This window comes from Stigmatopora nigra, unplaced genomic scaffold (assembly GCF_051989575.1).
Source record: "Stigmatopora nigra isolate UIUO_SnigA unplaced genomic scaffold, RoL_Snig_1.1 HiC_scaffold_25, whole genome shotgun sequence".
NCBI lineage: Eukaryota > Metazoa > Chordata > Actinopteri > Syngnathiformes > Syngnathidae > Stigmatopora > Stigmatopora nigra.
In genome coordinates, this window is record NW_027551604.1 from 2,445,482 (window position 1) to 2,589,660 (window position 144,179).

Sequence of the window (144,179 nt, forward strand, 5' to 3'; positions counted from 1 at the left end):
GTCAATAGCAATTACCGTATTTTCACCACTATAAGGCGCACTTAAAAGTCTTAAATTTCCTCCAAAATAGACAGTGCGCCTTATAATACAGTGCGCCTTATACATGAAAAAATGTCATTCATTGAGGGTGCGCCTTATAATGTGGTGCACCTTATTGTCGTGAAAATACGGTAGTTTGATAATGCAAATTGGTAGAGAAATATTTTCTCCCAAATGATAAAAATGAAAGTCTGAAGCACCTGTATATTTCCTTTTGAAGATCAGTGTTCCTCTCCATCTCTTGTTCCAGACGAGAATCAACAACCTTCTTCTGCTCCGTTACTTTCTTAGCTTTCTTCTTCTCCACCTCCACCTGCAAAAATCAAGAGTGTCAGACTCGGGTTGGTTGGCGGGCTGCTTTAACGTCAACTTGATTTCAAGTGAGCCGGACCATTTTAGATATAGTGTTTAGATATATTTTTTTAAAAATGCATTAAAAGAACTGGACTAAAATCCCTGAATATTAATTTTTTTTATAGATCTAAAACAATGTTTATTTTAGCTTTTTTTTTAAATATATTTTTTTATTTTACAAAATTATTTCATGAGATAAAAACACAGAAAAAAATGATTAAAAAATTACAATTATTGATTTAAAAAGGGGGAAAATCAGGAAATGTAATATAAATCTATACTCTTTATTATAATTTGATCCTAAAACAGAAAGTCAGCACTCATGATTGACTTTCCCGGGCCACAAAATGATTTTTGAACTAAAAACACAGAAAAAAATGATTAAAAAATGACAATTATTGATTTAAAAAGGGGGAAAATCAGAAAATGCAATATACATCTATACTCTCCATTTTAATTTGATCCTAAAACAGAAAGTCAGCACTCATCATTAACTTTCCCGGGCCACACAAAATGATCTGGCGGACCATATTTGGCCCCCGGGCCGCCACTTTGACACATGTGGATTAAATGATACACTCACTTGGTTGTCAAGTTCCCCTTTTTCCTTTTCCAGCTGGGCAAGACGGAGTCCTAGCTTGGAACGGCTTTTTAATTCTTCCTCCCACAAGGCTTGAGAGTCATGGGCAGTGTTAGACAACATGCTCTGCTTTTGTACCTGAAAATAAAGCAATCAATATTCATAATCAAATCTATTTTTCCATTGAAATAAAAACACGGTTCTTTCCCTGGTCATAAGATTTTTTTTTAAATTTTTTTTAATGCAAAGTAGAAATAGTGTTTGCATTTCTAAACTGGATAACAACAATGTAATAGCGTTTTTTACAAGATGATTAAATTTCAGTTAAGTACAAAATACTTACCTCTTTACCAAGTTGCTCTTCTAATGTCATCTTACTACTTTGTAGGTTGGTCACCAAATCTTCCAAATGAGCTCTGACCTAGCCATAAAAAAAATAAGTAAAACCTATAAAAACCCTCATATCAGATAGTCGATTTATTAAATTTTGAGTTCTCTGAATAAATTCTAACATGCACCATGCATCTAAAAATAAGACAAATACTCTTTGTCTGCTATTGAAAACTCCCACTACCGTATTTTGCTCGTTAAATATAAAATACTAATACATTAACCTCAGAGAAAAAAAAAAACTATTGTTTATTCATGTTGGGAGTGAATGGAGTTGTCAGAAAGCTGATTTTTTATTTATTAATAAAGTTTGGCTGAACTATCTGACCGTTTGTGTGTGTCAAATACAGAAATAGCACTCACACTGCGCCTTTAAATGCAATGCGTCTTGTGTGTCAAATACAGAAATAGCAAAGACACTGCGCCTTTAAATGCAATGCGTCTTATGTGTGTGTAAAATACAGAAATAGCACTCATTACTGACACTGCGCCTTTAAATGTGATGCGCTATTTAGTCGTGAAAATACAGTCAAAAACGGCAGGGATATATTAAATGGCGCAAAAACGGGTGGCTCAAAAAAAGCAAAAATCCTTTAATATACGCCGGTATATTAAACGGCAAAATACGGTATATTGAAACTGGGAGGGGCCAATAAATGAATTGTCAATTGCCCCTCCCACTCCCAAAATAGATAGGACGTCTAGTCTAGGTTAAGAAAATCATGAAAAACAAACTAGCCCAAGTTTGAAAGAATTGTTGACCTGATTTGAGTCAATTCATTCAAAAAGACTGAATTGACATTTAAATGTCTAAACCTCAATCACACACCAAACAAATCCAAATTCATGACACCAACCATTCCTTCATTTGCAATGTCAGACGGCTGAGAAAAAGTACATTTGAGTGTATTTACGTCATTCGTATTAAAAAAAAACTTGTCAAAGCAAATAAATTGAACTCACCCTTGCTTCTTCCTGAGTACCCTTCTGAAAGACTTCCAGTTTGTTAGCTTGCTGCTTCGCGGCAGCTTCTAACTTGACATTTTCAATCTCCAACCTCATTAAAAAAAAAACAGATAGTCAGAATTCATATCATAAATGTCTAATCATACCAGCAGTTTACCTTTGTATGGTCTCCTCTAATTGTTTAACGACGGTGTCGGAGGCAGCCGCGGCAGACAGCGCCTCCTGCTGTTTCCGAGCGGCGACGCCCAGTTCTTTCTCCTTCTCGTCAAGATAACATCTAAATTTATTGACGTGTTTCTCCAATTCGAGGCATTGAGATTCTCTTTCCTCCAACTGTATGAAGCAAGAAAAGATGGCTTAATTTCGATTTAATATGCGTTAAATGATGATAAGTACCGTATTTTCTCTCGTATTAGCCGTACCCTTAAAATTGCCTTAAAATCATTTAATTTTCCAATTTCTCTCGTATAAGCCGCCTCATGATTCACAATTTTCACTTCCATGTTCCTGGTTTTAATAGGGAGTACAATTGTATGACTTTGAAGGGAAAATCTTAAGAAAAAACTGTATACCGTATTTTCACGACTATAAGGTGGACTTAAAAGTCTTAAATTTTCTCAAAAATAGACAGTGTGCCTTATAATCCAGCGCGCCTTATATATGGGAAAAAACAGAAAACCAAAAACGAAAAACCACCACTGTCGGGTAGTAAAAAACACACAAATGCCTGAACTGAAACAATACTGTTAAATATGCAGATGCCATCTTAGTTTATAACATCTTCCATCATATAGCTCCTCCCCCACTGCAAGATTTTATACAAAACATCAACAATGGCTGGCTCTAGAGGTGACTGTGGTGTAGTGAGTGCTTCATACCTGGAAGTCAATAGCAATTACCATATTTTCACAACTATAAGGCGCACTTAAGTCTTAAATTTTCTCCAAAATAGAAAGTGCGCCTTATAATACAGTGCGCCTTATATATGGAAAAAGCCGTACTCTGGATGATGTTTTTTGCAACAAATATGAAGTATACAGTACTTTTGACTTCAGGCCGTCCATGTCTTTGTGTAGCCGAGTTTTCTCTTCCTCCAAATCATTCCGATAGCGGGTGTTGACCTCCAAAGACGCTTCGCACATTGACAGCTTCTTTAATGAGTCTGCCAGTTCCTGCTGGAGCTGCCAATGACTTGCCTTAATAAGATAAAAAGAATTAATTACACCAAGATGTCAAAGTGGCGGCCCGGGGGCTAAATCTCGCCCACCATATCATTTTGTGTGCCCCGAGAAAGTAAATGATGAGTGCCAACTTTCTCTTTTAGGATCAAATTAAAATGAAGAGTATAGATGTATATTAAATTTCATGATTTTACCTCTTTTAAATCAATTATTGTATTTTTAACCTTTTTGTAAAATTTAAAAATATATATATAAAAAAAAGGTAAAATAAACATTGTTTTAGATCTATAAAAAAATGAATATTCAGGGCTTTTAATCCAGGTCTTTTAATCCATTTATAAAAATAAAAAAAATCTAAATATTATATCTAAAATGGTCCGGCCCACATAAAACCGAGTTGACGTCAATACTGTACTTAGATATTAAACAGTACTTTGATATTAAACCGTACTTGGATATTAAACAGTACTTTGATATTAAACAGTACTTTGATATTAAACAGTACTTAGATATTAAACAGTACTTGGATATTAAACAGTACTTGGATATTAAACAGTACTTGGATATTAAACAGTACTTGGATATTCAACAGTACTTAGATATTAAACTGTACTTGAATATTAAACAGTACTTAGATTTTAAACAGTACTTAGATATTAAACTCTCTCTCGTAGATATTAAACTCTCATAAATATTAAACTCTCTTGGATATTAAACTCTCTCTCATAAATATTAAACTCTCTCTTAGATATTAAACTCTCTCTCATAGATATTAAACTCTCTCTCATAGATATTAAACTCTCTCTCATTGATATTAAACTCTCTCTCATAGGTATTAAACTCTCTCATAGTTATCAAACTCTCTCATAGATATTAAACTCTCTCATAGATATTAAACTCTCTCATAGATATTAAACTCTCTCTCATAGGTATTAAACTCTCTCATAGATATTAAACTCTCTCTTAGATATTAAACTCTCTCTCATCAATATAATTTTGAGAGCTGGTTTCAACAATAAACACTCTGTCACCATTTGACCGGCGACCAAACGTCTGGTCACAGTTTAAAGCATTTTTTTTCAGATGCAATATCAATTTACCATATCATATAAACGATATAAATATGCCACAACTTGTAAGCAAACAAATCTATATCATACCTCTCTTTCATTTCTCTCTTCTTGTAATTGCTGAATATTTTCTCGAAGTTCCGCCGTAGTCGCCGCCAGATCCTGATATCGTTCCACCGCCAACTGCAACCTGTTCTCGCAATCTTTCCGAATTTCAGCCAAATTACTATCGAAAGACTTTTGTGCGTCGGTCACGGCGTTCTCTTTTGCGGCGACTTTGTTTTGGGCTTCTTCCAGCTGTTGCCGTAGCAACACGCTTTCACTCTGCATTTGGGTTAAGCGTTCCTTGGTGGCTTCTTGGCGTGCCGCCGCCCGACTTACTTGTTCCTTTTCGGCCGATAGGGCGGCTTCTAACTCTTTGGTGCGTCCGTTTAGTTGCTCGTTTTCGCGCTGGAAAGTATTTAGTAGGAGGTTCTTCTCAGTTAGTTGTAGTTTGACTCGATGGGCGTCGTTTTCGATGCCGTTTGCGTGGGCTTCGGCTTTGGATAGTTTTTGGGAGAGGCTACTGACGGCTTCATGTTGACTGGAAGCATCATCTGTATGGAAAAATAAGAGTTAGGTCTTTACAATTTTATTTTGCGTCCTAGTGAACTGAATTTTGTCTATTAGGGAAAGAAAACTAATTCCAAAAGGAAGTCAAGTGAGCAGTACAACCAGGAAGTGTGTCCGTAGCGGTCTAGTTTGTCATCCTGTAGTAAGATGGTGGCTTTTGAGCGACCAATGGCATAAGTAAGTGTTTTTTTCAGGTTTTTGTGTGGGATCCGGCTTATTTTTTTTCTTGAATTTCATCCATAGACATGAAAATTAATTTTGTTAAGCATTTTATTTGTTTACCTTTTCTTTATTTTGAAATAAATGACTGGATTGTCTTACGTTATGGTGTTTCGTCTTTGTCACCTTGCAGTTTTGTGCTTTTCAAGTCTAATTTATGCGCATATAAGCCGTACCCTTGATTCAGACATACATTTTTTTATCGACAAATACGGCTTACATGCGAGAAAATACGGTAAATGAATTGATTATTGGTTATTGAAAGGGTTAAGGCAACCATCTATCACATGAAGGTCATTTAAATTACCGTATTTTCACGACTATAAGGCTCACCCTCAATGAATGACATTTTTCCATATATAAGGCGCACGTATTATAAGGCGTACTGTATTATAAGGCGCACTGTATTATAAGGCGCACTGTATTATAAGGCGCACTGTCTATTTTGGAGAAAATTTTAGACTTAAGTGCGCCCTATAGTGGTGAAAATACGGTAATTGCTATTGACTTCCAGGTATGAAGCACTCACTCACTACTTTACAGTCACCTCTAGAGCCAGCCATTGTTGATGTTTTGGATTTTTTTGTATAAAATCTTGCAGTGGGGGAGGAGCTATATGATGGAAGATGTTGTAAACTAAGATGGCATCTGCATATTTAACAGAATTGTTTCAGTTCAGGCGTTTGTGTTTTTTCATATCCGACAGTGGTGGTTTTTCGTTTTTCGTTTTCTGTTTTTCCATATATAAGGCACACTGGATTATAAGGCGCACTATTTTGGAGAAAATTTAAGACTTTTAAGTGCGCCTTGTAGTCGTGAAAACACGGTACTTTAAGAAGTTCGTACTCACTGGACAGTCTATCTTGAAGCCGACGGTGCTCCTCTTTCTCCTGCAGCAAACTTTTCTCGGCATCCGAACAGGCCGCCATGGAGCGTTGGGCCTCCTCGAGAGCCGCCGCCAGACGAGCTCGAAGCGACTCCAGCTCTGCCGCCATGTTCTGGCGAGCCCCGCGCTCATCCTCCAGGCGAGTGTCGGCGAGGGCCAACTCCGACTTGATGGCAGCCGTCTGGTGGTTGAAGTCCGAGAGAGATTGGTTTAAGACGTCGCTGTTGTCTTTGAGAGCTCTTCGGGCTTCTTCCAGTTGTTCTTTGAGGGTCTTATTCTCCTCTTGGAGGTCTCTCTGCTTAATGCTGCTGTTGGCTTGGGAACTTTCCAGGTCCGTCCGGAGGGTGCTGAGCTGCTCGTGAAATATGGAAATTTGCTGGAGCAGCTCGCGCTCCCTGTCGCCGGCTTCCGTTAGTTGAGACAAGGCCTGTCAATGTTTAAATGCATTCATTAGGTAAAGGGTTAAAAAAAATGATACATAATTGTGCTTTCCAGCAATTAAGTCTGGCAAAAATAATATTAAAGAATTGCTGACAGACTGAATTGACAACACTGCCATCAAAATCCTGTTTTTGTTTTAGTTTCTATACCAAATACTTTGTTTTGAGTTAGCAGAAGATACTTTTTTAGTTAGCAGAAGATAATTTTGAGTTAGCAGAACATAATTTTGAGTTAGCAGAAGATAATTTTGAGTTAGCAGAACATAATTTTGAGTGAGCAGGACATAATTTTGAGCTAGCAGGACATATCTTTGGAGCTAGCAGAACATAACTTTGAGTTAGCATACCATAATTTTGAGTTATCAGAACATAATTTTGAGTCAGCAGAACTTAATTTTGAGTCAGCAGAATATCATTTTGAGTTAGCAGAACATATTTGAATCAGCAGAACATAATTTTGAGTCAGCAGAACTTAATTTTGAGTTAGCAGAAAATGTTTGAGTTATCAGAACCTTATTTTGAGTTAGCAGAACATAACTTTGAGTTAACAGAGCATCATTGAGTTAGCAGAACATCATTTGGAGTTAACAGAACATAACTTTGAGTTATTAGAAGATAATTGAGTTAGCAGAACATAATTTTGAGTAAGCTGAACTTAATTTTGAGTTAGCAGAACTTAATTTTGAGTTAGCAGAACATCATTTTGAGTGAACAGAACAATTTTTTGAGTGAACAGAACAATTTTTTGAGTAAGCAGAACATAATTTTGAGTTAGCAGAACATCATTTTGAGTTAGCAGAACATATTGTTTCCAACATTAACTTCACAGAATGAGTTTCCGAGCACTCAAAATAAAAATAAAACGTAACATCTAGTGCTAGCTACCTATTACGTTAGCACAACATTTTTTGGGTGAAATTTTGCCAACAAACTTACCTCGTTACTTTTGCCGATGTTTCTTTTATTCTCCTCTTCGATGTCTTGCTGCTTACGTACATGATTGTTGAGCAGATTTTCCAACACTGTGCGAGCGCTGCGTTCCTGAGCCAACAGCGTTTGAGTCTGACTGTTGTCCTCCTCAAGCTGAAAAAAAAAACAAAAATACCAGCCCAAATATCATCGAGATAATCACCCAAACAGTTGGAATTTTCCACTAATTGGCGTCGTTTTATCTAGAAAAAAAATCGAGTTTACCTGCTTTTTTTGGCTGACTAATATTCGCATCTCCAGGTTCAAGTTTCGAAGTGCGAGCTCCCCTTTCTGTTTTTCTTGAACTTCAAGCAACCTCTGTTCTTCTGTCCTCTTAAGCTTATCCCCGGTGGTGTTATACATCATAGTAGCACTGCGGCCATTTTCTTGCTCCTGTTTTAACTGAAATCTGAAGCAAGCAAAGCCAAAATGCCATAAAAACAAGCCGTTTTGTGAAAAAAACGTACAGAAAATAAAACAAAAAATAATTTCTCACTTGAGATTGGTCACTTCTGTTTGCAAGTCCAACTGGTTGCGCTCCAAGCCAGATTTAATATCTTTTACTTCATCCAACGAGCACTTGAGCTGCACTTTTTCTGCTTCCAGGATGCTCACCTTGTCCGCAAAATAGCGGTGACGGTTTTTGGCTTTCTGGATGGAGCGTTCGTACTTGTGGAAAATGTTTTGGAGCTCAACCATGCTTCTGGAGTCTGTAGAAAGACGGGCATTGCCTGTACAAATAAACATTATACTTTAAAGTATAATGGTAAAATAGGGAAAACTGCACAAAATAACGATTTGTAACTGCCCATATTAATAGTTATTAGGATAAATATAGCCTAAAAATACAATTAAACAAGATTTGCAGTCCCTGAAATGATGTTTATTGCCGCTTTTGAGTAAAAATATGTTCAGTAATACCTTGACATACAAGTGTCATTGCCTGCATAAACAAACATTATACTTTATAGTATAATGGTAAAATAGGGAAAACTGCGACTTGTAATCGTCCCATATTAATAGTTTTTAGGATAAATATAGCCTAAAAACACAAACATGATTTGCAGTCCCTAAAATTATGTTTATTGCAGCTTTTAAGTAAAAAATGTGTTCAGTAATACCTTGACATACGAGTGTCATTACCTGTATAAACAAAAATTATACTTTAAAGTATAATGGTAAAATAGGGAAAACTGCGACTTGTAATCGTCCCATATAAATAGTTTTTAGGATAAATATAGCCTAAAAACACAATTAAACAAGATTTGCAGTCCCTGAAATTATGTTTTTTGCTCCTTTATTGCAGCTTTTAAGTAAAAAATGTGTACAGTAATAAATACATTGACATACGAGTGTCATTGCCTGCACAAACAAACATTATACATTAAAGTATAAATGGTAAAATAGGGAAAACCACACAAAACTAAGTTTTTAGGATAAATATAGCCTAAAAACACAATTAGACAAGATTTGCAGTCCCTAAAATTATGTTTTTTGCAGCTTTTAAGTAAAAAATGTGTAAAGTAATACCTTGACATATGAGTGTCATTGCCTGCATGAACAAACGTTATACATTAAAGTATCATGGTAAAATAGGGAAAACTGCACAAAATTGCGACTAGTAATTGTCCCATATTGCAAGAGCTGTACTGAGTTTTCAAACCAAATAGTACCTGTGGTGAGTGAATCCAAGTTCTGAATGAAGAGTGAACTACAACGATGACCTGAACCTTGAAAGTCGGAGTCGTCTGTCGTCCCGTCGGATGACGAATTGAGCTCGCCCAGATCTTCGCAAAACTCCATTTGCCTCAGTTGCTGAAAAGAACAAAATATGATGTTAAACTAGAGTACCGTATTTTCACGACTATAAGGCGCACTTAAGTCTTAATTTTTCTCCAAAATAGACAGTGCGCCTTATAATCCAGTGCGCCTTATATATGAAAAAAAAAACTGAAAACCGAAAACGAAAAACCACCACTGTCGGATCTTAAAAAAACACAATGGCCTGAACTGAAACAATACTGTTAAACATGCAGATGCCATCTTAGTTTACAAATCTTCCATCATATAGCTCCTCCCCCACTGCAAGATTTTATACAAAAAAATCCAAAACATCAACAATGGCTGGCTCTAGAGGTGACTGTAAAATAGTGAGTGAGTGCTTCATACCTGGAAGTCAATAGCAATTACCCTATTTTCACCACTATAAGGCGCACTTAAAAGTCTTACATTTTCTTCAAAATAGACAGTGCGCCTTATAATACAGTGCACCTTATAATACAGTGCGCCTTATATATGGAAAAAATGTAATTCATCGAGGGTACGCCTTATAATGCGGTGCGCCTTATAGTCGTGAAAATACGGTAAACTGAACAAAAAAGGCAAAAATATATAGAAAAATATCTATACCTGATTCTTCCTTGGTTCTCCTGTTCCACACCTAAAAATGAGAGACAGTTACAAAGCAGAATATTTCAAATATCAAGTGTAACAGTAGAGATTTACCTTTCCTCATCATCTGAAACATCGCTCAATGTGCTGTCGTCAAACAAGGAGAGTTCCTTGTTGTCAACATGAAGGTTTTTACTACTTCCTCCCAGCTGTGGCTCCTCCTCTTCTGCCTTTTCTCGAAGTTTACCAACACTGAAGAAGCAGTAAAAGTAAAAAACAGTTCCAATACAGTTGATATTAAATGGGTTAAAGCTCAAAACCTGTTAGATGTTGGCGTTTTCTCTTCTTGTTGGAAAACTTGGGCTTGATTGGATGTTTCTTCATGTCTCGCTGAGTCCAATTTCTCTTCTTGAAGTTTGTCTACAGCGCTAAGCTTGTTAGCTTCGGCTTCATCTTCATCACTTGACCATTCTCCATCAGAAGAAGAGTCGATTAGCTTTCCGGTATTGGCAACTTGTGATAGGATTTTGTCTTGATTTCGCTCCATTTTTTCACAGAGCTTCTCTGATTGGACGTCATCGTGGAGCCTTTCTTCCGGATTTGGTTGATTTCTAATTGGGTTTCCATGTATGGACGTGGGTGGGTGATTTAAATTAAAGTCACCTGAGCCTAAAGTCTCATTTTTCTCCTTGGATGGCAGTAGGCGAGGAATAAAAAAAAAAAACAAGCACAAAAACTCAAAACAAGTCACACCAAATAACAAGGAAATTCACAATTATCATTCAAAACTATCTTTCAGATTTTTCATAGTGTGAATACAGTGTTCCCTCGCTTATCACGGTTAATGGGGACCTGGACCCCCCGCAATAAGTGCATTTCCGCGAAGTAATGATTCCCCTTCAAAAATGCATAATTTGAATTTAATTCAATTTTTTTATTTTTTATTTATTTCTATTTTTTATTTATTTTAATTTTTTTACCCCCTGTATACAGTACACCATATAGAATATAGGTAGAGTGAAATTCATGTTATAACAAAAAACTGTGAAATATGTTGTTTCAATGTAATTATTATTATTATATTATTATTATTATTATTATTATTATTATTATTATTATTATTATTATTATTATTATTATTATTATTATTATTATTATTATTATTATTATTATTATTATTATTATTATTATTATTATTATTATTATTATTATTATTATTATTATTATTATTATTATTATTATTATCATCATTATTATTATCATTATTATCATTATTATTATCATTATCATTATTATTATCATTATCATTATTATTATTATCATCATCATCATCATTATTATCATTATTATTATTATTATTATTATTATCATCATTATTTTTTCCCAAAAAAATCTGCGAAGCTCTGAGTCCGCGTTGGCTGAACCGCGAAGTAGCGAGGGAACACCTGGTGTCCAATTACAGCTACTACACCCAATCATATGATTTGAAGCAGACATCCAAGGTAGACTATTTTACATCTTAAAATGGTCATTAGCTCGATATTTCTCACCTTATCAGCTTGTAAATGACTTTCTAAGTCCTTCGCCATTAGTGAGACTTCAGGGGTGCCTAAGAGGACACAAAAACTTTTTGAGAATATGCAACATCAACCAGATTAATTATTCATGAAATAACAATACACCAATAACTATCAATGTAAAGCTATAGTGTTAACAAATGTAATTTAGTGATATTTTTAACCTTCTTCAACTTCTTCCGGAAGCTGCTGTTCTTCGCTTTTGGCTCCACTACAAGCTGAAGTGTCCCAATCAGACTCTAAAAACAACAACAAAAACCCTAAAGAAAGAGAATGACACCCATTTTTTTTCATAACGGCGAATAGAAACAAGTTCTTACTATCACTTTCTTGAGGCAAAGTCTTCTTAGAACGAGGCTGAGGATGAGGAGGCTTTTTGTCATCCCCGCCAAGTTTCCTGGGAGGAGCCACGGGTGCTTTAATGGGCGTGTCGACATCTTTCTCTGAACTGGAAGATTGTGGCGAATCCGCGGGTGCTGCAGGAGTCGTCGTGGTGCCTTCAGGGAGGCTTTTATGACTACTATTGCTCGATGTATCCCAGTCAGAACCACCTGTAAAAAAGGTAAACAAAAGCATTGCTAATGTGGAACCAATGTTCCCTCAAATTTTTCGTTGATCTGGGCCAGGGGTGTCAAACATACGGCCCGCGGGCCGGATCCGGCCCGTCTGGTGGTTTGGTACGGCCCGGGGAAGAAAGCTGCATTGTATAAAAAAAAATAGGATTTTTCTTTAAAATTTGTAGTTCTTGTATTATCCGCTAGGGGCGCAGTGTTTTGGTACGTGCAGACAACATGAATTGACATTTATTTATGTTCTTATGTTATTCTCTTGTTCATAATATATTGTTTATAATGTAAAAGGAAAATTCTTTTAATAAACATTTTGATAATTTACTCATTCTTTGCACTAATTATTAGTATTAGTGACTAATACAAAGGAAAAAAAGTGGGCTTATTGTTAGTTCTATGTCATTTTGCAATTAGTTTACTGGTCTGGTGGCCTGCTTGATCTCAAATTAAGCTGTATTCGGCCCGCAGGCCGGAGTTTGACACCCCTGCTGTAAAAAATGAAAAACATAAGAGTGGACAGAGCTACTGCCACTGGCTGCCGAGTAAATGGCGCCATCATGGGGAAAGGGGTAAAAAATAATAATAATAAATAAAAAAAAGTTTGGATTTAATTCGACCGGAGGTTGTTGCTAGGCAGGATTCTGTAAGTGTCTGCGCCCCGTCTGCGTCGTAAAACTCATGAATGGTTCTTTCAATTGGTTTATTTTTAGTGTTTTTTGTTGTTGTTTTTTTTTAGGAATTTGGTATCTTACTCAATCACGGGAGTAGAAAAATATATGTTTAGTATTGCAGATTTACAAAAAAAATAGTTAGAAAAATATTTGTCTATGTAATTCTACGCCATTTTCCCACAAAAAAAGGATACAATGAAAACAGTCATTGCGAGGGAATCTGACCTTCGGCATAGTCAAAATCTCCCAAGCCGAGTTCTTCCATCAGGTCTGTGAAATAGACAAAGATAGGTTTGTGTTATTTTTAAAAAAATAATTTCATGGCTTTTATTTTGTGAACAAACTCACCAGTTTTTTCCTTGCTTTTTCCTCCACATTCGCTTAAAAGCAGTCCCCATTTGGCACTCTCGTTCTAGCATTGTAGAAGAAATGGAAAATACAAAAGTTATATAAGCTGTACATAGAAAATACTGTATTTTCCGCACTATAAGGCGCAAAGAAAATATTTCAATTTTCTCAAAAAAGCCCATATCTATGAATCCATATTGATTAGGCATAGTATTAAATTCCCTTTAGTCCAGCTTCATTTTGCTGACATATAACAACTCACAATCACTACTACTACAGCGCCATCTAGTGCAAGGAGGTTAAACTCTTGGTTATTAACATCAACTCGATTTCATGGGGGTCCGAACTTTTTAGATATATTTAGATGAAGATATATAAATATATATACAAATTCATTTTTATAGATCTAAAACAATGTTTATTTGAGCTTTTTTCTTCACATACTTTAATAATTTGTTTTTCATTTCAAAAGGAAACAAATAATTTTTTATTATGTTCAATATTAAACTAAAAATATTCTTATATATTTATTTTTATATTTTACAAAATGCTTTTTGAACTAAAAGCCCCCAAAAAATGATTTAAAAAATGACAATTATTAATTTAAAAAGGGAAACAAAATCAGGAAATATAATATACATCTATAATCATTTGAATTTGATCCTAAAAAACAGAAAGTCAGCATTCATGATTTGCTTTCTCGGGCTACACAAAATGATGTGGCGGACCAAATTTGGCCCCCGGCCTCCATTTTCACACCCTTGATCTAGTGGCTGTATAACAGAACCTCCTACTACTACTACTACAGCGTTTTATAACCCGGTGTACCCTTATATATATGTGTATGAAACAAATTTTAAGATAAACCATTCTTAGAGGTGCGCATTATGATGCGGAAAATACAGTAGTCATTCTAGTCTATAAATTACCTCCTTTTGTGTAGTATCCGAATTCTGTAGACTGCCTATAGTTTCACCAAGCCCTAAAAATCAAGAAAAAAATATTTTTTTAGCCAAAAAAAGTAAATAAAACGATGTTGTTGGATGAGTGAACAAAGCTAATGTTAAAAAAAATTAAAAATAAAAACATTCCCATGCAAAAACATGTTCATAAATGAGCCATATTAACTGTTAAATGAAATCTAAACATTTCAGACCTATAATCAACTTTGTGCTTTGTCCCCACCGTAATTAAAAGTTTTATAAAAAATATAAAGTCAGGTTTTTAAACATATGCCACATGCTGTAAGTGAAAATGGACATGGTCAGGAATCGTGCATAGATAACATGCATAATAAGAAGCCAAGTGACCCCTTGACCTTTCCTAGCCACTCCCACGCCGCCTGTAAACCCGTCTTTACTCCACCAAGGTTTGGGCTTCCACCCACTTCCTGCCCCTCTTAAAAATGAGGGACTAGATAAAAAGTCTACAAAAAATAAATCAAAATGTTTGGAAATTGATTTTATAAAAAAAAAAATATATATATATATATAGATATATATATAAAAAAGTGGGTTTTACCTTCTTTAATCCTTTCTATCTTTTCTCCTTCCTCTTTTTTCTCCTCATTTTCATGTGGTAAACTGTGATCTTCATGCTATGGATGAACACATTAAAAAAGTTCATAAAACATTGATATTCTTTTGTGTAAAAGAATGTGTCCACTAAAAGAAATGTCGTGCCTCTGAGTAAAAAAAACAAAAACAAACCTCAGAATCATCTGAAGAATTTGTCCACTAAAAGAAATGTCGTGCCATGAGTAAAAAAAACAAAAACAAACCTCAGAATCATCTGATTCTTCGTCTTCTTCTTCCTTCTTTGGACTCAAACCCGAATTACCAACTGCAATTTCCAGTAAAAACATATCAATACATCTCCAAAACATCACAATATGAGCAAATTGAGGGAAAATAGGCTCATTCCTAGACTGAAATTGTCCCTAAATTAGCTTAAAATCCAAACATTTCCTGATCTCCCTTCTCAGAATGCATATGCCTCCATTTTTATTAATTTTTTTCAATTTTTTTCCCATTTTTTTCTGCTCACTTCCCTTCCTACCTGTCTTCACTTCTGCTGAAATCTCCAGTGTCCCTCCTCAACAAATCATTTCAACCTGTCTTCACTATCTTTGTCTCCAAACTGTGTGCTGTCTCTCTGCTGATTTTGTTCTTGATCCTCTCCAAAGAAAAATGTGGTTTTTTTTCAAGGAAATACTGGCACTCACTCACAGTAAAATACTAAACAACTAAAATGTACTTACCAATTCTAGAATCTTTAAAATCCTCTATTTTTACAGGAAAATGGTTTCTGGCATCATGGCGGCTTCCACTTCCTTCAAGTTGGTCATCTGACATTTCCTCATCTTCCTCCTCTTCATCTTCCTCCTCATAATCTTCATCCTCACCATCATCATCCGAGCTGTCGTCATCATCAGTCTGCATAAAAGGAGTAGCCAATAAAACGTAGTAAATACCTTGAGATACGAGTGTCTGAACATACAAGATTTGAGATAAGAGGAAAATTCCGGGCAAACATTTGCCTTGAGATACGAGGAAAATTAAAAACATTTGCCTTGAGATACGAGGAAAAATTCCAAACAAACATTTGCCTTGAGATAGAGGAACAATACGAGGAAACATTTGGCTTGAGATACGAGGATAATTCCGAAGAAACATTTGCCTTGAGATACGAGGATAATTCCGAAGAAACATTTGCCTTGAGATACGAGAAGAATTACGAAGAAACATTTGTCTTGAGATATGAGAAAAATTACGGGGAAACATTTGCCTTGAGATGCGAGGAAAATTACGACCAAACATTTTCCTTGAGATACGAGGAAAATTCCAAGCAAAACATTTGCCTTGAGATACATGGAAAAACTACGAAATAGCTATTTGTTACTTTGTAAGTAGGTAGTGAATTACAACCAATAAAACTATATTTTTTGGGGCGTTTTTTTCAGATATTGGGAACAAATTTATTCATATTTAGTTCATTTCTATGGAAAACGTTCTTTTGAAATAGGAGTAAATTGACATACGAGCTCGGTATTGGAACGCATTAAGCTCGTATCTCAAGGTTTTACTGTATAGCAACGTGCTAACATAAAAAATAAACAAAAAAAATCACAGTAAGCTTTTAGAAAGACAAACAAAAAGAATGTAAAAGTTCTTCTGTTCCTTTTCTAAATACATCTACGCTACTACTATGTACTACGCTTGTTGTACCTCATCGTCCGAGTCTAAATCGACGGTGTCAATATCTGTGTGAGGTAACGGTTCAGAAAACACGTTCCCGTCGATTTCACCGGACGGCTCCTTGTCTTCGTCGTCTTTAATCGCTTGAAGATTGGCGGCTTGGTTGAGTTGAGCTGGACGGGGGCCATGTTTGATGAATTTCATGCACGCTTTGGCCAATTTGGAGCAATTTTCTTCCACACGTTTTATAGACGGAGTTTGAATTTTGGAACGGAGAAAACTACTTGGATTGGGAGGAGTCATCTGGAGATCCAGAGAATTCTTCTTTTCAGAGGACTGGGATTCGTCTTCTTCAGTAGATTGACTTTTAAAGGTTTTGGAAGGTTGGGTTTGTTTTCTGGAAGTGTTTTTGGTTGGAGTTACAGGGCTGTTGTTAAAAATGGAAGCTAAAGAGCCTTTAAATGACTGTTTACGGTTGAGTTTGGTAGTTTTTTCAGATGGAGAATCCCAGTCAGAGTGTGTTTGGGGGTTTTCTTTGGTTTGTCTTGGTGGGGAAATCTTGGGTTCTTGTGATTTAGCTCTAGGACTTTTTGGATTCAGAGTTTTGGTGGCGATTTTACGTTCTGCTGAGTCTTCATCTTCTGGTTTTTCATTTTCAGATCCATTGTCTTCAGAATTGGTTTCAGGGTCGCTATGTTTTGCTTCTGCTTCCACATTGGTTTGATTTACTTGGGAATCAACCAAAACCGGGTTTGTCTTCTGTCCTAAATCATCATCCTCATCGGAATATTTGGTTTCCACTCTGACAGCAGACACCACCAAATCTTGACCCACATCCAAAGACCGCAACATCTGGGAATGAGTTTTTCCAGACTCTTGTTTTTTCTTCTGATCGTCGAAATCGACTTCCATCGACTTTTTTGCGTCTTCCGAAGAGGAATTATCTGACGAATCGGACTCCAGATGAGATTCATTTTCACTTTCGTCCTCTATCTCTCTACTTCCATCATCATCCTCCTCTTCCTCTTCATCATCTTCCTCCTCCGATCCCTCACCTTCCGAGCTGACCGGTCGCGATTCCGAACTTGACCGACCTCCCGATATCCGTTCGACCGTTTCGGATTGACGTTCGACTTGTTTTTTTTTGCCGTTTTAAGAGAAGAAAAGAAAAAGAAGAGGAATGGCATCATAGGAAAGTCAAAGGAGTAAAAACAAAAGACAAATAAATTACCTTTAAGGAGACTGGGAAGGGGGTGGAGGTCATCTGGGGGTCTTTGGGAAGGATACGAACAGGTGAGGAGGGGTCTACTTGGGGATTTGGGGGTTTACCGGATGAAACTCTTGGGGCGCTATTGTCACTCTCAGATTCTGAAGCACTCATGGATTTGTCAAGCACTGCAAAAGCTACAAGTGTTTTATGAACAATTACCACCCACACAAAAGCTATCAAAGGAAAGGGGAGGAAGTTAAATAAAGGTGAATACCTTTTCCTCTTTTAGATTCAAGCATTTTTTTAAGGTTCATTTTTGGCGGGGTCTGAAAGAAAGAGAACAAAAAACACTTGGATTTTTTGGGGTTTTTTTTTGTTTAAATGTTAAGTTTATGTGGACGGACTGACCTTTTCAATTTCAAGTGATGCACAGTCATCCTCAGATGAACCCCATTCATCCGTGCCACCATTTTTGGAAATCCTAAATTATGTATTTATATATTTTTAAATGGCAGTGATTGACATATATTTTATTAATTATATAAAAAAAGATAACTTACCGGCTTAATGATTCAGCTTGAGAATTATCCTCAAAAACTGAAACGATAAAAAGGAACCTTGTTAGACGTTAGTTTGTTTTTTAGGAAAAAGAAACAAACACATAAAACTCATTCATAATAATTGAGGGCAATTTACTTATTCACCGACATTGTTTTCATGCTTGATATTCATTTAATTACATTAATAAATAATGTTCTTATAATTTTACATTTTTTGTCTGTTTCTTGCATCTTTCATACAAAATTTGGACGTTGGAATTTTCATATAAAGTACTGCCCTACTTACGAAATATTCAAGTTACAAAAAAGTTCTGGAACCAATTCATTTCGTAAGTAGAGGTACGATTGTATTGTTTTTTTTTTGTTTTTTTTACAGAATATACATGTAAAGTACTGCTCTACTTATGAAATATATTCAAGTTACGAAAAAAAGCCCTGGAACCAATTCATTTCGTAAGTAGAGGTACATCTGTATTGTATTTTTTTTTACAGAATTTACATATGAAGTATCGTTCTACTTACGAAATATTCAGGTTACGAAAAAAGTTCTGGAACCAATTCATTTCATAAGTAGAGGTAAGACTATATTGTATTATTTTACGGAATTTACATATAAAGTACTGCTCTACTTAGGAAATATATTCAAGTTACGAAAAAATATCTGGAACCAATTCATGTCATAAGTAGAGGTAAGACTGTATTATATTATTTTACGGCATTTACATATAAAGTCCTGCTCTACTTACGAAATATTCAAGTTACGAAAAATATTCAAGTTACGAAAAAATCTCTGATTTCAATTAATTTCATAAGTAGAGGTACGATTGTATTGTACTATGTATAAACAACAATAAAGGCATTCAATTCAATAACCTACTCACCCTCTTTGTCGGTAGCTGGTCCTCCCACAGAAAAGCCGGATAAAGACCCTCGGGATGCGTTTCCGGACTCACGTTTGGATTTAATCTTACTCGGACCTTGGTGGGATGGCGACGATGTTCCTTGTCGTGTTTGGGTGCCGTGCTCAGTAATGAGAAGGGCGCAGCTGCAAGACCAGAAAAATGAAACGATTACCATGTTTTTGGAGTCAGTCAACTGCAATTCTCACAGCAAAAACTGCAAAAACTTACGGATGGTGGCCTTCTATCACCGCGTAGTCCTCAGCTGATTGTCCTTTATTATCTTTAAGCGAAGGATCAGCATGAAATTGCAGTAGAATTCGTACAATGCTGATTTGTCCACTGCAAGCGGCGACCATTAATGGTGACCTGTAGGGTGAATTAGAAACTAGATGTTAAAAATATTTAAATACAAAATAACATTGATTTATGATTTGGCACGAACCTTTGATCTCGGTCTAAAATATTGACATCTGCACCTTTTTTCAAAAGGTATTCTACTATTTCTATGTGGCCTTCTTGGACTGCCACAGCCAGGGGTGAAACACCTTCCTAAAAAATGAGATCCAGCCGTAAAATATCACATGTAATTTTTTGTTTTTGTTGTTGGTTTTGCTATTTGCTGTACAGGGCAGAAATACTGTAATGGGAGCATTATTTGATGATGAAAACAACCTTATTCTGAGCGTTAATGTCTGCGTCGTGTTCCAGAAGCGTTTCAACGGTTGAAATTGACGGGATGCTCGATGCCAAGTGTAAAGCCGTGTTGCCCTCAGTTTCGACCAAGTTCGGATCAGCGTGGTGTTCCAAAAGAATGCTAGCACAGAGATCATGCTGACCTTGCACTGCCTGAACCAATGACAGAGAATCAAAACACATATACACGTAAATATATAGATATACACATACATATAAACACACACACACACACACACACACACACATACATATAAACAAACACACGTAAATACACATACATATACATACACATACATATACACACACACGCATACATACACATACATATACACACACACGCATACATACACATACATACACACATTATACACACATTTATACACACATTGCACACACATATATACACACATTACACAACATACATATACATACACACATCACACAAACATATTCATCCACACACACACATGTATACACACAAATACATATACATACACACACACACACATCATATAAACATACATACAAACATACATACACAAACTATACAAACATATACATACACACACATACACACATCATATAAACATATACATACACACACATACACACATTATACAAACATACATACAAACATTACACACACGCATACACAAAAATACATATACACACGCATACGCACAAATACATATACATACACACATTACACAAAAACAAGCATGCATACAAACACATTCACATTAGACACAAATACATAAACAAATCCACACACACAAATACACACTTTACACACACACAAATACACACTTTACACACACACACAAATACCCACTTTACACACACACAAATACACTTTACACACACACAAATACACACTTTACACACGCACACAAATACACACTTTACACACACACACAAATACACACTTTACACACACACAAATACACACTTTACACACACACACACACACACTTTACACACACACACAAATACACACTTAACACACACACAAATACACACTTCACACACACACAAATACACACATTACACACACACAAATACACACATTACACACACATACGTATATAAAAAAGCCTATTGCTGCAACCATATTCGGTCTTACCTTTATTAAAGCCGACCTATTTTGATTGTCCCTTATATTCAGTTTAACGTTTTGGTCCATGAGAAATCTCACCACCTCGACATTTCCACAAGCACAGGCAAGATGAAGAGCAGTTCTGAAACAATAATTTAAAAAAAAGAATGCTGATAAATATGACTTTTTCCCCTAACAAAAGCGTGTTTGAACAATTAGCGACGGTAAAATGACACCTGTTCTGCTTGTCGACTTGATTGACGTCATTACTTTTGGCGAGATGCTCCAGTTTGGCCACATCTCCACGCCAAGCAGCCTTGTGAAACTTGCCCAGGTCCTTTTCCTTCACCTCATAACCGACATTGGACGCATTCCCTCGGTCGGGCGTCCGCGACGGCGACTGTTTCTTTTTGGAAAAGCTGAACAATTTCTTCATGTTGCAGCTTTGGGCTACTTAAATTGGCTGCAGACGGTCATCCCTAATAAATAAGACGTCCAAAGCGGATTAAACTCGAAATATGTCGCCGGGGTAATGCATGATAGGAACGTGACTATCCAAAAACGGCCACGTCAACACTTTTCCGGCAATATTTGCAATTATAAAGCATAATAATTGTTTATATTTGGTTAGAGAATGTTTGAGGCAAGGAAACCGCCGCTATGCGCGCACAAGTAATAGAAGACAATTTGCGCATGCGCAAACATTCAATTCTTCTTCGGTTTGTTTACTGACTGCTGTTATACAACTTTTTGGTGCAACAGCGCCACCCTACATTTTAGAAATTTGTTTTAAAACCTTCGCCCCAGTATTTAATATAAATAATAAAACTAATAATTGGGAATATAAAAATATACTTATCTGTAAATGTATATACTCATTCTTTTTTTATAGAAAATAAAAAAATAAACACTTTAAATGGCCACAAGCTATGAATGGTTGTCCTTTGTCTCCCTATGCCCTGTGATTGGCTGACCACTAATTTGTCCCATGCCTTGTAGCAGTAGTAGTTTGTTGGGAAAGGCTCTAGCACCCCCCACCACTGATATTTTCCACTTCATTTTCCATTCTAAAGACTCTTGAAATGTTGGCCCTTGGGCAATACTTTAAAGTGACATGCTCAATTTAAGGCTCATAAATGTTGTAAGACTGTAATTTAAAACCTTAATGAATACAATGAGTATACAAAATGGTTTTAGGACCAGGATGGATTTGTTTGGGAAGTGTCTGATTGGTCACGTTTCACAACATGGAATATAAAACACTTAGAACAAAGTCAACAAAATTAGAGGAAAGGCAACACATTTGAAACTCATTGTCTCTAAACAATGAACCTTTGATTCATTGTTAGCCCGTTTTGTCACTAAGATAGAACTCAAATCCTGTTATAAAGCAGCAAAATAGTTAGGGATTCAATTAAATAACCAACATATTGTCATTTGGCGAACAAGTTAAAGCCAAAATTTTAAACTGTCAGATTTGCCAAATAGTTTTTTTCAATGTATTTTTATTATCTGATGAATTTGAGTGTTTTAAGAAAGAATAAAAACAAGAGAAACATGAACTGAGGCAATTAGGGCAAGCAAATATTAATTTAGGGTGGGAGCCGGATGCGGCTCGAGAGCCACATATTCACCACCCATAGTGTATACCAGGGGTGTCAGACTCGGGTTGGTTCAAGGGCCGCGTTAACATCAATTTGATTTCGTGTGACCATTTTAGATATAATATTTAGATTTTTTTTAATAAATTGATTAAAAAAACTGGATTAAAAGCCCTAAATATTCAGTTTTTTATAGATCTAAAACAATGTTTATTTTAACTTTTTTTTTAAATATATTTTTAGATTTTACAAAATTATTTTTGAATTAAAAACATGGATAAAAACACTGAAAAAATGATTAAAAATTACAATTATTGATTTAAAAGGAGGAAAATCAGGAAATGTAATATACATATATACTCTTCATTTGAATTTAATCCTAAAACAGAAAGTCGGCACTCATAAATTTACTTTCCCGGGCCACACAAAATGATGTGGCGGGCCAGATTTGGCCCCCGGGCCACCACTTTGACACATGTGGTGTACTATACTTAAAAAATGGGATTTTCTTGTATTCCTCCCTGCAATAGATCCAGAACTCATTGTTCACACAAAGATATACACTTACAGACCCAGTGATATATAATTTAGCAGAGTCTGTGATTACCTGGAGTACGCTAACCCATGGAGGAAAGCGCTTTTAACGGGGTGTGTCCAAGCGGGGTGTCCCCCTGCAGTTTTACGGGGATCAAATCACCATCCGCCCCGCTGCCAAAAGGCCTGGCGGTGTTGCCTCCAGCCCTCCTAGATCAAAAGACACAGTTGGTTGGGGTCAAAGGTCAACGTGTGCGTATTCATCCAGAAAAAGCACACACACACACACACACACACTAATACACACTAAAGCTGTAAGCAAAACAAAAGTGCAAACAAAAGAAGGCAGGTGCAAGAAAATAATGCAACAAAAATGACTATTATTAGCAATTTGACCTTTACCGTATCGCTTTGAGTGGAGAGCGCAGGTGTGTCAGATTGGTGGGGGTGCCGTAGCGAAGTTTTAACATGAAATAAAGGTTGCGTTGGATAGTTTTTAATGATTTTTTTTTTAAATTCTACTTACAAAATTGTAAAGAAAGTTTCTTTTTTTTAATAGCTATTTTTCTATTTATTAGTTTGACTTGGCAGCTGTGCTACATTGAAATTTTGTTTTAAAAATCCATTAATAACACGAAACTGAGCTGATTTTTTTGTCTTAGCAACTATGCTACATTGAAATTTAGTCAAAAAATGTCTATTAGTAGTTGTAAGAATATTAAACTGAGCAGAATTTTGTCTTAGCAGCTGTGCTGCATAAAAATGTGGTCAAAAATATGTTATTAATTGTAAAAATACTAAACTGAGCAGAATTTATTGAATTTTTTCTGTTCATTTGCAGCGTATTTGAAATTTAACTTGTATGGAATGTCTCCGTTAATAATTAGTTTCCAAGTTCTACCGCCAGACGTCGCTGTTGATCCAAACATAGAGCTGCTGTTACGTCACGTCTTCTGGGCAATAGGGCGTGGCAACCAATCACTGGCTTGATCAGATTTTAAATTTACTTTGATTAAATCTGGTTATAATATGACCGAGAATAAGATAATCGTTGGTTTAAACAACAATTTAGATATAATCATTTTGGAGTGTTTTTAATGTGATTTGATAAAATCTATTCACCATGAAATAATAGATATAATTTGAATATAGTTTATAGTTTGTATAGATCATTCTAAATTTGTAAAATAACACAATTAGATATACATAAGTGTCAATATGTGATATTAAACTATTTCCTCACAAATGTAAGACTATAAAATGTCCAAATATTTATTAATAATGCATATTAATATTACTTAATTAAACATTATCATGTAAAAAATCACCACAAAATAGGTACAGATAATAGAATACTAAAATTCAAATTTTACCACCTATAGATTCAATTCTTAATTTTAAATATTTGATACGGTTTTGCTGAAATTGCTTATATTCTTACCTACCTCTAGGCGTCGCTGTGTGTCCACCAGCCAATCGGAAGGCGTTGGCCGTGACTTTTTCTTTCTTTTCACAAAATCACCTGAAATCAACACAATAGATCATATACACATAAAAAAACTGATAAAACACGTTTAAAAATACAATTTGTACGCTTTTATCCTTCTTTTAAAGCATTTGTAATGTCATCAAAAACAAAAGCACGTCTTTATGAGACTCGTTTCTTCACTAAAATTTGGATTACGAGTTTTTTTCGATGAGTCTTCAATAGTCGTTTTGCTTTCTGAGATTTTTTTTGTTCAATTGCTGTAATAAATCACTTCAAAGCAGGTTAAAGGTGTGACAAGGAGATTCAGTAAAAACATAGTGCAGTACTACAGGGCTATTGTGTAACGTGATCCTCTTGTTTACGTTCAGCGTGTGCGTAAAAAGAAAAAAAATGGCTTGTTTTTTTTTTGTTTTACTGGGACAGACTATCAACCATTATTTGGTGGCCAGGAGTTAAGTAGGTTTTTCAAGTATTTGTAGATTACTTGAGTATTTATATTAGAAAAAAACTTTTACTTTAACTGGATACATTTGGTAAACAAATAACAGTACGTTTTCATAGTACAATAGTGAACTGAGAAAGTACTATGCTAATCTGCCTTTTTGGATGATTAATGATATATTTTAATTAGTACTTGGTTCAGATTATGCTAGAAAAAAACTTTAATCTCATTAGTTATTGATGTATTGGAGTTGCTAAATGAAAAAAATGTACAAATATATTATTGTTTATCTATGACAACCACAACAATTGATCTTTAGACTCGTAAGGGAACATTATATGTTCACTTTTGATGACTTTTCTGATTATCTGCTGATGTGCAGTGATTTTTTTCCCTTTTTAGGGTAAAATGTGTCTTTAGGCTCCATAAAGATTGGGAAACATCACGTAAAAAGACGTAGTAGAGAGCTTCGTTTGGTGTGGGGGTAGAATTTAGAAGAGGGCGTGGCTTAAACTCACATCAGCCAATCAGGACGTCGCCAGAGGTGTCTGTTCTGGCTGACTGCTTGACTGGAGGTTATATACTCTGACTTTTACTAGCACGGTACATTTAAACGCGAGTAGGAGGAAGTGGAGGACACCCGTGAGGAAAGCGAAACAGAGAACCAGTGAACGTTCATCTTTTGTTATTATTTTTTGAACTTCGACGTGTGTGTGGTTTTTCTTTGGGGTTCTTATGGGGGAAATGTCTCACGCCCAGTTATCGAGCATCGCTATGGAACGGCTAGTAGCCCGGAGGACCTTCCCTCTTCATAAGCGAACCGGCGTCTGTCGAAACCTGTTTGGACCGGTGGACCATGAAGAGCTAAGCCGGGAAATGAGCACTAAACTGCGGGAGATTTCTGAACGCGACCGGCAACAGTGGAACTTTAATTTCGACGACAACACCCCGCTGGACGGAGACTACGAATGGGTGGAAGTGTCTTCGGATAACAGCCCGGCGTTCTACCGGGGCTCGACGCAACTTAGCGTCCCCGCGACGGCCGGAAAACAACAACCGGACCCGCTGGAGCGTCTAGCGGCGTCCGGGGAGAGTAACGTCCCGCCGGCGGAGCTCAACCAGGAGAACCGTGCGGATAAACTCAACGCCGGGAGGCTCGCCCGGAGGATGGCTTCGTTCGGGGGGCGTAAGAGGCCGGCAGCCCCGGAGGAGAATAATACGCATATTACAGGTAGGTTCAGCGGAGTAGGAGGAGGAAAGACATTTTGGGGTGATTTAATTGGCTGTGATTAATCGTTTCTTTCCCTTTTTTGTGCTGGTTTTAGTAGATTTTTTCGCTAAAAGGAAGAAGGCCAATGAGAGAAAGTGTGTGGAGAAGTCACCCGTTCCTAAGGAGCAAACCCCCAGGAAGAGAATCCGTTGAAGAAGGTAAGATTATTAATTGTTTTAATTGATATTCTTTCATTATATGATAGTGGAAGAGGATTTTATATCATTGGAATTGATGGTTTATTACTAATGGGGGGTACTAAAGTGTTTTTGATCGATTTGCTGGTCTGATTGATTTTTTTGGGATATTAAATTGAGACTGAAAATGAGCAGTATTTGATTTTTTTATTAAATCGCTATTATTAAGTTGTAATTAATATTCCTGTAGGTATTTACTTTGTTTTTACTGCTTATAGTATTATAGTCGTCGATTTCAGGTTGATTATATTACATATTGTCTCCATAAAATGACAATTTAAGCCAATATGAGATGAGAATGTTTTTTTAATGAATGATTGTTGTTATTATGAGTCGTTTGATTTTGATTAAAAAAAATATCGTTAGATAATCTGTTGTGTTGGGGGGCGTTATTCAGAGGCTTTTGTTTCCAAACTTGTTATTTTTAACTATTATAAACTATTGTTACAACTATTTGTAAAAGCTTTAATTTAATACATTATTTTCCTTTGAATTTTTTCTATTTATTGTTTGGGTCGCTTCTTTTTGTTTTCCTCGCCTTATTTTGAAAAGATTTAACGCAGAGAAGAAAAAAAAGCGAAGTGGGTGGGGGAAGGGTGAACGTGAAAAAGGAGGGGAGGGATAGTAAAGCGGGGTGGGGTGGGGGAGGATGTTGACGTCACTCGTCGTGGCGGGAAAAAAGGGTAACGCCCCTTGCTGACTTTGCATCCTTCGGGGAAGACGTCTGTCGCTCGTCTTTTTCATTTTTCTCCATGTTTGTTCGGGGAAAATTCAATATTTCTTCTTTTTTTCTCATCTCCAGATGGATTTTTGCACTACTACTATTACTTGCGTGGGCATGTTTGAGGAACACTCAGAGGAAAGAAAGAAATTGTGGGTGAACAACAGCCGGTTGCCCACCTCCCAACCAACCCCCGGTCTGGTGGAGGAGCGCTGGCCGGACACAGGACCTCCACCGCCGGCTTCTCAGGACTGAACCGGTCGGTCTCTCTGGGTGTGGGGAAGGTGGGGTATATATATCTATTTGTTTTGTTTTCTATCCAGTAAAAATGTAGCATTCATTGTTGCTGCCACTTGACAGTGTTAACAGTGTTTTAACATCTGTGCAATCCTTAAAAAAAAAGACTTTAAATTGTCTACACTGGCCAAAAGTGTACAGCTTTATAGAGACATCAGCCTATAAATGTATTTGTCGGGTTTTTATTTCCTCCTGTTTAAAAAAAAAGGTCTATTTTTAAAACTATTAACTTATAATTTATTTATGTTTGTTTTTTTGTACGTGCTAAAGTGACATTTTTTTGATTTATTCTTATTTCCTATGATTATTTTATTTACTTTTTTATCGGTGGTGTATTTGCAATCACGTAGCTTGTAGCTTACACTATAGTCTTTGTGTCTGAGCCATTTTTTTTTTAAATAAATACTTGTTTTTTATGCAAGTGCCCTCAAGCAAAAAAAAATGAATAAAAATGTTTTGTCCAAGTTAAAAAAATTGTCTTAGTTATTTTATCTTAAAGGCTCAGGTGCAGCTTTTATATACCTTGAGTATGTGGGGGGGTGTATTATTATTTTTTTGTTTTTGTGGGGGTTGTATTGAGACTTGAGCAGCATGGCAGCTGCGGGATATAGGCTGGGATTTAAAGGCCCTTTGGCCCTCTATAGAAGCAGCAGCTGCCTTTGGATCCCCGCATTGTCTGCAAACGAGACACCCCCAAAATGCAGCCACACTCAACGAGACCCCCCAAAAAAAAGACCCACTCAAACACTTACGCATGCTGTTTACTTCTCTGTGGATACACCGGGCGGGCGGGCGTGGAGGCCACCTGCCAGAGTTGGAAAGACGTATAAAAAACCCTTAAGTCTTTGTCGTTGGGCTCTTTGGCATTCAACAGGGGTCATACTTGTAAGTTTTGGCTGAAAAGAAAGAAGATAAATGGACAATTAAGAATTGATAGGTTATCTAGTGCTGTGTTTTCAATTTAGAAATAAAAAATGCACTAGGACAAAATGTTGCAGGTTTTTGACAATATCTTGAAAAAAGCTTATGAGAAAATTGTCAAAAAAATGCCTGGCAACAGCAAGATTTTTGGCTAAAAAAGAATACAAAATTCTTGTGTTGCTATTCATTCTTTAACTATTTAAAAATTTGACAGATTATCAAGTGAGGCAATTTTCAATTTACAAATACATTAAAAAAACAATGTGCATCTCATTAATAAAGCTGTTATTTAGACAACTGGAAAGAAGGAAATTAGAGATGTTTTGTTGTTTACAAAATGTTGCAGGTTTTTGATAATATCTTGAAAATAGACTATTAAAAATTGTCAAAAAGTGCCTGGCAACAGCAAGAATTTGGCTCAAAAAGAATACAAAATTCTTGTGTTGCTTTAACTCTAATTTTTGGTAATTGAAAAAAAAAATGGCGTCCACATCCTTACATTGAGGCTGTAGGCCTCAATATTTACATTTGTGGCCTACATCAACCCCCAAAAATTGATGCCTACATATGTAAAAGGAACATCTCAATTATAAATATACTATAAACTAAAATCATCATTATTATTATGCCCACTTTTAACATTTTTTTAAAATGAAAAAGTCCAAAAATGAATAAAATAAAAATCAATTGACATTGATTGTGGTTGTCGACAACTCTAAATTGATCTTTTTTTTAAATTCCATAGTATTTACCTTATTACCATTTAAATTATCTTCTGATTTTTGTAACGTTTATGATCCAAAAAGGTGCTGAAGCTTATCCCAACCCATTATAGGCCGCATATTCTAATTAGCCAATAGCTAGCTTAATGTTAGCATATGGAATACAAAAAAGTATCACATTTTTAATTCAATATACATTTTTTTACTTTGGTTGTTAGATACTATATAAACTTCAACATTTTACTAAACAATAAAATGTAAACTAAAATATTGAAAAACTAACCATAACGTTTAGTCAAACTCAAGCATGCTAGCTTAATGCTAACATATGTAAGACATTTTCACAATTTCCTGATTTTCCCCCTTTTACATCAATAATTATCACATTTTAATCCATTTTTTTCCTGTGTTTTTAGTTCAAAAATCATTTGGTAAAATCAAAAAATATATTTAAAAAATCTAAAATAAACATTGTTTTAAATCTATAAAAAACGGAATATTCAGGGCTTTTAATCCAGTTCTTTTAATCCATTCATAAAAAAAAAAATCTAAATATTATATCTAAAATAGTCCGGCCCACATAAAATCAGATTGACGTTAACGCAGCCTGCGAACCAATCCGAGAGTCTGCCACCCTTGGTATAGATGTATATTAAATTTCCTGATTTCCCCCCTTCTAAATAAATAATTATCATATTTCAATCCATTTTTTCTGTGTTTTTAGTTCAAAAATCATTGTCTAAAATCCAAAAAAATATCTAAAAAAAACCCTAAAATAAAATTGTTTTAAATCTATAAAAAACTGAATATTCAAGACTTTTAATCCAGTTCTTTTAATCCATTCATAGAAAAAAAAATCTAAATATTATATCAAAAATAGTCCGGCCCACATAAAACCAAATTGACATTAACACGTCCTGCGAACCAACCAGAGAGTCTTCCACCCAAACGTCAAATACCCATCGCCTTGTGCGATTGGTCGAATGTATTTAACTGCGCGACATGCTAAAAAAAAAGTAGACTTTTGATGGCAAGAGTGACTTTTGTGGGCTGTGTGCCGACATAAGCCGGCGGGTCTTGTTCTGATTTCCAACACAAAGCTCTCTCGGGCTCCTTTCTTTGCTTTTTTTGTTGCCATATGGCAAATCCATGTAGACATAGCCAAGACCCATTCACTCAGCCACAGAATGTCCCGCATCAGAGGACAAAAGACACTTTGTTTGGCTTCTCTATTGATAGCAATGAAGGAAAAAAATATTATAATTAATCTATGGCTATATCCAGCTAATTAACGCCCATATGCCCCGCGGGGAGCCACGAGGGTCATTGCGCCGACTTTGCAAAAAAATCTCAATAGTTTACATGTTAAAGACAACAGATGTTCATGTGTTACTTTAATGAAGTCTCAGCTAGGACCGTTTGGGGGGGGTTTAGGTGCCCCCCGCACCCCCTGGTTGGAGTTAAAGGGGGTCATCTTGCAGTTTTTTGCTCTATTGGGCAATTAAAGGCTATTAAAAATATAACAAATACATCAAGGTTTAATCCTTTTACTTTGTGTTGGGGAACTTTTGAACTGGGGTTACTGGTAAAGTTATTGGTGAGTTCATTTTATGAATTGCTAAAAAGATGGACAGGCATTTATGCTAGTAGCTAGCGCTATATTAGAGTGAGTAAGCAGTTAGCTAGCTAGCCTAGCATGAATGTTTTTGGGATGTGGGAGGAAACCCAGAAGTAATACTCAGAAAAAACATGAAAACTAAGGGAGAATATGCAATGTCCACATAGTGAGGACCAACCTGGGTTCGAATCCACGACCTTAAAGCTGTGAAGCCAAAATGCTAACCACTTATGCACCATATTATTAGAATTGTATTTTTTTTTCATTTGAACATGGCTTACTTTTAAAATTATTCCTAATTTTCAAGATTTTTATGAATTTACTTTGGCTAGGAGCGACCAGGGCTCAAACTCACGACCCCAAAACTGACAAGCCGACATGCTAACCACTTAACCACCCTATTATTATAATTGTATTCATTTTTTTTAATATGAACATAGCTTACTTTTAAAAAGTTTTCCTAATTTTCAAGCTTTTTATGAATTTAGTTTGGCTAAGAGCGACCTGGGGCTCAAACCCACAACCCCAAAACTGTGAAGCCGACATGCCAACCACTTATGCACCCTTTTATTAGAATTATATAAATTTTTCTTTTATATGAACATGGCTTACCTTTAAAAACTTTTTCCAAATTTTCCAACTTTTTATAAACTTACTTTAGCCCGAACAGTGTCAATCTTGATCCCTGAAGCCAAACTAGCTTAGCAATAAAATAGTAAATAGTTTCATTTAACGCTCAATCCCATTTATTATCATTTTCAAACACAAGCGACCACAAAAAACCCTTAAAAAACCCTAAAAACCTACAATACACACTTATTTTCAAAACAAACTTGCTAACAAAGCTAACTCCAAGTATACACAAACATTCAAAATACTTTCCTTTAAACTAAAACCCTATTTTAGCTCAAATATTCTCCCCAACAGCATTTCAGGCAACATGTACCCACCCCCACTTTAAATTTCATGCTAATTCAACTCTTAATTTTCAATTGTATTCTCCGCCGACTCACGCATGCCTAAACAAGCACTCCATTACAATCCCTCAAACTTTCCATCCATATTAATATGTCTGTACAGGAAATGGCTGCAATGACTCAATTTGGGCTACTTTGATGACCACAAAGGGAAGACATGACAGTTAATGTGTGGGCCTCCCTAACAAGCCTTCAATAGAATATAATGACACAAACAGCTGCTGATGTAAAGTGGGGGTGCAAAACCGGGGGGGGGGATCACTCTCGTGGGGACCCCGTCACGTCTCGTATGACCTTTGACTGTCACGCCGACATGTCGAGTTAGCGTCCATTTTTTTTATTCATTTATTAAAATAAATTTCCTTCTTATGATAGTTTTACAATAGCATCGTTTATTAAACCAAAAACTAAACCAGAAAAACACATTTGGACCCAATCATTATTTTTGTAGTGTTTGTTTACATTATGGTTTTTCTGAGGCAAAGGAATTGGTCGTCGAAAATGACCATCAATGGTCAAATCTACCCGACGACAGTAATTATTTGTGTTAAATATGTTTTTAATGTGTGGCTTATTGAGATATTTATCCATTCATTCATTTTGTGAATTGTGTATTATCCTCATAAGGTTGGAGGGGGTGCTGGAGCTAATCCTAGGTAATTATGGGCACCAAGCGGGTGGACAGCCAATCGTAGGGCATGAGGCGACAAAGGATAACCAATCATAGCTAGGGTTACGCAATCTAGAGTGTTTAACCAGCTAGCCTAGCATGCATCTTTTGCAATGTAGGAGGAAATAAGAGTACCCAGAGAAAACCCACATAACATGCAAACTGCGAACCCACCTGGGATCGAACCCGCGACCCAAGAACTGTGAGACCAAAACTCTAACCACTAGGAGAAGGACAACCAATCACAGCTAGGTTTACGGAATCTAGAATGTTCAACCAGAGTACCCGGAGAAAACCCACACAATATGCAACATCCACACAGTGAAAACCCACCTGGGATCGAACCTGTGACCCAAGAACTGTGAGACCAAAACTCTAGCCACAAAGATATTGACAACCAATCACAGCTCGGGTATACAATTAGCATACAATTAGCCTAGCATGCATGTTTTTGAGATGCAGGATGACACCAAAGTAACCAAAGAAAACCCACACAAGCAAACATGCAAACTCCCACCTGGAATCGAACCCATGACCCCAGAACTGTGATGCCAAAACTCTAACCACAAAGCAGCTTGACAACCAATCACAGCTTGGGCATACAATTAGCATACAATTAGCCTAGCATGGATGTTTTTGAGATGCAGCATTACACCAGAGTACCCAAATAAAACCCACACAACTGAACATGCAAACTCCACACCTGGAATCAAACCCACAACCTCAAAACGCCGAGACCCCTCAAACTAACCACTCATCCACCAGACCACCACATTTAAGCTAATTTATACACATTATTATTAGCACGTGAAACATAATTTCAGACACATGCCTCAAAAACACATGACATTAACCGTCCAATCAAAAGCCAGCATTCAAATACATAGGACAGCTTTTTCTCTATCAAATGTAGCTAATAATCCAATATCTAATAACTCACTAATCTTCTCAAATTACATATTTGGTAGCCATTTAGCATTCAATCAAGACTCTGAGTCACAACTAGAGAGTCATACCTAGCGAATCATTGCATCATACCAACCAATTTAATCCAATTTATGCTCTAAAACAAGCAAAACTGTCATTTTTTAGCTAAAAACTAATGAAATCACATCCTCCTACTCTTCCTCCTCCTCTTCCTCCTCTCAGCGGCACACAATTAGCAAGGCAGCGTGCAATTAAATGCAGAATGGAGGCAAATCAAGCCCGGGGAATTAGCATTTTCCACCACCATCTGGCAAGGACGCCGGCGTGCGCTAACAAAAGGCGAACTGCGCCCAGAAGAGAGGCGAGTGTGCCATCGTATTGACCTGCAAATGAGGCTTTGTCACAGAGTTAAAGCTCCCTGACCCCCCCTTTTTACACCCATAACTTCTTCTTCTTCTTTTTTTTAAAACCGCGTGATGAATGGGATGCTAAATTTAGCCTGGTGTTTGTTTTGAATGTGCAGACCAGACACTATTGGACAATTTCAATAGATTTTAACATTTATTTGCATATGTGGTCAATTTATAAGGTTTTTGGTTTGTTTTATGTATTTTTTGGGTCATTTTAAATGGTGTACGCTGTATGATAACAAAAATGTTTTTAAAAAGTATGTTTTTTTTTAGGAAAAAGAGAGCTCGTTTCAGCCATTTTGGCTCAATTCCGGATTGTAGCAGACCAAAATGTCATGTTTTTTTTATCATTTCAAATTGTGTATGCCATATAAAAACTTTTGTATTTTTGGATCATTTCAAATGGTGTATGGTGTATGATAACAAAAATGTTTTTTAAAAGTATGTTTTTTAGGAAAAAGGCAGGTTGTTTCAGCCATTTTGGCTCTAATTCGGATCGTCTTGGTTGTTGCTAGCAGACGAAAATGTCATTCATATACATTTTTTGATCATTTTCAAATTGTATGGGATTTTTTTATACCTTTTTCCCCTTATTGTATATATTTTTTGGATCATTTCAAATGGTGTACGCTGTATGAAAACAAAAATGTTTTAAAAAGTATGTTTTTTAGGAAAAAGACAGGTTGTTTCAGCCATTTTGGCTTTAATTCGGATTATCTTGGTCGCCAGTAGCAGACCAAAATGTCATGTATATTTTTTTATCATTTCGAATTGTGTACGGCATATAAAAACTTTTTTATGTGATTTTTTTTATACCTTTTTCCACTTATTTTATATATTTTTGGAGCATTTCAAATGGTGTACGCTGTATTATAACAAAAATGTTTTTAAAGTGTATGTTTTTTCGTAAAAGAGAGCTCGTTTCAGCCATTTTGGCTCTAATTCGGATCGTTTCGGTCGCCGGTAGCACAACAAAATGTCATATATATATTTTGATTTCAAAGTGTTTCTGTTTTAGGATCAAATTAAAATGAAGAGTATAGATGTATATTAATTCCAGATTTTCCCCCTTTTAAATCAATAATTGTCATTTTTTAATAATTTTTTTCTGTTTTTAGTTCAAAAATAATTTTGTAAAATCTGAAACATGAAAAAAAAGCTAAAATAAACATTGTTTTACATCTATAAAAACGGAATATTCAGGGCTTTTAATCCAGTTCTTTTAATCCATTCATAAAAAACAATCTAAATATTATATCTAATAAAATCAAGTCTTTTACTGCAATGTCAAATGGAAAAAATGATAGTCAAGTTGGACACCAATGCAAACGTAATCCTCAAACTGTGTCAAATGAATATGATATTATGGCTCTTGTATATTGTATTGTGGCCCATAAGTGTGTTTTAGTGGATTAGGGGCCCCAAACACACACACACACACACACACACAAAACACACACACACACACACACACACACACACACACTCTGACGGCACCACGTGATTGGTCGCTGGAACAAAGAAGAGAAGTGTGTCCAGTCTAACTAAATAAACTCCCTTTTTTAAAGAAAAATCTTTGATAAAACTTGTTGTTTTGTTATTATTTTTTTAAAAAGTGTTTTCTTGTAAAACATTTAAAATTAACAGTTAAAACAAACCACCAAAAATGTTTCAAAATGTTTCTTTTTACTGCACTAAATTTAAATTTTATATGACCAAATATTCAAAATTGATACTTTTTGAATGAGAAGGACTTTTTGTATCAAATCAAGTCACCACTCTGTATTTTTTCGCCTTATTTTAAGAGTTTAAAATTGACCAAGAATTGAATGATTAACTAAAAGACGCCGACGCAGACACAATAGAAAGTTTCTCCATTTTGAGACTGGCCAGTCACGACAATGCAGTTTTTTTTCTTCTCACTTACATCCACTTTGTATTCATTCCTGCACGGGACAAAAGGGGTCTGCTGCGTGAGGGGGTCTCGCTCCAGCCGGGAGGCGGCATGACAAAATAACTTTTTTATGTTTATGCGTTTCCTCATTAAGGAAAATAACATTTATCAGGTATGATTATCATGTATACATATATGTATATTTATAAATGTGTGTGTATATATATATATATATATGTGTATATACAAATGTGTATATATATGTGTGTATATACAAATGTGTATATATATGTGTGTATATACAAATGTGTATATATATGTGTGTATATACAAATGTGTATATATATGTGTGTATATACAAATGTGTATATATATATGTGTGTATATACAAATGTGTATATATGTGTGTATTAAGTCGACTATACTTATTAAGACGAGTATACATATACATGTCTATACATGACTATATACATGTTGACTACTACTTGTTTGGACTACTACTTTTCTGGACTACTACTTTTCTGGACTACTGCTTGTTTGGACTACTGCTTGTTTGGACTACTACTTGTTTGGACTACTACTTGTTTGGACTTCTACTTGTTTGGACTACTACTTGTTTGGACTACTACTTGTTTGGACTACTACTTGTCTGGACTTCTACTTGTTTGGACTACTACTTGTTTGGACTACTACTTGTTTGGACTACTACCTGTTTGTACTACTACCTGTTTGTACTACTACCTGTTTGGACTACTACTTATTTGGACTACTACTTATTTGGACTACTACTTACTATTTCGACTACTTACTATTTCGACTACTTACTATTTCGACTACTTACTATTTCGACTACTACTTATTTCGACTACTTACTATTTCGACTACTTACTATTTCGACTACTACTTACTATTTCGACTACTTACTATTTCGACTACTTACTATTTGGACTACTTACTATTTGGACTACTTACTATTTGGACTACTTACTATTTGGACTACTTACTATTTGGACTACTTACTATTTCGACTACTTACTATTTCGACTACTTACTATTTCGACTACTTACTATTTCGACTACTTACTATTTCGACTACTACTTACTATTTCGACTACTTACTATTTCGACTACTTACTATTTCGACTCCTTACTATTTCAACTACTTACCATTTCGACTCCTTACCATTTCGACTCCTTACCATTTCGACTACTTACTATTTCGACTACTTACCATTTCGACTACTTACTATTTCGACTCCTTACTATTTTGACTACTTATTATTTCGACTACTTTATTAATTGGTGTACTTTATGATGCCACTCTAAATCTCATTTGACAATAAAACCATTCATTTCAATGGATATGAATTGATGCCCCACCCCTAAAAACATCCCACCACATGAACTAAAAAAATGTATCAAAACACCCTCAAAGATAACATCAATGACTCCATTAGCCTCCCAACACAAGACTTGTTTTGCTTCCTAAAATTCAGTCAAAAAGGCCGCTTTACGTATTCCATCAACATGTATTGTGACTCAAGTCAGCTGCCACTTAAACAACATCCAACATGCCAGCTGTCTCGGATTCGTCTTTGTTTTGCAGTGCAGCTGAAACCCACCACACCCCCCTCAAGCCCCCCACCCAAAAAACTACTTCCAATACACCAGCATCAACATATGGCGTGATGGAGACACAATGCGGGTGTTGCATTCCCACAGAGGCGCAAAGTGCCCAGTGATGGTGAAACACCGACACAGAAATTCACCCAAAAAATCAATATATGGATCAATAGAAGGCGGGGTTTGTTGGATTTGTAGTCCTGATTGAAGAATTCTCCATTCATAGGCTTTCATTCAAAGTTTATAGTAGCTCATATATATATATACATTTCTTTTTAGACTTCCCTACTTATTTATGTCGTGATTACATATGATGTTGACTACTTAGGTATTTATTGTTTTACTTATTTATTGTTGTTATTGGTGCAGCTTTAAATCTCATTATACCTGTATATTGACAATAAAAGCATTCAATTCACTACTTATATTGACTACCGTATTTTCACGACTAAAAGGCGCACCGCATTATAAGGCGCACCCTCAATGAATGACATTTTTTCCCATATATAAGGCGCACTGTATTATAAGGTGCACTGTCTATTTTGGAGAAAATTTAAGACTTTTAAGTGCGCCTTATAGTGGTGAAAATACGGTAATTGCTATTGACTTCCAGGTATGAAGCACTCACTCACTACACAGTCACCTCTAGAGCCAGCCATTGTTGATGTTTTGGATTTTTTTGTATCAAATTTTGCAGTGGGGGAGGAGCTATATGATGGTAGATGTTGTAAACCAAGATGGCTTCTGCATATTTAACAGTATTGTTTCACTTCAGGCGTTTGTGTTTTTTTTAATATCCGACAGTGGTGGTTTTTCGTTTTTGGTTTTCTGTTTTTTCCATATATAAGGCGCACGGCAACAATGGCTGGCTCTAGAGGTGAATGTGTAGTGAGTGAGTGCTTCATACCTGAAAGTCAATAGCAATTACCGTATTTTCACCACTATAAGACGCACATAAAAGTCTGAAATTTTCTCCAAAATAGACAGTGCGCCTTATAATACAGTGCGCCTTATATATGGAAAAAATGTCATTCATTGAGGGTGCGCCTTATAATGCGGTGCACCTTATAGTCATGAAAATACGGTACTGTAACCCCCCCCCCCCCCCCCCCCGAACTGAAATTAGCGCTTTGCCGGCGTGCTAGCATACGCGACTCCGCGGAAAAGCTTGGTCTTCGCGCATTGTGGCGATAATTAGGGCGAGAGATAACGCCATGACACTTGAGAAATGAGACCTAACTCAAGGCCCGGTGCCTGTCCCGACCCTTGGTTGTCCCCCCACACCCTCCCTGGCGTCTTTTGTCCCAAATCCTTTCAATCCCTTTGGAGGCGAACCTGTTCCCCTTCACTTGCCGCTGTTTGGCGTCTGCTACCCGTGTTTTGGTCCTGATTTGGATTTCTTCTTCGTCTTCTTCTTCTACCCTCAATCATCTGGTCTCATAAAAGTGAGGGCGGTGGAGTTTTCAGGCCTGGTCACACCGCTATGGGTGCATTGACTCGCGCTAATGCTATTCACAAATGACTTTTCGGGGCTACGTCTGGTGAAAAGAAGCGGCATGGCGGCTTTTGGGGAGATAAGCGACAAAAGGGTCATCATTCATCGGATAGTACAGAAGTGAAGGATGGGATTCGGCTGATGGGTGAGGAAGGGGGTGGAGTTTTGTTGGCGTATCGCGAGATGCTAAATCGGGTTTTTATGGGAGGAAGAAAAATCCATCCATATCCAGCAAAGTTTTGCATTAAAATGAGGGTTGGCTATTATTAACACACATGGTACATACATATGGTGTTGCTAAGCTAATACTTAAGACAACACAAGGGGATTTTTTTTACGCTATCATTTTCTGAACCGCATCCAAAGGACAACCAATCATAGCTAGATTAAGGCAATTTAGAGTGTTCAATGAGCTAGCCTAGCATGACTTTTTTCTTGGCATGTGGGAGGAAATCGGAGAACCCGGAGAAAACCCACGCAAGCTAGGGTGAACATGCAAACGCCACACAGCGAGAACACTGCGGCATCGAACCTGCGACATCAAAAAGAAAACCCACATAAGGCCAGGGAAAACATGCAATCTGGGATCAAACCCTCGACAACCAGACTCTGAGGCCAAAGCGCTAATCACAAAGAAGGAAAAGGACAACTAGCTATTGCTAGCTAGCATTAGGCAATTTAGAGTGTGCAACCAGCTAGCTTAGCATTAATGTTTTTGGAATGTGGGAAGAAAGCGGACCACCTGGGGAAAACCCATGCAAGCCTGGGAGAACGGGCAAATTCTACACAATTAGGCCGACCTGGAATCGAACCCAGGACCTTAAAACTGCGAGACGGACATGTTAACCACTTTTCCACTGCGTCATTTGTTTGTGTTAGCGAAAATAATAAACAGTGATAAGAACTAATATCAAAATATGACTTGATAACTTCCAATGAATCACCGCCAACCTTCCCAGTTTAAAAGAATCAGACATCTATCGCCGTCAATACCATTTGCATCCACTAGGAGACCGATACTAACTTTTGTGTGGGTTTTTTGTTGTCTTTTTTTGTCTTGGCCCATTGTGACCAAATTTGGAAGCATTCTCGCGCAGCTGACAGCATTTTAATGGAACATGGCATCTGTTGCGGAACAACAGAAAAGGCAGAAAAGAAAGATGGCAGGAAAGAGACCCTGTTAGCTTTGCCAATTTGCCCTTTTCCCATCGCCGGGGGGCTTTGTGCGCCCCTCCATTGACGTTGCCAATTCCGATCCGCGCTTGACTTGCCGCGTATCGCCCTCTTGTTGCCCAGGTTTACGCGCCGCCTTTCAGCTATTGTTCCCACGTGCGTGTACAGTTTTGGGGAGGCCGCCATCCCATTCACCAAAGGAGCAGACGTACATCTGTCTTTCAATGGCTGGAATTGTTGTTGCGGTGGTGCCTGGCAGCTTCCTCAAACTCAATGGTTCACTTTTTGTTGGCGTATTGCTGGATTTTCAAATGTAATTTTTGGACTATAATACGCTAAATATGCTAAATATGCTAAATAGGGTAAATACGGTAAATATGTTAAATACGCTAAATACGCTAAATATGCTAAATATGCTAAATATGCTAAATAATAATAAATATGCGAAATACGCCAGATACGCCAGGTACGCTAGATACGCTAAATATGCTAAATACGCTAAATACGCTAAATACGCTAAATACGCTAAATACGCTAATAATACTAAATATGCCAAATACGCTAGATATGCTAGATACGCTAAATACGCTAAATAATACTAATTACGCCAGATACGCTAGATACGCTAAATAAGCAAAATACGCTAAATACGCTAAATAAGATAAATACACAAATATATATATATATCGTAGTCGTGTGGTTAGCATGTTGGCCTCAGTTTTGGGGTCGTGGGTTCGATGCCTGTTGGGTCCTTGCTGTGTCCTTTGGCTCACATGGGTTTTCTCCGGGTACTCCGGTTTCGTCAGTTTTTAAAAATGGATTAAGAGAACTGGATTAAAATCCCTGAGTATTCATTTTTTTATAGATCTAAACTAATATTTATTTTAGCTTTTTTAAAAATATATTTTTCGATTTTACAAAATGATTTTTAAACTAAAACCACATACAAAAAATGGATTAAAAATGACAATTATTGATTTAAAATTGGGAAAATCAGGAAATGTAATATACATCTATACTCTTCATTTTCATTTAATCCAAAAACATAAATTCAGGACTCATCATTTACTTATCCGGGCCACACAAAATGATACAACGGGCCAGATTTGGCCCCCGAGCCGCCACTTTGACACCTGTGCATTATCTTATAAACAAAATGAAACAACCTATACACCACGATTGTAAAAGTCCACAATAGAAAAATAAAATAGCAAGACTCTAGTATAGAAAGAGCCCGAAACTTGCCAGCTGCAGCCCAAGCAGGCGTGCAAAGCAAGTGGGCAGGTCGGCAGGTGCTCTCCAAGCCCAGATGGTGGGCAACTGCATAAGTCATTTATCTACAGGAATGTTTTGAAGGCATCTCTAATTCCCAATGGACGCCACCAAAAAAAGAGGAGAGGGAAAAGCATGCCATCTGCTCCCCAACAGCCTTGGCTTCACAGTCAGGGTCCCCAAATATTTTGGGACCCCCTGGGGAGTGTGGCAGCGAGGGTCACCGAGGTGAGGCCTTAGAACAAGTAGATGAACCTTTGGGTCATGAATGGAAATGACGAGGCTGGTGTTAGAACAACTAAAAAAAAGTGGTGTACTGTCACTTTAAGTGATTTGGTGGGAAGGAGGGAGGGAGGGGGAGGAGTTAGGGGGTGTGTGTTCGGGGATGTTTACATTTTTGTTGTTGTTGCCGTTTTTGAATGACAACAAAGAGAAAAATGTTAGTGTTTTGATTATTTTGGCTCTTAAATACAATTTATTTTTTACAAAAATAAAAACAATATTAAAAGGAGGATTAGAATAATGTTTATTTATTGGGATTTTTTGTATTTTTGGGGGGAAATGTTTTTTTGAAATGTAAGTTTTCGACACAGATCGACAATGTTATATTAAAAACTACTATTATATTATATTAACTATTATTATATTATATGAACTATTATTATATTATATTAACTCGTATTGTATTATATTAACTAGTATTATATTATATTAACTACTATTATATTATATTAACTATTATAATATTATATTTACTACTATTATATTATATTAACTACTATTATATTATATTAATTATTATTATTATTATTATATTAAAAACTATATTTTTCAAAACCTTCTTTAAATGTAAGTTTTCATATAATAACTATTTCTTATTTTTGGAAACTTTTTTCTCAAAAATAAGTTTTTTATGCAGATGAATTATATTAATATTCCATATTAAAAACAAATTTTTATTGTTTGATTTTTTGAAGCTTTTTCCTCAAAACAAGTTTTTTACACAGATCAACAATCCCATATTAAAAAACTAAGCTATTTTTCAAAGTATTTTGGTTTTTTTGTGGCCTTCTCGTCACCATTAAAACTAAAAAAAAAATTACATCCACTAATCAAACCATTCCTATCTTAGCCCCGCCCCTTCCAAACACCTGAAGCCCCTCCCTCCCAATCCATGACATTTCTCACTCCAAAACCAGCAAAAAAACAAATAAAAGACCGAAGAATCATCCCACACATCAATGTCAATTTACCACACTGACAGGTCAAAGGTCACACGGCAATGTCAAAGATTTGCTAAAAATCTCCCAAATACTCAATTTTGATTGGCCAAACGATGCGGAAACAGTATTGGAGTTTTCTCTGACCATCTGTCAATCAAATCTACCAATTTAAGTACCAGCACAAGAGTGTGTATGTGTGTTATGGAGAGTGAAAGGCAATTGTGGTTTTTCAAAAAAGGAGGGCCGACCTGAGGACCTTGACGAGTCAGGGTAAGTGTGTGCACATGGGTGTGTTCATATCTGGGTGAGAAAGGGTCTCACAACCGGTTCAAGGATGCCCCCATGTGACCGCCCAGTGAACCAGTAGCCCGAGGACGACATATTTGTTTTTAAAAAAACGGTCTTGGAATGAAATTCAGACTGATTCCTTCATTTTCTGAACCGCTTATCCTCACAAGGGGTCGCAGGGGGTGCTGGAGCCTATCCCAGCTGATTTGAGATACCCTGATTGAGTAGTCAGCCAAGGAGAAAACAACCTTACTCGTAGCTAAAGGGATTTTAGAGTATACAATTAGCCTAGCATGTTTTGGGGATGTGGGAGGAAAGTGGAGTACCCGGAGAAAACCCACAGTGAGGACTCACCTGGGATTGAAACATGGCCGCAGAACTGTGAGGGCGATGCGCTAACCACTTGTCCACCATGCCACCTGCAGGTAGAAACAGAGGGACAAAAATGAGTAAATGGCTTGAGGTAAGAAAATAGTATTCTTTGCAATACAGTAATCCCTCGAATATTGCGGTTAATGAAGACTAGACATGTCCGCGATAATTGAAATAGAGTCACCCCTATTATAAATTTTAGTGCTGAGTCGTAGTAGCAAGATTGGCTTCCGCTTACAAGTTTTAGTGTGGATTTTCATATTTTTATGAACTTTAAAAGTATAGATAGATTTTTTTAAATAATAGTAGAAAAAATGATTTTACAAAAGCATTTTTGAACTAAAAACTGAAAATTTAGATTTTTTTTAATAAATGGATTAAAAGAACTGGATTAAATCCCTGAATATTCAGTTTTTTATAGATTTAAAACAATGTCTATTTTAGCTTTTTTTAAAATATATTTTTAGATTTTACAAAATGATTTTTGAGCTAAAAACTAAGTTTAGATTTTTTTGATTAAATGGATTAAAAGAACTGGATTAAAATCCCTGAATATTCAGTTTTTTATAGATTTAAAACAATGTTTATATTAGCTTTTTTTAAATATATTTTCAGATTTTACAAAATGATTTTTGAACTAAAAACACAAAAAAATAGAATACAAAATGACAATTATTGATTTAAAAGGGGGCAAAATCCGGAAATGTAATATACATCTATACTCTTCATTTGAATTTGATCCTAAAACAGAAAATCGGCACTTTCTCGGGCCGCACAAAATGATGCAGCGGGCCACATTTAGCCCGCGGGCCGCCACTTGGACACACCTCCACTAACAAAACAAATCCCCTTCTTTATTTAGCATCCCAAAGCGTTAAGATTTGAATACAGCATCTTCCCAAAGAGACACTTATGACAAATCCGGGGAAGGGGGCGGAGCCTTGAGCAAAGTAAGCAAATAAAAACCCTTTGGGACGAAGATGTGTGTATTTTTTCATTGTAAAGACATACAAATTGCGCGGCTTTGTTTTGCTCTTTTTGTCAGATCTACGTAATGAGCGGTCCCCCCCGACGATTTACGCCGCTGGCCGTAACGAGTTCGTCCTTATCGTCAAAGACGAGAGTTCAAAACTAACCGCAAATGTTTAAAAACGTAGCCCCGGAAGTGCATCCTTTATCTGTTTCCTTCCTGTCTCATTAATCCGCCAATTTGTCTTCCTGTTGCCCAATTTGCATCATAAGACAGTTTTAGACTTTAAAAAGGAGTTTGGGGAAGAGAATTGGAAATTAAATAGAAATGTTAAAGGTATAGTGTTGGTGAAATGAATGGTTTTGGAGGATTATGGTGTTTTGAATGATGTGAATTGTTTCATTGAAAGGTTCTATGTGCTTGATTTTGGAAGATCTCGGAGTGGGTGGTTAATTTGGGTTAAAAAAAAAAAAAAGTGTGTCAAAGTGGCGGCCCGCGGGCCAAATCCGGCCCGTCGGATCATTTTGTGTGGCCCGGGAAAGTAAATAGTGAGTGCCGACTTTCTGTTTTAGGATTAAATTAAAATGAAGAGTATTGATGTATATTAAATTTCATGATTTCCCCTTTTAAATCAATAATTATCATTTTTTATATCAATTTGTATGTGTTTTTAGGTTAAAAATCCTTTTGTAATATCGAAAAATATATTTAAAAAAAGCTAAAATAAACATTGTTTTAGAGTTATAAAAAAATGTATATTCAGAAATTTTCTGTGTTTTTATTTTAAAAATCATCATTGTTTTAGATCTATAAAAAAATTTAATATTCAGGAATTTTTAATCCAGTTTATTTAATCCATTTATTTTTTTAAAAATCAAAATTTTCAGTTTTTTAGTTCAAAAATCTGTTTTAGATCAATAAAAAAATTGAATATTCAGTGCTTTTAATCCAGTTAATTTAATCCATTTATAAAAAAATATATCTAAATATTACACCCAAAACGCGAACCCTACACTCTTAAAAAAAACTGTGATTTATAATCCCGAAAAAAAAACGGTACGTAAAAAAAAGTTGTTATATGGCTTACACAAAATGAAAAAAATATATACAATACAGGAAAAAGTTGCCAGGTATCCACATTATTAGCGACCTAGTCGTTCTAAAAGTCCATATCTGCACAAAAGCCAAGTTTTGGTTTATCAAACCAGTCCCCACCTCCAAAAATTGGAAGCTCCGCCCATCCTTTGTTTAAAAACCTGTCGAAATGCCTTCACAAAAATTTAAAGGCACCTTTATCAAAGCCAATATACCTAAAAACATGCTAGGCTAGCTCGTGGCTCACTTGAAATTACCTAACCTGAGCTACCATTGGTTATCCTTTGTCTCCTGCCCTGTGATTGGCCGCCCACAGACTCTCGATATACCCCGCTTGGTGCCTTGTAGTCAGCTGGGGTAGTCTCCAGCACCCCCTGCGACCCTATTTAAGAAAACGAATGAGCTATTCAACTTGTTAGACGAGAAACGATTCCATAGAATGTTGACTTGGGTCTGCTTTCAATATATTTTGGCAACCACAAGGAGATTCTTTCCCACATGTGTTGGTTTTCCAGGCCGTGAAACTTTATTATCGTAAATCAGAACCCTTCCAACGTTGTCGTGTAAAACTCAATCACATTATCAAAGCGGCTTTGATCCCATTTCTTGGCGTGGCATCTGGCCTTGATGTCATGTGGTTGACCGCCAAAAGCGCTAAAAAAAAAATGGAAAGCGCCATCTGGTGGAATCGCTAACATGGACAATGACAAACGTTGTTCTGTTATTTACTATTCGAAGTTGTCTATGGGAAAACAGCATGGTGGACTGTACTAATTGTCTATTGTGTAACTGTGTGGCATTCAAGGTTGTCTGGAAATCTGAACATTACGTTTTTAAAAAGGATTGACTTGAAAATGGGATAAAAACGAAAGGATTTGAATTTAAATTTGATTCGTGTCAATTGACTTAGTGATTTCATGTGGGATGGAACATTTTAGATATAATAATTAGATTTGTTTTTAATAAATGGATTAAAATAACTGGATTAAAAGCCCTGAATATTCAGTTTTTATAGATGTAAAACAATGTTTATTTGAGGTTTTTTTAAAATATAATTTTAGATTTTACTAAATGATTTTTGAACTAAAAACACAGAAAATTTAGATTTTTTAAAATAAATGGATTAAAAGAACTATTAAAAGCCCTGAATATTCATTTTTTATAGATCAAAAACAATGTTTATTTTAGCTTTTTTTAAATATATTTTTAGATTCTATTAAATGATTTTTGAACTAAAAACACAGAAAATTGAGATTTTTTTTTAAAAATAAATGGATTAAATGAACTGGATTAAAATTCCTGAATATTCAGTGTTTTATATATATCAGAACAATGTTTATTTGAGCTTTTTTTAAAATATATTTTACAAAATAATTTTTGAACTAAAAACTGAAAAAAATGGATTTTAAAAAATGACGATTATTGATTTAAAAGGGGCAAAATCAGGAAATTTAATATACATCTATACTCTCCATATTAATTTGATCCTAAAAAACAAAGTCGTCATTCATAATTTATTTCCCCGGGCCACACAAAATGATCCGGCGGCCCAAATTTGGCCCGCAGACCGCCACTTTGACACCAGTCCTCTCCATCAATAAACTTACAGTATAAAGTCTAACCTCTACTTACGAAAATGTGCGATTACAAAAGCATTTGACATGCAAATACAAAACCAAGATCCCCCAAAATGTCAATACGACCAACACACATTCCCAAGTTCCCGTTTCTTATACTATTGTTCCCATTTATGATTTGTTACTCCCCACTATTTAGCCCTCCCCCTTCTCATATTACTCCCTACCTTGTAATAATGACCATGTCAAGGACGGTCAAGCTATTATTTCAGCTCTCCAACGTCTTTGGCTAGCTAAACCTTCCCCTTTAGCGACATCCTCCCCTTTGCTTTACCAATTCTTTTGGGTCACTTTCACCCTTTGGTTCCTCTCTGTTTCTTATTATAGCCAGCTGAGTCAAGCGGAGGGGTCCTTGGAAACGAGCCAGAGCAAACACTGATATCCAAAATCCTCCCCCCTCCCCCCAAAAAAGAAAAAACTTTAACCTACTACCCCTCTACTCCTTACTTTGCACCTCCCTCCATTGGCACTTGTCCATATTAAAATACACAAACACACACATTTCCCTTGTTAAGCTATTAAAAAAGTACAAATGCAATAAAAGGCATATATTTACTCACATATGGCGCACTTAAAAGTCAAAAAGTATTGAGTAATTGATATGAAATAGTGCTTTCTAAGTCTGAATATTTCTAAACGACAGGTTAAAACGCGCTTGAGTACCGTATTTTCACAACTATAAGGCGCACTGCATTATAAGGCGCACCGTCAATGAATGACATTTTTCCCATATATAAGGCGCACTGGATTATAAGGCGCACCCTCAATGAAGGACATTTTTCCCATATATAAGGCGCATTGGATTATAAGGTGCACCCTCAATGAATGACATTTTCCCCATATATAAGGCGCACTGGATTATAAGGCGCACCCTCAATGAATGGCACGTTATATATTTCTTTCCATATATAAGGCGCACTGGATTATAAGACGCCCTGTCTATTTTGGAGAAAAATCTAAGGCTTAAGTGCGCCTTATAGTCGTGAAAATACAGTAAGATTTTTTTTTTTTTTAGGATTTTTTGTTTTTATTCTGCGTGGAGGCCACTATTGGTTGAAGTACTATTGTTTATTCAATATATTTTTTGCATTTATCAGTGTCAGTACAGATTTTGTTGTTTTTCAGCCTTATTCTATTTCAAACTTGACTGTAGAAGCTAAATACCGTATTTTCCATATATAAGGCGCACCACATTATAAGGCGCTTCGCATTATAAGGCGCACCCTCAATGAATGGCACATTTTATTTTTTCCATATATAAGGCGCACTGGATTATAAGGCGCACTGTCTATTTTGGAGAAAATGTAAGACTTTTAAGTGCGCCTTATATTCGTGAAAATACGGTAATTTATACACACATCCAATCTCGTCACTTTTCTAACCCGAGGGTTCACACATATTTTCAGTCTATATTAAGACCATCTTCATTTTCTGCCAAAAAAAAAACCAACAACTTTGTATTCAGCTAATATTTATGTGAGGACTTTCATGTACCAGTTGTACCGATCCCATTTTACGACCAATCCTTTTCTTGTGGCCGACTTTGTATTGACATAAAACGACTTTGCTTCCTCCTTTTGGAGACATTTTGAAGTTTGAATAGTGTTTAAACAAAAACAAAAAGCAGACGCTAAGCCACAAGACGAGTCTGGACTTGTTCTCTATTGGGCTTCCGCGAAGTGCTCGTGTTAAATGGGCACACCGTAGGCTAGCGCTAGATGAAGTGTGAGTGTTTTTTTTTTTTTAACCACAACGCACGCCTGTTTGGCAACACACGCCATAGTTTACTCTAAAACGATTGACCTTACATTCCCCCCAAATCGTGAAAGCGTACAGCGAATGGTTGAGAAAAAAAATGCTTTGGTTATTTCCAGTTTTGCGCTGATTGGAGATTAACAATATTTTGGTTTGGAGTGGTCAATTTTGGCTTAAAATTGTCCATTTTGGCTTGAAATGGTCCATATTGGCTTAAAACGGTCCATTTTTGGTTAAAAGGGTCCATTTTGGGTTAAAAGTGTCCATTTTGGCTTAGAATTGTCCATTTTGGCTTAGAATTGTCCATTTTGGACTTAAAAATTGTCCATTTTGGCTGAACATGGTCAATTTTGGCTGAAAATGGTCCCTTTAGGCTTTAAATGGTCCATCTTACCTTAGAATTGTCAATTTTGCCTTAAAATTGTCCATTTTGGCTTAAAATGGTTCATCTTGGCTTGAAATTGACCGTTTTGGGCTTAAAATTGTCCATTTTGGCTTAAAATGGTGAATTTTTGTGTTCAAATTGTCCATTTTGGCGTCATAATGCTTTTAAAAAGCGGAACAGGAATCCTCTACCGTAATGTGGAGGGACATATCTGTTTTTTAGGGTTTGTTTTTGAATGAAAAGTGTCTGACGTTTCAAATATTTTTGTAGCATTTTTTTAGAAGGCATTTTTGTTCCTTGAAGAGTTTTTTTTTTCTCGCTAGAATAGTGTCTTCCTTGAAAATCTTGATTCTCAAGATCGTACTTGTCTTTCTTGGAAAGTCCCCAAAACAGGTTGGAGTCTTGGATGTTGATTTTTTTTTTTTTTTTTTTTTAAAGAATTTTAGATTAGTGAAGGGTACCATTGATGATGATTGACATCCAATCTATTTTAACTGGGAGATGCTAGGGACTAAAAATAGAAACTAGCCTATAATCTTACATGTTTATTTTATTATTATTCATTTTTTTAGTTCAAAAATCTTTTTGTAAAATCTAAAAATATATTTTAAAAAAGCTCAAATAAACATTGTTTTAGATCTATAAAAAACGGGATATTCGGGGCATTTGATCCAGTTCTTTTAATCCATGTATTTAAAAAAATCTAAAATTTCTGTGTTTTTAGTTCAAAAATCATCTTGTAAAATCAAAAAAATATATTAAAAAAGCTAAAATAAATATTGTTTTAGATCTATTAAAAAACTAAAATATTCAGGGATTTTAATCCAGTTCTTTTATTCCATTTATTTAAAAAAAATCGAAATTTTCTACGTTTTTAGTTCAAAAATCATTTTGTAAAATAAAAAAAATATATATTAAGAAAGCGAAAATAAACATTGTTTCTGATCTATAAAAAAACGGAATATTCAGTGCTTTTAATCCAGTTCTTTTAATCTATTTATTTTTTAAAAAATGTACATTTTCTGGACGATTTATACAACCAAAAAAGTTTTGAATTCCATCTATTTATTTAATCTATTCATTATTTTTTTACACAGTCCTACAACTCTAATCCAGCATTTATAATATAGACGCCAAAGGTGAAATAGTATTCATAAACTGTCTTAAAAAATGACAAATACGAAGAAAAACAACCCAAAATGGCTACAAAATAACCAAGACTTGTTAACACCCATGAATTAATGTTACATAGGTGGGACATTATTCCCCCCTAATATTAGACCACAGCTGCAGTGAGTTATGTCCTAACTACTGGTTGCCCCGTTTTGGATTATCGCCCTCTTAAACAGCTGCAAAGGCTAATTAGCCGGGCAAAAGGCAGCACACTTTTAAAGCCACGTGGACGGAATAAATCCAAGGCCCTAATACATGCATACGTCCATCCAAAAGTGCACAAGGGGGGGCCGGGCCGGCGGCCTGGAGTCGGCACATGACGCCACGCGGACCACCCAAGAAGGGCTGACTGGCTTTGAAAATAATGAAAATTCCTCCCGTGGCTGGTTTTTAGCGCAGCGGGTCAAACGGGTTGCCAGGTTTGCTGACTGCAGAAGCGCAGCAGCTATCATGATAAATTGGTTATTTTTTATTTTTTAAATCTATATATACATAAGGAATAATATGTGAACTTGATGAATGGGATTTTTTTCCCATTTAAAGAGCTTTTATTCATAAATTTTGATCTATTTAATGGCCCTATTGTTGTTAATTTGAGCCTAACTTGGATAAAAAAAACTTTTTTATTGCTTGATTTATTAACACTAACAATAATTCCCTATTTTTTTTAAAAAAATAGGGAAAATAAATCAAATCCTAATAGCTTAAGTTGATAAAACTATTTTATTTATTTTTTGGGGGACAGTTTTTATTTTATTTTTTTATTTTATTTTTTCAAATTGTACTTCCTACCATATTTCCAAATACATAAGAGTCAAATTACAGTGCTATTGTTACCTATGACCATCTTGGTCATTTAAAAAAAACCCACTAAAATTCTACACAGTGATCGAACCCTCGACCCCAGAACTGCTAAGCCGACAGCAAACCACTTGTCCACCGACTCACATTATTTTCACTATTAAATATCTAAAAAAAAAAAAGCGATTTTCTCCATTTTTTTTCTCGACTAATAACAGTGTTGACTTTCCGTTTGGAGCTGAATTTCCAACTGCAATACTCCGAACAACCACACGGGCCTAAACGCAGACTACCCTCCGAGTCACATTATTTTCACTATTAAATATCGCAAAAAAAAATGATTTTCTCCATTTTTTCAACAATAAAGGTCTAAAAAAACATAAAAACTCTACACAGTGATCGAACCCTCGACCACAGAACTGCTAAGCCGACAGCAAACCACTTGTCCACCGAGTCACATTATTTACACTATTAAATATCTAAAAAAAAGCGATTTTCTACATTTTTTTTCGACTAATAACAGTGTTGACTTTTCATTTGGAGCTGAATTTCTAACCGCAATACACTGAACAACCACACGGGCCAAAATGCAGACTGTCCACCGAGTCACATTACTATTAAATATCTAAAAAAAAAAAAGATTTTCTCAATTTTTTTTTACTATTAACGGTCTTGACTTTCCGTTTGGAGCTGAATTTCCAACCGCAATACCCTGAACAACCACACGGTCCCAAATTTAGACTGTCCACCGAGTAACATTACTATTAAATATCTAAAAAAAAACGATTTTCTGCATTTTTATTCAACTAATAACGGTCTTGACTTTCCGTTTGGAGCTGAATTTCCAACCGCAATACCCTGAACAACCACACGGCCGAAAACGCAGCCCAAACCCTTCAAACAAGGCAACATTGAGAGCCCCCCACCGCTCCGACATCCAATCAGAACGTCATAAAATGATCACCTCCAGTTTAGAAATAAGTCATTATCAGCATTGGAGGGTGCCGTAACAAGGCCTCCGCTGTTCCCGATCTTTGACAGTCGCTCATTGTAACGGCGCTGCGGGGTCTTAAGTCTCCCCGAGGTGCTGAAACCAAAGCATCAATTCAGGTTTTGTTCCAAACACCAGTTTCAGATGTCAACGTTGAGTCATTTGAGCTTGTAAACCAGTCAGAATATTGAAATTTGCTCGTAAAAATGATTTGTAACATATTCTTATGGTCATGACCTTCAACCGTTGGTTTGTGGTTACGTTTTTTTCTTCCAAAAAACAGGAAAATCGAACTCCTAGACTTGGGGGAAATATACTTTAAAGATACTATAAGAAAATAACTAAACCTGACAAAGTAAATAAAGCAGTTCCTGTTGTAGTACTTTAACAGAGAATATATGGTGGTGTCATTAATTAGGGTTAAAGATTGTGGGTTTTTTTTGGGGGGGGGGTTCGGGTTCAGGTTAAGTAAGCATATAGCTGGGGTCACCAAACTTTTTGGGAGAAAGAAAATATACCTGTCAACTTTGGCCAATTGCTCCCCTTATTAATGATTGCAATTCCTCTTATTAATACAAATGCTATGTGGTATATATTAACTCAAATAGGGCGCACTTAAGGGTCTATAATAAGGGTGTCAGACTCAGGTTGGTTCGCGGGCTGGTTTAAAGTCAACTTGATTTCAAGTGGGCCGGATTATTTTAGGCAGAATATTTAGATTTTTTAAATAAATGGATTAAAAGAACTGGATTAAAAGCCCTGAATATTCAGGTTTTTGGTAGATCTGAAACAATGTTTGTTTTAGATTTTTTTATATATATATTTTTAGATTTTACCAAATGATTTTTGAACTAAAAACAGAACATTTTGATTTTTTTAATAAATGGATTAAAAGCCTTGAATATTCAGTTTTTTTTATAGATCTAGAAGAATGTTTATTTGAGCTTTTTTAATATATTTTTAGATTTTACTAAATGATTTTTGAACTAAAAACACAGAAAATTTAGATTATTTTTTTATAAATGGAATAAAAGAACTGGATTAAAATCCCTGAATATTCATTTTTTTATAGATCTTAAACAATGTTTATTTTAGATTTTACCACATGATTTTTGAACTAAAACCAGAAAATTTAGATTTGTTTTTTTTATAAATGGATTAAAAGAACTGGATTAAAATCCCTGAATATTCATTTTTTTATAGATCTTAAACAATGTTTATTTTAGATTTTACAACATGATATTTGAACTAAAAACAGAAAATTTAGAATAGTTTTTTTATGGAATAAAATAACTGGATTAAAATCCCTGAACATTCAGTTTTTTATAGATCGAAAGCAATGTTTATTTTTACCTTGTTTTGTATTTATTTTTAGTTTTTACAAAATGATTTTTGAACTAAAAACACAAAAAAATGATTAAAAAAATGACAATTATTGATTTAAAATGGGGAAAATCAGGAAATGTAACATACATCTATACTCTTCATTTGAATTTGATCCTAAAACATCCTACATTTTATAATTTATTTTTTAAAATTAATTATTACTTGTTAACCAGCAGTGTACCATTGCCCCCATTAAAAACCCACACTGCCATTCAAAATAAACATGCATTTATATCATGCCTAAAAAAAACGATTTCTATCTCATTTATGAACCCAACTTTTGTCACCACCGCCGTCCTTCCCAGTCCAACCAGCCTTCTCCAAATAGCTTTTTGGCCTCTGCCTGGCAGTGTTTATACGTGACGGCCGCATCTAAAAGCGGAGGGTGGGCTGCCTCGCAGTCAAATCACGAGCTCGACGTGTGGTTAGGCTATTCTTAGTACTATAACGTCGCCCTGTGTGGAACTCTGACATTTTGTCCTAATGTGAGTATGTTTGTGTGTTGAAGTCTACCAGACAGAGACAAGGAGATGCTTGTGTCCGGCACCCCCCACCCCCTCCACTACCTATTCATTCTCTTGGGTGGTGGGGGGCCCTTTGGGCTAGCCAAAGTTAAATTGAGCTGTTTGTATATCCAGATTCAGTGTAGACTCGTGTCAGATACGTGTTGGTTGTGTGCGAGGATTTGAAAGATGGCCGCGGGGGTGAAAGAACCGAGTTTAAGGCGGGAGGGAGTCAAGTAGGATGTGTTTAGGGATCCGGGAAATCGGTATAAGTGATGATAATGGCCTTTTTGGCTGGAAGAAGGTACCGTATTTTCACGACTATAAGGTGCAACGCATTATAAGGCGCACCCTCAATGAATGACAGTATTTCCATATATAAGGCGCACTGTATTATAAGGCGCACTGTATTATAAGGCGCACTGTATTATAAGGCGCACTGTCTATTTTGGAGAAAATTTAAGAGTTAAGTGCGCCTTATAGTGGTGAAAATACGGTAGTTGCTATTGACTTCCAGGTATGAAGCACTCACTACTTTACAGTCACCTCTAGAGCCAGCCATTGTTGATCTTTTGGATTTTTTTGGATAAAATCTTGCAGTGGGGGAGGAGCTATATGATGGAAGATGTTATAAACTAAGATGGCATCTGCATATTTAACAGTATTGTTTCAGTTCAGGTGTTTTTGTGTTTTTTTAATATCCGACAGTGGTGCTTTTTCGTTTTTGGTTTTCTGTTTTTTCCATATATAACTATAAACACTGGATTATAAGGCGCACTGTCTATTTTGGAGGAAATTTAAGACTTTTGAGTGCGCCTTATAGTCGTGAAAATACGGTAACTGTAGTTATTGTGCTTGTGGCTCGGTTTTTACTTCAAATGTGTTAAAGTGTATATGTTTATTTTGAATGGCTGTGTGATTTTTTGTGGGCGATGATGCGCAAGACTTCTGGCCAATGGGTGGCGGGTTATTTAAAAAAAAAAAGGCAATTTTTTAAGTTTTGGTAAATTAAATATGAATATTAATTTATCATATTAATTTTAAAGATATAGATGGATTTTTTTGGCTGTAAATTTAAGCTCATTTTTTTATTTAGACTTGATAGTATATATAAAAATATTTTAAGTTTTGGTATATTAAATATAAATATTAATATATCATATTAAATGAAATATAAATATTAACAAATCATACTAAATTAAATATAAATATTAACAAATCATATTAAATTAAATAAAAATATTAACATATACTAAATTAAATAATAATATTAATATATCACAATAAATTAAATATGAATATTACTATCATATAAAATAAAATATTAATATATCATGTTAACTAATTACATATTCATGTATTTTTCAGTTTTTTTTAAATTAAAAAACAAACTTCTCACAATATATTTCAACACATTTCTTTCCACCTGCTAATTCACAAAGCGCGACACTGTGGATAAGTGGTTTGCACTTTTGCCTTGCAGTTCTAGTATCGAGGGTTCAATTCTTGTTTCTTTAAAATGAAAAAGAAAAACAACTTGTCCCAATACATTTCAACACATTACTTTCCACCTGCCAATTAACAAAGCGCGACACTGTGGATAAGTGGTTTGCACTTTTGCCTTGCAGTTCTAGTATCGAGGGTTCAATTCTAGTTTCTTTAAAATAAAAAAAACAACTTGTCCCTATACATTTCAACACATTTCTTTCAACCTGCCAATTAACAAAGCGCGACACTGTGGATAAGTGGTTTGCACTTTTGCCTTGCAGTTCTAATATCGAGGGTTCAATTCTTGTTTCTTTAAAATTAAAAAAAAACAACTTGTCCCAATACATTTGAACAAATTTCTTTCCACCTGCCAATTAACAAAGCACGACACTGTGGATAAGTGGTTTGCACTTTTGCCTTGCAGTTCTAGTATCGAGGGTTCAATTCTAGTTTCTTTAAAATAAAAAAAAACAACTTGTCCCAATACATTTCAACACATTTCTTTCAACCTGCCAATTAACAAAGCGCGACACTGTGGTTAAGTGGTTTGCACTTTTGCCTTGCAGTTCTAGTATCAAGGGTTCAAATCCCGTTTTTGTTATTTTCATCAAAAACAACTTTTTCAACACATTTCTTTCAAACAACTGCGTCACCAAACAAGTGACTAACCCCCCCCTAAACAAAAATGTCCTCAGGATTAAACAGTAACTAGCACCCCCTCCCCAGCTTACGCGGACCTTTTTACTTTTTTAACACAAGTCTGAGTCACTTAAGAGTTTTCAAGCATCGTTAACAATGTCACGACCTCAGACGACAATGAGAACAAGTGACGCAGTGTGTCGTAGGACCGCCATACGTCACCCCCCCCCCCCCCCCCCCCCCAAAAAAAAAAACGTCTCCGTTGATTCACGGAACTCCGGATAGCAAACAAACACCCAAAATTCCCGCCCCTATTTGAACACTGGTACTGCAAAAAATTTGGTGAGAACTTTGACTCCATCTTTAGCTTTGGTCAGAGCGTTGTATATTTCCACAGTGACTGTAATAACCCCCTTAAATTAAATAGCTCCATTTTGACAGCCGCGGGTGGGCCGCTGACGACGCCCACGAGTCTGCAGATTCTACAACCCGCATGGAACCCCCTACTCCCAGAGTAGGGGGAGGGGGGATTCAATTAAGTCCTGTGGTTAGCATTCAATTAAGCAATGTCTTCTGAAAATATTTTAAGATATATAAGTTCATATCTGTCAATTTATAGGTTTTACCTGTATTGTATAAGTTTTGAAAGGGAATTTTCTTAAGGAGTATGTTTTTGTAATTTTTTTGTATGTTTTTTGTATGTTTTTTATATGTTGAATGTATGTTTTTTGTATGTTTTTTGTATGTTTTTGTATGTTTTTGTATGTTTTTGTATGTTTTTGTATGTTTTTGTGTTTTTGTATGTTTTTGTATTTTTTTGTATGTTTTTTGTATGTTTTTTGTATGTTTTTTGTATGTTTTTTGTATGTTTTTGTATGTTTTGTATGATTCGGTATGTTTTTTTTGGTATGTTTCTGTATGTTTCTGAATGTTTTTGTATGTTTTTGTATGTTTTTTTGTATGTTTTTGTATATTTTTGTATGTTTTTGTATTTTTTTGTATGTTGTTGTATGTTTTTGTATGTTTTTGTATGTTGTTGAATGTTTTTGTATGTTTTTTGTCTGTTTTTGTATGTTTTTGTATGTTTTTATATGTTTTTGTATGTTTTTGTATGTTTTTGTATGTTTTTGTATGTTTTTGTATGTTTTTGTATGTTTTTGTATGTTTTTGTATATTTTTGTATGTTGCTGTATGTTGCTGTATGTTTCTGTATGTTTTTGTATGTTTTTTATATGGTTTTGTATGTAGTTAAAAAAAAATCTCATTTTACCCATTTTGGCTGTAATCCGGATGCTAAAATGACATTTTAATAACAGCTTCCATTAAATCTTCATGTTTTGAGAGCCACGGGAAGAAAAATCCATTTATTTTGTGCATTTTGAAATCTGTGAATTTAATTCTCATCCTAAAAAAAAATGTGTACGTATTACTTTGTTTAAAAATACGTTCTCTGCTCAATACGTTCCGATTAAACAAATATTTCATCGGACTTTATTTTCATCTCTTTGGTTTCAACTCTGTTACCGCAGAAAGCCAAAAAAAAAAGGTTGCCAGATCCATTTCATCCCCCTCGTCAACATCAGCGCTGTTTACACAGGAAATAAAAAAAGACGGAAACATTCTTTTCTCCGTCACTTTTAATCCGCCCCAAGGAATGCGCCTTGGTTCGCTTTTATTATCTTGACCCGCCACTATTATTGCATGGCCTTAAAGTAGGGCAACATTGTCCGGTACTCGGACTTTTGGTCGTCGGATGTTGATTCATGAGAGAGAGAGAGTTTAATATCTAAATATCTACTGTTATATTATACTACTATAATATTTTACTGCTTCAATAAAAACACCATCTGTAAATGTGCTTTGTCTTCTTTGACAACAGTAGATATTTAGATATTAAACTCTTGTGAATATAATTTTGAGAGCTGGTTACAACAGTACTTAGATATTAAACAGTACTTAGATATTAAACAGTACTTAGATATCAAACAGTACTTGGATATTAAACAGTACTTGGATATTAAACAGTACGTGGATATTAAACAGTACTTGGATATTAAACAGTACTTGGATATTAAACAGTACTTATATATTAAACAGTACATAGATATTAAACAGTACTTAGATATTAAACAATACTTAGATATTAAACAGTATTTAGATGTTAAAAAGTATTTAGATATTAAAAAGTACTTGAATCTTAAACAGTACTTGGATATTAAACAGTTCTTAGATATTAAACAGTACTTAGATATTTAACCGTACTTAGATATTTAACAGTACTTAGACATTTAACAGTACTTAGATATTTAACAGTACATAGATATTAAACAGTACTTAGATATTAAACAATACTTAGATATTTAACAGCACTTAGATATTATACTGTACTTAGATATTATACTGTACTTAGATATTAAACAGTACTTAGATATAAACAGTACTTAGATATAAACAGTACTTAGATATTAAACCATATTTAGATATTAAACTGTACTTAGATATTAAAAAGTACTTAGATATTAAAAAGTACTTAGATATTAAAAAGTACTTAGATATTAAAAAGTACTTAGATATTAAACAGTACTTAGATAAGTTAAGTCAAATTGAAAGTTCCTGCTATGTTACGAGCGCGTTTCTCTCCCTGCCGTTAGCCGCTACCATCTTATCTCAAAGCTAAGGCCTCCATTCAACACTGTACGCCATAATGTCACATTTTCAGCTCATATTTCAAGGTCTTACTGTAACGTACTTGATGGCATAGATTCCTCACCAAAGCCAAAACAACCTCAAAGAAACCAAATTGCTGTTTTGGGGGGGGGGGGGGGGGGGGGAGGGAGGGGGCGTGGGGAGGGTCTGGAAAGGAACATGAAGGGCGCATTTTAGCCTCTGGGCAAATCAGTCTGGGGGGGTGGGGAGGGTTCAACTCCAGCTCCAGCGGTCTAAACGGCTCGTCTGCAGACATGTGTGGCGATCTGCATGCCATTAGTGCCACTATAATTTTGGTTAGTCGTCAATTTTGGTGGGCCGGATTGCCACTCGATGGCACAGTGGGGCTTGAAAAGGCTCGACGGTGTCCCCGCCTGGGTCTGGTTCCCTCCCCCTCTGTCTTCTTCTTCTTCTTGGGTCGATTTCTGATGCCAGTAAACTTGAAAGTGGATCAAAAACTGGAAGTAACCACACAAAAGCGCACTTAAAAGTTGGAAAGTCTCTTCTAGAATGATGGATTTTCCCTCAGTAGACTTTGAAGGCATCACACCAAAGGGTAGCTTCTTCTTTTTTTGTGTTTTTTCTTTGATTGGGCGGATTTTAGGGGAGTTTTTGAGGACCCCCTTCTTCCGAGAGAGACCCCCTGTCTTCCGATGAGTGTCGGAAGTGTGGGTGCCATTTAGTGCTCATTAGTTATGTAATGACAAGGCGCTCTGGACAGTTACCCTGACCCTGAAACAGGACTCTTAAAGGGAACACCAGCTTTTAATTAGCAAGCTAAGCCAATGTAATAAATCAGGGTTTTGGCCAAGGAGATGAAGATCCGACAATTTTGCTGCTTTTAACTTTGTAAGAAAAGTTTGGCCTAAGCCAGACATGGGCAGTCTACTATTTCACTACCGTATTTTCACGACTATAAGGCGCACTTAAAAGTTTTAAATTTTCTCCAAAATAGACAGTGCGCCTTATAATTCAGTGCGCCTTATATATGGGAAAAAAACAGAAAACCAAAAAGGAAAAACCACCACTGTCGGATATTAAAAAAAACACAAATGCCTGAACTGAAACAATACTGTTAAATATGCAGAAGCCATCTTAGTTTACAGCATCTTCCATCATATAGCTCCTCCCCCACTGCAAGATTTTATACAAAAAAATCCAAAACATCAACAATGGCTGGCTCTAGAGGTGACTGTAAAGTAGTGAGTGCTTCATACCTGGAAGTCAATAGCAATTACCGTATTTTCACCACTATAAGGCGCACTTAAGTCTTAAATTTTCTCCAAAATAGACGGTGCGCCTTATATATGAAAAAAATGTCATTCATTCAGGGTGCGCCTTTTAATGCGGTGTGCCTTATAGTCGTGAAAATACGGTATATATATATATAGACCAGACATGGGCAAACTACGGCCCGCGGGCCACATCCAGCCTGTGAGGATTTTTAATCCGGCCTGCCGACGTTGTTCAAAGGTTTTTTCTTTCCCCAAGATGGCGCCATGACAAGGAAGTTAGTGGTAGTAGCTCTGTCCACTCTTATTTGTTTTTGGAGTTTTACAGCCATTCTATATATTTTTTTAATTATACATTTTAATATTTCTTAATACATTCCTTTTGACTTGACTGTACTTTATACTTTTGACTTTAATGAGTGCTGAGTATGTTAATACTTTAGTCCTTTTTCTCTTTATGTTTCATATGTACTGTTAACAGATGCACTTTTTTATTTGTATCCTATCTTGTGCTGACCCCGCCCATCTGTCAAATTTTTAAAGTCAATGTGACCCCCCGGGCCCAAAAGTTTGCCCACCCCTGGTATATATTTATTTATTTTTTTAAATTGCTCTACTTTCTGACCTCATCCTTTGCCCCACGGCACAAAAACTCACCCATGCACACATATACTCCGCAAAGTATAAGAACACCCTGTAGTAAAACAAAGTATCACTGCAATAAAACACAGACCAGACAACCCAATGACTTTTCGCCCCAAAATCTGTATCCTACATTGGCAAACATACATAAAATGCATTTTATAGTCACGACCTTTTATTCCTGAAGTGAACTTGTTTGCAAAGAAAACAGGCGGTAAGAGTACTAGAGTGTAATCGCCCTCTTTTTTGGAAGGTTTAGGACACAAAGTAAACATTCGCATCAGTCTTGGCTGTCACTACCGCACCACTTTGGCTACAAACGTAGAGATAACATCTCGGTGTGTGTGTATGTTTGCGTATAAGTGTGTGTAAGTGTGTGTGTGAAGGGGAGGGAAGGGAAACGAGATGAGTAGACTGTACGGGGGAGTTATCTCAAGTACTGAAAAAAAGCCAAGGACAGATATGTGATGTGTGTGCGCAAGGGGGAGGAAAGAATTTTGATTTTTGCCAAGTAATGGCGCCTAAAAGACCCCACGTCCAAAAAAAAAAAGTGAAATAAAAGCACACTTCTTTAAAGGAGGAAGTCACGAGTCTTAACTTAGCAGATTTTGGCAAGTTACAGCACGAGTATCTTCCGAAGAGAAGTTATATTTTTTTTGGTTTTTTTGGCGGGTTAGATAAAAGTTGGTAATAGGGTGAGGGAATTGAATATGTTGGAAAATGCCCGTTTGGTCGAACGGACGTTTGGTCGAACGGACGTTTGGTTGTCGGGAGTTTGGGAGCCTGGACGTTTGGTAGCCCGGACTTTTGGGAGCCCGGACTTTTGGGAGCCCGGACGTTTGGTCGCCCGGACATTTGGTCGACCAGACGTTTTGCCGCCACGACGTTTGGTCGCCAGGACGTTTGGTCGCCCGGACGTTTGGTCCCCGGTCTAATCTCTTAATATCTAAGTACCGTTTAATATCCAAGTACTGTTTAATATCTAAGTACTGTTCAATATCTAAGTACTGTTCAATATCTAAGTACTGTTCAATATCTAAGTACCGTTTAATATCTAAGTACCGTTTAATATCTAAGTACTGTTTAATATCTAAGTACTGTTTAATATCTAAGTACTGTTTAATATCTAAGTACTGTTTAATATCCAAGTGCTGTTTAATATCTAAGTACTGTTTAATATCTAAGTACTGTTGGAACCAGCTCTCAAATTTATATTCATGATAGAAAGTTTAATATCTAAGTACTGTTTTCAACAGTACTTAGATATTAAACAGTACATAGATATTAAACTCTCTCTCTCAAGAATCAACAGTAGATATTTAGATATTAAACTATCTATAATGAATCTAAATTTGAGAGCTGGTATCAACAGTAAACTCTGTCACCATTTTACGTCGGGACACTCATATCTCAAGGTAGTACAGTCCTGCAGAACAACACCCGCCCCGAATTTTTTTTCCTTCACATGACGGCAAAAATAAGAGCTCAGTATTGTTAGCGAGTAGCCGAGTCAAAGTATAAAAAAGGTCTTTGTTTTATGGTACGTGCAGCCGGAGGCGTGGAGAATAGGAGTAACTAACATGGTAATAGATATGACAACACAACAGGGGCGCTTGACTGGAGTCATATGAAGCATGTGTTGATAACGAGGTCGTGATAACGCATGACTTTTCGGGTTGGGAGATAAATAACTGGGCTTCATTTCACAATGAGAATACAATGGTGCCATCAGAAGAAGAGTGGCCCAATTTTTTGATTTTCAGGGTTGTTACAGATGAGAGAAAGTCTGCCCTCAAGTCTAGAAAAAAGGGATGGTGTCTAAGTGGTTTGTTTATGAGGAATATCATGTCAATTTGTTTTTCATAGGCCTAATTCAAGGGTGTCAGCAATGGTTGGTTCGCGGGATGCTTTAACGTCAACTTGATTTCATGTGGGCCGGACCATTTTAGATAGAATGTTCAGATTTTTTTTTTTAAATAAATGGATTAAAAGAACTGGATTAAAAGCCCTGAATATTCAGTTTTTTATTGATGTAAAACAATGTTTATTTTAGCTTTTTTTGTAATATATTTTTAGATTTGACAAAATGATTTTTGAACTAAAAACAGAAAATATAGATATTTTTTTAAATAAATGGGTTAAAAGAAGTGGATTAAAAGCCCTGAATATTCCGTTTTTAATATATCTGAAACATTGTTTATTTTAGCTTTTTTATGTATATTTTTAGATTTTACAAAATGATTTTTGAACTAAAAACAGAAAAAAATGATTTTTTAAAATAAATGGATTAAAAGAACTGGATTAAAAGGTCTGAATATTCAGTTTTTTTATAGATCGAGAACAATGTTTATTTTAGCTTTTTTTAAACATATTTTTAGATTTTACAAAATGATTTTTGAACTAAAAACACAGAAAATTTAGTTTTTTTTTTATAATAAATGGATTAAAAGAACTGGATTAAAAATCCCTGAATATTCATTTTTTATAGATCTACCACAAAGTTTACTTTAACTTTTTAAAAATATATTTTTAGATTTTACAAAATGATTTTTGAACTAAAAACACAGAAAAAAATCGATTAAAAATGACAATTATTGATTAAAAAAGGTAAAAATCAGGAATTTTAATATACATCTAAACTCTTCGTTTTATTTTCATCCAAAAACAGAAAGTCACCACTCATAATTTACTACCCCGGACCGCACAAAATGATGCGCCGGCCCAAATTTAGCCCGCGGGCCGCCACTTTCCCATCCGTAGCATACCCAATTTCACTGATCAAAAAAAACATCTAAGTTAACAGCTATACTTTACAACCAGCCTTCATTTGACTCCTCATTTTTCTCTTACAAAACATCACTGACTTCCCCTTTAAAAAAAAATCCAAACAAACATTTTACAGCACAATTTTTTTAGCGACTTAACTCACAATCCGATAAAGGGAAGCCCAAACAGATCGGGGCGAACTTCCCTGTCGAAAGAAGCATTTTAAATAGCCGTTGAGTACGTCCAAACATTTGTTTTGCATTAAGTGGCCAATAAAACAGTAGCTGGAAAAGTGCTGTTGCAAGTGAGGCCTCTTGTGCCCCCCCCCCCCTCATTAAAATAATTTGCTGAATTTGGGGTATAAAAACAAATGCAGCAATTGCTGACATGAGGATTCAATTAGAGGAGGCCAAGCCAGGCATATCAGCTTTTTTCCATTGAGCGTGCCAGCCATTACAATTGCTTTGATAGATAACCGTCCAAGTCTACGTACTGTAAGATTGTGTCAATTGATTACAAGCACGCCGTTTTCAATTTTTCAGGCCTGGAATAGTCACTATGCGTACTTATGATGAATTATTTGGCGTAATTCGAGAAGAGAGAAGAGCCAGGGAATGTCTGTTTGATTGGCTTGGACTTGCTTAGGTTTGTATTTTGGTATAAAATGGCGGGATTTGATCATGAAAAAAAACATGGTACATACATTGAATATATCCGTCAAAATCAGAATGGAACAGGACTTGTGCGTCACTTATTATTTTCATACTTTGGGGAAGAGAACATAATGTTTACAAATGTAATGTTTTGCTGTTCGTCACTATGCTAATTTGTTAAAATGTTAAAACTAACCATATTTACATCTATGTGTATGTATGTAGTGTATATATATATATATATATATATATATATATATATATATATATATATATATATATATATATATATATATATATATATATATATATATATATATATATATATATATATATATATATATATATATATATATATATATATATATATATATATATATATATATATATATATATATATATATATATATATATATATATATATATATATATATATATATATATATATATATATATATATATATATATATATATACATATGTATATTTTAGCCACATGCTTATATATTTAATCAATAATATATTTATTATTTTTTATACATATATTATTTTTATATATATTTTATATATTTATTAAATTGTTTTTAAATATGTTTTATCTATTTATGATTTTGTTTACTATATTTTTTATATATTTATTATTTCTTTAATATATTTTTTATCTATTTATTGATATTTATATGCATTTTTATATACTTATTTTTTTTAGATATTTCTATTTTTATTTATTTCTATATTAATTTATTCATGTATTTATTAACTTATTTACTACCTATTCATTTATTTCTATATTTATTTATTTAGTACCTATTTATTTATTTCTATGTTTATTTATTTATTACCTACTTATTTATTTATTTATATATTCATTTATTTATTTATTTATTTATCAACTTATTTATAACCCATTTATTTATTTCTATATTTATTTATGTATTTATTAACTTATTTAGTACCTATTTATTTATTTCTATATTTATTTATTTATTTATCTATTTCTTAACTTATTTATTACCTATTTGTTTATGTCTATAATGTCTTTTTCTGTGTCTGTATTCTCACCCTCTGGCGACTGTAACAATGACATTTCCCGAATACACATGAATAAAGTTATCTAATCTAATCTAAATATACATTTATGAGTTTAGTGGGACAATACCTGTTCAGTAGAAGCTCCCATTTGGCTCACATTCCAACTTCTCCAGCATTTTCAATGATTTTCTGTCACCAAAACAAGCCCTAAATTGAAAAAAAACACAAAATAATAATCAAGTTGGGTTGAGAAACATAACTGAAATGAGCTTGGTTAGGACATAAAATAAGAGCAGGGCATTTTGTGACATAAACAGCTCACTCACACACACAAAAAAAGAATTATGAGGTCGTGTAATTTAACACTTGATGGGTGGGAAAGGACTCCAGGGACAAAACTCAGTAAATGAGCCATTTTAAAAGGTCTCCTTTTCATAAAATGACCCGAAATGGGAGCTTTTTCTCAGCCTAATCCATAATAAATATCATTTTTAGGCCTTATTTAGTCATCCATAATTGAACGTTAACATTGATGTATGATAATTGGAGTTAATTAGCACTCTAATCTTAAAAAAGCTAAAAGATATTAACATACAATGATACCATTGGTGTACAACAATGGTGTAAAACTGATTTTTTTTATAAATGGATTAAATGAAGTGGATTAAAGTCCCGGAATATTCAGTTTTTATATACTTAAAACAATGTTTATTTGATTTAAAAAAAAATATTTATTTTCAACCTGCTGTACAAAATGATTTTTGAACTAAAAACACAGAAAAAATGATTAAAAAATGACAATTATTGATTTAAAAAGGGGAAATCAGGAATTTTAATATACATCTATACTTTTTCTTTAAATTTGATCCTAAAACAGAAAGTCAGCACTCATCATTGACTTTCCCGGGCCACACAAAATGATACAGCGGGCCACATTTGGCCCGCGGGCCGCCACTTTGACACCAGTGGTGTAAAACACCCAAAAATATGCTCCAGGTCTTCCTTTTTTAAATTATTTTTAATCAAACTATATATTAATAAATACTATAAATAATTTAAATTTATTTTAAAGTACATTTTCCTATTTCCAATTTTATGTAAAATAATTTGACTTTATTATTTCTTACCACAATAATACTAAACAACCATTTTATGAATAAATGCTAATATTTTAGCACTTTTGGACGATGCTATGTCACTTAAAACTAGAAAAAGCGACATAAATAAAACAGGTAGAACATCTTTTGACCCATTTACATCCATTCAGAGTCTAACAGCCCAAAAAAATAGATAAAAAAAAAAATCTCCATTTTGGATACTTTCTTATGCGATACATAGTAAAAAAAAAAAACATCTCAAGGGTTAATATCAAGAGCAGCTGTACAGCCCAAGGCTGGACAAGAATAAACATATCCCTCTCTTCTTTGGGCTCTAAGGAATTGAATCCCATCCAACTTGCACAAAAAAAAGGAGGCGGGGTCAAATTAGATGGAAAAACGGAGCAAAATGGCTAAAAAAAAAACAAACAAACGCTCAAGATAGCTGTATTTATTCAAAGTTTATTTAGAGTTGAATCGCATTTATTTAAAGATGAGTTTCGTCATGTAAACAAACAAAAAACATGTTCCTCTTGTAATGGATTTTTATCAATAAATCAACCCTATTTAAAGCACAATTTATGAAATATTTGATATTTAAAAGCTGTCCAATTTTAGAGTATGGGAAAGAATGTAACATAGGCGACCTATCCTGAATAGTTGACAAACTTTTAGCTTTTTAGTAATAAATACATTTTTTTTTTTGGATAATAATAGTACAGCCGCTCGATGACATCAGCGATTTTAATGAAATACGGTGTAAATTAATTGACACGTGCCCTAACTTGAGTTTTTTTCCGACTAAAAGTATTGGCTAGCTAAGTATTATCGTAATTGGTTGGCATTGTGATTAATTTACCAAATGGCGAAGAGTTCTTTAGAAATATGATGAGTCATTCTGAGTGGCACGCAATCTGCAAAAAAGCCGACAGTAAAAGACTGCAGATGGTTCTCAAAATAGTCCAAAACATTATTAACTGTCCCCTAACTACACTGTCCAGCTTCTACAAATCCCAGTACTTTCGAAAGGTAGTAGAGACTATTAAAAAAGACAATACGAATCCCAGGTTCAACCATTTCAACCTGCTACCCTCTAGAAGGCGCTACAGAGCCATAACAGCCAAGACAAACAGACTCAAGGACATTTTTCCCCAAGAGTTGTCACCATACTCAATTCGAGTTCTGGACCTAGGACAAGGGGTGGGCAAACTTTTGGGCCAGGGGCCATATTTAACAGATGGGCGGGGTCAGCACAAGATAGGATACATATAAAAAAGTGCATCTGTTAAGTACTAAAGTACTGACATACTAACCACTCATTATTAAAGTATAAAGTATAAAGTACAAAGTCAAGTAAAAAGGAATGTATTAGGAAATATTAAAATGTTATTTTAAAAAAGACAGAGGGGCTGTAAAACACCCCAAAAACATACAAAAACTTGAAAAAAAAAATCATATAAAAGCAAAAAAAACTACAAAAACATACAAAAAACAGAAAAACATAAAAAAACATAAAAAACAGACAAAAAACATACAAAAACCTACAAAAACCTACAAAACATACAAAAAACATACTACCTACAAAAACATACAAAAACATACAAAAAACATACAAAAAAACATACAAAAACATACAAAAAACAGACTACCTACAAAAACATAAAAAACATACAAAAACATACAAAAACATACAAAAACATACAAAAACATACAAAAAGCATACAAAAACATACAAAAAGCATACAAAAACATACAAAAAAAACCATACAAAAACATACTTTAAAAAAAATCCCATACAAAAGTTGTTATACGCCATACGCAATTTGAAAAACTTATAAAAATACAGGGTAAACATATAAGTCGCCAGGTATGGTTTACCTCAACCAATACAAGTAACCACTAATTTCCATATCAATTTTAAACAAGAAAATATTTATGTGGAAAAAAAGCACAGGTACAAACAATTACAAAAAAACATAACGTCAACTCATAAATGCCTTTACGTAATTACAGTTCTTTGTCAGACTTGGCAACTTCCACAGACCAATGATGTCACCCACAGGTGAAAGCGACACTGTTGTTCCTGGGTTCGAACCCTCCATCCACCCCTCCCCGTCTCATGTAAAGAAAGAACAGCGGATACTTAGCCGTCTCTCCGGGAGTACGCGATAGCGTGGTATCCCTTTAGCCGAGTTTGAATAGCGCTTAGTGTAGCGGCTTCTATTGTGTACCCGCAGATATTGAGACGGTAATCCGGTATCCCGCCATCTTGGGTTTCCTTCAGGGAAGCCATGGTAGCTTTCCATTTGCCAATCAACATGTGTGTGACCCCTTCTTTTCATTCTCGGGATACAAAAAATCCACAGGTGTGCGTTTGTTTGATAAAAAACAGTGAATTGGGATTGGATGAGATTATATCGTATTTTCTCGCATATAAGCCGCATCCACGTATAAACCGTACCCTTAAAATGTCCTTAAAATAGTAGAATTTGACAATTTCCCTCGTATAAGCCGCCCCCTGATTCACAATTTTCATCTCCATATTTGTAGTTTTAGTAGGGAGTATAAATGTACTTTTTTATAGGGAAAATCCGAGGGTATTCTCGAGATTGTACGAAAGAGTGTTGTCTGAATGTAGACAAATACCAAAAGGATGTCATGTGAGCAGTACAACCAGGAAGTGTGTTCGTAATGGTCTAGATCAGGGGTGTCAAACATACGGCCCGCGGGGCGGATCCGGCCCGTCTGGTGGTTTGGTACGGCCCGAGGAAGAAAGCTGCATTGTATAAAAAAATATGAATTTTCTTTAAAAATTTGTAGTTCTTGTATTATCCGCTAGGGGAGTGCAGGGTTTTAGTACGTGCAGACAACGTGAATTGACATTTATTTATGTTCTTATGTTATTCTCTTGTTCATAATGTAAAAGGAAAATTCTGTTAATAAACATTTTGATAATTTACTCATTCTTTGCACTAATTATTAGTATTAGTGACTAATACAAAGGAAAAAAAGTGGGCTTATTGTTAGTTCTATGTCATTTTGCAATGAGTTTGATCTCAAATTAAGCTGTATTCGGCCCGCAGACCAGAGGTTTGACACCCCTGGTCTAGATTGTCATTCCTAGGTAAGATGGTGGCGTTCTGAACAAGTGAGTTAGTTTTTTCACGTTTTATGCAAGATATGGTTGATTTTTTCCGTCAAAATATATATTTTTAAAGCGTCTTATCTGTTTATTTTTCTCTATTTTGAAATAAATGACCATATCGGCCCACATTATGGCATTTTGTGCATGTCAAGTCTAAATTATGCGCATATAAGCCGTACTCTCGATTCAGTCATCATTTTTTAGCGACAAATACGGCTTATATGCGAGAAAATACAGTAAATGTAAAGCAACAATTTGAAATGAATGTTGAAATTTCAATGATATTTCTATGTAGCTTCTAAATGATACAAAAATTAAAAGATTGAAATAATCTTTCCTACATTAAACGGCAAATTTACCAGACAAATTTCGTGTATGCTAAAACAAATTAGCATAATGCTAACAATGAAAAACAACCTTCAAACTCAAAAATAATCACCAACACCTTTAAAACTATTTACTAATCCAAACACAAACTTAAAATCCAACCAATAACATTTTTCACCACTATACAAAAATACTACATAATATCAGTATAAATACTACATTACAAAAACTCGCATTATATAATTTTTTTGGCCCCCAAGTAGAGATTGTGCACTACTATTTATATTCTAAACTTGTAAACAACAACCTCAAACCGGAGGGATAAATAGCGCTGAACTAAAGTTTTGATTGTTACGCTTGTTGTTGTAACCATGGCGACTTAATCACGTTGTTGGAGCCAGCTGACAAAATGTTCCTTGTTTGGAATCTTGAGTTTTATTTTTACTTTGTTGACAAGTCACGGGAGTAATTTTATAAGCGCTAAAATGGCTAAAAGGCTGAAAAAAGGTGAAACTTAAGATACAAGGACAAGGAAGGGAGACAAAATGGCTTCCCATTGGTAGAGAAGGCTCAGTTGTTCCACTTTTTGAAAAAATAAAATAAGTAACCACACAATCAACTCGCAACGCATGACAACACGTACTGTGTCTCATTGGCATGTATGTAATGGCGACACAAAATGGCTGATGTGTGATTCCTCGGCTCTTTATTTCCAGCTTTAAATCAATTTCTTCAGCTCATGAGTTCATTCAGCCAAAGAAAATCCAATCTGTGTTCTGTGCTTTGCCAATTTTAAATTGAGTCCTTGAAATCTGGTATTCCTCAGTCAAAATATAAGAATAAGTAGAGAAAATGACAAAAAAATTAAAAAACTGTTTAATATCTAAGTACTGTTAAATATCGAATTACTGAATAATATCAAAGTACTGAATAATATCGAAGTACTGCTTAATATCTAAGTACTGTTTAATGTCTAAGTACTGTTTAGTATCGAAGTACTGTACAATATCCAAGTACTGTTTAAAATCTAAGTACTGATTAATATCTAAGTACTGTTTAATATCTAAGTACTGTTTAATATCCAAGCACTGTTTTATATCTAAGTACTGTTTAATATCTAAGTACTGTTTAATATCTAAGTACTGTTTACTAAGTACCGTTTAATATCTAAGTACTGTATAAAATCTGAGTACTGTTTAATATCAGAGTACTGTTTAATATCAGAGTACTGTTTAATATCTAAGTACTCTTTAATATCTAAGTACTATTTGATATCCCAGTACTATTTGATATCCCAGTACTGTTTGATATCCAAGTACTCTTTTATATCTAAGTACTCTTTAATATCTAAGTACTCTTTAATATCTAAGTACTCTTTAATATCTAAGTACTCTTTAATATCTAAGTACTCTTTAATATCTAAGTACTCTTTAATATCTAAGTACTCTTTAATATCTAAGTATAGTTTAATATCTAAGTACTCTTTAATATCTGTACTGTACTGTTTAATATCTACGTACTGTTGAAACCAGCTCTTAAAATTATATTCATGAGAGAGTTTAATATCTAAATATCTACTGTTTTCAACAGTACTTAGATATTAAAGTCTCTCTCTTAGATATTAAACTCTCTCTCATGAATATAATCTTGAGAGTTGGTTTCAACAGTAAACTCTCTGTCACCATTTGACCGGCTACCAAACGTCCGAGCACCAACCCTTACCCTCGTTTAACCCATCTCTTTTAGCACCAAACACAACACATCAAATGCAACAAAACACAGTCAAATCCTTCCCTAAAGCTCAACTCTCGATCCACTCAGCCTTTCCATTAATCTGACCCTGCCTGACCTTTCACCCCATCCCGACAATCCGGCCTTCCGCAGACACGCGTGATGTTCGCGAGTGTGCCAAACACCCCCAACGACAGATTTTTTAGGCTACACACGCGCTAGCTAGCTTCAAAAGGCCTTGACGACGGTACTTTCACATTCAAGCGTCTTGTTTGGTAGTTGGCTTCGACTGTACGCATCTATTTGAACAAGAATCAACGAGTAAGCGTGTGTGTGTATGTGTACAAGTGTGTGTCATCATGTGCCGCCTCAAACCAAAGCTAATAACAGAAGTCTTTATGCCAAAGGTCGCGTATTTAACCCCTACATTTGCAAATCCATTTCGTAGCGCCTCTGTTTGGATTCTCCCGAGGCGGATGGCGAACACTACGTTACTTGTTCGCTGCGTAAATACGTCAAATAGGCACGCAAATGCATAAAGGTCAACGCCAAGCGAACAATTACGTCGTGATAATGTGTTTTAATGGCACTGGAAAAGATTTAAAGTGTATTAGTTGTGTAGATTGTGATTGAAGTTGGTTTAAGTGGCTTTGTTTGAGTGATGCTGAATACGTGGAGTTAATATTGGGGACGGGATTATTAATCTGAGGTATAAAGTTTGTTGGCTATATTTGAATTTAGGAGTAAATTTAACTTTAAAGGAGACATAACTTTAGCAAAAACTACAACTGGTACCGTATTAAGAGGAGAATTCATTTTTCTGTATGGCTAATGATTTGTTCTTATTTTACTACTAAACTAAATCTACTTAAACATAAGTATGTAAGTAACGATTTAATGACAACCTGCTCTAATTCAAAAGTTGACTATAAACAACAGTACTTATGTAGGATATTAAGTTTTGAAATGGAAAATGTTTTGAGTCTTACGTATTTCTGAGCCCACCTATTCATGTTGACTACTTATCTATGTTGACTACTACTACTATTTATTATATTGACCACCAGTACTAATTTGTTATGTCTACTACTGCTCATTTCTTATGTAGACTAGTACTACTCATTTCTTATGTAGACTAGTACTACTCATTTCTTATGTAATCTGGTACTACTCATTTCTTGTGTAGACTAGTACTACTCATTTTTCAAGTCGACAAGTACTACTTATTTCTCATGTAAACTAGTACCACATATTTCTCATGTAGACTAGTACTACTCCTTTCTTATATAGACCAGTACTACTCATTTATTATGTTGACTACTGCTAATAATTTATTATGTAGACTAGTACTATTCATTTATTATGTAGACTAGTACTATTCATTTATTATGTAGACTAGTACTACTCCTTTCTCATGTAGACTAGTACTACTCCTTTCTCATGTAGACTAGTACTACTCCTTTCTCGTGTAGACTAGTACTACTCCTTTCTCGTGTAGACTAGTACTACTCCTTTCTCGTGTAGACTAGTACTACTCCTTTCTCGTGTAGACTAGTACTACTCCTTTCTCGTGTAGACTAGTACTACTCCTTTCTCATGTAGATTAGTACTACTCCTTTCTCGTGTAGACTAGTACTACTCCTTTCTCGTGTAGACTAGTACTACTCCTTTCTCGTGTAGACTAGTACTACTCATTTCTCGTGTAGACGAGTACTACTCATTTCTCGTGTAGACGAGTACTACTCATTTCTCATGTAGACGAGTACTACTCATTTCTCATGTAGACGAGTACTACTTATTTCTCATGTAGACGAGTACTACTTATTTCTCATGTAGACGAGTACTACTTATTTCTCATGTAGACGGGTACTACTTATTTCTCATGTTGACGGGTACTACTTATTTCTCATGTTGACGAGTACTACTTATTTCTCATGTTGACGAGTACTACTTATTTCTCATGTTGACGAGTACTACTTATTTCTCATGTTGACGAGTACTACTTATTTCTCAAGTTGACGAGTACTACTTATTTCTCATGTTGACTAGTACTGCTTATTTATTATATATCTTTACCAGTTCTTATTTGTTATGCTTACTACCATTAAGTTAACATGTTAGCTAAGACTAGTACTTCCATTACGTTGACTACTGTTTTTTAATTATTTGGACTACTTATTGAGTTATTTAATGTTTTGTTAGTTTGTTGTTGTTATTGGTGCACTTTGTGGCAAAGCTTTAATTCTCATTCTACTTGTATAATGACAATAAAAGCCTTCAATTCAATTGGTAATATTGCATCTCACTTGAAATTTCTAGCAAATTATCGTCATAAACCCAACACCATCGCTAGCTATCATCCACGGCCTACAAAATACAATCTAACGATGACTACTCCACAAACGAGTATTTGAGAGTAAGTGGCTCTGGCAGCAAAGCCGGAGATGCTCTTAAGCGCCACATGTGGCTTGGCGTTCCTCGCCGGGGAAGAAAATCAAAACGAAACACACGTACAAGATGTTGACGAGCGCACTGGCGGTTTTGCGGCTTCGCGTGTCGCCCGCGATGAAATTACAGCCGCGTCCGTCAGAACAGATTACAATCCCAGATAAAACATGGCGAAACGCCACATTTGATTCATCTGGAGTCGTGTTTTCCAGCTTGGAATGTTTTTTTCCAAGCCAGAATTGAGATTTTGGGGGGTTTTGGTCACGTTTTTATAAGACGGAATAGTTGACGGATGAGAAGAAAAACAATCGGGCTTCTCACGGGAAATGCCGCAGACGAGACGACACCTGCCGGTCCGTCGGTCGGCCCGTGGAAGCCCCGACGTGACCCAGTCGCCACTTCCTGTCTCGACCAGGCTCGTCTTGGAAGAACTCGAACAGGAAACCGACAACGGAGGTGACTGTGTGTGTATTTGTGTGTACTCGTGGGAAGGTTAGAAAAATCTGTTTTTTGTCATTGTTGTATTAATACTATTCAATGAGTATCAATCATTTTTTTACCCAGATTTTATTCCTGATAATAATCTGGCTGTGCTGATAAACTCTACGTCAGAAGTGTGCCAACACACAAACTGTCTTTACGGGAACAATAGCACGTGTCGCTCCGGGCAACCAGACAATGGAAGCCAGATGGGGAGAAGGACGGAAGCAAACAGCAGCCCCCCCCCCCAAGCCCTGCTTTACAGGGACGTCCTCTGATATAGTATACACATACTGAATATATATGTATTGGAGGGCTGCCAACTACTCTGGAATTATGACCAACAGTATGTATACATATGTATATATGTGTATATATGTATATGAATACATATACATACATATATTTATATATATAAATATAAATACCGTATTTTCACGACTATAAGGCACACTTAAAAGTCTTAAATTTTCTCCAAATTAGACAGTGCGCCTTATAATCCAGTGCGCCTTATATATGGAAAAAACAGAAAACCAAAAATGAAAAACCACCACTGTCGGATATTAAAAAAACACAAACACCTGAACTGAAACAATACTGTTAAATATGCAGAAGCCATCTTAGTTTACAAAATATTTCTTCATATAGCTCCTCCCCCACTGCAAGATTTGATACAAAAAAAATCCAAAAGATGAACAATAGCTGGCTCTAGAGGTGACTGTAAAGTAGTGAGTGCTTCATACCTGGAAGTCAATAGCAATTACTGTATTTTCACCACTATAAGGCGCACTTAAGTCTTAAATTTGTTTAATATCTTAGTACTGTTTAATCTCTAAGTACTGTTTAATATCTGAGTACTGTTTAGTATTTAAATACAGTTTAATATCTAAGTACTGTTTAATATCTAAGTACTGTTTAATGTCAAAGTACTGTTTAATATCTAAATACTGTTTAATATCTAAGTACTGTTTAATATCTAAGTACTGTTTAATATCCAAGTACTGTTTAATATCTAGGTACTGTTTAATATCCAAGTACTGTTTAATATCTAAGTACTGTTTACTAAGTACTGTTTAATATCTAAGTACTGTTTACTAAGTACTGTTTAATATCTAAGTACTATTTACTAAGTACTGTTTAATATCTAATTACTATTTAATATCTAAGTACTGTATAATATCTAAGTATACTGTTTAATGTCTAAGTACTGTTTAATATCCAAGTACTGTTTACTAAGTACTGTAAAATATCAAAGCACCATTTAATATCCAAGTACCGATTAATATCTAACTACTGTTGAAACCAGCTCTCAAAATTATATTCATGAGAGAGTTTCTCCAAAATAGACATTACGCCTTATAATACAGTGGTGGTTTTTCGTTTTCGTTTTTTTTCCCATATATAAGGCGCACTGGATTATAAGGCGCACTGTCTATTTTGGAGAAAATTTAAGACTTTTAAGTGCGCCTTATAGTCGTGAAAGTACGGGACATATCTATATTTCATACAACACACTTATATATAACCTACGGAATGAATAAAGTTATCTAATCTAATTTTCTATCACTCCGCAAAGGCACTCCCGAAATGGGCCTCCACTAAAAAGTACGCTATTCATTTTGATTGCTATCTGCCACAAATTGAGTCTCAAGTCAGCAGGCCTTCAACATTAAGAGGCGTCGAGAGTGCTAACAGCCTTCCGTCTTTCAGCGTGTAGCGCTGCCTCAACACTCGCCAACATGGCCGACGCGTCTTGTCAATTCATAGCGCATAAATTGAATAAACATGTCAGAGGAAAGTCGCCATATCCGATTGACGTCCATTTTGACATGACAGCGGCTCTCGTAAAGTCACTTTGTGGTGAAGTACGATGTTCAAGTCGCTCATTTTCAACGCTAATTTGCTTGCTTTGGGGAAGTTATTAGGAAAGTATTTATGGAGGCATTCTGTTTATGTGAGAGCTTCTTTAGCTATATTTTCTGAGGGCCATAAATCTTGGTAGTAACTTTTTTTAACCACACAAGTAATCATATTTCATGGCAGTATCTTTGCTTTTTAAGTCTAACCATAAATGATCAATTTAAAGATTTTTTTCCACAGATAAGGAAAATGTAATTAAAAAAATAGATGATTGACACATTACAGTACAAGTGTCCACTTTTGATATTAAAAATTATTTATTTGTATACTTGGTGAAGCTTAAAATCTCATTTCCGTGTATAATAACAAAGTAATTCAATATTTCATCATATTATTTACGTCCTTATTATATGCATATAAAAGAACTAGAATAAATAAATGAATTTGGGGTTATTTAGGCCAAACGTGCATACTTTATTTTGTATTTAAATTTAAAAAGTGACTTGAATGTTTGGTCGCACGGACGTTTGGTCGCCCGGGACCTTTGGTCGCCCGGGACGTTTGGTCGCGGCGGACGTTTGGTCGCCCGGGACGTTTGGTCGCCCGGGACGTTTGGTCGCCCGGGACGTTTGGTCGCCCGGGACGTTTGGTCGCCCGGGACGTTTGGTCGCCCGGGACGTTTGGTCGCCCGGGACGTTTGGTCGCCCGGGACGTTTGGTCGCCCGGGACGTTTGGTCGCCCGGGACGTTTGGTCGCCCGTGACGTTTGGTCGCCCGTGACGTTTGGTCGCCCGGGACGTTTGGTCGCCCGGGACGTTTGGTCGCCCGGGACGTTTGGTCGCCCGGGACGTTTGGTCGCCCGGGACGTTTGGTCGCCCGGGACGTTTGGTCGCCCGGGACGTTTGGTCGCCCGGGACGTTTGGTCGCCCGGGACGTTTGGTCGCGGCGGACATTTGGTCGCGGCGGACGTTTGGTCGCGGCGGACGTTTGGTCGCGGCGGACGTTTGGTCCCCGGTCTTTTGGTCGCCAGTCAAATGGTGACAGAGAGTGAGCACTGTTGATAACAGCTCTCAACAAGAGTTTGATATCTAAACATCTACTGTTGATTCATGAGAGAGAGGTTAATATCTAAGTACTGTTTAATATTTAAGTACTATTGAAACCAGCTCTCAAAATTCACAAGAGTTTAATATCTAAACAGTACTTGTATCTTCACAAGAGTTTAATATCTAAATATCTTAGATATTAAACTCTCTCTGTCATGAATCAACAGTAGATATTTAGATATTAAACTCTCTCATGAAACTAAAACGTCCAAGTACCAAAAATTAAGATCCAAAACTACAAATAAACATAGAATAATGCCTACAAGTCACCAATCCATCATCCCATCATCCCGATACTCCCTCAGCAGACAATTCAACCAAACATACCCCCACACCCACCCACACAAACACAGACATTGACCCCTACTATCTAGCAAAACCACACGACTGCATGTCGCCGTTGTCGGCGAGTCTTTGTGCGCACGTTTATGTCCGCCTACGAAACGTGCGTGCGTGCCGTCTCGGGCTTAGCGCTCGATGTCTACCAACTCGCCCGTCATTAACCCCTCGTCCCGTCAGAAAGACCACCCACGTTTGAGTGTGTCGGCTTTTTTTGTGTCTAAAAGGAGTGTGTATGTGTATATGTGTATATGTGTGTGTGTGGCTTTTGTTTGGGCATTGTGCTATGTGTTATCTATCCACTTGAGTTGTCTCATTTATGTGGTGAGGATAACAATCGTGTCCAGGAGTGCTGTAAGCAACAACTTGATGAATGGCTGGAAAATAGCAGCTTGGAGAATAATAGGATTAACCATGTTGGTGCTTGAGTGGGTGTTTGTTTTTGAGACGTGTTTTACAAAGTAGAGGTCGGGAAAATTTGCATGTATGCACCTGTATGTCTTACAAACAAAGAAGTCGCTAAAGCAGGTTGTTGTTATTATTATTGTTGTTGTTGTTTGATGACGTTGGGAATCCGTCACAACAAAACGGGCCCAAAAACCTAAAAATCAGCAGCTAAACGCACCTGTGCAAATGGAGACACTTCCTGTGTGCCCATTTTACTGTGGATGGCAAACACACACACACACACACACACACACACACACACACACACACACACACACTAGACTAGAGGCTCTGTTCTCATGGGCGTCAACCAATGGGTAACTGGGAAGCTTTGTGGAAGTATGCAGGACACAACCACTTTCTATACTGTAATACATATTCCAGAATTGTACTTTACTTAGAATTTAATTCAAAGCCATTGGTCAACTTTATGAAAGAAAATTAACATGAAGATAAAACAATAAACTTGATTATTGTTTATTTTGTCATGATGTCTTTTTGATAGACTGTTCTATATCTGATCAATGACATTTTATTAATCGGTGTTCAATATATAGCAACACTGATATTTTTGTTACAGCCTTCTTAAGTCAGTTGCTTTGCACGTCCACCATTTGCAAACATCCGTCCAGAGTCGCGCTTGACTATCGTTCCTTCTTTCAATGACTCTTCCTTAAATTGTATCCACACAGCTGGTCTTGCTGTTGGGGGGGGGGGTTTCTGGTCTTAGAAGAAAGAGATGATGGGGTGGGTGGGTGGGGGGGTGTACTTTAACGCAAACTCCATTCACACTCACACTTACTTACACACAAACACAAACCGACGCCACTGTTGACACAACACAAAAGCAAACGTGGCTGAAGGACGACACGGCCTTGAAAAGGTGAAGTGAAGCTTTTTGTTGGGGTTCCACATTTGCCCTCAATACCCAACCAACCAAGATTAGTCCAAAAGTATTGAAGATTAAATCCCATTTAAAGATAATATCCCATAACAGTCAACCTTAGCCATTTGGTCTCCTTATTAATGATTGCAATTCCCCTTATTAAGCCATAATAAAATGTACAAATGCAATCCGGCATATATTTACTCAGATAGGGCGCACTTAGAAGTCTCAAATTTTCTCCAAAATGGCTAAAATGATCCAGATTAAGAGCCAAAATGGTTAAAATGATCTGGATTTAGAGGCAAAATGGTTAAAATGATCTGGATTTAGAGCCAAAATGGCGAAAATGATCCGTATTTGAGCCAAAATGGCTAAAAAGATCTGGATTTAGAGCCAAAATGGCGAAAACGATCCAGATTTAGAGCCAAAACGGCTAAAACGATCCGGATTTAGAGCCAAAATGGCGAAAATTATCTGGATTTAGAGCCAAAATGGCTAAAACGATCTGGATTTAGAGCCAAAATGGCGAAAATGATCCGGAGTAGAGCCAAAAAGGCTAAAATGATCTGGATTTAGAGCCAAAATGGCTAAGACCATCCGGATTTAAAGCCAAAATTGTCAGGAGTGGCTGGATTGCCTTTCCTGGCATGACGTCACGATAACTATCAGCTGTCACTAATTACGTGATTAGATTATTTTTGGTATTTAAGCATTATGATTTTCTGTGGACGCCGTCGGATCGTCTGGTTTAGTTCTGGTTTCGTTTCCTGTTAATCCTCGTAGTCATTGCTGTTTCCATTGACGCCACGCCGCATGTACTTTTCGTTTGTAATGAGTGGTCAAGCCAAGTAATTGAAGTTATGTTACCCCGTTTATTAAAATCAACCTACAAGAGCTACAGATCTGCCTCACCTTTCCATTTACTTCGGCGACTCTGCATCTGGGTTCAACTTCGCCTTCGATCGCGTCGCACTACGCGGCGAGATCGTAACAAAAATGGCTAAAATGATCTGGATTTAGAGCCAAAATGGCTAAAATGATCTGGATTTAGAGCCAACACGGCTAAAACTATCCGGATTTAGAGCCAAAATGGCTAAAACGATCCAGATTTAGAGCCAAAATGGCTAAAACAATCTGGATTCAGAGCAAAAATGGTTAAAACGATCCTGATTTAGAGCCAAAATGGCTAAAACCAGATCGTTTTTACCCAAAAAAATTGTACTTAAAAAAATCCCTACAAAAATTGTTATAACGGGTACAGAATTTTAAATGATCAAAAAATATGGGAAAAACGTACTAATTGACAGGTATGATATCCAGGGTTTGTGTTTATGGTAAATGCTGAAAGGGCGTTGATCTTCATTACAAGTGGGTGTCGTTTGTTTTTGACAAAACAGCGCTAGTGCTGCAAACAAACAACGCAAAACATACATTTAAAGTGCCGTGGAGGGAGAAACTAAAAGAACAAAATCTACCATTCTTCCCTAAACATTTGGGTTAAAATGTGTTTTGATGTTTGTATTCAAAATTCTGGCCTGCCGGATCATTTTGTGTAAGTAAATGATGAGTGCCAACGTTCTGTTTTAGGACAAATTAAAATGAAGAGTATAGATGTATATTACATTTCCTGATTTTCCCCCTTTTTAAATCAATAATTGTCATTTTATAAATCATTTTTTTCTGTGTTTTTTTAGTTCAAAAATCATTTTGTAAAATATATTTTAAAAAAGCACAAATTAACATTGTTTTAGATCTATAAAAAACTGAATATTCAGGGCTTTTAATCCAGTTAATTTAATCCATTTATAAAAATTAAAATGAGTTCAGATGTATATTAAATTTCCTGATTTTCCCCCTTTTAAATCAATAATTGTCACTTTTCAATCCATTTTTCTGTGTTTTTAGTTCAAAAATCATTTTGTAAAATCTAAAAATATGTATAAAAAAACTCAAATTAACATTGCTTCAGATCTATAAAAAACTGAATATTCAGGGCTTTTAATGCAGTTAATTTAATCCATTTATAAAAATTAAAATGAGTTTAGATGTATATTAAATTTCCTGATTTTCCCCCTTTTAAATCAATAATTGTCACTTTTCAATCCATTTTTTTCTGTGTTTTTAGTTCAAAAATCCTTTTGTAAAATCTAAAAATATTTATAAAAAAATCTAAAATAAACATTGTTTTAGATCTATAAAAAACTGAATATTCAGGGCTTTTAATCCAGTTCATATAATCCATTTATAAAAACTAAAATGAGTTTAGATGTATATTAAATTTCCTGATTTCCCCCCTTTAAATCAATAATTGTCATTTTTTAATCCATTTTTTCTATGTTTTTAGTTCAAAAATCATTTAGTAAAATCTTAACATACATTTAAAAAAATCTAAATTAAACATTGTCTTAGATCTATAAAAAAAATGAATATTCAGACCCTTTAATCCAGTTCTTTTAATCCATTTACACAAAAAAAAATCTAAATATTCTATCTAAAACAGCCCAGTCCATGACATTAACGCCTCCCGCGAACCAACCCGAGTCTGACACCCTTAGATTACCACAACATGTCAAGTTTACTTCATTTCCCGTAAGTTAATCATCGTTTTCAGAGTAGCCTATGGCAAAATCTTTCCCCAAACTCCTCCCATTGTGACAAACAGCGATTCATAGAAAAGGAAACATCTGTATTCCTCGAAACCAAACCAAACCACACCCATCAAAAATCCGCCATTTTCTAACATAACAACCCCAACCAAACCAACAACAAATATCCCCCTATATCCCCAAACCCCTTTTTTCACCAATTTCACAGAAATATCCATCCCGAGAATATCAACCCGAACATTTCCAACAACAACGATGTACATATCACGTTTGACCTTTGACCTTTCCCCCCCATATCACTTACCATAAATGTCCAAGGTTTGAACAGAGCATTCTTAGTGGCTCTTGGGAGTGGGGGTCTAAGGACGGCCCCCTTTTTGTACTTTATAGTGTTCATTTAAGACAAAACATGTGACAGAAAGGGAGGGGGGAGGGGGGGTTGATTTAAAGTTACAAATAATAACGATATAGTAGTTCAGGAATCCAGCTGGCTCCAAAACGAACTAATAATGGCCACTAGGGACTCGAACCCGTGTAGATATTCGGCTAAAGAAATAATTAAAAGGATAAGATAGGCCAGAGGTAGGGAATGTATGGCTCGAAAGCCATATGTGGCTCTTTACATGATTCAATATGGCTTTTCATTAACCTGTGAGGTAAAATATGGAAGTTATTAGTGAGAGAGGCGGAGTCTCGAATGCACCAATAGGATGCTAGCAGCACTTTAATCATAATTTAGGTTTTAATTACTTATTATTATTAATAGCGATTGATTAGCAATAGTATAATAATGTTGTTAAAAGAAAGGAGAGACTTATTGTGATAAAAAAGTGGTGAAATTACTATTTTTTGGGGGGATATTGCAGATTTTTATATATTTTTACTTTTTAATTCTGAGAATGGTTGTTTAGAAGTAACATTATAAAATAAGAAAAGTTTTTGGCTCTCTCTTTCGTGTTTTATGAAAGATATGGTTTTTTTTTCTTGAATTTTATTCATAGACATAAAAAATATTATTTTTAACTGTTTATCTTTTCTTCATTTTGAAATAAATGACCGTATCAGTCGCATTTTTTAGAGTTATAGTCAGTCAGATTTGTGCATGTTGAGTCTAATTTATGCACATATAAGCCGTACCCTGGATTCAGTCATGATTTTTTTAGCAACTAAAACAGCGTATATATGAGAAAATACAGTAATTATGCTTCTAAGTACTTTTACCTTTTGATGCGTTTACGATTAGAATGTGAGCCAAATGTGAGCATTGACTAAAAAAAGTACCAAAATCACTAAAAAAGTACTCGAATCACTAAAAAAGTACTAGAAGCACTAAAATTAGTACCAGACTCACTAAAAAAGTACCAGACTCACTAAAAAAGTACCAGAATCACTACAAGAGTACCAGACTTACTAAAAAAAGAACAAGAATCTCTAAAAAAGTAACAGAATCACTAAAAAAGTACCAGAATCACTAAAAAAGTACCAGAATCATTATATGGAATATAAATTTCAATCCTTCACCCAACAAAAAGCAGCAGACATTATGTTATGATCTCAAAAGAATAAAAATACCAAATCAGTTTATTTATACGCTCTTAATCGACCACGAACGCTAGTAAAGCTAGCATGCTAACGTGGCTACGTGACCCAGCGAACAATATCAGTTATATATACCAGATATGGGCAAACTACGGCCCGCGGGCCACATCCGGCCCGCTAGGCATTTTAATCCGGCCCGCCGACATTGGCCAAATAATGTTTTTTTGCCCCCAAGATGGCGCCGTCACACGGAAACCTGTCCAATCTTATTTGTTTTTGGTGTTTTACAGCCCTTCTATCTTTTTTTAAATGAGATTTTAATATTTCTTAATACATTCCTTTTGACTTGACTTTGTACTTTATACCTTTTACTTTAATGAGTGCCGAGTATGTTAATACTTTAGTCCTTTTTTCTATTTATGTTTCATATGTACTGTTAACGGATGCACTTTTTTATATGTATCATATCTTCTGCTGACCCCGCCCATCTATCACATTTTTAAAGTCAATATGACCCCTCCGGGCCTTAAACTTTCCCCTGATATAGACTAAATAAATATATAGTAAGGATTGACTTATAAAAAAACAAGTTCCTCACATCTGTTCTGGAGTCAGCAGTGCAAGAAGTGTGCATTTTAATAAGTAGGCGTCATTCCATTACGAATAGAGAAGCGCATAGAGACAGCATCAATAAAGGCAGTATTATCTTTTAACAAGTAGGAGGTGTTAATAATTAGGCCTGAAAGGCTTCCATGCCCCCACACACTCAAATACGACACGCCCCGCCATCTCCTGAAAGGAAAGGGAGAAGAAATGTCTGCAAATTTGTTACGCACTCAGCAGGGGACATCTGTTCCAATGTCCAGTGTACCAGTAGGGGGGGTCTGGATGGGGGGGGGGGGGGGGGGGGGTATGTTAAGGTTGCAGGAAACTACCCTGAGTTCCACTACATACAGGAAAAAGGCCGTTATGATTTTTTGGTGTCATGGGGAAGTGTGTGGAGTAGATGGTATTTATTCTCTTTTTTTCAGAACAAAGGATTTGTCTCTAAATTTGCAAGTGCTTGTTTTTTTTTAAATTTAAAGGTCACATTTCTTTGGTTGTTATTGTAGGGCAGATATGTGGTCAATTAAAAAGTGTTTGATCATTTTTTTCTGTCACTAGGGGGATAAAATCTGACTGTTTTGTAATGTTTTTTGGGGAAAAATAGCTGAGTTTGAGTTTGTGGGTCAAAATTGCAATATATCAACAATGGCTGGTTCTAGAGGTGACTGTAGTTCCCTTCAAAAAGAGTGTTAAATTAGCCAAAGCTCCTCCTCCACTGCAAGATTTTCAACCAAAAAATTCCAATACATCAACAATGGCTGGCTCTAGAGGTGACTGTGTAGTTCCCTTAAAATTTTTTTTTACTTTACTTTGTACTTTATCCTTTTTACTTGACTTTGTACTTTATACTTTTTACTTTACTTTGTACTTCATACTTTTTACTTGACTTTGTACTTCATACTTTTTACTTGACTTTGTACTTTATACTTTTTACTTGACTTTGTACTTTATACTTTTTACTTGACTTTGTACTTTATACTTTTTACTTGACTTTGTACTTTATACTTTTTACTTGACTTTGTACTTTATACTTTTTACTTGACTTTGTACTTTATACTATGTACTTTATACTTTGTACTTTATACTTTGTACTTTATACTTTGTACTTTATACTTTGTACTTTATACTTTGTACTTTATACTTTGTACTTTATACTTTGTACTTTATACTTTGTACTTTATACTTTGTACTTTGTACTTTGTACTTTGTACTTGACTTTGTACTTGACTTTGTACTTGACTTTGTACTTGACTTTGTACTTGACTTTGTACTTGACTTTGTACTTGACTTTGTACTTGACTTTGTACTTTACTTTGTACTTGACTGTACTTTATACTTTATCCTTTTTACTTTACTTTGTACTTTATACTTTTTACTTAAATGATGAGTGATGAGTATGTTAATACTTTAGCCCTTTTTTTCCGTTTATGTTTCATATGTACTGTTAACGGATGCACTTTTTTATATGTATCATATCTTGTGCTGATCCAGGACCCATCTGTCAAATCTTTAAAGTCAATATGGCCCCCGGGTCCTAAAGTTTGCCCACCCCTGATCTAAAACTATGCTACATGTGTATATGTGAGTCTACAACCATTCTACCTAACTGAAGAAATTCCCATTCTCACTATCAATACACAGTTTCCATGGTAACACAGAAAAAAATGCTAACTGTTACCATGGCAACTACGTTATAAGTCAACGCGACAGCTAACCAGCAGGTTGTTACTTGACACCTGTACATTCACCTTCATCAAAATAAACAAACAAAGCGAGATGGCAAACTCACTAAGAGAACTTTTTTGGTCAAAGTGTGAATCGTTCCAATACGTTAAGTAGCATCAATGCTAAAGCGTATCGTCCCCGAGTAGACGAGTCCTTTTGTAGGGCGTAACAAGCATGGCACCGGCCCGAGGGTATTACATTACACGCTAAGTATAAGTAAGGATTAAATACATAAAAACACGGCACGTCTTCTTTTACAACGTTTATTGTGTGGCTTGGGTCTTTTCTGTAGGTTATTGTATAAATAAAAGCGGTTTAGCTTACATGGGATGGCAGATGGTGTGCAAGGAGTTGGGATGATGGCTTTGAACTTGTAACCGCATCCTGGAAATGCACGTGAAGGCACGGATTTTGTTTCGAAAAATCTGTTGGGTCCTTTTGACCACCGACATGGCGGTGGTGGAGATTTAAATGTAACGTCCTATAGTGGCGTTGACTATGTGGCGGGAGAAGAGTTTAAGACTGGTGGATTTTATGGTTATGGTTGAAGAATTGTGGATTCGTTTTTTAACTTTTTTTTGGTTTTTGATAAAAAATAACAACCACAGTTTGGAGGAAAAGCCCTGGATATTAAAATAATAATAATAATAATCGGAAATAGGCTTTTTTGGTTGAAAAATCTTGGATAAGTTATTAAACTTTTTTTGGTTTTTGATCAAAAATAACAACCACAGTTTGGAGGAAAATCCCTGGATATTAAAATAATAATAATAATTGGAAATAGGCTTTTTTGGTTGAAAAATCTTGGATAAGGTATTAAACCTTTTTTGGTTTTTGATCAAAAATAACAACGCAGTTTGGAGGAAAATCCCTGAATATAATAATAATAATTATAATAATAACAATAATAATCGGAAATAGGCTTTTTTGGTTGAAAAATCTTGGATAAGGTATTAAACTATTTTGGTTTTTGATCAAAAATAACAACCACAGTTTGGAGGAAAAGTCCTGGATATTAAAATAATAATAATAATCGGAAATAGGCTTTTTCGGTTGAAAAATCTTGGATAAGGTATTAAACTTTTTGGGGGGTTTTTGATCAAAAATAACAACCACAGTTTGGAGGAAAAGCTCTGGATATTAAAATAATAATAATAATCGGAAATAGGCTTTTTTGGTTGAAAAATCTTGGATAAGTTATTTAACTTTTTTGGGGGTTTTTGATGAAAAATAACAACCGCAGTTTGGAGGAAAAGCCCTGGATATTATAATAATAATAATAATCGAAAATAGGCTTTTTTGGTTGAAAAATCTTGGATAAGTTTTTTAACTTTTTGGGGGGTTTTTGATCAAAAATAACAACCACAGTTTGGAGGAAAAGTCCTGGATATTAAAATAATAATAATAATCCGAAATAGGCTTTTTTGGTTGAAAAATCTTGGATAAGTTATTTAACTTTTTTTGGTTTTTGATCAAAAATAACAACCACAATTTGGAGGAAAAGCCCTGGATATTAAAATAATAATAATAATCGGAAATAGGCTTTTTTGGTTGAAAAATCTTGGATAAGTTATTTGACTTTTTTTGGTTTTTGATCAAAAATAACAACCCCAGTTTGGAGGAAAATCCCTGGATATTAAAATAATAATAATAATCGGAAATAGGCTTTTTTGGTTGAAAAATCTTAGATAAGTTATTTGACTGTTTTTGGTTTTTGATCAAAAATAACAACCGCAGTTTGGAGGAAAATCCCTGGATATTAAAATAATAATAATAATCGGAAATAGGCTTTTTTGGTTGAAAAATCTTGGATAAGTTATTAAACTTTTTTTGGTTTTTGATCAAAAATAACAACCACAGTTTGGAGGAAACGCCCTGGATATAATAATAATAATAATGATAATAATAATAGGACATAGGCTTTTATGGCCATGGTTGAAGAATCTTGGATAAGTTATTTAACTTTTTTTTTTGGTTTTTGATCAAAAATAACAACCGCAGTTTGGAGGAAAAGCCCTGGATATAATAATAATTATAATAATGATAATAATAATAATCGGACATAGGCTTTTATGGCCATGGTTGAAGAATCTTCGATTAGTTATTTAACTTTGTTTTGGTTTTTGATAAAAAAATAACAACCGTAGTTTGGAGGAAAATCCCTGGATATTAAAATAATAATAATAATCAGAAATAGGCTTTTTGGTTGAAAAATCTTGGATTAGTTATTTAACTTTTTTTTTTGGTTTTTGATCAAAAACAACAATCACAGTTTTAAAATGAAGAGTTTATATGTATATTAAATTTCCTAAATTTTCCCCCTTTAAAATCAATTGTCATTTTTTAACCATTTTTTCGGTGTTTTTAGTTCAAAAATAATTTTGTAAAATCAAAAAATCTAAATTAAAAAAAAGCTAAAATAAAGATTGTTTTAAATCTATAAAAACTGAATATTCAGCGCTTTTAATCCACTTCTTTTAATCCATTTATAAGAAAAAAAATCTTAATATTCTATCAAAAATGGTCCAGCCCACATGAAACCAAGTTGACGTTAAACCAACCCTTGCTGACACCCTATTCCACTTTACCCTTACTCTATTCCCCATTTCCCTATCAACACACTCCTTCAACATCCACCCAATGAGACCATAACAGGTGCTACCATCCAAAAAGTCAACTTTCCACATCCCAAAACTACAAGATTAGCATTCCCCAACTAGCAACACACATCTGCACAGATAGTACACAAACCCCAACCACATATTCTTCCCCTTCAGCAATCTCCCATCCCCCACTTGACTTCCTTCTATTTGCACTTTGCGTCTAGAAGTGTGCATTCACCCCCCCCCCCCCCCCCCCCCCCTGCCGGTCTACCATTGGCTAGCCAGATTTATCGGAGGGAAAAAGCCAGCGAAAAGCGGGGAGGGTGCCGTGTATAGTGCTGACTCAGGTTCTGGGCCCATTGTTCTCCAAGTAGAGAAACCCAACACCTCCCCCTACGGCACCCCCCGCCTACAGCCAGACAGAGACAGACCAGTGCCGGAGACAGGGCGACTACCGCGGCGTTAAACAGCGCCACCACTCTTATCTTTCTTGCTACATTAAGTGCCACAATGAGGCAAGTCAACAGCCCACGACCGCAATGGATGCGGGAGCCAATAGGATAGCTGTACTTTTGCGGTTTGGCAGGTTTATGGAAGTGTTTCTACCTGCTGGTTTGGATCGGAGTCGGATTTCTGGTTCTTGGGAATCTTATTGGAATTTTGGAGAGGGAAGGAATGAAAATATACACTTGGGGGGAATGGAAATGTACATTCTGATGAGGAACTGATATGAAAACGGAATCCAGAATACTACAAAATGATAAGAACTAATGAAGAGACTATTTTAAACTGAGATTGAGATGAGTTGGTGAATAAAAAGGGAGTCGATTGGAGTCATGTGATTGGACGCAAGACAATTCTGTTAATTCCGGAATACAAAACGCACATTCCGATGAGGAACTGATACAAAAACGGAATCCAAAATTCTATAAATAGATAAGAACCATTGAAGAGACTCTTTTAAACAGAGATTGAGATGAATTGGTGAATAAAAAGGGAGTTAATTGGAGTCATGTGACTTGACGCAAGACAATTCTGTTAATTCCGGAATATAAAAATGCACATTCCGATGAAGAACTGATACGAAAGCGCAAACCAAAAACACTCAAAATATAGGAACCAATGAAAAGACTCTTTTAAACAAAGATTCAGATGAATTGGTGAGTCAAAGAAGACGGGAAAAGGAGTCGATTGGAGTCAACAAACATTGACTGTTCGTATTTGACAAATAGCGTTTGGAATTTATGATGACATATTTTTGGGGGTATTTTTATGTATTCATTTTTTTTGTTGTAAGATTTCAGGACATTGCGATGATAAGCGATACAGAAAATGCATGAAAATATGCGTTAAATCTGACTTTCTTCAATGGTTGGATGTTCAATTGAGAAATACATTTGGGAATTGGTTATTAGTTCAATATTGGGCAAATATGTGTAGAAAAAGATATGTCACAAGTGCAAAATGGCTAATGTTTAATATATATAATATAGTGATAAAGCCATCATAATTGTAAGACTTGACTTGTGACATTCTTAAACCAAGTAATGACTTTACTCCACTTGATATTTTGTGGTTATTCCACTTGGCTTTCTTGATTTATGTCGCCGTAACGTCATGATTACTTGAAATTTAAAGGTTGAGATGAGAGATTTATGGCTTTTGACATTTAGTATACGGAATATATCAGTTGTGGTAAACCTCAGTGATTGTATAGGCTGCTGCTACTACATTTTGTGTCCCTAAAGGAACAAAAAAATGGATCCTATGAACTATTTTCACTATTTTATTTGATAGAAAAAGACATGCTTTACATGTTTTAGGAGAATATTTTTACTATTTGCCTTTGTGGTCATTAATTGGATTATTTAAAAAGGGTAAAAGGGTCATGATAGACAAAAAGTTAAGTTAAAAGTAGTTTTTTTTACTTTGATGAGTTGTTAAACTCGGAAACTGAAACTAAAGGGGAAATAGAGTAGTATGTGAGTCATATAGATTAGACGTCATACTTCCTCGAGTGACAAATGTGGAATTACCCGGCGTGTTGTAATGTCTGCTGTTGCAGAACTGTGACCAAACAAGATTGCGTTTTTATGGCGGTTGGCATACTTTGACGTTTGTTGTAGGAATGAGGAAAAACGATGGTCTTACACACACAAAAAAGATATCTAATTTGTGTCCGTTTTTTGTTTTGTTTACATTTTATGAAGCAAAACAGTCATCAGAATTAGATTATAATATTATTAGATAACTATTCATACCGTATTCGGGAAATTTTACTGTCACAGTAGCAAGAGGCTTATAATACAGACAGGAAAAACGTGTGTGTATATATGTGTATTCGTGTGTATATGTGTGTATGTGTGTATTAATGTGTGTACGTGTGTATATGTGTGTATTAATGTGTGTATTAATGTGTGTATATGTGTGTATTAATGTGTGTATATGTGTGTATATGTGAATATATGTGGGTATGTGTATATATATATATATATATATATATATATATATATATATATATATATATATATATATATATATATATATATATATATATATATATATATATATATATATATATATATATATATGTGTATACATGTGTGTACATGTGTGTACATGTGTGTACATGTGTGTATATATGTGGGTATGTGTGTATATATATATATATGTGTGTGTACATGTGTGTACATGTGTGTACATGTGTGTACATGTGTGTACATGTGTGTATATGTGTGTACATGTGTGTACATGTGTGTACATGTGTGTACATGTGTGTACATGTGTGTACATGTGTGTACATGTGTGTACATGTGTGTACATGTGTGTACATGTGTGTACATGTGTGTACATGTGTGTACATGTGTGTACATGTGTACACGTGTGTACACGTGTGTACACGTGTGTACACGTGTGTACACGTGTGTACACGTGTGTACACGTGTGTACACGTGTGTACACGTGTGTACACGTGTGTACACGTGTGTACACGTGTGTACACGTGTGTACACGTGTGTACACGTGTGTACACGTGTGTACACGTGTGTACACGTGTGTACACGTGTGTACACGTGTGTACACGTGTGTACACGTGTGTACACGTGTGTACACGTGTGTACACGTGTATACACGTGTATACACGTGTATACACGTGTATACATGTGTATACATGTGTATACATGTGTATATATATGTATATATATATGTGTATTTATAAGTGTATATATAAGTGTATATATACATATAAATACACAAATATACACATATACACAAATATACACAAATATACACAAATATACACAAATATACACAAATATACACAAATATACACAAATATACACAAATATACACAAATATACACAAATATACACAAATATACACAAATATACACATTTACACATATATACACATATACATACACATTAACTTATATACACATACATATATACACGGATATACATATATACATACATATAAATAATAGCAATGTAATAATATAACAAAATAATAAATGTCAATTTAAAAACTGACCCCATTTTCAAAATAAAACTTGAGAAGTGAAATGTTTTTCTATTCCTCACAGCCACACTCACAAGTTTTAAACAGTACATTTGGTTCCACATTTCTAGACTGCCCACATGCATGTTCACATGGTATCTCACCATCAAATTGCAACCCTGAATAGTTAATTTATTTGGCCTCGTCAGTGCCTTTGCCTGCATAGCCTGAGCATTGTCGCCGTGTGACGCCGGACAACAATAAGTTCCCCTGAGCCTAACGTTTTATTAGATTCCACCCTGCTTGGATGAATATGGAGGACCACAATGGACCTGAAATTCTGCCCACGGTTGCCAGACGGGACAACAAGTCCCTTTCAGCGAGAAAAGCCGAAAAAGCAAAGCTGCTTTGTCAGCAGAATTTTGGGTGAATGTGTTAAAACCTAAAACTCGAAATTCAAGTCGCATACCTGGCAACCTCAACCAATTCTTCCCATTATTAATGATTGCAATTCCCCTTATTTAGCGATAAAAACCTGTACACATATTTACTGAAAAAAGTCAAAAATATTCTCCAAAAAAAAGTGGACAGGGCGCCCAATCAGTCGGTGCGCCTGATGTATGTACAAAATCCAGAATTCTGTACATTTTGTATGACCCTGACAGCTTGGCTGTCTGATGTACATTGCTTGCTGACACGCTATATTTATATAGTGAAAAAGTGGACTTAAAGCATGACAATAGTAGCAGTTGATGATGACTTTTTCATTTGTTACCACGATCGCGATTAAAGCCAAAATTGCTAAAAATGAGATTCTTTTTTTTTAAAAAAACATATTTAAGAAAAATAATAATAATAATTTTTCCATACAAAAGTTACTATACGGTGTACACAATTTAAGATTGTAATGTTTGTTTACCTTTTTGTAGTTAGTTTGCTTGTATGACAGTAAAACAGTAAAAAATAGGCTTAATGGCCAATACATAACTGCATATACAGTACTATTAAATATGTTCCTATATTTTAATAATGGAGGCTGCTCTAGAACACGGGTATCAAACTCTCGGTCCGGGGACCAGTTCCGGCCCGCCGTATCATAATGTGTGGCCCCCTCAAATTCAAGTTTTCATGCGTAAAAAAAAAAATCTATAATCTCTAATTGTTGTTATTTTTTGTTACTAACCCTCAATAACAAATAATATTTTGTGTATTCTGAATTAATAACCAGATATCACTGAATTTGTTAACTATTAAATAACCAATGCAGCAAGAGTAGGAGAATTTTGCATTGTTTTTCTTAGTGAACAGCAATATGGCGAAATCCAATCAAAAACTGTATATTTCTAAACCCTCTCTGATTGGTCGATTCCTGATTTTGTTAAGAATCTAATGCAATTATCCAAATCACGCCAGGAAACTAGAATATGTCCCCTGACACATCCTCAATAAAACCGATTTATCATGTGAAATTCATAGAATACACATTAACAAACCCATTTAAAAATTCATAACTCTAAACCTCCTACTATGTAAACATCCCCATAAATACAACAACTGTAAACACATCTAAAACGGAACTTAGCGCCATTTACTATCCTCCTTCATCTGGAATCAACAAGGCCGACTTTAATCCAACACGAGTCCTTACAAATTGTCTATTGAAAAGGTCCTTTTAATTAAAAAAAAAGATTGGCAATTATTTTGTACCAGTTGCTGTGCTTTTATGAGTTCTTTTTTGTTTTTTTTTGCCCCCTCATTATTGTCCCCCGCATGTTCCATCCTTTGACACCCCCCCATTTCTGGACCGGGTCTCAAAAATCAGCTGTCTGGCCTCCATTCTTGAAGCCCACCTCCCTTCAAAGAGTCAAAGCAGGGAGGGCCCCTCTGTGGTATTAAATATCTTTATTAAACTGCTGCTGTGGGGGGCTCCCAAGTAGCCCCCCCATATCCCTCTTTTCTGCTCTCTACATCCCAACTATCCCCATAAACTTGGACCCCGCTGGCCCGTCTTCAAAGACTCCCGCCAGGCGGCTTCTGCCGGCGACCCGCTGTGCGGCGAGACCCGGCACAATGGCCTCCGCCGGGCCTCCGCCGGGCCTCCGCCGGGCCCCCGCCGCGTTAAAACTGGGCAGACTCCGCCACACTTGGCTGGGCCACATCTGACGCCGTTGACTCGGCCCGGTACTGGGATTGGGCTTTGTGTCTGTTTGGTGGATTGGTGAGTGGTCGCCAAAGGCCAATTTAGGCTTGTTTCAAGGCACACCTATTTGGTCAGCAGGTAGAGTTCCATGACACATTATTTAAAACTGCTACTGCTACTACTACTACTACGACAACTACTACTCCTACTACGACTACTACTACAACTACTATGACTACTACTACAACTACTACAACTACTATAACTACTATGACTACTATTACAACTATTACAACTACTACAATGACCACTACTACAACTACTACAACTACTATGACTACTATTACAACTACTACAAGTACTACAATGACTACTATTACAACTACTACAAGTACTACAATGACTACTATTACAACTACTACAAGTACTACAATGACTACAACAACTACACGTACTACAATGACTACAACTACTACAAGTACTACAGTAACTACAACTACTACAAGAACTACAATGACTACAACTACTACATGTACTACAATGACTACAAGTACTACAAGTACTACAAGTACTACAAGTACTACAAGTACTACAAGTACTACAAGTACTACAAGTACTACAGGTACTACAAGTACTACATGTACTACAAGTACTACATGTACCACAATGACTACAATGACTACAATGACTACAATGACTACAATGACTACAATGACTACAATGACTACAATGACTACAAGTACGACAAGTACTACAATGACTACAAGTACTACAATGACTACAAGTACCACAATGACTACAACTACTACTGCTACCACCACCACCACTACCACCACCCCTACAACCACCACCCCGACTACTACTACCACCAACACCACTACCACCACCACCACCACCACCACCAATAATACTACTTTTATAATCCGTCACAATTTGGCCCTTTTTCTACCCTCGGACACTGAAGCGGTTACTCCATGTAAAAGTAGACTTTGAAAGTCATCTCTTCCCCCAACACAGTCGGCCGCAGCGCACCCTTTGTCCACCGAGGAAACAAAGGCGCCATTGCGGACCCCGAGGATATCGGGGAGCCTCCCGTCACTCAAAGCCATTGTTGACGTGTGCGGGGCTCGGCGGACAATGGCACTTTGTGGAAAGCAAGAGGACAACGCCCCCAAAGTATCGCTACCTCTTATCTGCCTGGCCATCAAATTTCTCCACAGCTCTCACTTGTTCAGCTTTCATTCAACATCTGATTGTTAAATCTCTTGATTTGGCCTCGTACGCAATATGTAGAAAATGAGTTAGTTTTGAGTTATTTTCTAGTGATTTATCATTTTTAGAACAACCTTAAAAAACCTAAAAAAACTATAAAATAAATATTTATTTCTATCTACAACTACTACTACAGCTTCATCTAGTGGATGTATAAAACAATCCCCTACTATTACTACAACTGGTATGACGACTACTATGATTACTACTACTACCACTACTTCTACTGCTACTACGACCACCACTACTACTACTACCACCACTACCACTACTACTACCACCACCACCACCACTACCACCACCACTACTACTACTCCCATCACCACTACCACAACCACTACCACTACTACCACCACCACTACTACTACTACCACCAGCACCACCACTACTACTACTACCATCACCACTACCACTACTACCACTACTACCACTACCACCACTCCACTCCACTACCACTACCACCACTCCACTACCACTACAACCACTCCACTACCACTACTCCCACTTCCACTACCACTATCACTACTAGCACCACTTCCACTACTACTACAACACCTGGTGGATTATAAAATAACCCCTATTACTACTACTTCAACAACTGATACGACCACTACTATAACTATGACCACTACTATAACTATGACCACTACTATAACTATGACCACTACTATAACTATGACCACTACTATAACTATGACCACTACTATAACTATGACCACTACTATAACTATGACCACTACTACTATGACCATCACTACCACTACTACTACTACCACCAATTCCACTACCACTACCACTACTTCCACGACCACTACCACTACTACAACACCTGGTGGATTTTAAAATAATCCCCTATTACTACTACTACAACAACTGCTACGACCACTACTACTATGACCACCACCACTACTACTACTACTACTACTACATTTCATAATACGGTCCACCCTATAGTGTAGAAAATACGTCAATTGAAACCATGGCCAACAGACCATTTCGCCTGCGTCAAGTGCTTACTTTCCAAAGCACGACTGTCTCACTTGAGAAAATGATCTATAGTCCACTTCTGACTGCAGCCTCTCTGTTTCTCTTGCGTTCTGTAACTCGAGCAGAAGGTCAACGAGGTCCAATAGAGTCGGGTTTGTTCCGAAGGCCAAAGGGAGTCGGCCGGCTGGCTCGGCCCGGCCGGAGCCCCGCCGACCCCCACCAGACATCGTGCGTCTTTTGTGAACCCGGCGCGGGGGTCAAGACTATTCGCTGACCTTGCGCATAAACTGAGTGCGCCGTGATGGCACTCCGAGTATTGCGACTGTTGGCTTAAGAAAGTTTGACTGTAAATGCATTGTGGGTGTTCTGTATTGGATTTCACAGTAAATCTATTTTCTATAGCTGGATTTGGATTGGACTGCTATTTACTAAATAAGATAAAATGTGATTTTTTTGCTGATTTTGAGAAGTCTGACCTGGAAAGTTGACGCTGAAACGCCGCAAAGTCCAATTTCCTCTTTTCTTTGGAAACTTTCTTCTACCCAAGAAAGTCAAAAATGACTCATTCTGAAAATAAAAATTAAAGTGGGAGAGGTCAAAGTTTTATGATGGCATGAATTCAAGCAAAAAAATAATTCATTTATTCTAAAAACAACAACAATAACATCTGTCACAATAATAATAAACCACATAAATACAGTAATTATTAACTATAAAAATGCATACCCTATTTTCTCACATATAAGCCGCCTCCACGTATAAGCCACACCCTTAAAATCCCCTTAAAATCATTAAAATTTTACAATTTCTCTCGTATAAGCCTCCCCCTGATTCCCAATTTTCACTTCCATATTCATAGTTTTAAGATTAAAAATGTAACAATAATAATAAACCACACAAATACAATAATTATGAACTATAAAAATGCATACAGTATTTTCTCACATATAAGCCGCCTCCACGTATAAGCCACACCCTTAAAATCCCCTTAAAAATCATTAAATTTTACAATTTCTCTCATATAAGCCTCCCCTTGATTCCCAATTTCCACCTCCATATCCACAATTTTAAGAGTACAAATCTCTTAAATTGAAGACAAAATCTTTCTAACTTATACACATATAAGCCTTACCCTTCATCCAGTCATTTTTCCCAACAAAAATCTTCATTTATACAAAAAAATACGCTACAAAAACAATAACAATAACATAAACATGGCATAAACACCTACAAATCTCATATATTTAGTCCTATCAGTCACATTTATGTATAAAATCTTATTTAATAACATAAAAACCCATTTCATAGTGTCAAATAAAGTGATATTTTTATACAAAACATCTGCAAAAGTCTCCAAAAACTAAACTAAACAACACACCTGCAAATCATAGTAACACACCAACTACACCGCCATGACTCCACCCCCTCCCTTCCCTTCCACATACACACACATGCAATTATTGTCGCCAAAGGCTCAAGAAGCTCTCAGTGGCCTGTGCCGGCCTCTTGAGTCAACAAGGCCAGAAGGTCAAAGGTCAAAGTTGATAGAAAAGAAGCCTAAGGCGGAAAAAAACGAGAGAGAAAGGGGGTGGGGGGTGCTCTTAGACGGAACAAACACTTGAGGGGGGAGGAAAGGGTGGCCATTTTGGCGGGAAACCAGAGTCAGCCACCCTTAGCAGACAGACGGTGAGTCATCTCCGAGTCATATACACACACTCACTCCCAGACAAAATGCCTTTACAGCCGTCAGACTCGCGTTTGAACAAAAAAAAAAAGAGTTTTACGCGTTGTCCTTTTGTAGTGACGTCATTTTTCTTTCCTATGGAGTAATGGCATTTTGTCATGACTCAGCAGTTTGTGTATTTACGGGGTCAAGGTCCACATTCTCAGCCTGATGTCACTTAGCACTGACTAATCCTTTCAGAGGGCGGGAAATGGAGGGAAATGGAGGGAAATGTAAGGGTAGTGAGTGTGTGAGGGTGTGTTTGTGTGGGTGGGTGTGTGGGTATGTTTCTATTGTCTAGGACTATACACACATTCCCATAAATTGTTAATGAGACACACTCAGGTTCATCTATATGTTGAAAAGTAGATGCATTTTAGGTGGTGTAAAGTGCCCTTAAAAAAGGTATTGTTCAAAAGCTTAAGGTATGTCTCATTGTCTTGTTTTATTGGTTGTTGCCATTGGGGCGAATAATTGACTTTGGGTATGATGGTGTCCCCGCAGGTTGGTGTTGGTACTGCAATATGGGATTTGAAATTGGAATATAGTATTGAAATAGACCCCAATAAAATAGAATACAGTTTAAATAAGGAACACTTTAGGTAAAAAAATTGGGTTGTGGTTTGTTTTGGCCACTTTGAAGGAGGGGCGTGTCTTAAAATGTATTTCTGTATGAAAGACAAGTAAAGTATATCATAAAAGCAAATATAAGAAATAAAACAAAAAGGATGTTATAAAGGAATTGACATTTTTGGGTGATTTAGGCATCGCAATTTGGGCCCATAATATCAGTATTTTGTATGAAACTGACCTACCTATATGACCCAAAATGGAGACTTCCACATATTATTTATGAATAGTTTCATAAATTTATAGAATTAAGATAAATTCTTTTAAAAAATTATACTTTTTTTGGCTCTAATAACAATTTTTTTACCAATAAACTAAACCCCCCAAAAAGAAAATACAGATTTTTAACACAACAATATTAACATCAAAGTTCCTTAACACTTTCTTCCAATCCACCAAAAACAATTTTTTTAAAAAAAATCACACAAAAAACCCTACATTTTCACTTTTTAATACGTCTTTCCAAATTGTCAAAATAGTCAAAAACTTTTAACCTCTCACTTAACACCAAAACGAACACCCTACCCAACCCACCAATAAACTAAAACCCCCGAAAAAAACAAAAATACAGATTTTTTATTCAAAAATATTAACATCAAAGTTTCTTGACACTTTCCTCCAATCCACCAAAAACAATTTTTAAAAAAATCACCAAAAAAACAACATTTTCACTTTCTAATACTTCTTTCCAAATTGTCGAAATAGTCAAAAAACTACTTTTAACTTTTCCTCCAATCCACCAAAAACATTTTTTTTTTAAATCACCAAAAAAACCAACATTTTCACTTTTTAATACTTCTTTCCAAATTGTCGAAATAGTCAAAAAAATACTTTTAACTTTTCCTCCAATCCACCAAAAACAATTTTTAAAAAAAATCACCAAAAAAACCAACATTTTCACTTTTTAATACTTCTTTCCAAATTGTCGAAATAGTCAAAAAAACTACTTTTAACTTTTCCTCCAATCCACCAAAAACATTTTTTTTAAAAATCACCCAAAAAAACAACATTTTCACTTTTTAATCCTTCTCCCCAAATTGTATTAGTCAAAAAACTACTTTTAACCGCTCACTTAACACAAAAACGAACACCCTACCCAACCCCCATACACCAAACTACAATTCACTACATTTGGCAACCTTTCCTCCATTTTTTTGCAGAAACCTTTGTCACTAACATTGACTCACAACTCTTACAATCACCAGGAAGTGAAAGCAGAAAACGTCACGGTAAACGTGGGCGACATAGGGCGAGTCCACACGTGGATTACTTAGAAAATGTTGCCTGGCTTCTCCTTTTCAGGGAAGACGTATTCCAAGTGCTAAGGTCAAAGGTCAACCATGATTCAGGCTCAAGTTTAGTCATAAAAAGAAAAAAATACTTCGGGGAAACGCGGTATGTGTTTTTCGAGTAAAGTGACATGTTTGAAATACTTCTTTCCCGGGCTTATCTCGTACCATCTTGGGGCATTATGTCACGTCAAATACATCACTAGTCGATCTTTTTAAGCGTTTAGTCACGTTCGTTTAATAAATAAATACCCAGAGCCCATTTTTATTTGGTGTAAATTTGTTTGGGAGAATATCTGATAGCCTAAAGCGGTGTTTTTGTTGACGTTGTCACCGTAGTAACGGTTGACATTGTTGGATTTAGAATTGTTTGTTTGTTAGTTTGCACTCAGGTGAGAACAATTGGAGGAAGGAGGGAACTTCCTTGTAAAATGTACTCAACATGGTCTGAGTGACACACAAAAGTCATGGTGTTGAAAAAAAATACATATAATTTGCTTGAGATAGTAATCTAGTTGAAGGGGGAAGTGGTGGTACTATACTGACACCTACAGTGAAGTGTGGGACATGCATTTAAACTGTTTTATGGTGGTTACTTACAGTAAAAGGTTAATTTTGATGTTGCTTTATCAATTTTGGGCATTTAGGGTGTCATGGTTTTTGTCAGTTTTATGTATTTGTTTATTTTAGTCAGATTATTGGACATTTTATGGTTGGGTTGCCAGGTATTTATTATTATCGGTCCATTAATGATTGATAATGTTTTATAAGGTCAGTTCTGATTTTGCTTTATCAATATTGGGCATTTATTAAGTATTTTTTGTCAATTTCATGTATTTGTTTATTTCGGTCGGATTATTGGACATTTTATTTGTATGTTATGGTTGGGTTGCCAGGTATTTATTATTATCGGTCCATTAATGATTGATAATGTTTTATAAGGTCAGTTCTGATTTTGCTTTATCAATATTGGGCATTTATTAAGTATTTTTTGTCAATTTCATGTATTTGTTTATTTTAGTTAGATTATCGGCTATTTTATTCTCGTGTGATGGTTGGGTTGCCAGTTATTTGTTTTCCAGTACCAAATTGAGTTAAGAAAAATATGTCCAGTCCAATAATGATTGTTTTATAACTTTTTTTTAAGACTGCCTAAAAAATTGCCTTAATTTGGTTCATTTAGTGAGGATACTAACAAAAATTGATAATCCTCTGTTATTCAAAAATAAATAATATATACATAACAATATTTGGTTCATATATTGTAGGGATTTTCTCCTTGGAGTCCATTTTTTAGTTTTATTTTGGTGTCATTTATTTGTCTGATAAATAACATGAATTAATTTCAGATTTAAAATAAAATTCATTGACGGATCACAATAAAATCCAGTAATTACGGCTCAATTTTTAATATTTTGTCTTAAAATGCTTACTTATGATATTCATTGACTATGGCTCAATCTTTGGAGTCAGATTTTTAATAATTTGTCCCAGGGCTGCTTAAGAAAATTCTGCCTTTGTGCTATTTTATGATAAAGGTTACGAGCCAGGTGGTCGTAGTTCATTTCAACCTGAAAAAATGCACTTTGGTCTGAATCTGCGAACATCAGTATGACATTTTGACAAAAAAACACTGTACAAAACTTCTCAAAACTATGTTTTCTTGTCATTCATGCACCCCCTGCATGCACCAGTATACTACTAACGGGTGTGCCTTCCACTGAAAGAAAAGACCAATGTGTTGCCCAAAGCGTGGCAGTGTTATTTTAAAGCTTTGAAAAGCATAAGCAGACATAAATACCACATGTCTGAACTAATCCGTCACTTAGACGCAACCCAAAACCCCGAGGATGAAGCGAGCGCTTTCAAAAAAAGCGTCTTTGTAGCAACAAGGGCGCCATCTGTGTTGAAAGCATCCTTCATTTCGACTCATTTTCACCCATCCACAAATACAAAATAAAAAATAAAAAAATACCGTATTTTCACGACTATAAGGCGCACTGGATTATAAGACGCACCCTCAATGAATGACATTTTTCCCATATATAAGGCGCACTGAATTATAAGGCGCACCCTCAATGAATGGTACATTTTATTTTTTTCCATATATAAGACGCACTGGATTATAAGGCGCCCTGTCTATTTTGGAGAAAATTTAAGACTTAAGTGCGCCTTATAGTTGTGAAAATACAGTACGTTTTTAGGATTTTTTTGTTTTTATTCTGCGTGGAGGCCACTATTGGTTGAAGTACTATTGTTTATTCAATTTTTTTTTTGCATTCATCAGTGTCAGTACAGATTATGTTGCTTTCCAGCCTTATTCTATTTCAAACTTGACTGTAGAAGCTAAATACCGTAATTTTCCATATATAAGGCCCACCACATTATAATGCACACCACATTATAAGGCGCATCGCATTATAAGGCGCATCGCATTATAAGGCGCACCCTCATTTTATTTTTTCCATATATAAGGCGCACTGGATTATAAGGCGCACCCTCATTTTATTTTTTCCATATATAAGGTGCACTGGATTATAAGGCGCACCCTCATTTTATTTTTTTCCATATATAAGGCGCACTGAATTATAAGGCGCACCCTCATTCTATTTTTTCCATATATAAGGCGCACTGGATTATAAAGTGCACCCTCATTTTAGTTTTTTCCATATATAAGGCGCACTGGATTATAAGGCGCACCCTCATTTTATTTTTTTCCATATATAAGGCGCCCTGTCTATTTTGGAGAAAATTTAAGACTTTTAAGTGCGCCTTATAGTCGTGAAAATACGGTACATTTAAATCTACAAAATGTACGGACATCTGTTCGAATTGAAAACACGGCAATACGGCTAAAAATAACAAAATCTGATTTTTTTTTTAAACACCCTTCAGGAAATGAACACCATTACCTTTATGTTAAATCTATGTATGTTACACAGAGTGTCCTTTCACCACTCAGGACAATCAATGGTGTCCACATTACACACGTATATATACACATATACACACAAAGACATGGTTCAGCCAAATGAAGGTGTGGTCCACCCGAGGTGGGCTGCCAAAAATAGGGGGTGGGTGGGCTACGAGTGTATGTTTATGTTGGAAAAAGTGTAAAGCGCCTTGATGAAGAATGAAACGTTGTTAAGGCGTACTACGTTACACAGCTAATCTTTGTTTTTCGGTTTTTAACATGGCGTATGTGTGTGATGTGTTATTTCTGAGCCGATGGATTTTGACATAAGCCCCGCCCCCAAATTGAACATTTAGTGAGGGGAAATTGAACCCTAGTGGTGATGTTGGGTAGAACTGGTATGAGTTTGTTGTATTCACTAAATTCATTCATATATTCGCATACCTGGCAACCTCGGACAATTGGTTATTAATGATTGGAATTCTTCTTATTAAGCAATTTAAAAAAAAAATGTGCAAAAACAATTACTCACTGAGGGGGCAGTTAAAAATGAGTATAATTAAGAAATTTAATTTAAGGAGTAACAGTAGGAAGTAGATTTACTTTAAATGTTTCCATTTTTTCAGTGTTTTAAGTGGTAATATCCAAAAGTTACTGCATTTTTAATGTAAAAAATATTCACCAAATACCATCAATGGCAGTAAATTGTTGATTTAAAAAAATTAATAATACAAATATCCCAATTTAAGCATTCAATTCAATAATTCCAACTATCAAGACAATTAAAAACCCAAATTGGCAAAAATTAAATTAAAATAAAAGCTCAATCTCAATGAAAACCACTCCCATATTTAATAACTCTTAAAAAATGAATAATTTGAACAATTAATTACTCTCAAACTACAAATCTAAACACACAAAAACACACTAAAGTACAAAACGCATTTAATTTATAAAACACCAACTATTATAATGCAAAATTACTACTAAAATAATACTTTTTAGTCCAAAAACTCCCATTGAAAAAATGAATAAGCCAAACTAAAAAACAAGTGCAACTAGCCCAAGCCCAACTATGACAAAGTCAATCTTTCAAAATCCAATTTCCACTGAGCTACATGAAAGCACCACTTGCACAGTCTTGTTCAAACACCCCCCCCCCCCCCCCCCCTCACACTTGGTGGTTGCCAGGTGTGAATCCCCTTCCTGTCGACTGAGCTTAATCTTGGCGTTTGGCAACATTGCTGCCACTTGAGGACTATTTGTCATCAAATATGGGCCTTCTTTCTAAACCCCGCCATAATAAAATCCCACTGTCTGTATTTGAAAGTGACACTGGCATGTTTTTTTTTTAAACTTCCATCCTGTCAGATAACCCACAAATGAAAGTGGAAGAAGCAGAGTTAATCGCTTTGTAACTTGAAGTTTCCTTATCAGGATTTCCTGCTATTGATTTACGACAGACAGCCATGTGATTTACGGCCGTCCTCCTCAATCTCCATTGAGTTTGGTTCATAATGATGTCGCTTTCCATTATAGATTGGTTGAATTTTATTCTTAACATGGCCAGATTCATTCAAAAACATTTTAAATTGTTTAAACATCAGCTTGATTTTTAGTAGAAATAAAACCATGTCAGATGTATGACAGCAAAACCTAAAATAGGGGTGGTAAACAATGAAAAATTGGTCAAAAAAAAACAAAAAGGACATTACAGAAATCCCTCGATTATCACGTCTTCACTTATCGCAAATTTGCTATTTTACGATTTTTTTTCTGCAATTAATTATTATTATTATTCATTTTTAAGTTCATAAAAATTTGGAAATCCTCACTGAAACTCGTGAACAGAAGCCACTTTTGCTATTAGGACTCAGCACTTAAGAAATTATTAATATTATTATTATTTTAAAGTTCATAAAAATGTGAAAACGCTGAATCTCATAAGCAAAAGCCATTTTTGCTACAAGAACTCAGCACAGAAGTAAAAATCAAAGTTTCTTTAAGTAAGGGTGACCCTACTTTGCGATTTTTCAATTATCACGGCCATGTTTGGTCTACATTAACCGCAATATTCGAGGGATTACTGTAAACTTCCATCACTTCAAGCTACTGTCCAGAGCCATAACAGCCAAGACAAACAGACTCAAAGAAAGTTCCTTCCCAAGAACTTTCACCATACTCAAGTCAAGTTCCGAACCTAGGACCTAATTATTATAGGACCTTTACTTATTTATTTATTTATTACTTATTGATTAATATAATCTAATTTATTATGTTGATTAAGACTACTTATCATGCTGACTACTACTACTATTTTTATGTCTACCATGACTACTTATGCTGACAACCACTTCTTTATTATATTGACCACTTATTGATATATTTTATAGTTTGTTTATTTGTTGTTGTTTTAAGTACAATTCCCTACTCATTTACATTATGAACTAATCGATTATTATTGTTTGTTTATCTATCTATTGTTATTTGTGCACAAAATAAATCTCATTCTACTCCTATAATAACAATAAAATAATTAAATTCAATAAAAAAACACCATTAAAACCATACTATTCACTTTCTTACTCAACTCATTCTATTTCTTATTAATACACCCTGATACATTCAAGTATTTTTAACCAGAATAAAAGTACCAGACACACAAAACTACACAAAAACCCACCATCCATCCAAAATATACTAAAAACCAAAACCACATGTGGCTCGAGAGCCTCATATCCCCCGCACCCTTGACCTAAACCAACAAAAGCTTGCACAATATGTTCCCAAATAAATGTTGACAATACAACTGTCCCATCTCTGTAGTTTATTATCAACAATATGTTCATTAAAAACTCCAAGACAAAAGCATCAACAACGCAACTCCCTCGTATCTATCTGTCCGTCATCTGTCGTCCATTGTTGCCCCTTTTTAATCCCAGCATGGACGCCAACATATATTTCCCCCAATTAATCAGAGGCACAAATTAGCCCAGCACCGATTAAAACGCGCAATAGGACGACCTCGGTGGTCATTAAGCAATTGGCAGAATCAATAATGGATCATTGATCACATGTGACCTTTACAACTAACACCAGATGGACGTTAGCCAATAAGAATTAAGTATACTAACGAGTGGTTCTTCTTCTTCTTCTTCATTGCGCTTTATGACGCAGACAGATGGATTGTATGTTAGCATAAACCCCGCCCCCTCCCTCCATGACTCTCTCTCTTCTAGCAAAGCTTTTATTTTGACAGTCACTAAGCCCCAAAGCCTTAGATTACTGCTTTTCTCTGGATTTAATACGATTTAATACAAGTAAAAGCTAAAATTGAAGGTTCTTTAGCCATGCTAGGACTGTTGCATTAGCATTTAGCTAAAATTTTCTCCTCTTTTAGGACAAAAGAGGTCCACTTTCCGCTCTATCACCTCCTCCTCCCCTCAAATTGGACTCATTTTAAACTCCCCCACCCCCGTCCCCCCCAAAACAAGACCCCCTTTTGCCCCCAACATGATTAAAAAGACACTGTCTTGCCATATGACACCAAATTACACATTTTTTTATGGAATCATGGCTAATTCACTTTAGCAATATATTCTCTATAATATAATTTTTAATTATTTGTATCAAATGTAAGAATTGTCCATTGTTATTGACAAAATTGGGGTTAGGGTTAGGGGTTAGGGTGTTTAAATACAAAATGATTAGCGTTAGGGCAAGTGAAGTTAGCAAGTGAAGTTAGCAAGTAATGTTAGCAAGTAATGTTAGCAAGTAATGTTAGCAAGTAATGTTAGCAAGTAATGTTAGCAAGTAATGTTAGCAAATAAAGTCAGCAAATAAAGTTAGCAAATATAGTTAGAATGTAAAGTTTCCAAGTAAAGTTAGCAAGTAAAGTTAGCAAGTAAAGTTAGCAAGTAAAGTTAGCAAGTAAAGTTAGCAAGTAAAGTTAGCAAGTAAAGTTAGCAAGTAAAGTTAGCAAGTAAAGTTAGCAAGTAAAGTTAGCAAGTAAAGTTAGCAAGTAAAGTTAGCAAGTAAAGTTAGCAAGTAAAGTTAGCAAGTAAAGTTTCCAAGTAAAGTTTCCAAGTAAAGTTAGCATGGAAAGTTATTAAATAATGTTAGCTGCCATTCCCTGGTTTAAACAATGCAGTAGTGCGTGCGAAAACAACTTTAAAAATGTATTTCAAAGTTCAGACTATTATGCAAATTGTTACATACGCTATTTTATTAGCTTGTTATCTCAGAGATAAAAACACAAAATAATTCCAACCTAGCTCACTTGAATGTTGAATGTGGGTGAAATACTACTATATATTGTAACATGCAATAATAATAAAAAACATTTCCTACACTTTTCTCGATTTTTCCATCTTAACACACTGCAGCAGCCATTTTTATAAAAACAAATTTTCTAAACCCTCCTCAAATAAGACCAATCAAATTTTCCCCAACCTAAAAACTAGCATTTAGTGTTTCACCTCGCCTTAAATGACCATTTCACCTTTAAAAAAACAAAAATTCCCCCATAAAACCTGCCAAAAATAACAACAATCATATTTCCTTAGCAAAAAAACTCCCCCATAATTCCTCATAAACATAAATATCGCATTAAATAAGCAGCAACTTCATACATATCATCATAAACCAGCTTTCCCAATGGGCAAAACTCCAATTTCCCCAAATAAAACCTCTTCATCAGCCTCCCATTATTTATTAATAGCAAAACAAGGCTAGCATGTGTCTCAATGGCGATGACATCATCATCATCATTGCCCCGCCCCTCCCATCCCCCTTAAAATCCCACATAAACACAGGCAGTGTTTCCCCAATAGCAACGACCAGCTGTCTCTCCTGCTGCTCTCAGCTGATGGAGCACCGAAAGATGCAGTTGGGGTGGGTTTTGCGGGGGTCCGACAGCTGAGCAGATGCAGAAAGCCTTGGTGGGTTTACCGGGGGGCAGGGGGGAGGAGCTTTTTCCCAGCCACCCCGCGGCCTTGCAGCTGCCCCCGCCGCCAGCTGTCGTCGTGATGAGCGACCGCCGCAAAGCTTCATCAGCATCACTCTGGTGCAAAACCATCTCAGAGTTAGCAAAAGGGGGCCTTAGATGGACCCCCCACCCCCCAGGGAACCCCCTCTCGACCCCCCCAAAAGGAAACTCTTTGCACTGTGACCTCAAAGGTGACAGAGAAGTTATCTGTTTCTAAAAGAGATATTGATCGGCATATTGATGTGGAAATGTGATTGGATAAAGAAGGTTAAGGCACCTGTTTATTGATATGTTAGCAACTAATAGAAGGAGATAGTTTGATTATGTTCATATTTTTATGTGTTGAGGGTGTCAGACTCGGGTTGGTTTGTGGGCCGTGTTAATGTTAAGTTGATTTTATGTGGGCCGGACCATTTTAAATATAATATTTAGAATTTTTTTGTGTGTAAATGGATTAAAAGAACTGGATTAAAAGCTCTGAATATTCAGTTTTTTATAGATCTAAATCAATGTTTATTTTAGATTTTTTTTAAATATATTTTTAGATTTTACTAAATTAATTTTAAACTAAAAACACAGAAAAAAATGATTAAAAAATGGATATCACAAGCGAGATAGCTAGTTAGATTTTTATTTTATAAATGGATTAAAAGAACTGGAATAAAATCCCTGAATGTTCAGTTTTTTATAGATTATTTTAGCTTTTTTTTTAAATATATTTTTAGATTTTACAAGAGGATTTTTGAACTAAAAACACAGAAAATTTAGATATTTTTTATAAATGGATTAAAAGAACTGGAATAAAATCCTTGAATATTCAGTTTCTTTTTATAAATCTAAAACAATGTTTATTTTAGCTTTTTTTTAAAGTATATTTCTAGATTTTACAAAATAATTTTGAACAAAAACTGAAAAAATTGATCAAAAAATAACAACTATTGATTTAAAAGGGGTCAAATCAAGAAATGTAATATACATCTATACTCTTCATTTGAATTTGATCCTAAAACAGAAAGTCAGCACTCATGATTGACTTTCCCGGACCAAACAAAATGATGCGTCGGGCCAGATTTGGCCCCCGGGCCGCCACTTTGACACCTGTGCCTTACAGCTATAGAATTTCGGGACAAAGAAATCAAGTGTCATTGTCTCTGATACACTCTGATACGACATCTCGTGCACCTATTGTTTCTGGTAATTAGGTGTCAGGTGGAGCTTCGTGTCAGTAAGCCCAGTGTCTCCCACTGGTCCAACTGGCCTGAAAACACAGTTCCCATCCAGTATCCATCTGGGACCCCCAACTAAGCCACCCCCCAATTTAAAAATGCACACACGCAAACTCTCCTCTCATTGATTGAAGTTTCTCTTCTGAGTTTGATTTATTTAATAAGGGACAGCACATATTAATGAACATATTCATTATATATATACCGGATTTACTCACATATAAGCCGCACCACGTATAAGTTGCACCCTTAAAATTACCTTAAAATCAATAAATTGTACTATTTCTCGCATATAAGCCGCCCTCTGATTCATAATTTTTGGAATACAAATGATTATTGATGTATTTTATATTTCCTAATTTCCCCTTTTTAAATCAATAAATGCAATTTTTTAAATTATTTTTTTGCATTTTTAGTTCAAAAAGTGTTTTGTAAAATCTAAAAATAAACATAACAATATTTCCAGTTTTCCACAATTATTATTGAACATAATTTTAAAAAATTGTTTCAAAAAGACAGTTAATTTGACCTTATATTATTTTTGTATAAATAATAGCACTTTTTAAGCCCTCACCATTCAGAATGAGCCAAAATTTGAGTCAAAAGACAGTTAATTTGACCTTATATATTATTTTTGTATAAATAATAGCACTTTTTAAGCACTGGCCATTCAAAATGAGCCAAAATTGGAGTCAAAAAGACAGTTAATTTGACCTTATATATTATTTTTGTATGAATAATAGCAATTTTTAAGCCCTGGCCATTCAAAATGAGCCAAAATTGGACTCAAAAAGACAGTTAATTTGACCTTATATATTATTTTAGTATAAATAATAGCACTTTTTAAGCCCTGGCCATTCGAAATGAGCCAAAATTGGAGTCAAAAAGACAGTTAATTTGACCTTATGTTATTTTAGTATAAATAACAGCACTTTTTAAGCCCTGGCCATTCAAAATGAGCCAAAAAGACAGTTATTTGACTTTAAACAGCAGTTTGATTGACTAGAGAGGGTCTTTTACCCTCATACAAGACCCCTTGAACCCCCCACAGCAAAAAAAATCAACTGTGGCACCTTTGTTATTCTATTCCCATCCACCTGCTTCCATTGACAAACATCAGTCCTGTTGCTCTTACTGTTTCCTCCAAAAACTAGGAAGCAACTGGTTTTACAGGACACCCACACGGACCCCTCGACACCTTGTTAGTGTGTTTACGGGTGGTCTTTTGACACTTTGCTACTGTGGGGCTAGCTAAGTATCCAAATGGATTTTACAAGGGAAGTCCTCATTGATTATATATGAGTTGGATTTTAATGATTGAATTTAAATCAATAAGTGCTCCTTTTGTCATTTTTTAATGGGATATGGACTACATATTTTACAATCTGTTTTAAGATAATTTGATTTAATATTTATTATTTAGAAACAGCAGCATATTATAAAGAAAATGTTCGATATTTTGATGTAAAATATATTTTGGTATAAAATATATGTATCTTTATACAAGTTGCATATATAGTCGTACCTATACTTATGAAATGAATTGGTTCCAAGACATTTTTCATAACTTAAAAAAATCGTAAGTAGATATATATATATATATATATATATATATATATATATATATATATATATATATATATATTTAAACATTTATATTTTATTCTTTTTCACAAAATTAATAATAAATTTTCATACTATTGCCATTTTGCATGGTTAATTAATCGATATTTTTCTCATTTTGTCATTTTTAATGGCATATGGACTACATATTTTTCAATCTGTTTTGAGAAAATTTGATTTAATATTTATTATTTAGAAACAATGGCATATTATAAAAAAAATGTTCATGTAAAATATATTTTGGTATAAAACATAGTTGTGCCTCTACTTATGAAATTAATTGTTTCCAAGACATTTTTCGTAACTTAAAAAATTGGTAAGTAGATGTGTACTTTATATGTAAATTCTCTAATTTATTCCACTTTAAAATAGTGTCAAAATTTTGTATGAAAAATGGGATAAAAAACAAAAATGATGGAAATTTATAAGCAAAATATTAATTACTGTCTTAAAATAAATAGAGCATATGAAAATATGCCTTCAAAATAAAACAATGGATGAAAAAATGCTTTTGTCAGGATGCATTGAATTATTCAAAAAGATACTATTGATTAAATTGATTTTTAAAAAAGCCATTTAAGCAGCTGCTCAGCAAATGGTGCATTGATTCTTATTTCCCTCAGCCGCCATTTTGGATAATAGCATGAAAATCAACTAATTGTGGACAAGGAGACGTCCAGCCTGTTAAAAGTAGGACGCCCAAGTTTTAATGTTTATTTCTTGGTGAAATAGACGTTAAATCCGACGAATGAGTCATTACAGTGAGGTCGAGCTAACGTACGTCCAAGATGGCGTCTGGTAGGTGGCCGAGCAGCTGCAAAAGTGTTATTAGGAGGACCTCACAGGTGGACAAAGGCCTATCGACGCCTCGGCTCGACGCTCGCGTGTCGGTGTGAGAGCGCGCGACGTTGTTGGTTGTGCAGAGTACGCAGAGGAAATTGAATTTGGACCTTTTTGCCAAATGTCTGTTTGGGTGGAAGATGGAGGAAAAAAAAGTGTGTACTAAAATGAAGGGAGACTTTGAAAGAGTGTGATAGAAAAATCTAAATAAAATAAGAACAAGCAAGGGGCATTTTGAGGCAGTTTTAATGTTTTTCCAAATAGAATACTCTAAAGCTAGGGTGGCAAACACGTGGCTCTCAAGCCAGATTGTTTTAATTCTTTATCATATTTTGTATATACAGTGGCTATTTGCCTTGTTTTATTTTTTTTATTTTTATTTTATCTTAATACACACTCAAGGCCCTTTCAAAATAAATGATCAATTATATTTAAAAAAAATATTGGCAGATTGGATGTGTTTATGTATGTATATCTATGTATGTGTGTGTGTGTATGTGTGTGTATGTGTGTGTATGTGTGTGTATGTGTGTGTATGTGTGTGTATGTGTGTGTATGTGTGTGTATGTGTGTGTATGTGTGTGTATGTGTGTGTGTGTGTGTGTGCGTGTATGTGTGTGTGTATGTGTGTGTGTATGTGTGTGTATGTGTGTGTATGTGTGTGTGTATGTGTGTGTGTGTGTGTATGTGTGTGTGTATGTATGTGTGTATGTATGTGTATGTGTGTGTGTGTGTGTGTGTGTGTGTATGTGGTCTGCACAAAAGTACTAAAGATGCAAATTAGCCCTCATCTACAATATTACATGTTTACATTACATATTTTCTCACATATAAGCCATATTTGTACTAAAAAATGAGGACTGAATCAAGGGTACGGCTTATATGTGCACAAGACTTGCAATACTCTATAAATAAATCAAACAAACCCCCAAAAGCAACAACAACAATCAAATATGAGCATTTCCATCTCACTTCATAAAACTATCAGTAATGTCGAATCATCCATATACGCAAAAAAATGAGCCAAACAGATGGAGAAACATTCCACAGCAGTTGGACAGATGCTTTGTTTTGTCTGCTTTTTTTATGTGTTGGCCAGGCCATTTGCATGTATAGCAGCCAACAAAGTAAAAAAAAAAAAAAAAGTCAAGGCCAAATCTATTGGCTTTGTGGGGGTGACAACAGCTGGGGGGGAAGCAACCAGGAAGTCGTTGCACTTCATTAAAACCACAGCAGGAGAGCCTATTAACCCCGCCCACCATGACATTCTCCCTCCAGACTGTCATTTTACTCGCAAATATTAATCCGTCCTTCTCATTGGTCCGCACGTTACTAGGTAAAAGTGAGAAAATATTCTCATCTGATCCTCTCCGGGTGGAAAAGTGTTGCTATGGCGATGCCTATAATCTGATCACCCCCCGCTGCCATGGCGATCCCAAACTAGAAATTAATTAAAAGTTAGTGTTTGAGTGGGTTTCAACATATATTTAATTTTGTTGTTTTTTTCTCTTTGTTTTTTTATTTAGAATTTTTTGTTTTGTTTTTGTGATGTTGAGACACTTAATTTGTAAATTTAAAAATATATATTTTATTCTTTATCTCTAAATTAATAATGAATTTTGACACTGTTGCCATTTTGTATGGTTAATAATCAATATTTTTTTATTTTGTCATTTTTAATGGCACATGGACTACATATTTTTTACAATTTGATTTAATATTTATTATTTAGAAACAGCAGCACATTATAAAGAAAATGTTTATTATTTTGATGTAAAATGTATTTTGGTATAAAACATATGCATCTTTATACAAGTCGCATATATAGTAGTACCTCTACTTATGAAATTAAATGGTTCCAAGACATTTTTCATAACTTAAAAAATTCGTAAGTAGATGTGTACTTTATATGTAAATTCTCTAATTCGTTCAACTTTAAAAAAAAGTGTCCCAATTTCGTATGAAAAATGTACGGAAACACACAAAAATTAGAAAATTATAAGGAAACTATTAATTACCGTCTTAAAATAAATAAAGCATATGAAAATGAACCATCAAAATAAAATAGATAAGAAAATGCATTTACTTTTTGGGCAATTTCGTAACTTGGATTTTTTTCATATCTCAAGTCACTCATTTGCACATTAAAAAATTCATAACCTGAAACATTCATACCGAGAGTCATTCATAAGTAGAGGTATGACTTTACCTGAATATATTTACAAAAATAAACATAGAAACTCCCTGTTCGTTGCCATAGGTTAAAACCAGTCTTTCTTATTTTTACAAGATTAAGATTTCCAGTCCAAAACAAACACCAAGCCCCGCCTCTTTGTAAATCGCCAACCTCGCCAATCCCTTCACGATTGGTTCACTCAAAGAAGGGATGGCCAGATCGCTCCTCAAACCCACAAAAGAAAACACCTGTTAGAATCTTCTTAATCCCCAGCAGCAGCCCTGTTCTCGGGGGTCTTTGGAGGGGCCCCCCCAATAATCCACATGAGTGACACAGGGCCAAGGCCAGTGCAGATTAGACCCCACCACCACCACCCTTAATCCTCAAACTCAGCAAAGGCTAACATTCACGTTCCCCCTTCGGTGCAAATCTAATTGACGTATATCTCTGTCAACCAATGACGTGCTTGGCCCAGGCTGACTTCCTCTTATTACTTGGCAACCCATACAGGAACTCTTTGCCCCCCTCCTCCTCCTGCCCCGTCGGGAATGAAAGCCAATTGATTTGTTGATTTCTCTTCTTTTGTTTGAGGTCGGCCGACTGTTAACAAGACAACTAGGGTTCGAGGCCCAGTGCCAAGACTTTTGGCATGGGAGATTACAGGCCTGAACGGGGGCATCTGGCATGGCCCCGTCACCCTTCAGAACATAAAAAATATAAACTACGTCTGTTTCATATTAAGGCTAGAAGTACGTTGTCTCCATCTAGTGGTAAATGTTTACGTTACAACACAAGCGTCATTGACTTTCCAGGGCAAACTAAGACATTGCAACAGTTTTGCAAAATATTATTTTACAAAATATACTGTAAAATATATCTTTATTGAAATCCGCTTAATTAATTTTATCGGAGTACAATTTTAATTTGCGATTATGCCCCAAGTACAGAACATTTTGAAAAGTTTGTAACACATTGGTTAACTTGTATGGAGCCCCAGACATGAAAACAAAACAATCGGTGTTATTCACTTAAATCTTTTTAGTCTTACCTTAACTCGAGTTGACGTTTCATCTTGGATTCATAGTCCAAGTTGATCTGTTGAATCGTCAGTTTAGCATCTTAGATGTGCTAATAGCACGATCTGGGTCGATGCTAGCTAGCTTAGCTAGCCTAGCTAGCATCTGTAGAGCCAAGAGCTCCGATAGGCAGCCTAGCTAGCTAGCTCTGGTTAAAAAAAACAAAAAACATCCATCTTGTGGCTTAAAGTTCTTCCTGCATGGTGGTATCCAGGCTTTGATTTAAAAAAAAACATCCATCGCAGAGCTAAAAGTTCTGTTTGCAAGGCGGCATCCATGTTTTTTGCTGTTGTTTAATACAACTAGCTAGCTACGGCTAGTACCATCTACATAGCTATTGTATTGTAGCCTATTTGAAATAATTGGGCAAACACAGACGATAAAATTGAAATAAATCTACATGATATATCAAAATAAATGACAGAGCACGCAGCAAGCGGTGTGTCTGCCCCTGTGCTGCCATTTTCAGCCATGATAGGTTTTTTTTTTTGGTATTGTTTGTCTAATCTACAACACCTGGGCCACCACACCTGCTACTTGATTACTATTGTTCCACTGGAAATGGTGAAAACACAATGCAATTTAGCCTACACAAGATATTTAAGACCAATATATGTGGAACATGGCTTTTATTCGGGAGATAAGGCACTTGGAATTGTTATGGCAATATAATGTATAACCTCTTTCTACTTCTATATACACGCACTATCAAGACATTCCTTAATTCTGTTAAAAATGATTGTCTAAAGCATAACAAAGGCACTTTCACAGTACATGTACTTGTACTTGTATTCATTTACTCAGATAAAGACATGTAAATGATCCAAAGAAAATAAATGTGCAGAATCTGTGCTTAGAGTAACAATTAGTGTGTTGTCCACACTAATTCGGATTAAAACCGAGTTTCATAGAGTCCCTTTTTAAACCACTTTTGTGAATTCTGACTGCAGACGCCTTGGAAAGAACTAGTTTCACTTGGTCGCTGAATCGAGGAGAAGCTCCATCTTGTCACTTCTACTCTGGAATGATTTTGTCGACGGGCAGCAGGGGACTAACGCCCACTCTCTTGGCACATTCGTTCTGAAACCAGACCAAGAAAATTACATTAAAACATTGAATTACGGGACAATTGGTGTTTAAAGGGGCGGCGCAGTGCTTAAGTGGCTCACGCGTCGGCCTAACGGTGCAGGAGCGGGGTTCAAACCCATGTCGTTCCTCCAGTGTGGAGTTTTTATGTTCTCCTGCGTGGGTTTTCTCCGGGTACTCCGGTTTCCTCCCACATTTCAAAAAATAGGCTGATTGGACACTAAATTGCCTTTAGATTTGAGTGTGAGCGTCAATATTTGTTTGTCTCCTTGTGCTCTGTGATTGGCTGGCCACCAATTAAGGGTGTCCCCAACCTCTGTCAGCTGGGATAGGCTCCAGCACCCCCCGCGTCCCTAGTGAGGATAAAGCGGTTCAGAAAATGAGATGTTTACAGCCAATATGTGGTGTCACTTAGCCCAATGGGAGTATTTTTGTAGTTATCCAAATCTCCACTAGATGGAGGTGTTATCAAAAAAATATCTTAAGGGTAGTCACTGTACTTAATGTTATTTTTTTACTTAAAAAAGTCCTAATTGCAGTAATATGTTGACAACTTGCTCTTACCATGTGGTTAACCACATTTATGTGGTACGGGATACCCCCCATCTTCTCACACAAGGCCATGTTGGTCCTCTCGGGATCTCCGGGGACCAGAACGGGCAAGTCTGGGTCAGCCTACAATGCAAAAACCAACAAATATTAAAAAAAATACTTTGTGTGTTTATTATGTTCTAAACTACAGTTGTTTTTTTGCATGGATATCCATCTTTGCATTCCAGCCTCAGAACCCCAAGCACTCACCGGGTCTAGTCCCCTTTGGATGTCCAAGAGGCCCGCCATGCGGTCGGTGAACCCGGGAGCAAAGTTCTCTGGGTTGATTGCCACGAAACACTGACCCTGTGAAAAACACACACACACAGAAGAACCACAAACACGACGGTTATGAGTTTAGCGACCCAAATGTAAACGGTGTTAGCTCAAATTAGCATTTTCCATCTACGCTTCATCTTGTACAGACGCTCCCCTACATACGAAAAAGTATAAAAAGCACTTTTTCATTAGTTGAAAGTGTTCATAAATTGAAATTGTTCATAAGTTGAAAGTGTTCATATGTTGAAATTGTTCATAAGTTGAAATTGTTCATAAGTTAAAATTGTTCATAAGTTGAAATTGTTCATAAATTGAGATTGTTCTTAAATTGAGATTGTTCTTAAATTGAGATTGTTCTTAAATTGAGATTGTTCTTAAATTGAAATTGTTCATAATTTGAAATTGTTTATAAGTTGAAATTGTTCATAAATTGAGATTGTTCATAAATTGAGATTGTTCATAAATTGAGATTGTTCTTAAGTTGAAATTGTTCATAAATTGAAATTGTTCATAAATTGAGATTGTTCATAAATTGAGATTGTTCATAAATTGAGATTGTTCTTAAGTTGAAATTGTTCTTAAGTTGAAATTGTGCATAAGTTGAAATTGTGCATAAGTTGAAATTGTGCATAAGTTGAAATTGTTCATAAGTTGAAATTGTTCATAAGTTGAAATTGTTCATAAGTTGAGATTGTTCTTAAGTTGAAATTTTTCTTAAGTTAAAATTGTTCTTAAGTTGAAATTGTTCATAAGTTGAAATTGTTCATAAATTGAAATTGTTCATAAGTTGAGATTGTTCTTAAGTTGAAATTGTTCTTAAGGTGAAATTGTTCATAAGTAGAAATTGTTCATAAGTTGAAAGTTCGTAAGTAAGGGAGCGTCTATACTAAAAATGGAGACAAATCTCACCAAAAATTGCACCAAAAATTGCATAACGTACCAGGTCAGCAACACTGTCGGTCACCTTCCACGATCGGATATGTGTGCTGTACTTTGAACCGGCCAGTATACCACAGAAAATCTCCACCATCATTCCCAGTCCGTAACCTTTGTACCCTCCTGGACAATAGTAAGTTAAAAATAGTTTAATGCGCCATATTTTTTTTCCAGTTACCAATAGTAATTGGAGCAGCTAAATGTAAATGAATATGATTATACTCAGTTTAAATGGCAGACCTGTGGCCTCGCTGCCGCCAATTGGGACCAATCCGCCTCCATCCAGAACTTTTTTAGGATCAGGAGTCATCTGGCCCTGAGCATCGCACCCCCAACCCACAGGGATAGTGTCGCCGCGACGATCGTGAAGCTCCACCTGTTGTACGCATCCAGGAAAATTGTAAGACACCATTTTAGATATAATATATAGATTTTTTTTATATAAATGGATTAAAAGAACTGGATTAAAAGCCCTGAATATTCCATTTGTCATAGATCTAAAACAAGGTTTATTTTAGTTTTTTTTAGATATATTTTTAGATTTATCAAAATGATTTTTGAACAAAAAACGCAGAAAAAATGGTTCAAAAAATGACAATTATTGATTTAAAAGGAGGAAAATCAGGAAATTTAATTTACAATTCTAACCATTTATTTTCCATAACGTCTAAAAGTGTCATGGGGGTGCTGGAGCCTATCCCAGCTAATAACCAATCGTAGCTAGGGTTAGGCCAAGGGTGTCAGACTCGGGTTGGTTCGCGGGCCGCTTTAACGTCAACTTGATTTATAATATTAATATATATTTTTTATAAATGGATTAAAAAAACTGGATCAAAATCCCTGAATATTCATTTTTTTTTATAGATCAAAAACAATGTTTATTTTAGCTTTTTTTCCAATACATTTTTAGATTTTACAAAATAATTTTTGAACAAAAAACAGAAAAAAGTGATCAAAAAATGACAATTATTGATTTAAGAGAGGGAAAATCAGGAAATTTAATATACATATATACTCTTCATTTTAATTTGATCCTAAAACATAAAGTCGGCACTCATGATGGACTTTCCCGGGCCGCACAAAATGATGCGGCGGGCCATATTTAGCCCCCGGGCCGCCACTTTGACACACTTGGTCTAAATTACCCGCGAAGTATTACCATACTCACTTTTCCGAGCGCGACGGCAGACGTGGCCATATCCAGGACAAATCCGTCCCCGTCTTTGGACGGCGCCGCGACGCTGATGGGGTTGGTGCCCAAAGTGCACTGCAAACAAAACCTCGGCTCGATATCATAATCACCAAAACAAAATGAAGAGCTCAAGTATATTTACTGACCGCTCTGCCACGGGTGGGGACCACCAGAGGGGACGTATTGGTGAAGGACATTCCCTGCGTATATATATCACAATTGTTAGATAAAAGCCAAAAAGACGGCTTATGGACATTATTCTTCACTTACAATCATGTTTTCCTTCATTGCTCGAATGGCGTAGTGGCCGGCGATGCCATAGTGGTTGGAGCCTTGAACAGAAAAGTCAGATCAACACTTACCGTATTTTCACGACTATAAGGTGCACCGCATTATAAGGCGCACCCTCAATGAATGACAATTTTTCCATATGTAAGGCGCACTGTATTATAGGGCGCACTGAATTATAAGGCGCACCCTCAATGAATGACAGTTTTCCATATATAAGGCGCACTGTATTATAAGGCGCACTGTCTATTTTGGAGAAAATTTAAGACTTTTAAGTGCGCCTCATAGTCGTGAAAATACGGTAATTGCTATTGACTTCCAGGTATGAAGCACTCACTACTTTACAGTCACCTCTAGAGCCAGCCATTGTTAATGTTTTGCATTTTTTTTGCGTAAAATCTTGCAATGGGGGAGGAGCTATATGATGGAAGATTTTGTAAACTAAGATAGCATCTGAAAATGTAACAGTATTGTTTCAGTTCAGGTGTTTGTATTTTTTTAACATCCGACAGTGGTGGTTTTTCGTTTTGGGTTTTCTGTTTTTTTCCATATATAAAGCGCACTGGATTATAAAGCGCACTGGATTATAAGGCGCACTGTCTATTTGGGAGAAAATGTAAGACTTTTAAGTGCGCCTTATAGTCGTGAAAATACGGTACACATGTCTTCTATGTTTCTTTTTGAAGTAGTACTGTACTGACCATGTGCCACCACCCAACCAATGCCAACTTCTTTGGCTTTCTTGATAGCCAAATCCATGCAGAAGTTCCCCACCACGGGCCCCAACAGGTTCTTCCCGTTCACAAGCGCCGTAGCGGGACTCTCCTTATCGACCTCGGGCTCCCCGTCCTTAGCGCAGACTCCCGTCTGAAGGTCTTTTACGTACATATCTGTCAAAAAATGAGAACAACATTCAACAGGGATGTTACTGTGGCTTCATTGACATAGACCAAACTACGGCCCGCGGGCCACATCCGGCCCGTTAGGCTTTTTGATCCGGCCCGCCGACTTTGTCCAAATAATGTTTTTTTTCCCCAAGATGGAGCCATCACACAGAAGCCAGTAGAAGTAGCTCTGTCCACTCTTATTTGTTTTTCGTGTTTTATAGTCCCTCTATCTTTTTTAAAAGACATTTTAATACTTCTTAATAAATTCATTTTTACTTAACTTTGTACTTTATACTTTTTACTTAAAGAGTGATGAATATGTTAATACTTTAATCCTTTTTTTCTGTTTATATTTCATATGTACTGTTAACGGATGCACTTTTTTTATACGTATCGTATTTTGTGCTGACTCCGCCCATCTGTCAAATTTTTAAAGTCAATGTGGCCCACGGGCCAAAAAGTTTGCCCACCCCCTTTAATGAAAGCCCCCCTTGACTGCACAACCAATTTTCCGGTTGAAATCAACTGAAATGCTGTTTATTTATATTTTAAACCACAGAAACGACCCGAGACGGACAGACGAACTCACCCATCCGGTTCAGGCCGTGGCTATAGTGCCCCCTGTGGTCACCCTCCACCAGAACCTGTGCCAGGCTGCAGGCATGATGTTCCTTGCTGCCCACTGCCGTCATGCACTTTTCGATGAAAGTGGTGACCTCCTGCTTGGTAATCAAACACCTAAAACAGAGAAAACAGACACTGAATTTGTATAAAATGTTTTAAGATTATTATTTTAATAAAAAGAACAACATTTATTGAACTAACTAAAAAAATATGTAGAAAAAAACCCTTTGGATGCTCACTTTAAGGGTATTTTCCAAATATTAATTCAACTATAGGGGCTAAAAAAATGACAACTACTATGAAAAAATTTCAAATTCATATTTTGGATTTTATGATCAAGTTTAACAAAGTAACACACCCTGAAAATATCAATTTTTGAAAACCTGAGTCAATTTTACTGCACTATTAGTACCATGCATTACCATTACAAAACATAGATATATGATAAAAAAATGATTTTGAGATGTTCAAATCCAGTAACTGGCGTCCAATCCATTTAAACTAAGAGGGATGCCGAAATCCCAGTTAAAAAAAATTGGACATCTGCAACTATTAGGGAGAAACAGAATGATAACAACAATAACAACAACAAAAAAGGGATTATTTCAATGTATATATAAAAGACCTCCAATTTCTACCACAACATTGCCTTCCAAATTCCAGTTTGTTCTGTTCTCTACATTCCAAATTGCACAAAAACATTCGAACTTTCTCCTTCTTCAATTGGTCGTAAAACCTCTCCCCTCACAGCTGTCACATGCCGGTTCTCCTGATCGCCGTTTTTTCCGTCACGAAGAATGAAGTGAGTCAGTTCAAATACCAACAGTAAAAAAAAAAACGGTGCTATTAAAAACTATTTAACCCGAAAAACCTGCAAGTTCCAGTTTTTCTACTTCCCTATATTGAGAGAATGTTGAAACTTTACGAATCTGCAGAATTAAAACCAGATGTGGATTTCGGTGAAAGTTGGCAATGAGCAATTGAAAAATCGCAAAGTAGAGGTCACCCCATTATAACTTTATTTTTTCTCTTCAGTGTTGTTATAGCAGCAAGATTTTCATATTTTTATGAACTTTAAAAAATACATATATATTTTTAAATTAATAGCGAAAAAAAATTCTCAAAAATACCAAATTTGCAATAAGTAAAGACGCGCAAAATGAGGGATTGCTGTACTTTCTATAGAGGGATGCCAAATAATAACAGAACCTGATGCTTATCATAAATATAAAGATACAAATTTTACTACTATTTAAAAAAGGAAACTTAGATAACAGTAAACCAAGAAATTAGAAGAAAAAAAACATTTTGAAAAGTTGCCACTAAATGAACATATTTTTAATTTTATTTCTATTGTTTATACTTTTTTTTTAAATTTTGAGTTGTTTTGTAATTATTATTATTATTTTTTTCATTTATCTCGGCGGGGATAGAAGACCAATCCTATTTGGATTAGACGTCTATCCTAAATCTTTAAATCATAAAATTGAGTACTATTTTTTATTCATTAGTATTCCACCAATACTTTATCTGGAGTATATTTAAATAGAAATACAGGCATCAAATGGTTAAAATGTAATAGTTTGGTAAACTTAATCCATTTATTAAGTTTATCTCAACAAGATTTTGGACTTCCCAAAAGAGTGGAAACGTGGATTTCAATAGAATAAAAAAAAAAACAAGAATTCTACAAAAAACACAACAAAAATCTGTGTACGTCTAATGTATGTAATACGACCTGTGGAATGAAGTACTTTATTGGGGGGGTGGGATTGGTTTGGGAAGCTAACGCAAAGCAGACCCTCCCAGTGGGGAAATTATGTAACATCTTATATAAGAGAAGAAATCGAATAAAAATAACATAGTTATGATAAACTTTTTTGGGGCTGGTGGGGGGGGGGGGGGGGGGGGGTTATATGCCCTGAGGAGAGGGTGTGTAAAGTCAACTTGCTTAACAGCTAATTATCATTAGCATAACTTCGTTAAAAAGCTATAATAATAAATGGAAAATGAAGTTTTGATCATTTATCATCATAAATACCAAAAAATTTTCCAACTGAAGAAAGTGCATGCTAGCAATGCTAATATATCTTATTTGTGTTAATATGGGCCCTAATGCGGGTCATGTGGGTGTACTAAATAATATGAAACACGGTGCGTCAAGAAGTAATGGAACATCCATTGGCCAGGGGTGTCAAACATACGGCCCGCGGGCCGGATCCGGCCCGTCTGGTGGTTGGATACGGCCCAGGGGAAAAAAGCTGCATTGTATAAAAAAAATATGAATTTTCTTTAAAATGTGTAGTTCTTGTATTATCCGCTAGGGGGCGCAGTGTTTTAGTACGTCCAGACAACATGAATTGACATTTATTTATGTTCTTATGTTATTCTCTTGTTCATAATATATTGTTCATAATGTAAAATAATAAACATTTTGATAATTTACTCATTCTTTGCACTAATTATTAGTATTAGTGACTAATACAAAGGGAAAAAAGTGAGCTTATTGTTAGTTCTATGTCATTTTGCAATGAGTTTACTGGTCCGGCCCACTTGATATAAAATTAAGCTGTATTCGGCCCGCAGACGAGAGGTTTGACACCCCTGCTTTATATAGTAGGTTATAAAATTAGAACAAGGGTCTCATGTGCAAAAGTTTCTGCGTCATAGAGGAAGACGCATGAGCATCAAAATGAAACCTTACACTAACTCTATTGTTTTTAGCATGCAGTAAAAAAAACTACGGGAAGTAAAAAGGGGGAAGTCTTGCATGCCACATTATGAGAAAACACACAGTTTGTTTGACCTTGAAAAGGACAAGAGATTATTTACCTGCTCATGTTGCTTGTCTGGTGTGTGTTGTGTTGTCACAGTCGTCGACGCAAAAGCAAAGAAGAAGAAAGATCGGTTTCTTTGCTTTTGTTCATGTATTCTCTTCACTTGGCTCCAATCGGTTTTTCCAGCCCTGAAAACAGAGGCCACGCCCACCCCGGGGAATGGCTATCATCAGGTATTTGGGAGAGGAGGGCAGAGAGTGCATTTGTGTGGGGGTGTGTCACAAGTAGGCGGGGTTTGTTTATTACAAGGGAGGGCCTGTGGGGTGCTGGAGTTATGTAACCTTGTGCTGTATTTTATTGATAAGAGGACACTACTTCCTTCATGAGTGTCAAGAAGTGGAACAGACAACTTCCGTTTTTCGACCCTCGTATAATTGTTAAAGAAAATGAAGAACATTAACTGATAATTGCACACATAGTGTATTTTTTTATATAAAGTTAATATGTACAATTCTGATCCTAATTCTGCATTTTGTAAAAGTTTTTCATCACAAACTTTGGCAGTAAAGTTTAAAAACGAAAATTTTGTCGCCATCCGGTGGTCATTGGACGAAATACACCCTGTAAAAATCTTGTGCTGTGAGTTGACTGTAAATGATCATGTTTTATGTTTCATTTTTTTAATGATTTTTATTTTATGTTAATTATAAACGAAAATTTTGTCGCCATCCAGTGGCCATCAGACAAATTACACCCTTTTAAATCTTGTGCTGTGAGTTGACTGTAAATGATCATGATTTGTTTTTTTTTTTTAATGATGTACTATATATTAATTATAAACGAAAATTTGGTCTCCGCCCGGTGGTCATTATCCGAATTACACCCTGTTAAATCTGTGAGTTGACTGTGAACGATCATGATTTATGTTTTATTTTTTTATGATGTACTGTATATCAAGTATATTAACACAAATACATGTATTCTTATACTTCTGCTATTTTATACATTTATATCGAGTTTCAGTACTTATGTGTGCACTTTAAAGTGAAACTTTAAATCTCATTGTAGTGGTACAATGACAATAAAGGCATTCAATTCATTTCATTTATGTTTAGAATTTTGCATGTTCTCTCTGTGCTTGCATGGATTTTTTTTCCCTCCCACATTCCGAAAAGAGACGCATGTTAGCTTCCCCGAAGTCTCGAAATAGTCCGTAGGAATTTGCGTGAGCGTGACTGTGCGTTGCAAATTGAACTCAAAGCCAACCAGTTAATATTTAAATAAATATACAGCAAGGGGGAGGGGTCAGAGGTCAAGTACTAATGGTGATTTTTAAAAAGAGAAGGCAGGCAGCATTTTTTGAAGCATTTGATGCATTTAAACAGAGCTTAACTTCTTTAGTTTGAGATTTTCTTGTTTGGGGTGTCTTGTTGATGAGGAAAAATTGATTTAATAAGAGTAGAAAATTAAAGTGCAAGTATAAATGTCACATGAACAATAAGAGTACTTGTACGGCTACTCGAAATGAATAGGTCCTTTCATGAATCAGAGGAAGAATTCCAACATCTTATTGGTTAAAGAATAAGACCATGAACTTTTCAAATGTGTGTTCATTTAAAAAAACATCTACATGAAGTTAAATTAAGCAATTCCATCCAGTGAAAATAATATAAATTGAACGACGAGTTACTTTTTCTTACTGTAAAACTAACTACTCGACATGTTTTTAGTATAATTTTTTTGAATGTCTTATTCGGAATACACCACTAGAGGGCACTAAATGAGCCAGATATGAATTATCATTAAGTCATTTAACACGGGCCACATATGAATTACGTATTATTAAGTCGTTTCCTGAATACAATATAATAGTAGCACAGTGTAACTTATACTATGCTACGTTATATTGTAACTCGTAAATCACCGTCATAATAATAATATAATACGTAATTGACGGTGATTTACGAGTTGGGTAATTATAATGAAGTGGAAATACAAATCAAAGAGTGACTCATGTACCAGCGATTTTAAATCCATTCATAACAATTCTAGTTGGAGGAATACACAAGGAGTTTGAAAAGAAACAAAAACGCTTAACTTTTACTCACCTGTGAGTTACGAACGGGCCTCCTCACGTTCTTTTTTCTTCTCATTCTACCCGAATTGTGGTGCCTTTTGGGTGCCATATTGTCATTTGTTAAGTCAACAACATTTAAAAAAAACTACCTGCATTAAACAATTTCGCTCGAATAAATATACTATATAAGATTAGATCTTGAAAGGTATAATCTTTCACGTAGGTTACTGGTAGACACATTAAAAAGTTGTTTTTCAAATATTTTCATAGCCTGAACGAGTGGTTGAAAAGGCGGAAATTGCGTCATCATTAGGCAGCAAGAGCGGAAGTCAAATAAAAGCTGTCGGTTTAAAATTTGTTATTTATGAGTTGCTTAATTTATTGTCCGAAGAATAGTATTTAAAGTATTTATATAGGCCGCCTCGTAAAAAAACACAAAAAACAAGAAAAACAAGACTTTTTATGGTGGCCCCGAGGCCAATACACGTTGCTTCATAAACCCCGACGATGCCGGAAGTCAGCCCCGTTGCACAATGTTGTTGTTTAAATAAAGTAAAATATCTTACTATTATCAAACTATTATTTCGTTATTATTTTCTGGACTATAAGTCTGTTTTTCCCAGCAATATTATTTGCATATTACATACGATTTAAAATTTTCTGTTTTATAAATAAAGTTAATTTCTGTCATTGACCCTTTTTTTTTTGCTGATGTAAATACGACAAGTCCTAAATATCTAACCCGCACTTTACCCAATAACACCCATGAGCAAGATTTGAACTCGCTCCCTCCCTTGCCAGCTGCAAGCCTGTAATTCACCCCCGGCCAAACATCTGCAACAATTTTTCCCAGCTAGACCACAAAAGAGCAAAATAGAAAGTTGGAGGCCCAAAACTGTCAATTTCCTGTGTATAAATAAAGAAACCGGACTGGGAGAAGGTGGTTAATATGAGGGTAACATCTAAAATTTTGCTAGGTCGGAAGTGGACGACACGCATATTAAAGCATTGCAAAAGTGGGTAAAAAAAAAAAATTACATTACAATAATAATTTGACTTTTTGAGAAAAGTCCACTTCATTTAAATGTGTTACCGTTTGGTCCACATGCTGCATGTTGTACATATAATCTAAATATATATATTTTGGGAGATTAAAGGGTAGTTAGAAGGGACCCGCCTGTAAATTAAAACCTCCAAGGTACTGTGTAAGTACAAGTTTAAATACAGGGTGGAAATGTACTGTCAAAACCACAAGAACACAGCCTTTACAATTACATGAAGTCCACTGCATGTAGCAAAAAAACATCAAGTTTAAAAGTAGAAAATAATAATAATGGATTTCCAACATTTTTACCAGCATAATGCTGCAGTCAGTAAATTTATTTTGTTCAAGAAAAAGAAAAAAAGGATGCATATAGAATATTCCAGATAGATTTACAAGACTTTAAGGGTAAATTAAAGCATTAAAATGTAAATAAAAATGTATATCTGTTTTTTGTGGGCATTTTTAACAATATTTTTCAGTATAAAGTTTATAGGCATTTTCTTATTTATGTTTTAGTTCATGTAAAGTATATTTAATCACATTGAATACATTTAATAATTTGATTTAGTAATTCATTTATCATTTAGTAATTTACTGTTTAGCCAAGCTAGCCTAGCATTTGTCTGTTTGAGATGTGGGAGGAAAATAAAGTACCCGGAAAAAAACCCACACTAGCAGGAATTCCCAAACCTGGGATCAAACCCTCGATCCCAAAACTGTGAGGCCAACATATTAACCACTATTCCAAATTGAATTGTTCAATTTAAACAAAATTCCATGCACTATGAAATATTGTCTTTCCCTTTAAGCCAAATAAAGTATTTTTTTGTAGATAAGGGGGTGTATAAATATAATAAATACTAAAAAAAACAAGTACATGCTTAAAGAACCGCAAATGCAAAGTGCGCCGTGGCGTCGCGTGGTATCAATTTGGCCGAAAAGCGGAATTAGGGGATTTAGTACCGTCCGTCTACCAGTTGAAGAGGTTCAAGAAGTTCTGTAGGCCGTCTTCACCGAGAAAGTCGAAGGATCCTTGGGAGGAACCCAAGTGGATCAGCAGGAGAACCAGCAGGACTACAGCCAGGAGAGGGATGAGCAGATTCCAGCCAGCTGCCAGGATGTTGTACCACTTGGCTTTATCTGAGCACTCCTGGGCCAATTGCAGGTTGCCTTGGGTCTTCTGGTCTCGGGCCTTGTAATGTGAAACAATGGTTATTTGAACTGAACTTTGGCTGGAATAAAATAAGTATAACAACAACAAAAGTATAACAAAAGTACCATATATGTGCTTTAATGAAGTGTTAAGTTGTCAGGTTACTTTTGTTTTAAGGACAGATTGGGTAGGTGTGGGTTTAAGATGAAAAATAGGCTTTTGGGATGATAGCTAAAGGCTAAAGGCTAACGGCTAGAGGCTAAATGGATTCAAAGAACTGTATCAAAAGCCCTGAATATTCAGATTTTTACAGATCTAAAACAATGTTTATTTTAGCTTTTTTATATATATTTATTTTAGCTTTTTTATATATATTTTTTAGATTTTACAAATTATTTTCAACTAAAAACACAGAAAAATGGATTTAAAAAATGACAATTATTGATTTAAAAGCTGTTAGTTGCCATGTTGTTTTAAAACATGTTTTTTGTATTCAAATGTCTTAAATGTTTCAAGATAAATTTTGCTTTTTGGGCTTATGGCAAGGAAAAAAATTGAAAATATTGTATAGATAGCATTACCACTGGAAAAAAATCATATTTATTAACATGAATATGAATATATTCATGAATACGTGCACTCTCTTATTAAAATAAGCCAAAATTCGACTCAGTTTTTATTGAAAACTACTACTGAGATTGTCCTCCAGTCTTACTAAGTCCTGGTCTTCAATTTCCGCCCAAAAAAACTCTCCAATCATAAAACCACTACCCTTCTAAAGCATCTCAGGTTCAAGTCTATCCCAGCTGTTTGCTTTTGTATCCACCCATCCTTCTTCTTCCCTCTCTAATTTCTCTCGTTTATGCACTCGCCCACGAAGAACATGGCAATTACGCCATTTTTAACCTCCCGCCATCTTTAATTAGGGAGGGCTCTAAAAACCCTTGGTTTGAAAACCTGTCTTGCCTGGAAATGGACTTTCTGGTACCTACCAGGACGAAAATTATCATTTGTAGCATATTTTTTGGAAGTTTACCTCAAAGGTCAAAGGTCAGATGCAACAAATAGATATATTTTTCTTACCTTGATAGAGTAGAGAAGAGCCATGAATCCCAAACAACAGAAGTTGACGTACAAAGTGTTGCATAGGGACCAAAAGATGTAGTCTCGAGGAGGTTCCTGGCCCAGGTGACCCATGTTGACCACCGTAGGGCCCGCCGGTTTACGGGCGGACTTGCAATTGGTCAACGGGGTACAGTCGGAAGGGAAGTTGTAGGCGTAGTTGTAGGAATGGTTGTCCATGGTTCGATCTGATCCGATCACAATTTGTCGTTCGAGTGTCCGAGGTTTGGTTTTGGGGGTGGAGCTATTTGGAAGTGGAGGTTTATATGGGATCCTTGGAAAGGGGGAGGAGACTAAGGGTCTGTCATTATGTGGTCGGCTTGACGGGCTAAAATAAGCAGCGGGGAAAATGGTAAGGTTAACTCATTGGCGGCCATTGATGATGCTGGAACATCAAGAATCCCAAAAATAATTAAAAATTCAAATAGCATCTTACCTTTAATTGATGAAAGCCAGTTTGGGGGCAGAGCAAATTTGATGATGGCCCGGATGGGAAATTTGACTCAAAAGAGAAATCTACCAGCATATCGAATGAGGAGGATCTAAAAACACATATATAAAGAATTAAATATGTTTTGACAGTTTGTATTTAATGAGAGTCACAGGCTGGATGACGTGTTGATATCTAAACAAACAAGAAAAGAAATAAATTAAAAGAAAGAAAGTGTAGCAACACTGACTCCTATTGGTTGATGTCTGCAAATGCATTTATTTCCTATTTGATTTTTTTTGTTTGGGTGGGAAACGCGAACTACAACGTCGCGGGATGAATATTTAAATATGTTTTAACGATAAAATAAATTTCAAGATAAATTTCATCGAAAAAATCTAACTAGCAGAGGATGGTTTCGATCCATCGACCTCTGGGTTATGGGCCCAGCACGCTTCCGCTGCGCCACTCTGCTAGACGATACAACAACAGACGTCAAAACGGTATTTCACCTATATTCCAAACACATGCATGATGAGTTGGTCAAACACGAAAATCACCTTCTTGCCACTCCCACAACAAACACTTTCCGAATACAGGACGTAGAAAGTTTTGCAAGTCACTATCACCAGGAAATGCTAGCAAATTCACATTATTTTATTTGTTGGTTAACCATAACTGGATGAATTACTACTAACTTCTTTATTATTTTGACTCTAATATTGTGCTTTTCATTCATACAATATTTCCGAACTACCATGTGCGATGATTTCTCTTAAGATTTTAGGATTTTAAGATTAAATAGACCTATATATACACATAGAACTACATATATATCTCTATAAATACATATAGATCTACATATATATCTCTATATATCTATCTCTCTAGCTCTCTAGCTTTCATATATATAGATCTATCTAGCTATCTAGCTAGCTATCTAGCTATCTAGCTAGCTATCTAGCTATCTAGCTAGCTATCTAGCTATCTAGCTAGCTATCTAGCTATCTAGCTATCTAGCTAGCTATCTAGCTATCTATCTAGCTATCTAGCTATCTATCTAGCTATCTAGCTATCTAGCTAGCTATCTATCTAGCTATCTAGCTAGCTATCTAGCTATCTATCTAGCTATCTAGCTAGCTATCTAGCTAGCTATCTAGCTATCTAGCTAGCTATCTAGCTAGCTATCTATCTATCTATCTATCTATCTATCTATCTATCTATCTATCTATCTATCTATCTATCTATCTATCTATCTATCTATCTATCTATCTATCTATCTATCTATCTATCTATCTATCTATCTATCTATCTATCTATCTATATATATATATATATATATATATATATATATATATATATATATATATATATATATATATATATATATATATATACACACACACATACATATTGACACACACACATATACACACATATACACACACATATACACACACACATATACATACACACACACATATACACACACATATATACACACACACATATATACACACACACATATATACATACGCACACATATACATACGCACTAAATCTCACCTTGATAGAGTAGAAGGGTTGCCCAAGTGGAAAAAGGAGAAAAGGGAGCAAATAATGTGGTCCCACGGCATTGTAAAGTTGTGTGTGCTGGAACACCGCTGACAGTTTAAAATCGGTACCACCTCAGATTGGTTGCTGCTTTCTCAGTATTAAACAAAACAAAAAAATTCAACTCTCTTTATATACACACCCTCACCACACCTATCAGGGTGGATTAAGGTGTCTTGATTTGTATTGCATTTGCATTGTACTTTATACTTTGGCTTTGTTGTTCTGCAGCTTCTGAGACTGACCTGTATAACTTGTTTGTATCTTTTTTTTGTTACGACAACATTACAACATTTTCAAGGATGAACAAAATTTTGCAAAACTTATTCCATCAAATCTAATTTCACGACTATAAGGCGCACTTAAAAGTCTTAAATTTTCTCAAAAATATTCAGACAGTGCGCCTTACAATCCAGTGCGCCTTATATATGGGATAAAACAGAAAAACCAAAGAGGAAAAACCACCACTGTCGGATATTAAAAAAAACACAAACGCCTGAACTGAAACAATACTGTTAAATATGCAGATGCCATCTTAGTTTACAAAATCTTCCATCATATAGCTCCTACCCCACTGCAAGTTTTTATCCCAAAAAATCCAAAACATCAACAATGGCTGGCTCTAGAGGTGACTGTAAAGTAGTGAGTGCTGCATACCTGGAAGTCAATAGCAATTAGCGTATTTTCACCACTATAAGGCGCACTTAAGTCTTAAATTTTCTCCAAAATAGACAGTGCGTTTATTTAAAAAAAAATGCATAAAAATGAGATTTCATTCTTAATCATTCATTGGCTTTTTTGTTATTTAAACTATGAATATTCAGTAAAATGTAAAATTCTTTTCAATTGTCCACAAAACAAAAACATAATTACCCTATCTATCTTTCATTGTCATTGACATGAAATAATAAACTGAAAATTTTGTTCCATTAATGAATTTTATCTACAAAATTCAAGTTTTTTTTTTACAAGTTTTTCTTTGGTATTCTACAGAAGCAAAATCCGAAATGTTACTAATAAAAAAAATAGTATCAAGCCACTGTATAGCATTTATGAATTATTATTTTATTTAATCAATATTTGTTACACTGAACAAAAAATATGAGCATATTGATAGCAAAGGGAAAACTAGACAATCTTTTTTGAATGAAAACCTTAAATTTAGCATCCTTGTTTTTAAATGGACCTAAAAAAATAAATACAGTACTACCTCATTTAACGCGGTTAATTGGTTTCAAGACCATCCGAGTTTTTAAAGATCATTTTTTTAATGAAAATGTTCATGACTTACATAAGGCACACCGCTATGATCTCATTTTAATTTTCTCCACACCCAAAAATCATTATAAACCGTGACTAACAAAAGCAACTATTCAAAACAGAGATAATAAGATAAGATATTTTTCTAGAGCAGAAAAAATAGGTTTGTACTTGTGATCTTTGTGTGTAGCTTTGTTAGCATTTTCTGGGGATTCGATTTAGTTGCTTCATTGTTCGAGTTATGAACTGCCGGCTGGGAATGTCGTTACATCTTGGACGAAGCGGCAATGGCTGTTGCGTTCGGACGACTGTAGACGTGAACAGCGTCCTAAAAGAGACATGAAAAACAAGTTGTAAAAGCCACTGTTTCATTCTCAGCGTGGTAATTACAAGAAATGTCAACATTCCAAAAGCTTTACAAAATATGACCTAGGAAATAAATGCGCTGTAGGGAATTCTGAAAATACAGTGTTCCCTCGCTTATCGCGGTTAATGGGGACCCCACGCAATAGCTGCGTTTCCGCGAAGTAGGCGTGCCCCTTCAAAAATGCTTAAAGAAACGTATAACACGTGCACAAAAGCACCACCAGGCAAAAACATCATAGTAGTCCGGATGGAGGATCTTCTGCAGTTTTTTTGCACGTAAGAAACATCGTTATAGGGAGTTGTGAACATTTTTGGGTGGTGAAGATGCGCCTGTAAACAGCCATGACGTCATCAATGCCATTCCTGAACTCTCACCATGTTGTTGACCATTTCTTTGGCCTTTTTTTGATGCAATTACTAATTCTTATTGAATATTTTGTTTCCACCTCTTGTAAAATGATGTCATTTGTAATTTTAACTTAATATCTTTACATTTTTTATTTTTATTTTTCCTGAAAAAAATCAGCGAAGCTCTGAGTCCGCGATAGCTGAAGCGTGATGTAGCGAGGGAACACTGTATTTCTCGCATAAGCCATATTTGGTGCTAGAAAATGATAATCAAGTTTATGTCACAAAAAAATATTTTCACATCTATGAATGAAAATTCAAGAAAAAAAATGTATTTTATCTAGTAATGGGTGGTGATTTTTCTTTAGATTTTCGAATTCTGATGATATTTACCGTATTTCTCGCATTTAAGCCATATTTGGCGCCCAAAAATGACTGAATCAAGGTTATGCCACAAAAAATATTTTCACATCTACGAATGAAAATCAAGAAAAAAATGTATCTTACCTAGTAACAGTGATTTTTCTGAATATTTTAGAATTCTCAAAATATTTACAATATTTCTCGCATATAAGCCGAATTTGGCGCTAGAAAATGACTGAATCAAGTTATACCACAAAACATTTTCACAACTATTAACTGATTAATTTAATAGTTACGCCATAACAATTATTTACACATCTATGAAAAGCATTGTTTTTTATAATAACCCATAAAACATAAAAACTCTCACAGTAAACAAGCAAAACTAGTTTTACCTGCTCCGGTTCTTGCAAATTATACTTATTGAGATATTTCTGGACCATGTTTGCGTAGTCTGGATGGACGGCCTTTAGGTTTTCTACCTGAAAAATGAAATTATAAAGAGCAGCGTTCACAAAATTATATTTCGAAACAGAAGAAAGAAAACGTCAATTTAGAATTTTTTCAGCCTTAGTCCAGTGGTGTCAAACATAAGGCCCGCGGACCGGATCCGGCCCGTCGGGTGGTTTGGTACGGCCCGGCGAAGAAAGCTGCATTTACATAAAAATATATGATTTTTTTAAAAAAAAATTGTAGTTCTTGTATTATCCGCTAGGGGCGCAGTGTTTTAGAACGTGCAGACAACATGAATTGACATTTATTTATGTTCTTATGTTATTCTCTTGTTCATAATATATTGTTCATAATGTAAAAGGGAAATTCTGTTAATAAACATTTTGATAATTTACTCATTCTTGGCACTAATTATTAGTATTAGTGACTAATACAAAGTTTGACACCCCTGGCTTAGTCAGTCATTTCTTGTTAGCGTGCACTAACCATGCGATTCTGGATGAAGAGTTGCGCCCCCTTCAGGGCGCCCGCCATGTTTTCACAGAGCCTCTGACGCTCGTCGTCGTTGAGCACCTCAGTGTAAAAGGTGCGGACCTGCCCAAGAGACACAAGCTTGTTAATAAAGCAAGTAAAGAGTGACAGTACTGTATTTTCTCGCATATAGGCCGTATTTGTCGCAAAAACAGACTAAATCAAGGCTATGGACACAGTAACACAGGTGTCAAAGTGGCGGCCCAGGGGCCAAATCTGGCCCGTCGCATCATTTTGTGTGGCCCGGGAAAGTAAATCAGGAGTGCTGACTTTCTGTTTTAGGATCAAATTAAAATATAAAGTATAGAAGTGTATAAAATTTCATGATTTTGCCTCTTTTAAATCAATAATTGTCATTTTTTATCATTTTTTTCTGTGATTTTAGTTCAAAAATCATTTTGTAAAATCTAAAAATACATTTAAAAAAAGCTAAAATAAACTTTAGATTTATAAAAACGTTAGATCTATAAAAAACTGAATATTCAGGGATTTTAATCCAGTTCCTTTAATCCATTTATAAAAATAAAAAAAATGTGTTTTAAGTTCAAAAATCATTTTTTAAAATCTAAAAATATATTTTAAAAAAAAGCTAAAACAAACATTGATTTAGATCTATAAAAAAACTGAATATTCAAGGCTTTTAATCCAGTTCCTTTAATCCAATTTAAAAAGAAATCTAAATATTATATCTAAAACTGTCCGGGCCACGTGACATCAAGTTGACATTAAAGCGGCCCGCGAACCAACCAGAGTCTGAAGCCCTTGCAGTAACATTTGTACTACGAGTATCTAATACGAGAAAAATTATAAAATTCAACTATTTGAAGGCAATTTTAAGGGGACGGCTTATACGAGAGTAAATATGGCACTTTGGCCAAAATCTCACCTGGGTGACATTATCTTCATCATCGCTGTTGTAACGTGCCACATCGGCGGAGACCTTAAAGCGCGATTCCACAAAGTGAGGCTGAGTCTCCGGTGCGCTGAAGCTGTTGGGAAAATAGTTTGGAGCGCCACCTGGAATAGACCAACCAATAATCATGTAAAAAAATGGCCAAAAATCATCTGTCAAACATCATATGTGTAATAAGACTCCAAAGCGGAACCTATAATTATCTTTCCACAACTTCTGCGATATGATGATGTCAGCATGACAATATAGTTTAGGCAGGTAGTAATTGTGCTTGGACTTGGGATGGCGCTGTTTCCCCAAGTCAAATTCCATATAAAAAAATACTATAAAATAGTAAGGAACATTTATTTTCCCATCTATGAATAAAATTCAAGAAAAACAACAACACACTTCCAGCCTATCAAAACCTTGAATATGGCTGTAAAAATTGTGAATCAGGGGCGGCTTATACGAGAGAAATTGTAAAATTAAAGGATTTTAAGGCAATTTTAGGGGGTGCGGTTTATACGTGGATGCGGCTTATATGCGAGAAAATACAGTATTTATTGTAATGTAGGTAATAGCAGTGTATACATGGCAATAATAGACAAACATAGGAAATTTTGAAAGTACTTGGCCTGACCTTGGTTGTCGAACATGCACATTGGGCCGTCGCGTTGGTAGTTGGCCACGCGGGTTCGGAAGGGGCAGTTGACGGGGATCTGTAGGTAGTTGGCGCCAAGTCGGTGCCGCTGGGTGTCCGGGTAGGAGAAGAGGCGGCCCTGAGGTTGGGGAGAATTGGCCATGGGAGCCAATGAATAGCTGGATTGGTTGTCTCCATGTAAAGATGCACCAAAGATGGTGCTTGGATGTTTGGTCGCCGGTCTTATGGTGATAGAGTATACTGTTGAAACCAGCTCTCAAAATTATATTCATAAGAGAGATTTTAATATCTAGGTACAGTTTAATATCTAAGTACAGTTGAAACCAGCTCTCAAAATTATATTCATGAGTTTAATATCTAAATATCTAAGTGCTGTTTAATATCCAAGTACTGTTTAATATCCAAGTACTGTTTAATATCCAAGTACTGTTTAATATCCAAGTACTGTTTAATATCCAAGTACTGTTTAATATCAAAGTACTGTTTAATATCTAAGTACTGTTTAATATCTAAGTACTGTTTAATATCTAAGTACTGTTTAATGTCTAAGTACTGTTTAATGTCTAAGTACTGTTTAATATCTAAGTACTGTTTAATATCTAAGTACTGTTTAATATCTAAGTACTTTTTAATATCTAAGTACTGTTGAAACCAGCTCTCAAAATTATATTCATGAGAGTTTAATATCTAAATATCTACTGTTGATTCATGAGAGTTTAATATCTAAGTACTGTTTAATATCTAACAACTGTTGAAAACAGTAGATATTTAGATATTAAACTCTCTCTCTTAGATATTAAACTCTCTCTCATGAGTACAATTTTGAGAGCTGGTTTCAACAGTAAATTCCCTGTCACCATTTGACCGGCGACCAAAAGACCGGCGACCAAACGTCCGGTCACGTTTAAAGATAGAAATAAGTGAGCCTAGGGTTTTATTTTCTTTTACCTGCAGCATCTTGTCGGGACTAGCCTCGATACCCGGTGGCATGTTGCTAGGGTCAAAAGCTAGCTGCTCAACTTCGGCAAAGTAGTTGACCGGGTTCCTGTTCAGGACCATTTTGCCCACAGGGATAAGTGGGAATTCTTTATGGGACCAAACCTGAAGGAGAAAGAGAGAATACATACTTGACTTTGGAGGTTCCACATAGTCAAATGAAAATACTTTGGTACCTTGGTGAGGTCAAACGGGTTGAACTGGAATTTCTCAGCTTCCTCAAAAGTCATGACTTGAATGAAGAAAGACCATGATGGGAAATTGCCATCGGCAATGGCATTGAACAAGTCTCCGATGGCGTAGTCTGGATTGGTGGAAGCCAGCCGCTCCGCTTCCTCCACAGGCATATTTTTGATTCCCTGGTCCGTCTGAAATGTGTTAAGTTACCACCGTGGTCGTTAGTCTTTATGGGAAAACTGACTTTCATAACACAGCTACCGTATTTTCACGACTATAAGGTGCACTTAAAAGTCTTACATTTTCTCCAAAATAGACAGTGCGCCTTCTAATACAGTGCGCCTTATATATGGAAAAAACAGAAAACCAAAAACGAAAAAACACTACTGTTTGATATTAAAAAAACACAAACGCCTGAACTGAAACAATACTGTTAAATATGCAGATGCCATCTTAGTTTACAAAATCTTCCATCATATAGCTCCTCCCCCACTGCAAGATTTTATACAAAAAAATACAAAACATCAACAAAGGCTGGCTCTAGAGGTGACTGTGAAGTAGTGAGTGCTTCATACCTGGAAGTCAATAGCAATTACCGTATTTTCACCACTATATGGCGCACTTAAGTCTTAAATTTTCTCCAAAATAGACAGTGCGCCCTATAATACAGTGCACCTTATAATGCAGTGCGCCTTATAATGCAGTGCGCCTTATAATACAGTGCGTCTTATAATACAGTGCGTCTTATAATACAGTGCGTCTTATAATATGGAAAAAAATGTCATTCATTGAGGGTGCGCCTTATAATGCGGTGCGCCTTATAGTCGTGAAAGAGGCGTAAAAATAACCTTGAAGTGGAATTTGCAGTAGACGGGTTCTCCGTCGGAATTGATCAGCTTAAAAGTATGCGAGCCGTAGCCGTTCATGTGGCGGAAGCCGTCCGGCAAACCACGGTCGCTGAATAGGAAGGAAACCTGTGTGTTTAAATAAAGGAAGAATTAAACAGAAAATGAGAAATGTGGGGTTTCACAACAATTTTTGCATTTAAGGGTAAATATGGCTGACCTGATGTAGACACTCAGGTCTGAGGCTCCAGAAATCCCAAACCATGTCTGGATCCTTCATGTGGGTTTGAGGATTGCGCTTCTGTGAGTGGATGAAAGACGGGAACTGCAAAAAAGGGACAAAATGTGAGTTAGTGGCTTATTACTTGTTCACTATGAAGGAAAATTGGTAACCAATTTTCAAAATTAAAGTTAAAATTTGACAAAAATTCAGTTTTGAAATTGCAAGATTAAGATAAAAACGATATAGTCGAAGTACCATATTTTGCCGTTTAATATACCCCCCCAATTAATCTAGCCGGGTATATTAAATGGCAGGGGTATATTAAATGGCACACAAACGGGAAGGTACATTTTTTTCCATATATAAAGCACACTGAATTAAAAGTCTATTTTGGAGAAAACTTAACTTTTAAGTGCGCCTTATAGTCATGAAAATACGGTAATAATAATCATATTCCAAGTGAAACCCACTGCTCATGCCAGATATGGGCAAACTACGGCCCGCGGGCCACATCCGGTTCGTTAGGCTTTTTAATCCGGCCCGCCGACGCTGTCCAAATAATATTTTATTTATTTTTGTATTCTATTTTATTTCCTCCACAAGATGGCGCTGTCACACGGAACCGTGGCAGTAGCTCTGTCCACTCTTATTTGTTTTTGGTGTTTTACAGCCCTTCTATCTTTTTTTAAATGACATTCAAATATTTCTTAATACATTCCTTTTGACTTGACTTTGTACTTTATACATTTTACTTTAATGATGAGTGATGAGTATGTTAATACTTTAGTCCCTTTTTCCTGTTTATGTTTCATATGTACTGTTAACGGATGCACTTTTTTATATGTATCATATCTTGTGCTGACCCCGCCCATCTGTCAAAAATTTTAAAGTCAATGTGTCCCTCGGGCCCAAAAGTTTGCCCACCCCTGACTCATGCTACGACTCACCAGCATGGTGTCCCTGATGAAAAAAATGGGTGTGTTATTGCCCGTCAAATCCCAGTTGCCCTCTTCTGAGTAAAACTTGACGGCGAAGCCTCGAGGGTCTCGCACTGTATCCGCTGACCCGGATTCCCCCGCTGGAACACAGTGGAATTTGACATTAAGTATAACATCACAGAACAGAGACTAATAAAAGTGAACATCCATTAACGTTAACTCTGATATTGCATGCTTACCCACGGTGGAAAATCGGACAGCTACGGGTGTCACTTTGCCCACATGCTCAAAAACCTTGGCCTTGCAATAGCGGCTGATGTCATGGGTTACCTCGAAGTGGCCAAATGCTCCTGTATATCAAAAATATTTTTTTGCGTCTTATTTTGGTGGACTATGACACGATTAATTCTGAATATTTGGTGTCCGTTTGAACTTTGAGGGACAGTTGAAGACCTCACCAGCTCCTTTGGCGTGCACTACTCGCTCGGGGATGCGCTCGCGGTCAAAGTGGGCCATCTCGTCGGTGAAGACTACATCCTGGACCAGAAGGGGGCCCCTGGACCCGGCCGTCTGGACGTTCAACTTGTCCCCGATTGGATGGCCTGCTCCTGTGGTTAGCTGATTTGGGTTCTGCAGCACATAACAAAGAGGAGGAGCTTAAATCTTTCAGGGATAGTGGGCTCTATAGTGGACAGACATTTAAAAAAATAGTGTGTATTATATGTATTATAAATTATATGAAAAAATTGTGTATACTATTTATATTATAAATTATTTTAAAAAAATAGTGTGCATATTATATGTATTATAAATTATTTAAAAAATAGTGTATAGTATATTTATTATAAATTATTTTTTAAAAAAAGTGTTATGCATTACAAATTATTATATATTTTTTTTAATCTCATCTCATTTTATGAACCGCAGTGACTACCCTTAAAATCTTTTTTGTTTGTAACACCCCATCTAGTGGAGAAAATGATAACTGCAAAAAATGCTCATGATAGACAATTTAAAAAGTGTATATTATATGTATTATAAATTATTATAAAAAAAGTGTATATTATATGTATTAGAAATTATTTTTAACAAGTGTGTATATTATAGCCATTACAAATGATGTTTTCATCTCATTTTATAAACAGCAGTGACTACTCTTAAAATCTTTTTTGGTTTGTAACACCACCACCTAGTGGAGATAGGGAAAACTGCAAACATATCTCAAGGGTCTTATTGACACCACATCATGGTTGTAAACATCTCGTTTCTCATCTCAGTTTCTGAACCACTTTGTCCTCACTGGGCTAGCAGGGGGAGGGTGGTGCTGGAGCCCATCCCAGATGGCTTCAGGTCATAGGTGGGGGACAACCTGAATTGGTGGCCAAATAAGCACAGGGCACAAGGAGACAAACAAATATTGACGCCCACACTCGAACCTAGGGTCCTTTAAAGTGTCCAATTACCCTACAATGGGTGACTTTGGAATGTGGGAGAAAACCGGATTGACCGGAAAAAATCCGCAGGACAAGGGAGAACATGCTAAATCCTCACAGGTGGACCAACCTGGATTGAAAACCAGATCTTCCACTATATTTTTAGTAATCAATAGCGATTTTTTTCAGGTGCTCAAATAAGAATTGCCTGTTTGCCCCATTTACATAACGGTCAAGGTTCGAGTCCCACAATAATTACACTTGTAGTCTGGATTATGACCTACCAATGATTTGCACCACATTCGTGAAAAAAATATTTTCAATTGCATATTGTAGTATACTAAATCCTTGAGGCAATATATAGAAATTATCATCAACATTACACGACAAGAGATAATAGCAGTCAACAATTTTCGATAATTGCCAAGTATGCAAACTATTTTGAACTAGCCTGATAACAATTAGCAAATTATCTTTAAATGACCCTTCACCCATTTCCAAATGCTACGAACCTGAAGGTTTCTACTTTGCTTCCATGTCTTCATTTGATCCGTTGCTTTGTCTCGGTTGTCTGCCATTTTGACAAGAAAGCACCAGAAGTGTTGAAAGTGAGACAAATGCCGCAATGTTGTGTTACGTTTTCGTACTATCTTGATTTATAACATTTTACTTCCGGACTTTGCTCATTGTCCCGCCCACTCAATCGTTCTCTTCTTCTATTGGCTGTTGCTGACCTACTTTTATTTAGAAAAAACAAAAAAACAAATAGTTAGCCAAATATGGCATTATTGACGTGACCCACCATGAACTTCCGTGACTTTAATAAATGATTAGTCTTAAATTCTATTGTTTTCTATGGAAGCGTACTGCACTCTACGGAATTTCTGAATAATACTAAAAACGTATTTTATCTATCCTTTAACCCTTTACAAACCAAGTAAAGTTTGGTTAAAAATAAATAAATAAATGTAATAATTGTCACTATCTTTTGGACTATTTTATTTAATTATAAATACAATTATAGATTACTAATATGCGAAATAAGGCAAAATTAATTAAAATAAAATGTAGCCAACTCTTGTCATTATATATAAAGTAAATATTTTCATAGAATGTACTATTTAGTTCACTGCAAATAACAATTTAGAGCTAACATTGCTAGCTAGAAAGCTAAATGCTTTGAAATGATTGTTTAAAACCATTCAAAACCATCATGTCCATTTTTTTCTAAATCCACAAAAATTGGTTGAAATTTAAGCAGAAAAAAATGTTAAAAGTTAAATGATTAAAGTAACATTATCAAACAGCATCATGACACAATAACTAACTAGCTAAAATAGCTTAAAATATGTTAAGTGAAGGCTCATTATTTTTCCAAACACATTATTTTTCTAAATTGACACATGTTAAACGAGAAAAAACTTAAAATAATACAGCACTGTGGAATTTAGACACAAAGGACCAGTTAACCAGTTAACGAGTTAGTCAGTTTCGCTTGAAAAAGCCACAAAAGACTGTCACCCCCAAAGAATTTAAAATGTGTTCATATTTTAAAGGCTGGACTGAGAGGAAGTAAATGTTGCAATGGCTTGTGTTGAAATACTTTTATTTCAAACAGCAAGGTCAAGTTAGCACTTATCTCAAAGCACAAGAACTCCATGCACGGTCATGGCAGAAGCCAACAAAACTTCTAAAAAAAAATGAAAAATATTGCTTATTACTTGGCACGTGAAAAAATGATCAAACATCATGAAAGCAACGATTAACATTTCTAAAACTGACATCAAAAGAAAAATAATCCGGCCCCGAAAACTGATTAAAAAATAAAATCTCAATAAACTAACACAAAACAATATACTTATTAAAGTAGTGCCATCTATTTTACATTCTCAGTGTGTCAAACCTAAACTCGTACATTTACAATAATGTCAATAAAGCAGTTGTTTTATTTTCAAGTGTCTTAGAGAGTACGCTTCAATTTCAAAACAATTGTTCCCATAGGAAATCATGTAGTGAGTTTAATAGCTGGAAACCTGTTGCCATCGTAAAAACCTTTATTAACTAACCGTACTGGTGATGTTTCACAGGCTAATAAACAGGCTAATAAAAACTGATATGAAGTAAAACTACTAACAAAAGTGTCTACAAAGTGTCACATCATTGTTATAATGTTGTGTTGTAGTATAGTACTAATTTACTGGATCTGGCCTTGGTTTTCCTGGAGCTCAGATCCTGTGTAGCGGGTGCCACATGTAGACCGGCTAATAAAAACTGATATGAAGTAAAACTACTAACAAAACTGTCAACAAAGTGTCATATCATCGCTATAATGTAGTATACTAATTTACTGGATCTCGTCTTGGTTGTCCTGGAGCTCAGATCCTGGAGACCGGCTAATAAACAGGCTAATAAAAACTGATATGAAATAAAACTACTAACGAAAGTGGTAGACACTTTTGTTAGTAGTTTTACTAATGAAAAGGCTAATAAAAACTGATATTAAGTAAAACTACTAACAAAAGTGTCTACAAAGTGTCACATCTTTGCTATAATGTTGTGTTGAAGTATTCTAATTTACTGGATCTCGTCTTGGTTTTCCTGGAGCTCAGATCTTGGAGACCGGCTAATAAACAGGCTAATAAACAGGCTAATAAAAACCTGAAATGAAGTAAAACTACTAACAAAAGTGTCTACAAAGTGTCACATAATTGCTATAATGTTGTGTTGTAGTATTGTAATTTTCTGGATCTGGTCTTGGTTTTCCTGGACCTCAGATCTTGGAGACTGGCTAATAAACAGGCTAATAAAAACTGATATGAAGTAAAACTATTAACAAAAGTATCAACAAACTGTCACATAATTGCTATAATGTTATTGTGTTGGAGTATACAAATGTACTGGATCTTGTTTTGGTTTTCCTGGAGCTCAGATCTTGGAGACCAGCTAATAAACAGGCTAATAAACAGGCTAACAAAAACTGATATGAAGTAAAATTACTAACAAAAGTGTCTACAAAGTGTCACATCATTGTTATAATATCATGTTGTAGTATACTGATTTACTGGATCTCGTCTTGGTTTTCCTGGAGCTCAGATCCTGGAGACCGGCTAATAAAAACTGAGATGAAGTAAAACTACTAACAAAAGTGGTAGACACTTTTGTTAGTAGTTTTACTAATGAAAAGGCTAATAAAAACTGATATGAAGTAAAACTACTCAGAAAAGTGTCTACAAAGTGTCACATCTTTGCTATAATGTTGTGTTGAAGTATTCTAATTTACTGGATCTCGTCTTGGTTTTTCTGGAGCTCAGATCTTGGAGACCAGCTAATAAACAGGCTAATAAACAGGCTAATAAAAACCTGAAATGAAGTAAAACTACTAACAAAAGTGTCTACAAAGTGTCACATAATTGCTATAATGTTGTGTTGTAGTATTGTAATTTTCTGGATCTGGTCTTGGTTTTCCTGGACCTCAGATCTTGGAGACTGGCTAATAAACAGGCTAATAAAAACTGACATGAAGTAAAATTAGTAACAAAAGTGTTTACAAAGTGTCACATAATTGCTATAATGTTGTATTGTAGTTTACTGATTTACTGGATCTCATCTTGGTTTTCCTGGAGCTCAGATCCTGAAGACCAGCTAACAAAAAGGCTAACAAAAACTGATATGAAGCAAAACTACTAACAAAAGTATCTACAAAGTGTCACATAATTGCTATAATGTTGTGTTGTAGTATTCTAATTTACTGGATCTGGTTTTGGTCTTCCTGGAGCTCAGATCTTGGAGACCGGCTAATAAACAGGCTAATAAAAACTGATATGAAGTAAAACTACTAACAAAACTGTCTACAAAGTGGTATACTTATTTACTGGATCTGGTCTTGGTTTTCCTGGACCTCAGATCCTGCGTAGCGGGTGCCACATGGAGACCGGTTTCCTCAGGGTGGCCAACATTTGGTTCCAGTGCGTGATCCCCATCCCGCCGGCCTCTGGCCCGATGATCACGTGACCCAAATTCTCGCCCCGCCCATCGTCCGACGTCTCGGCCACGGTGACACGTAGGGACAGCTCCTTTTCCCGACCACAAAAAAAAACAAAGACTTGCCGTTTAGTATTACGTAAGCATGACTCGGCACTTAATATCAGTTGACGGCGTTGGACCTGCAAGACGAGGGACGGCACGGAGAAAATCATGGCCTCATTAAAAATGGGGTTGGTGTCGTCCCGTTTGGTGGACGTCTTCTTCTTGCTTATTTTGCGGCCATCTTGGAGGAGGTACACTTTGACGAATGGGTCTGATTGGGTAAAATATATCAAACTGTGTTAGAAACACACAATAAAAATGAGTTT

At 35.6% G+C, this 144,179-nt stretch overlaps 6 protein-coding genes, 2 long non-coding RNA genes and 1 other non-coding gene across 10 annotated transcripts in view; 1 reads left to right on the forward strand and 8 right to left on the reverse strand.

Annotated features, from left to right (window-relative positions):
• Positions 1–21,582, reverse strand: part of ankrd26 (ankyrin repeat domain containing 26) — a 25,776-nt gene extending 4,194 nt beyond the window's left edge. Inside the window, exons 1-35 of the mRNA XM_077711376.1 lie at positions 21,160–21,582; positions 20,951–21,065; positions 19,804–19,977; positions 19,574–19,680; positions 19,360–19,497; positions 19,111–19,274; positions 18,230–18,266; positions 18,078–18,150; positions 17,944–17,995; positions 17,691–17,863; positions 15,523–15,697; positions 15,043–15,104; positions 14,784–14,859; positions 14,581–14,688; positions 14,192–14,244; positions 13,263–13,326; positions 13,140–13,184; positions 11,995–12,225; positions 11,839–11,913; positions 11,648–11,706; positions 10,418–10,785; positions 10,212–10,349; positions 10,116–10,146; positions 9,380–9,521; positions 8,203–8,437; positions 7,932–8,115; positions 7,674–7,820; positions 6,262–6,724; positions 4,671–5,176; positions 3,373–3,525; positions 2,487–2,662; positions 2,327–2,420; positions 1,317–1,394; positions 977–1,111; positions 240–352 (exon numbers count right to left, since the gene is read on the reverse strand). Of these exons, the coding sequence (XP_077567502.1) occupies positions 240–352; positions 977–1,111; positions 1,317–1,394; positions 2,327–2,420; positions 2,487–2,662; positions 3,373–3,525; positions 4,671–5,176; positions 6,262–6,724; positions 7,674–7,820; positions 7,932–8,115; positions 8,203–8,437; positions 9,380–9,521; positions 10,116–10,146; positions 10,212–10,349; positions 10,418–10,785; positions 11,648–11,706; positions 11,839–11,913; positions 11,995–12,225; positions 13,140–13,184; positions 13,263–13,326; positions 14,192–14,244; positions 14,581–14,688; positions 14,784–14,859; positions 15,043–15,104; positions 15,523–15,697; positions 17,691–17,863; positions 17,944–17,995; positions 18,078–18,150; positions 18,230–18,266; positions 19,111–19,274; positions 19,360–19,497; positions 19,574–19,680; positions 19,804–19,977; positions 20,951–21,065; positions 21,160–21,359 (5,144 nt within the window). The 5' untranslated portion in view covers positions 21,360–21,582. The remainder of the gene's footprint in view (positions 1–239; positions 353–976; positions 1,112–1,316; positions 1,395–2,326; positions 2,421–2,486; positions 2,663–3,372; positions 3,526–4,670; positions 5,177–6,261; positions 6,725–7,673; positions 7,821–7,931; positions 8,116–8,202; positions 8,438–9,379; positions 9,522–10,115; positions 10,147–10,211; positions 10,350–10,417; positions 10,786–11,647; positions 11,707–11,838; positions 11,914–11,994; positions 12,226–13,139; positions 13,185–13,262; positions 13,327–14,191; positions 14,245–14,580; positions 14,689–14,783; positions 14,860–15,042; positions 15,105–15,522; positions 15,698–17,690; positions 17,864–17,943; positions 17,996–18,077; positions 18,151–18,229; positions 18,267–19,110; positions 19,275–19,359; positions 19,498–19,573; positions 19,681–19,803; positions 19,978–20,950; positions 21,066–21,159) is intronic.
• A 3,996-nt stretch (positions 21,583–25,578) lies between these two features.
• On the forward strand, positions 25,579–27,867 carry cdkn1cb (cyclin dependent kinase inhibitor 1Cb). 2 transcript variants are annotated; one of them, XM_077711154.1, is made up of 3 exons: positions 25,579–26,220; positions 26,315–26,417; positions 27,259–27,867. In XM_077711154.1, the coding sequence occupies exons 1-2, from the start codon at positions 25,725–25,727 to the stop codon at positions 26,410–26,412; spliced, it is 594 nt and encodes a 197-aa protein (XP_077567280.1). In that variant the 5' UTR covers positions 25,579–25,724; the 3' UTR covers positions 26,413–26,417; positions 27,259–27,867. The 2 variants fall into 2 exon arrangements, with proteins under 2 accessions (XP_077567280.1, XP_077567281.1); XM_077711155.1 differs by having other exon boundaries at positions 26,318–26,417.
• A 368-nt stretch (positions 27,868–28,235) lies between these two features.
• On the reverse strand, positions 28,236–96,325 carry LOC144192109 (uncharacterized). Its single transcript, XR_013325047.1, has 4 exons — positions 96,230–96,325; positions 65,040–65,119; positions 43,042–43,106; positions 28,236–28,370 (listed from the first exon to the last, which is right to left on the reverse strand). It is a non-coding gene; the product is annotated as an uncharacterized LOC144192109 (long non-coding RNA).
• A 10,800-nt stretch (positions 96,326–107,125) lies between these two features.
• On the reverse strand, positions 107,126–114,652 carry LOC144192202 (uncharacterized). Its single transcript, XR_013325071.1, has 2 exons — positions 114,210–114,652; positions 107,126–107,371 (listed from the first exon to the last, which is right to left on the reverse strand). It is a non-coding gene; the product is annotated as an uncharacterized LOC144192202 (long non-coding RNA).
• Positions 114,653–114,849: 197 nt separating this feature from the next.
• On the reverse strand, positions 114,850–125,183 carry LOC144192101 (putative oxidoreductase YjmC). Its single transcript, XM_077711145.1, has 12 exons — positions 125,006–125,183; positions 122,953–123,085; positions 120,086–120,234; positions 119,311–119,499; positions 118,592–118,653; positions 118,468–118,521; positions 118,298–118,396; positions 117,370–117,505; positions 117,134–117,252; positions 116,125–116,220; positions 115,888–115,998; positions 114,850–115,317 (listed from the first exon to the last, which is right to left on the reverse strand). The coding sequence occupies exons 2-12, from the start codon at positions 122,958–122,960 to the stop codon at positions 115,252–115,254; spliced, it is 1,089 nt and encodes a 362-aa protein (XP_077567271.1). The 5' UTR covers positions 122,961–123,085; positions 125,006–125,183; the 3' UTR covers positions 114,850–115,251.
• Positions 125,184–126,335: 1,152 nt separating this feature from the next.
• Positions 126,336–130,505, reverse strand: ifitm5 (interferon induced transmembrane protein 5). Its single transcript, XM_077711185.1, has 4 exons — positions 130,291–130,505; positions 128,731–128,836; positions 128,256–128,622; positions 126,336–127,211 (listed from the first exon to the last, which is right to left on the reverse strand). Exons 3-4 carry the CDS (start codon positions 128,472–128,474, stop codon positions 126,990–126,992), a joined length of 441 nt encoding a protein of 146 aa, XP_077567311.1. The 5' UTR covers positions 128,475–128,622; positions 128,731–128,836; positions 130,291–130,505; the 3' UTR covers positions 126,336–126,989.
• On the reverse strand, positions 129,128–129,199 carry trnam-cau (transfer RNA methionine (anticodon CAU)). The gene has a single exon. It is a non-coding gene; the product is annotated as a tRNA-Met (tRNA).
• An 877-nt stretch (positions 130,506–131,382) lies between the features above and the next one.
• cat (catalase) lies at positions 131,383–140,508 on the reverse strand. Its single transcript, XM_077711177.1, has 13 exons — positions 140,340–140,508; positions 138,853–139,024; positions 138,634–138,744; positions 138,404–138,534; positions 137,454–137,558; positions 137,237–137,362; positions 136,388–136,579; positions 136,164–136,316; positions 135,195–135,333; positions 134,546–134,676; positions 133,615–133,722; positions 133,071–133,157; positions 131,383–131,926 (listed from the first exon to the last, which is right to left on the reverse strand). Exons 1-13 carry the CDS (start codon positions 140,403–140,405, stop codon positions 131,864–131,866), a joined length of 1,584 nt encoding a protein of 527 aa, XP_077567303.1. The 5' UTR covers positions 140,406–140,508; the 3' UTR covers positions 131,383–131,863.
• Positions 140,509–143,016: 2,508 nt separating this feature from the next.
• Positions 143,017–144,179, reverse strand: part of syt12 (synaptotagmin XII) — an 8,834-nt gene continuing 7,671 nt past the window's right edge. Inside the window, exons 7-8 of the mRNA XM_077711348.1 lie at positions 143,991–144,124; positions 143,017–143,900 (exon numbers count right to left, since the gene is read on the reverse strand). Coding sequence (XP_077567474.1) covers positions 143,727–143,900; positions 143,991–144,124 — 308 coding nt within the window. The 3' untranslated portion in view covers positions 143,017–143,726. The remainder of the gene's footprint in view (positions 143,901–143,990; positions 144,125–144,179) is intronic.

Excerpts from the sequence above, each read along its gene's own strand:
- cdkn1cb (XM_077711154.1), top strand. The coding sequence starts at position 25,725 with ATGGGGGAAATGTCTCACGCCCAGTTATCGAGCATCGCTATGGAACGG. Across the intron at positions 26,221-26,314 it reads GAATAATACGCATATTACAG|TAGATTTTTTCGCTAAAAGG; the intron begins GTAGGTTCAGCG and ends TGCTGGTTTTAG.
- LOC144192101 (XM_077711145.1), bottom strand. Across the intron at positions 118,522-118,591 it reads CAATGAAGGAAAACATGATT|GGAATGTCCTTCACCAATAC; the intron begins GTAAGTGAAGAA and ends ATATATACGCAG. Across the intron at positions 118,397-118,467 it reads TCCCCACCCGTGGCAGAGCG|TGCACTTTGGGCACCAACCC; the intron begins GTCAGTAAATAT and ends TTTTGTTTGCAG.
- ifitm5 (XM_077711185.1), bottom strand. The coding sequence starts at position 128,474 with ATGGACAACCATTCCTACAACTACGCCTACAACTTCCCTTCCGACTGT. Across the intron at positions 127,212-128,255 it reads CTCTTCTCTACTCTATCAAG|GCCCGAGACCAGAAGACCCA; the intron begins GTAAGAAAAATA and ends TCACATTACAAG.
- cat (XM_077711177.1), bottom strand. The coding sequence starts at position 140,405 with ATGGCAGACAACCGAGACAAAGCAACGGATCAAATGAAGACATGGAAG. Across the intron at positions 138,745-138,852 it reads AGTGCACGCCAAAGGAGCTG|GAGCATTTGGCCACTTCGAG; the intron begins GTGAGGTCTTCA and ends TTTGATATACAG. Across the intron at positions 133,723-134,545 it reads ATGAAGATAATGTCACCCAG|GTCCGCACCTTTTACACTGA; the intron begins GTGAGATTTTGG and ends TCTCTTGGGCAG.